The 139,551-nt window shown below is 43.6% G+C and overlaps 1 protein-coding gene across 2 annotated transcripts; it reads right to left on the reverse strand.

The window, feature by feature from the left end:
- Positions 1 to 58,990: 58,990 nt before the first annotated feature.
- WDR11 (WD repeat domain 11) lies at positions 58,991 to 120,434 on the reverse strand. Of its 2 annotated transcripts, none has more exons than XM_075257483.1 (29): positions 120,262 to 120,434; positions 115,437 to 115,548; positions 112,492 to 112,645; positions 110,549 to 110,722; positions 109,262 to 109,448; positions 108,439 to 108,604; positions 107,422 to 107,536; positions 104,614 to 104,812; positions 93,733 to 93,836; positions 92,429 to 92,599; positions 91,742 to 91,826; positions 90,853 to 90,959; positions 86,346 to 86,421; positions 86,014 to 86,122; positions 83,305 to 83,429; positions 81,913 to 82,060; positions 75,282 to 75,388; positions 74,241 to 74,355; positions 70,658 to 70,829; positions 69,668 to 69,776; positions 68,204 to 68,266; positions 67,535 to 67,600; positions 67,156 to 67,303; positions 66,667 to 66,762; positions 66,249 to 66,414; positions 65,406 to 65,503; positions 64,338 to 64,483; positions 63,646 to 63,743; positions 58,991 to 60,893 (listed from the first exon to the last, which is right to left on the reverse strand). In XM_075257483.1, the coding sequence occupies exons 1-29, from the start codon at positions 120,345 to 120,347 to the stop codon at positions 60,757 to 60,759; spliced, it is 3,639 nt and encodes a 1,212-aa protein (XP_075113584.1). In that variant the 5' UTR covers positions 120,348 to 120,434; the 3' UTR covers positions 58,991 to 60,756. The 2 variants fall into 2 exon arrangements, with proteins under 2 accessions (XP_075113584.1, XP_075113583.1); XM_075257482.1 differs by having other exon boundaries at positions 70,658 to 70,832.
- Between the last annotated feature and the right edge of the window lie 19,117 nt (positions 120,435 to 139,551).

The raw sequence follows: 139,551 nt of genomic DNA on the forward strand, positions 1-139,551 counted from the left end.
CACCAACCAATCTATTGTAGACTAGGATGATAGGACGTTGTCCTATGATCAAGTTCTTCTTTCCATAATAAGATTGCCCAAGAAAAACACTGTATGTTTTCCTGGAAACGTTCCCTCTTTGTGGGCCCATACAACCTCTAGGGACTGCTAATATACTACGTGTGCCCTTGGCTTTTACCTAGGTTGCCTCATCTGAAAAGTGATCTTTCTCGGCGGCAGTCATGTTTCATTAGATGGAGTGTTTTCCGGGCAGAGTGTGTATGTGGTTTACCAGACCTTTCAATGATACTGCTGTTTATTTGCTTTAGTACGTTTTCCTGTACTAGGCTATGGATGGAATTCATTACTGTTTCAAGGGCATGCTATCTGTAATGGATAGGTATATTAAAAAGGGATCCATCATCACACTAACATCGATCTGTATTTAATGCCGAAGCCAGTTCTTGGCAGTGTCGACTAGATGTTTGTGGAAAAACGGAGATCTGAATACAATAGCCAACTTATTTTCTACAGTTCTATCGGTATGCGATGTCTTGTTCTTGAGATCTCCTTGACGGATGGTCTTAAGTATTTTTCTGACAGGTAAACAATAAGATACATGCAATGAGATGTTTTTTCCTTAGTAATAGCTGTCAAGCCAATGTCTAATAAATCCGACTACAACACAATGATTTTTTTTATAATGGGTTTTAAATCGTTGTTAGAATCTTGGTGGACATAAAATATTCAGTGGAATTGTGTAAATGTCAAATCTTTAGAAAATTAGAATAGTTGCCTTTAGCTTTGTAATTTTTTTTCTTAATACTACAAGTATGTATCCTATACATACTGTGATGTACGGGGGATTCAGAAGCTCTGGTTTCTTTCCCAAAAACAGTCTTTATTGCAGCAGACAAGCTCACAGGTACAGGTAGTGCTGCTCAGCAGCTCAGCATGTCAAAACAAACAAATGAAAATAAAGACCTACGCCTCTCCGGCGGCTTACTAAATGAGTTATTCCCTCACTAACCAGGGGGTCAACCTACTGCTGACCTCCTAACAAACAAGGTTCGCAAGTAAACAAGGAGTACACATACCCGGCCCTTTAACAGCGTCCTTTTTGGCAGAGCTTTCCCAGACTGATTGAGTGTGTGTTTCAGTCTCTCTCTTCTCTCTCTCCCTCACTAACCAGAACACCAGCACACCTCTTACCTTCTAAAGGTAAGAGAAGAACCAGCGTTGATTGGCAGAATGTATAGCATTTTGCCAATCAACGCTGGTTCTGCATCGAATCTTAAACTTCGAACAGCTAGTAGTGTTCGATCGAGTACGAGTATTTCGAATACTGTAGTATTCGATCGAACACCTACTCGATCGAACACTACTCGCTCATCTCTAATAATAATGACTACAAAGCAAAAGAATCTAAAACACCAGTAATAAAATATTGTGTTAACTACCCAAATTGAGGGAAAGAAGCTATTGTGAGGGGTGGAAGTAGACCAATATAGAATGAATACATGACGAACATCTAATATATACTATACCAAGGACCTAATGTTAGTTCATTCCCATCCATATCTCATGGTTATTTGGTGGATTTGGTTCACTCTTGAAGGAAAACAATGACTAAGGTGATCGATGTCTATGACAAACTGATTGTAGGAGATTGAAGGGTTCCGATACTCTTGCATGTCTTCTGTCCATTTTCTTATCTATCTATCTATCTATCTATCTATCTATCTATCTATCTGTGAGAGGGTAAAGAAGGATCGAGCAGTTATCTAATAGTGGCTTACTCTCCCTATTCAGAGCACATGTACGGTTGGTCAAGACTACTATGTACTTGAATGAGAGGAGAGCGTTGGGAGAAATAGCTGCAGGTTACCTAACGTGTATGGCAAGCCTGCGACTGATATGAATGATGGATAGCCCTACAGATTATGTTGGCGATCTATAACCCTATATATAGATCATGAAAGCATTGGACATGGTTCATGTGAGGTCTAGTGGGAAAAGTGGGAAGACTCTGCCAGCTTGGTTTGGATTGGCCCTCTATCTAATGTGCTTGGGTGGTATAGCGACCCTCTCCATAATGGCAAACCTTGGAGGACAGAAGCACTGGCTATATTGAATTTTAACATGCCCAATCCTTTGGTTCCTATAGAAGATAAGATGTTGTCAGAGCTGTCTGGCAGTGGTTATTCCCTTCTTCCTATTGAGGACACATGCACAACTGTCTAAGTATTCATGTGCATGGAGGAGTTGGGAAGAATAGCCGTCTGACAAGCAACTACCAAACAGCTATTGAAGGTGTATGGGGGGGTAACAGTTCAGACCAACTACAACAAATATTCTACCTCGCCTCCCCACATAGACTGGTGATGTCATGTAGTCAAGTCAGAAGAAAAACCACCACTCTTTTAATACCACAGCTGAACTTTACTATGCCTGTAGATATACTAGTTGAGCGAAAACCCATACAAAACATAGTCCACAAGTCAGTGGACATCACTCTTTTTCCAACAGGCAACGCTCCCCACTGCACCCACAGACTAGGCCGCAGGTTTCTCATAATGGAATAGCAAGTATAGACCAACAGACCTAATGGACCTGCCCAACATTGACTCCTGAAAAGGCATGAAGGCCCAATTATTTATACGAGTCCTTACCCCAGCATAACCAATCTTCATCTGGCAGTTATCATAGGGTCATGGCAGAGTACTCCTTCCATTGTACAACGCCTAGGCACATATTGCACCTGGAAATAGAACCTACAATCTCCACTTACATCCTCATGGGTTACTCAATGTATAGAACATCAACAACCAGAAACACAACACAGATCAGGTTGCAAAATTATTAGTATTCTACATAACTCAAGGGTTTCTAAATTGCCTTGGGCAGGGACATGACATGTGGCCACCTAGTGTCCCGCAAACTAAGAAGGTGAACTCTGACCACCTTGTATGGGCACCTTCATGGTTAGAAAATATCTCCAGCACGTTTCACCTGGAGAGAGTTGAGTTTTCTCAGAATTTGATAGGTATCTACAGAAGATACATTGTAGGATTAATCGAGATCTGACTTTCAAGGCAGAACAGCTTTATCTGATATGTTAGAGTTTCAACGTTATCTTTTACTTCTGCATGTTTTCGCTCCGTTCCTTAAGATTGCCACAGCCTTTGGCTTTGTCTTAGTTGGCAAACATTCAACCTTGTGTGAGCAAATTCTCCCTTTCTGTCCAGACCTGTTCAGAACACAACATGTAGAACTTTCCTTCAAGGAAAATAATTACAGCCAAAGAAAGACAAGCAGGAAAACTGACAGGATCAGGCTGGGAGGCAGGCGGGGAAGTGAAATTTCTCTCTCCTTTCTGGCACCTAGGGCAAACATTCTTGTCATGGCCAGAAAATACACCGCTTGGATTTTTCGAGCAGGAGCTATGTAAACATGGAGATGTGGCCCAGGGGGGGATTCAGACAATGCATACCTTAATGAAAATTTTTATGTCAGTGAAAATGATGGGCCCTGTGAGGAGCGCCAGGTGTTATCTCTCCTCCTATGATGGCTTACACGTGCAGAGAAGACTCTACGATATCTCTTTTTAAGAGCTGGTAGACATGTTTGGAGGAACCTAAAGCTGTTGTGTCTAAAGGGAATTGCGCTACCGGTCAGCTGTATGGGAAAAAAAAAATGGTTTATTGTTTCATTAATCATAGATTTTATTACCCCACACAAGAAAACAGAACGTAAAGCTTGTAGGGTGTCAGCCATCAATATTTAACCACTTTAGGACCGGACACATTTTCAGTGGTTTTGAGACCTAGAAATTTTTACTTTTTGGTTTATTCAAATCTTTTGTACGTAAATTTTTATGTAGGTGACACCTATTGTGTGGCTGGGGCTAGAACCAGTGACAAATTTCCCTGTAACTGAACATTAACCCCAGTTCTAGTAGGAGTGCAGCCTCCTGAGCCACACTGCAGAGCTGATCTTGGATCTTCTAGGACCCAACAGCTCATATAGTTCTTGGCCCTTGGCAGATCCCATGACCGCCAGACCAGAAGAGGCGCTGTGTCATGGCCTCTTTGAGTGATGTATACACAGTTCTCGGGAAGACAGAGATGGTAATAAATGATTATGCCACTTATATCCTATTACATCTAAATATTTTATTTTCAGCTGCCTTCTTATACGTCATTGTCAAGTGCTATTAATTGGATTGTCTATGGTATAGAAATGTCCCATTGCACCAGCACTGCCATTCCCACCACTGTTGTTTCTGATCCTCATTGGATCAAAAGTGGTAATGTCTGATCACACAGCGGCATGTGCATGAACGGAACATGACCATTGAGGCCAGTTGGCCACATGTTCATGAATGATACCAATGAATGGTGAACGGGACACCAACACTTCGGATCTGGTGGGAATCAGAAATGGCAGAGATGAGATTTGCGGTGCTGGAACTCTGGGACATCCAAATGGAAAGCACTGACAAATTTTCTAGACGTCTAAAGGTTTTCTGATTTGCTTAAGTTTTTATTTATCTCCGACTTTAAACATGGCACCCACTCAAAAACTGAGCAGGCACTTGGTTTCCACTAGAGACCTGAAGGCAATGCTCACAATCAGAGGCCATTCTGATGGTGGGCGTCTGATGAGTGGTGGGGAGCGAGATCTGAAGACATGGATCCATTACCATGATCCATGGGAGATTGTATAGACATATAAAAAAAATTATCCCATGTGGTAAATGCCATAGTAGGGGAAAAAAATCAAAATGTAACAAAACATCAAATCCTACACGGAGAAATAAAAAAAGTTATAGGTGCCAGAAGATAGACATCAAAACGCATCTGTTTTGGGTTTTTTGTAAAAGTATTAAGAACTAAGAATTACCATATGAATTTATTTGGATTTGGTGCAATCATACTCACCCATAGAATTTATATGACATCATTTTGGGTGAACATGTAAAAACAAAACCCATAGAACATGGCACAAATACAGTTTTTTTCCACTCCTTTTTGAAATTTTTTCCAGCTTACCCGTACCTTGTATGGAATATTAAGTGGAACCAATATAAAGCACAATGTGTCCCATAAAGAAGAAGTCCCAATATGGCTGTGTGAACGGATAAATAAACTATATCCCATCTTATCTAGAAACTTTGTAGTCTTACGCCGTAGGACTCTGTTTGCTGTTTTTGCTCGTTGACGTCAATGGGAAAAAGCTGTTTGAGAAGTTGAATATAAAAAGCATGATTGTAGATTTCCATTGCCGCTTGTTAAAAGGTTTGTGAGAGTGTGAGTATACAATGTGGGAATAGCAGAGGTAGACATACTAAGTGCCCTTAGGCCAAGTCATCACAATGTATGAACTTGTTTAAGATGCCTATACAATGGAGAAACAATGTGCACTGATCCCACCGCACATTTCCATTGATGCAGAACACGTGCTCATGACTATGTTTCAATATAATTATACTGGGTGATAAAAGATTCAACCAATCCAATGTGCTGCTTCCCCTGCCTGCCCCCCCACCATTAACAGTATTGCTCAAGTTTATGAGAGATGTTCTCAGGTGTTGTGGTCAGAAGAAAGATGAACAAGGTCTCAATGTCACTGGTGCACATGGCCATAAATATGTGGAATTTTATTAAACTTACATGAATACATGACCTACTCAATGAGTAGGCAGAATAATACTCACTTAGACTGGTAGATCAGCACAGACTTTTCTGGACACCAACCAGTTTGAAAAGTCTGGAGTTACTGTATGAGGAACAAGAGGCGCAAGAGCTTATAGGACCTCTTACTACATTCACACCAGCCTGTCTTGCTATTAAAAAGTGGTTGTACCAACTTTTTCAAGTTATCCGATATTGAATTTAACTGATCTGTGGCATCTGCTAGGATCTCCACCTATCCCAAGAGCATGAGGCTGGTTTCTCCATCCGATGGCGCTACCAGCCAAAGGTTCACTCTGCCACTCATTCAGTAGAGCCCTTAACTATTTCCAGCAATCACATAAAGAATGAATGGAGTGGCAGGACACATACTTGGCCTGTTGCTCCATGGGGACAGGTGAACCAGACCTCATTCTCTGGATTAGTGGATGTCCCAGCAGTCAGGCCCCCACCGATCATGATTTAATCCTCTATCCTATCGACTTCAATGGTAAATAACTTTTCAAACAATATAGCCTCATTTCATAAAGCGTGTGATTCTGGACCAAAATATAATTAGAAATGGGGAAGCTTTTTGCCTAAAAAAAACTCTCTGAACCTCCTGTCAGTAGGTGTCTCCCTTATATCTAATTTGCAGTTCACTCACTGTTGCTCTGAAAAGTTCGTCCATAGATACCATTCATAAGCAAGACATCTTCACAGTGAGTGGTGCGGGAGGTTCTACTAAATAGTTTTCTCAGTGCAAAGGACTGAATGTTCTTCACATCTCAGAGATTACAATGTAAGAATAGTTTACTTCTATCTACTTCTGACTGCATGTGTGATTACAGATGGGATATTATTCACTGACAGTAAGCAGCTTTCCTGACTGCTGTTGTACAGTCACTCCTGGTAGAATTACATATGAAGAAACTGGTAGTCTCAGTAATGAATAGGGGAGGGGGTCAAAATACTCCTTTTTGTATATGCCCACAGCCTCAGAAATAAATGCAAAATGTGCTGCAACCATAATGGGGATATTAGCATCAGAATAACTGATAGTACACCATGTATGAAGGTTTGTTCAGTAATAGAACAGACTGCCCAGTATATGGAGACTTATTTTTTCACACAGTGCTCCATGGGAAAAAAAGTTGGTGTGGAAACCTAATAAGTGGATAATTGCCATTGTAAATAGAGGGCGTTAACAGCTATCCATGGCCCTGATACTATTGTCTATTTTGTTTCTCTCTCCAACTTTTGTCTAGGCATGAAAGGGTTAATGCTGCAGCTTAATTAATGGTCTTTAATAAACCGTAGAAATGCCTGTCGAAAAGAAATTAAAAAAAATGTACAGCTTCAGTTATGAAATATTTCCATATTTAGAAAAGTTTCCAAGGATGCCTATTATTGTGCCCCCGGGGTGATTTCTAAGAATGTATTACCATAACAGAAGTGGACCTAAAATTCTTCTACATGGTGTAGCAGTTCAGGTCACTGTTGCCTTGACTTGTGCGCCTGTCGCTCGTAAGACTGAAGTCAAAGTCATCTGGATGTCAAGGGGTTAAAAAAAAAAAAACCTTTCCTTGGGGCCAAAACTTAATTAAAAGTTGTAATATTTGATTTTGTTATTAGTATTTTCCTGTTGAAACCTGCATCGCTGGGGGCTGCAAAATCTATGTATTTTAGGACATGTTTCACCAAACCTGTTATTTTTAAGAAGCATCTTGGCTGGAAGTAAGTAATTACATCTGTAAGACAAAATAAAGAGTTTCCATACCCCAAGGGACAGGAGGATCAGGACGGTGAAGACAGAGAGGATCTAAACTCAGGAATGAAACATTTAGCATTAAATGATAAGTTGAGTAATTGTAAAGCGATAAGACGTCCGGATGGTTTCCTACTTTTAGGGCGATTGTATGGAGCCCTCATAGAAGTACATCGGGGATCTACTGTACAGCTTTATGTCATCTATGTATTGTTCTCCTAATTCAATCCTCTCACCATCGTTTCATCCCTCCATGCCAAAAAACATTATAGCTCCCCACCAACCCAAGAGAGAATTTGTGTAGGTTGACACACGGTCAAGACCCATCGCGGTACCCCTAAGCTGGTGGTAATATTTGCTATCAAAAAGAAAAAAAAGTTCTTGGTTAGTATGTAAGTCACTATGGGCACAATACTGACAACCTCGCAACCTTAAAAAGAAGTCTACCACCTTGAGACCATATTCATTTGGAATAGAGAGCCTCCATGTCGATACTACAGAAGAGACAATCTTCATCCACCACAATGCCATCAAGTCAACAGGTCAGTCTTATCTCTCCTGTAAGAGGGCAATGAGGTAACAAAGCAGCAACAAAGACTCTATTCACATAAACCCTACCAACTCTGGAGACTATTGGTCTTCCTTTCAATGGATTGATACCATATCATCATCTATATGATTGCCAAAGTAACCACACTCCTCCACTCTTCATAAGCCCCATTTTTAGCTTTCAGACCTCAATTCACCCATAAAGTCGGGTTCTCCGTAAGCACCTCCTAAGTGGATTCACCAGATCTTCACATCGTTTTGGATAGTCCTTAGTGTCAAACAGCACAATATTCCTCCCACTGTTAAAAGGTATAATAATGTCCAAGAGACTGTGTCTTAGTATCTCCTAATGCTCTTGGAGATTACTTGACTATTCAGTTCGTTATGAGGGCTATAAAAAATTGACATTGTGGATCTCCAAGTGTATTTCCACATTTTATCAGTGTGCCATCTGTGACTGATCTGTGTGACATCTGTTTTCTGCATCTGCAAAAAAACAAAACAAAACAAATGCTGTCGTCTTTATTTTTTGGCATCACCTTGAAATGACCTTAAAAAAAATTAATGAAATGCGGACAACACATGGATGACACCCGAGTTCTGTCCGTTTTTTCTGGACCTATAGGATTCCATGGCCGAGATGAATAGAGAAAAGGGAAAAATTCTGCGTGCCGGACAGATGATTTTTTTTTTTTTTCAGTATCTGAAAAAAATATAGACGTGTGTTGTCCGTTTTGTTTTGTTGTTGTTATCTTGGACAACAGACTGAAAAAAAAAAAGTTTGACAAAGACCTACGACACAATCTGTTGGAGGTCACCACACTTAGGCACAGTCTTTTAGAGGTCATGACACTCAGGCACAGTCTCTTGGAGGATAACACACTGAGGCACAGTCTCTTGGATTTTACGATACTCAGACACAGTCTCTTGGAGGTCATGGCACTCAGGCACAGTCTCTTGTAGGTCACTGCACTCAGGCAAGGTCTCTTGGAGGTCACAAAACTCAAGCACAGTCTCTTAGAGGTCACGAAACTCAGGCGCAGTTTCTTGGAATTCACCACACTTAGGCACAGTTTCTTGGAGGTCACTAACACTTAGGCACAGTTTCTTGGAGGTCACTAAGGGCCAGTTCACATGGAGTTAACGCACTCGCATTCTGGCACGTATACACGTGTCAGAATGTGAGCGCTCAAAACAGATCCCATTCATTTCAATGGGTCGTTACGGACTTATAACGCGCGTAATTTTGCAGCCATCTTTTTAACAGAAATTGTCCATTTTGACAGCCATAAACTGTAGAAGTCAATTGGTACATTTTTAACGGCCATCACGTACATGTCAATCCATTGTGATGGCAATGAACCAGTGAGTCTTTTTAACAAAAATTTTGCATGGAAAAAAGGGAACCGTCATATCAATAAAGCCTAAGGGTATAGCAGGAAAGAATCAGAATATACTCATTGTATCACTTGTGGATAGGGTTGAGTGATCGGGATCGGAAAAGATCGGATCCCGATCAGTGATCGAGCAAATTTCACGATCGCGATCGGCTATAAAATGATCAGAAATCGGATTTTGACATTTCAAAAACGGTTCAACCCTAAAAGTGACTTTTCAACCCTAAAAGTTTCCCATAGAGAAGCATTGACAATCAGGATTGGCTGGAAAATGATCGGAAATTGGATTTTGAAATCTCAAGATTGGTTCGACCCTACTTGTGGACTCTGCAAATAGTGGGGAGAATTTACCAACCCATCTAAGCCAGGGGCACACGGGAGTGCCCCGATTTATTAGGATATTGGAGGTTGGGACTTTATTAATACTGGCATAGGTAACACCCGTCTTAATAAATTGCCCCATTGTATAGATTTAACGTGGTAGGATTCGGGCTCACAAAGACAAAGGCTTCCGACTGAACCACCATGGGTAACAACATCTTATATTAAATATGCTATGTTTTAGGACCCTTTGCAGAACTGAGGGCAGACCACATGTAACTTTTGTCTCTGTACAGACCTACTCATTGTATGAAGTTGTGATTTATTATGTACATGTCTGTGGTTTGTTGCATGTTTTTTGGCAAAGCGCGGGATGATTCACACAAGTAAGCTATTTTAGTTTTAATGATGTATTTGTCTACCTTCGCCACACACCCTCAACCACTTGGTGATTTGCGGTTTTATCTCGTCATATTAATTTATTAACTCCGTGATTGCTAAATGACGAAGAACAATACAAACCATGCTCTGAAAATAGACACTTTAATGGTTATTGTCTGGAGCAACCATCGCTGTATGATTAAGAAGATAAATAAGATGAGTTTGATCACTATTCCCATAGGAGTTGGCTGATAATGTATTACTTTCTTGTCTGGTTGCAGCCACAAAACATGTCTTCCTATGTATAGAAGTAGCTTCTTATGGTATCACACTACACCCCATCTACTAGGTGAGAACACATCCTTAAAGTGTAGCGCCATCTTTTAACATTATGTCTATATTCTGCCACGATTAATTTACTTTAGTATATTCATATCGGTTGGAGCTCTCTTTTTCAGCTTCAGAGCTTGGAACACTTGGGTAGGCATAGGCTAAAATCTAACATGGTGAATTCCTTCAGTCACCACTAGAGGGAGCTTACTGCAGTGTAACAGTATTCCATAAGCCCCTTAGCTCCCTCTAGTGGTGGCTGCGGGTTGTTGAGAATTTGGAGCTCTGTAACTGTAAAACAAAGCTCAGACCCGACTATAACTCTAAATTAGGAAACCTATCGATATAGAATTTTGAACAAATTTAGATGCAAAAAATTTTAATTTTAAATTATTTCTATTGGATTAAAATCTCACTATTAATATAAGAATAAATAATTACTAATCAGATCCCTCAGTACAATTGTGTTGCCTAAATTGTTCTACTGACAATACAGAACTTGTTGAGTTGTTGGAGTGGCAAGACATGCGGGTAAATTAAATTCCTTGCATATATTCTCTAGATGCTGTCAGCAGAATACAAGTGTCCAGGGGAGAGGCAGCTCTATCCATGGAGTAAAGGAGCTGTGTCCTAGAACTAGATATTTCTGTATCTCCTGTCGCCTTTTCGGTTTGGTGTTACAATGGTGACCTTTACTTAAATTTGTGAACTTAGTCATGAAATTTCGAGGTATGTTTTAAGTGCTTTACCTATCTAGGACTGTTTACAGTTTAAATGGGTCAAAATTGCTGACTGCCCCCTTAGCTTAAACTAGCTGAAGTTTTACCCAATACATTGCTGTATCTATCTATCTATCTATCTATCTATCTATCTATCTATCTATCTATCTATCTCTGTTTGTCATGTAATGCTGAATATGTATCCTCAGTGTTTACAGCTTGTTGCCCAGGTTTGTGGCCACCTCTGCTACATAGCAGCAGTGGCCAGGCTGATGATGACAGTCCCTCTTTCTGGTCACTTCTATTAATTTTTCTTCATTGTGATTGACAGCTAATGGAGCATTCTGTAATCTCTGACCCCTGATAAAGGCTAGAACATTGTCTTGCTCATTGTCTCTGTTATCTGTGTATGTAAATCCATAGATAACAATGTGCAGTTTAGTCTCTGAGTACACTGCTAGCACACAAGGAAAACCTGCCCACCAAATTGTCACAGAAACCAGGAATTGGAGGGGAGAGGAGACAGGAGAAAAGGTGAAACCCTGAGATGGACAAACCCCTTTAATGTTTTTTATTTTATCAGTCCCAAATGGATTTTTCAGGCAGGTGACCTTTCTTGTGAATCACTATGGTACCTGTGGGCTTCCAACACCTAGACCCCACACAAATCAGTTCACCGCATAGTGGAGGTTCTGGAGAATTGCAGTGCTGCTCCTATTACTTACTTCTCCCTACTGGTAATTTTTAGATAGGGGGCACATATTGTCATGTTGCCGGATGTGGGGCAAGAACGTGTGATGTGTGTAAGGTAGTGGCGATATATATATATTTTTTTAACATACCTTTTTTTTTTGCTGATGTTTGCTGTAACAGGAGCCCCAGTTAAAAGAGGATCGCATCCTCCTGAATTACAGTGGAGATCTGATCTGGGTCCCTTAGGATACAGTTCCCAGATCCCAGCGGTGATGGGACCACTGAGCTGCATCATGGTGGCTGTTTACACAGTGATTGGGATAATAAACCATACTACCTTCTCTATGGGAGATCTGGCGGTAGGAACAGCCGCTAAACTGCGAAGACCTATATAAATATATGTGCTTGCAGGGTTAATAGTAGAATACCCGGGCATAGATAGTCTATGGGCGGTCCGGGACTGGTTAATGTACATTTGTGCATCTAAACCTCAGAAACATTGGTGATTCCATCCTAACCTCATACACTATTATAAATATGTCTTAGCTAGTCATATAAGATCCTCATATGAGATTCATAATCTTATGTGGAGTTGAGCCAAACAAGCGTCTCCCGTCTCATCTTATCTCCATAATTCACTTAATAATGAATTGCTGTTCCATCATTGATGTGCCCTACAAGAGTAGACCTGAACTGACTCCATATTAAACAGGTGATGAAAGCTTCTGCCCACATGTCACCGCCAGATGTTTACTGCTCCCGGGATACCGAGAAAACATGGAGGAAATACACAGAACACTTTCCGTAATACTGGTGACATGTTCCAAAATGTAGAAGATGAAGCAGAAAATCCAAGAAACTATATACACTGGCAAATGAGTCAAAGTAGCCTGAGAATGGTGGCACGTTGGTGCATTGGAAGGTATCGCCATGTCATGTGACCCACTGCTGAGAAAAAGTGATTGCGATTGGTCAGAGCCCTCCATGATGTTCCAGCCCTTGGGCCAAACCTTCTTTAGACCCATCACCCGTAATAAGCATCAGAACACTAAAAAATCATGAGACGTCCTTAAACGGAAGACCCCCGTGAGAATATAGACATGGGTCGTAACTCACAAAATGGTGACAGACGCCCCTTTAAAGCCTATATTTCTCAATAGCGTCTCCCAGAAGTTGCTGAATGAGGGTATACGATACCCTGTAGGGGAAATCATTCAGCCCCGTATACTATTTAGCCGGCTTCGATTATCTCATCAGATACCTCGAGTCTTTTCCTGACGACAGCTCAATTACCTTCAATAGAAAACAAATAAAAGCTGCGATGATTGACAAGCGGCCCGTAGTAAGACATGGCCGCAAACAGACTTGTATAAACATCAAATATTCAAAGATCTTACAAAATCCATCTCCATAGAAACATTGCACCAAATATTAGACGTGCCGGATATTTGGAAGAATCCAAGTGTTGTTATTCCTGTCTTGAGAAGTTGTCTCGGAGCTTATGAGCGCTGACTGTTAATTACGCCGACACTTAATAGAAAGCCCTTGGTCCAAATTCAAGTGTCAACTCCTTGGGGCAGTTCTTTTTGGCTTTGTCCCTGGCATCGCCGCAGTAAAAGCCTTCGCCACTCAGGGAAATTATGACTTATATTTTCTGAGGAATTTCTGTACGTAAATGAAAGCACTATCATGTCTTGGAAGCAGTTGTCGTTGCAGGGGATAAAAACTTGTCACTTGCTGGTGGATAAAATGACCTTAAAAGGGGTTTCCATATTTGACTAAACTATTAAAATTAGTAAAGCATAGTTATTTTTTCCAAAAATAGTGCCACACCTGACCTCAGGTTGTATCTGGTATTGCAGTTCAATCGTATTACTTAAAGTGAAGCTAAGCTGCAATACCAGACACCACCATTGGACAGGTGGGGTGCTGTTTTAGGAAAAAAAATAAGCACTGTTTTTTTTTGTTTTTTTTTCAATATACCCTCTTAAAGGGGTTACCCATGACTATGATATCTATTGTTGTGGCCTCTTCATTACTTATCAAGCAGAGCCTATACATTTTGTAGTGATTGTGCTTGGTATTGCAGCTCAACCCCATTCATATGGCCATGTGGCCAATGGACGAGGCCTGAGAAGAAGAAGCAATGATTAAGATCATGGTCTTGGAGAGTCCCTTTAACTAATACATTTTATTGAAGCCAAAGCAAGGGAACCTAAAGTTGGCCGTAGATGTTATGGGATGGGGTCTAGATTCTCATAACAAGGACATAGTTATGCCTCTATACAAATCACTGGTACGGCCACACTTAGAATATTGTGCGCAATTTTGGGCCCCGATATACAAGAAAGACATAAGTGAACTTGAAAAAGATGGGCAACCAAAATGATTAGGGGAATGGGTGGACTGGAGGACAACGAGAGATTAACAAACTTGGGGTTATTCAGCTTAGAGAAAAGACGTCTATAGAGAGATCTAATAACAGTGTACAAATACATGAAGGGACAATACAAAGAACTTTCTAAGGATCTTTTTACTCCTAGGCCAGTGACAGTGACAAGAGGACATCCTCTACGTCTGGAGGAGAGAAGGTTTCACCAGAAACATAGGCAGGGATTCTTCACAGTAAGAACAGCGAGGCTCTGGAAGTCTCTGCCCCAGGAAGTGGTGATGGCGGATTTACTGAACAAGTTCAAAGTGGGCCTGGATGCCTTTCTTAAAGAGAAAAATATAATGGGTTATGGTCTCTAGATTTTAAGGACACGTTGATCCAGGGTTTTTATACTGACTGCCAGATTTGGAGTCGGGAAGGAATTTTTTTCCCCTGAAATTGGGCAATTGGCATGAGCCTCATGGGGGTTTTTGCCTTCCCCTGGATCAACACTGTAGGGATTGTAGGGTTATAGGTTGGACTTGATGGACTGATGTCTTCATCTAACCTCATCTACTATGTAACTATGTTAGATTACTTTCTTAAGATTTGTTTCTCGGCAATGTCCACGGTGCTCCAACACCCCACCCCTTTGTATTAGGGAGTAGGATGCGTGCCGGATCCCTACCCCATTGGGTCAGGTGATAATTGTACAATTGTGACCATGATTGTCAATTTTCTGCATATCATCCATTTTTTGCTGGTCTATGGCCAGATTATAGATACAAGGATGTAACTTTTACTGCATAAGAAATTGACCCCTCTATATTAGCTGTGGGACCCCCAAGCTAGAAGAGTACTGGGGATCATCCATTATTGTAACTGTTGGGGATCTCAACTCATGAAGATCCCATCAATGCAAGATATGGCAAATAAAAAGTTTGCTAAAAAAGTTAAGTTACGTGTCCCATGGCCAATGTGTTCTCCAAAGATATCCTTTAGATGTCACATTGGCCTTTACATATTCTCTCCTGAATAGGAAAAGCAGCAAGTCGTGTCATGGCCGATACATAATGGACAATGGGTCAGTATAGGTAATAGTGATAGGTCCTATCACATCACCGGTTATTGTATTATATCAATATCTTTGTCTCCTCGCTCTTCTTCCTTGCAGGAATTCCATGCATGATGAACCATAGAAGGGTTAAGTTTCATGTTAAAGTTATATTGCCAATTTTCCACTCTTTTAACACGGCAAAGTAACGTGATATAAGGCGAGGAACAATAAAGCCTTTCCTGGGTGCCTATAGGACTATGGCTGCTTGTTAACACTGTCCATGCTGGGCAAAGGTGAGCCATAAAATGGTCCATAGACTGTACAAGGCTACATAAGAGATACCATATTGTAGAGTTTGACATGTAAAATGTGCTACCTGAGGGGATCTCTGCTCCCTGCCGCATGTCAGGAACAGTCTGATGAGCGGATTAATGGATTGGGTGGGAGAACGTTGGGTTACAGATTCGCTGTCTGCTATTTCATTAAATCATGTCTGGCAAGGTAAATGCGGATTGCGAGTGAATGTTTTTCAGCTCCGCAGGTAGGGACAGGCCTGAGATTTGTTGACTGACAAAATTCATCTCCATTTCAAGTGCTGTAAATCATCTCTATAATCTTCGTGTTTATCGACCTGCTCATTTCCAAAGAAAACTGGAATATTATAGTCCGTAACAAGTGACTTCTATGGAAGCAGAAGGACGACTGGCCAGGAGTCAAGGGCTGGCAACGTTAGGTATCTCAGTCCAGTCCAGTGACCTTCATCTACAGAGGGACGGTATTATGACAGCTATGGCTGCCGGTAAGGGTGGACTATAAGGAACATTGGGCAACCAGGGCTGGGCAAAGAGAAAAGGGAATCAACAGGTAGATATAGGCAATAGCCGCCTATGGTGCCAATGAGGAGGTGAGGGCACAATTTACGGACTACAAGAAACAAAACAACGTCATGTTTTAGGCCTGACTGATATTTAGACAGTGTTTATAGTTCAAAAACTGCAGCAGATTTATCACAGTGACTGATGCCGGATAATAAATCTGGTGCGTCTTTACACTGTCTAGTCTAAGATTATGCCACGTTTGGTTGGCATGCATGGCAGTTTTTTGATCCAAACAAAGTCAGAGTTCTGGCACAATTAGCTTAGTAAATTTCTCCCAAAGTTTTATAGAGAGTCGTGTAGACAGAATTTTCTGCAGACAGCTCTCCTATGGCTTCTCCCCAACCGGCTCCGTTTGATGGATGGGTCTCTCTCTGTTCTCACATAGGAAGACACCTGTCAATCAAGTTTAGATGAGCTGCTCTAAGCTGGAGGCGGGGGGCGCTGCTGACGTTACTCCCCATACTCAGTTATTGTTCCTTGCAATGCGGTAGCCTGTCAGTATTTCATGCTACCCATGGGCTTCAAGAAGCTGCTGACATGTTCCCGTTAGATTACCACGTGCAAAAAATTGGCCTCTGCCTATAATCTGCTGATGAACGTCTTACAATAGGAGACAATAGCATTTATACATGCAACAGTCATCACCAGTGGCATAACTAGCAATGGTGGGGCCCCAAGGCGAACATTTGACATGGGGCCCCCAGACCCTGACAGACACCTCCCCAAAGCCCCGAAGACCCTGACCAACCCCTCCCAAATTCCTGCACACAGTATTATACCCTATAGTGGTCCTTGCACACAGTATTATGCCCCATAATGGTCCCTGCACAAAGTATTATGCGCTATAGTGGTCCTACCACACAGTATTATGCCCCATTGTGCCCCATGACCAATTATTATACTCTGGGGTCTGAAAAGACCCCAGAGTATAATAATCAGAGACCCAAAGCAGGATACAAAAAAAAAAACAAAAAAAAACACTGCTACTTACCTCTCCCTGGCTCTGGCGCACTCCCCACTGATGTCGACCATCTTTAATGATGCATGAGACATCATGTGAGCAGGGGCTTGCGTCACAACGCATAAGGGCACAAGCAGCGCCGCACCTCCCATGAAGTGACCTGAAGCGACCGCTTCAGGCGGCGCTATGCCAGGGCCCCGGGGAGGGCGGCATTTTTGCTGACCTAAGCCAGTCCAGGACAAGCTGTCCTGGACTGGCTTAGGGTCACCGTCACTGAGTGGTGGATTGCGGAGGCCGCTGGAGCAGCTCTGCTCCAGCGGCCGCCCCTCACGCTCAGGCAGATACCAGGTCATCTCTCTGCCTGCTCTCTTCCTGATAAAGACGCTCGCTCCACTCGGCCCCGCCCCCTCCACTCTGCCCTGCCCCCTCCATGCGGCCCCGCACCACCCCCCTCCGCTCGGCCATGCCCCCTCCTCCGGGGGGTGGGGGGTGGGGGGGTGGTGGTTCTGACGTCCGCCTCAGGCGGCAGAAACCCATGGTTCACCCCTGGGCGCAAGCCCGTTCCAGGTGAGATCTGGGACATTACCATGTGGCCTGAAGTCTTCCGGAGCACAGGAGTATAATGAGAAACATAAACCGTCCAAATTAAATTGATCACGTTTTACCAAAATGGGATTATTTTGCACTAGTTTTGCCATCATGTACAATAATACCCCTATCAATGCAGTGAATCTCCCCATTGTATTGGTTTTATCAGGCCTGTTCCTTTCATCATTATTGTACATTTCTATTTTCCCACTTTTCACCACATTTGTCCTATAACATGACACGGGTGAAGAGCTTTTCTTCCCTCTTCCAGGTGCCTTTCATGGTCGATAACTAAGGAGAATAGCTTACACTTAAGGACATAGCAAATATTCTATAAAACATTTTATGGCATGGATCCCGGTCATCAAACTTTAGCCTAGAAAAAGTGATGTGACCTCAGACGTCTTGAAGGCCCCCACTTTGTCATGAAGAGCGGTGGCACCTGACACCCAGGATGCAAAGTTGAGATAAACTCAGGACAGCAAACACTTAGCAGTGACAAAGTTACAGTCACCCTTGTCAAACTCTCTGATCCTGTAGGTCTCTTGAAATCCTCCAACTCTGGACCATGGCCGCTCGGTATATCTCATTACAATGTCGTTTACAATGGAGCTGTGTGCTGTGCAGACATCCATATCTAAGTATAACTTCACCCCTCTTCTGATATACAAGTGAATAACCTCTCCAGCTCTCGAGGGCCCTGCAAGGCGCCTGAATTCCTGCCCTTCACATCAGCAGAGAATTGCTCAATTAACTCCTTCCCTGCTGCAGAGCCCGCCGTCAATTCCGCTTATGGACGTAAGAGCCAGCCGAGGTATAGACCGATAGTGACATTACTTCAACTATTTGGAAGGCGAAGGAGGTTCTTGGAGTTAAAAGCTGACTTTAGAAAAGACGGAGATTCCAAAATCCAAAGAAAATATCTAGCGAGCGGCTTTCGTTACAGGGTGGGTTATGCGATCCTGTTATTACTTACGCATCTAGCAGCGAATAATGTGTTGAGGTCGCAAAATAAAGAATGAAGGATCATTTTTTAAATATTAACCAAAATATAGCGGTAGCGAGCCAATACGTATGATTAAAGGCTTTATTCTGGGCAAGCCAGCCCCGTGACTGCTGTGGAGGAAAAGCATCATTAGGTTCTCTGCCGATGTAACCGCTGCCGAGTTCCAGGTTAGTAGGCGTTTATTAGCTTTATTGGAACGTGGAAACATTGCCGAAAAATGAGGAATGATGAGATGGATCGGGGCAGGAGGAGGTCAGGTACACATGCTGTTTGGGCAGAGGTATTTGGATTACACAATAAACTGGACCCTCACGAGTTAAGAATTTCAAGGGGACATAGGAGTTTTTGGAATCTTGTAAAAATTAAATCTAGTGTGAACAGAGCTTAAGATAACTTATATGAAGGCTGAAAGCTACATCTGTGATTTGAGGATCAGCAATGAGGGACACCAGAATTTTAGAGATCATTTGCACTGACTTGAATAAGAGTTCTATCGTAATGGCCTTTACCAATTACTATGGAAATTGCGCTCCCATAGAAAGCTTTAATCCCTGTTATAGAAATACACAATATATGTTGTAGGGAAGGTAGATTTCTTTTTACTTCAACCCTTCAAAACTTTGTGAGTAGGGTTGAGCCGATCTTGACTTTTCAGGATCGATTTTGAAATCCGATTTCCGATCATTTTTCATTCAAACCCGATCTTGATCCCAATTCCGATCCCAATGCAAGTCAATGGGATTTTTATACTAATCGGAGATCGGATTTTAAAAACAATCCTATTCACTATACAGCATGGAATCTAACAATTGAACACTTTAATTGTTAGAATCCACACTGTGTAGTGATTTTTTTTTTAATCACTAAGTAGCCAGAAGGTTTTTTTTAAATCCTCTGGCTACTTAGTCCCCCCTGGTGTCCACTTAACTCCAGAGATGACTGGTCTGGTGCTCGGTGTTCTCGTTCTTCTTCGCCTCGCTGCCCCCGCCTCCCAGGTTAGGAGAGTGTGGGCGAGTACTGGGAGGGAAGACGTCACGTCTCCCCGTCCTGTACCCGCCCACACTCTCCTAAGCCACAAGCCCCGCTTTCTTCCTAGCTCTTTAACACTAACCTGGGAGCCGGGGGCAGCGAGGCGAAGAAGACCGAGAACACCGGGCACTGGACCAGCCATCTCTGCAGGTAAGTAGCTACTAGACATGTTAGCTAGTCTCCCATTAGAATGAATGGATGCAGCCGGCGCGCAGGGGGTTAAGGCTGTGTTGGCTGCTTCCATTCATTCCTATGGAACCGCAGCGGAGCCTTCACACTGAGTATACACTCTGCTCAGAATGAGCGGAGCGTATACTCAGTGTGAAGGCTAACATTGTTAGCTTTTCCCACAATGCTTGGCCAGTAGCAAAGCATTGTGGAAAATAATCACTGATCTCGATCCCACCTAAAAAGATCATGTTCGGAATTCCGATCGCGATCGTGAAATTTCCTCGATCGCCGATCGGAATCCGATCTTTTCCGAACATGATCGCTCAACCCTATTTGTGAGTCTATCACCCACGAACAAGAAGTTAAATTATTAAACTTTGCTGTCTCTTCAAACAGTTATACTTACCTTCCCTCATCTGCTCTTGTCATCCTTTAGGTGTCCTGCCTCTTAGGTGACATCATTTGCCCCAGGGTCGTAGAAGAACCTACATCATGATGCTTGTGTCATGATGTCTGTGCACCCCATGTGACCGCCAAGGCCCAATCACAGCCTCAGCAATGACCCTGGAAGGCCAGGAGGCTAGAAGAGGACCCAGTGAGAGTTCCAGGTTCTGCAAAGAGATGAGAGAAGGTGAGTATAACTTATTTATACACACCTCCCCTGGGCCTCCACCTGTTATACTCCGGGTTTGGGAGAGACCGCAGAGCATTAGAATATCTTTTCCATTTGTGACAAATTTATTTGAACCGAAATTAATTCAAACCAAAACTAAATGACTCTTCAGAGGTTTGCCCACCATTATTAATGATCCCTCCACCTTTTGGTCCTCAACATTGTCACATGACCAGCTGTAAGAATCTCAGACTGACGCAGTATATTCTGTGTGGACAAAACGTTGCTTCTCTATTTAGTCCTATGGACTTCTTTACATATTTTCCCAGAATCATTAGCATGGCAAGTATGTAACAAGTCTCTGGATATCCCAAAGTGGCATAACAAGTTGAAAACAACTTGTGACCCACGTCTATGACTTCTCACCCAGCTTTACACTCTTGGAGTGGTCTCTCTTACCTTTGAAGGAGATATTCTGTTTTGGCTTTGTTTCCAGATTATGGCACCAGGCAGACATATCAGGCATTGATCTATAGGGAGATACCTCCTAAAAACTGGCGCTAGAGCAAGCTCTCCTTCTCCAAGAAGAACCTATGTAAGATGCTGTGTCAGTTGGAAAGTCTGATTGTTGGTCACATGACACAAGCGAGGACTAGAAGGGAGGGGATAAGTCACACACAAAACCACTATAACTTAAATATAGAACGGGCTAGAGAATAAAAATTTTATGGGACTGTTTCTGGAGAAACTTTGATAGATGTGAAACTTCTAGCTACCAACCCGCATATGGCTGAAACAATATATTAGCGGTATAAGCATGGGCTAGGCCACTAAGCTTTCCCTAGCAGCTACAATGACTTGACATAATTGTATACGACAAATATTAAAGTGGATTTGCAGGTTCGTCCTCATTGAGGTTGATCAGTCTGAGTATATAAGTAGTAGTTACCTAATAATCCTCTTGTTCTCACTCATGGTTTAGTTGCCTACAGGTTAGAAATTAATCTGTCCTTACAGGACAAGAAACCGTCTCTCCATGGACCCATGGTGTGTATGTGTTGGGCTTGTGCTTCTACAGATCAGCCAGTCAGGATAAGCAGAGCAAAATATGGACAAGGAAAGAGCGGCCGCCCGAGCCGATGACGAAACGGGAGGTGGAGTCAGACTACGACAGCACCACAGTGTAGCCAGTGATCGTAGCCATGTCTAGTACTTCAGTACTATTCATCCGAAACTGCCCAAGGCCAAGAATAGCGCTCTTTTTAGGAAAATAATTAGTTCTATAATCCTGGACAACCCCTTTAAATTTAGCATTGAGGGTTTACTCTTCTCATAGTTGAGTGCATATATATTTTTCTATAAAATAAAAACTACAATATATAATTTTAACCACGGTAATAACAGAGTAATTTTAGATGCCCCGACACTCAGCATTATACATTGTAGCTATTTTGATCCAGATGAAACCAATAAAAAAGTTCAAGTGTAATATTTGCCAGAAATTTCTCGGTTGTTTTTGGCCCAATGCGAGCTCATCGGCTTTCTCCTAAGACTAATGTTCTTTTGATGTCTCAATCGGAGCCTAGTATTACCAGAGGTTACATAGCCGTACCTTCACAAGGAGACTCAAGGATACGGACACTGGACGGGGCACTTGGACTTGTTAATATCCAGTATTGCGTTTGCCAGACCGAATATAATAAGAAGGTATTTTAGCTCCCTTAGTCTAGTTCTTTACTAGTTGTTGTGGGACGTAGACATGGCAGTCCAGAGTCAATGAATGATATGTAGAGTTCATTGACCACAACCTATTATTGCATGTGGTTAGATATCCAGGTTACCTGGTTAGCCTGTAAGTCAATTCCTCGCCCATTAAAGAGCCCTAAAACATGACTTGAGTTATCATGTTGTCTATACCACATGATGCTAACCTGGGCAGAGATCAAGGACATTGTCACCAGAACTCAGAATATCAACCCCGCCCAGCAGGTACATAGGTTAGGGTCACCAGAACCCAGAATATCAACCTTACCCAACAGGTACATAGGTTAGGGTCAGCAGAACCCAGAATATCAACCCCACTCAGCAGATAGATAGGTTACTGTCACCTGAATCAATCTGTGTTTCCCCCTGGTAAATTGCTGACTCCATTGCCACAATACTAACTTTTTGTTAATATAGAAATGAGCTTTTTGGAACAATAAGGGTGTTGTTATTGCACCAAAGGACACATGTCCACATTGACAAAAACGATATCTTGGTCATGGAGACAACAATTCACAAGTTGAAAACACGAATTGATTCAGGTGACCATAACCAATCTACCTGCTGGGCTGGGTTGATATACTGGATTCTGGTGAATCTAACCTATCTATCTGCAGGGCGTGATTGTCAAACTGCTTTCTGATAACACCCTAAGGCGTATTGTATGGCCAATTTAACTTTAACATTACAATATCTACAAGGATAGACTAGTTTTTTCTTACCCCACATAAGATGGCTATAAGCCATTGGCAAATGGTTGCCCACACTAAGCACAATTAGCAATAAGTCAGGAGCAGGGGTGTACATTTTAGGGGGCTAAATCAGACTCCATGCTTGTGCTGGGTTACAATACCAGGGCTAGGTGGACTTGGTGCTTATTTGCCCCATATACCTTACATTCTATTACTCTTGGGTTAATATCTCCACACTATTGGTAAGAACTGTGAAGAATCGATCCCCAGAGTATAGCCAAACTACTCTGGGCCCCCTCTCTCCATGGGCCCTGCAGCAGCTGCTTTTATGGTACATAAACCCTTGGTCAGGAGCATAAGTCAGAACCAAGTGGCCACTGAAATTGACTATTGGAATCCATCAAACCATAGCGTAAATTCCAGCTTATAGTTGAACTTCGCTCCAGAATAATAGGTAGCCTTAATATTCTACATAGAACAAGTTCAGATTAGTTTCTATAAATTATCTGAATTTCCTGACCAACTGCAAAAAAATATCCCCGGGCTCGGTAAGTTAATATTTATTGCAGAGCGCTACTTAACATGTCGGGAAAGCCTATGAAGTATTTAGCATTTCATGATGGGGAATGTAGTCCTAGTCATTTCTGCATGATGAATTCATACATCAGAGACTTAGATACTCCAGATTAGGAGACACAGGTCCTGGGAAATTTTCACAGCGGAAGCAATAAATGGGGTTGTGGGCCGGCAAGTGGGAAAGTTTTCACCAATTTAATACAAGTTGAGACGTATTTCACATTCCTTTTAATATCGATTTATGAAGTGTCGATCTATCCCGACGCTTGGTAAACAAGCAATAAAGAAAATCTATATACCAGGAGACAAAAGGAGAAGGGTCCCTGCACCTAAATGCTGATATGGAAAGACAATAGGGTGGCATAAATGATGCCAGTTACAAGCTGATAGGTGTGGCAGAGTCTAAGGAAATCCTGATGTTTTCACCAGAACCTGCTGCAAGGCCGGCTGGACTTTAGCAGAGTCAGGACCCAGGCTGCCACACCGGAACTAGTGTAAGAAAACCAGCAGCTAATGAAAACGCTGGTGGTCCTTTGGCCCACCCTGGGGGGTATTTATGTCAGTCTGTATTGTAACTTCATCCCACTTAAGTGAACACCTTGCTCCTATCACAGCTACTGAGTAGACAGGGTGCAGAGTGATGGAGGACCAACTCTTGGCACCTCCACTGATCAGCAGTTCTGGATATTGTAGCTTCATCCCATCCAAGCTAATGGGATAAATTTGCAGCACCTTGTACTGACTCTTCTAAGTAGACAGACTGATGTATACAATGGAATGGTATGCTTGGTTAAGCATTATAGACCCTATACCTCCCAACGATTCTGATTCAGTGGGACAATCCTAGATTCTGGGTGTTGTCCCTACTTTCCTGGGTAATGGGTGGTATGTCCATTGGGGAATCTGATTCTGGAGATGATATATCTATACATATAATGTATTGTGTGTGTATGTACATATACACTCACCGGCCACTTTATTAGGTACACCATGCTAGTAACGGGTCGGACCCCCTTTTGTCTTCAGACCTGCCTCAATTCTTCGTGGCATAGATACAACAAGGTGCTGGAAGCATTCCTCAGAGATTTTGCTCCATATTGACATGATGGCATCACACAGTTGACGCAGATGTCGGCTGCACATCCATGATGCGAATCTCCCGTTCCACCACATCCCAAAGATGCTCTATTGGATTGAGATCTGGTGACTGTGGAGGCCATTGGAGTACAGTGAACTCATTGTCATGTTCAAGAAACCAGTCTGAGATGATTCCAGCTTTATGACATGGCGCATTATCCTGCTGAAAGTAGCCATCAGATGTTGGGTACATTGTGGTCATAAAGGGATGGACATGGTCAGCAACAATACTCAGGTAGGCTTTGGCGTTGCAACGATGCTCAATTGGTACCAAGGGGCCCAAAGAGTGCCAAGAAAATATTCCCCACACCATGACACCACCACCACCAGCCTGAACCGTTGATACAAGGCAGGATGGATCCATGCTTTCATGTTGTTGACGCCAAATTCTGACCCTACCATCCGAATGTCGCAGCAGAAATCGAGACTCATCAGACCAGGCAACTTTTTTCCAATCTTCAATTGTCCAATTTCGATGAGCTTGTGCAAATTGTAGCCTCAGTTTCCTGTTCTTAGCTGAAAGGAGTGGCACCCGGTGTGGTCTTCTGCTGCTGTAGCCCATCTGCCTCAAAGTTCGACGTACTGTGCGGCGTTCAGAGATGCTCTTCTGGCTACCTTGGTTGTAACGGGTGGCTATTTGAGTCACTGTTGCCTTTCTATCAGCTCGAACCAGTCTGGCCATTCTCCTCTGACCTCTGGCATCAACAACGCATTTCCGCCCACAGAACTGCCACTCACTGGATGTTTTTTCTTTTTCGGACCATTCTCTGTAAACCCTAGAGATGGTTGTGCGTGAAAATCCCAGTAGATCAGCAGTTTCTGAAATACTCAGACCAGCCCTTCTGGCACCAACAACCATGCCACGTTCAAAGGCACTCAAATCACCTTTCTTCCTCATGCTGATGCTCGGTTTGAACTGCAGGAGATTGTCTTGACCATGTCTACATGTCTAAATGCACTGAGTTGCCGCCATGTGATTGGCTGATTAGAAATTAAGTGTTAACGAGCAGTTGGACAGGTGTACCTAATAAAGTGGCCGGTGAGTGTATGTATGTGTGTGTGCGTGTGTGTGTATGTATATATATATATATATATATATATATATATATATATATACTGTAAGCCGATGGCTGGTCAGGTAATGGAGGGGGTGTCCATCTCACTCAGACTACTAAGGTGGGTGAGATGAGAAAACTCCAGAAAAAAACATTTCTCAGAAGATAACTATTGTCTGCTGAGGGTTATTTCAGAGTTCCAGTTACTGGACTGGATTTTTAGGAATGGCAGGTAGGATTGGTAGTGGGACCTGTCATTCCACCCCCCTCCAGTCCACATTTTGGGGATGTTCCGCAGCGACTCAGCTGCAGAGAGTCTCCTCGTCAAGGAGGCTTAAGAAGTCAGCTCCAGCAGCAACACTTTGGCAGAGCTTGGCTGGAGAGCAAACTGAGAGGTCATATATTTGGAGCTGTGTCCTGAATGATTCTACTGGCTTTTGGATTTCTGTTATTGTAGGTGAGGTAACCTATTCTATGTTTAGTTAGCGCCTAGCCGGGCAGGTATTTATTTTTGTATTGTTTCCTTTTGTTGCTGCACTACCTTTTTGAGTGAAAATAAACTCTACCTTTGTTTTGGACTAAAAGAAACTGGACTTGTGTGTCTATGCCACCCCACCTAGCAACCCCAGACCCTGACTATCTATCTATCTATCTATCTATCTATCTATCTATCTATCTATCTATCTATCTATATGTGTGCATGAAATGTAATGACATTGAAAATAATTTCCTTAGCTATACAAGTTAAATTTTAGTAACTGGAGCGGATAGTGATAAATAGTCGGGATTTCGCCTATAACGCGCTCTGCGGTGTGTCCATGACATAGCTGTACGGTATATACAATACACCGAGGACATGTTTGGTTTTAATACTCCAGCGCTGGAGATTCTGTTGAACAATTAACAACTTTTATGAGAAAAAAACAACTTTCATTCGGTCTCATTATCAAATGATCTACAATTCATATAGTCTCACTGTTATATAACCGCTGCCAAAAGCATATTAGGAATGAGGTAAACAGTGTCTGCGGGGATTAGAGTGTATCAGTTATCTCAGCAGCTAAGGGTGTAAAGCTCTTGTTTGGCCTGTCTGCTGCAACAAGTCTGTCTCCTAGTATCTTACAATCTATTAGACATGACTTCTTGGCATTGCTGATCAGCTGAGCTTGTCTGCCACCTAGTGTCTAATAGCAGAACTGCAATAACAGATGCTATTCTAATAACTAGGTCAGGTAGTGAGGGCGGCAAGGAGTTAAAGGGGTTCATCTCCTGCTTCAAAAACTGCCCTCAAATAACTCAATTGCCTATTAGAGGTAAAAGATGGAACAATATATAAGGGGGTCTACACCAGAACACGGCAGATCAGCACCACTCCGCAGGCTAGGGGTCACCAGAATAAACTGTGTTCTCAACTTGTGAATTGCAGAGATTTTGGCATTGTTGTCAATATGCAAATGAGCTCTTTGACGTATTATAATGCCTCATATGCATATTCATAAAAAGGTGATATCTCGCTAAAGAGGCCACCATTCACAAGGGAAAAACACGACTTGATTTGTGTGACCCCCTAACCTATCTGTCATTGGGGACCTTTTAAGTGGTTTTGTATAAATTAAAAGGGTTTTCCAGACTAAAAATATTGATCCCCTATAGTAAAGGTAGGTCATCCGTATTAATGGGGATTTGACAAATGGCTCCTCCATCAATCAGCTAATGATGCACAGAAAATGGAACAGGAAGCAGACAGCGCTGTTCTCTGAGTAGTGGCAAAACCAGGTACTGCAGATCAGCTCACATTCATTTGAAGGATACTTAAGCTGCAGTGACTCAGATCAGCCACTACACAGAGAACAGCGCTGTCTGCTTCCTGCTCCATTCTTTGAGTATCAGCTACCAAGAACAGGTCATCGATGGGGGTGTCGTTTGTCAGACCCTCACAGATCTGAAATTACTGACTTTATTTAGGAGACCTTTCTTTTTAGAGTTTCATTACTGAATAAAGGAAAACTTCTAAAACTTTTTGATAAACTTTGGGGTTCAGTTTCTCACTATTTTTAAGATATTAGCTGTCAGTGAATGGCCTATATATAACTGTATCCAGTCTAGGCAATATATATATATATATATATATATATATATATATATATATATATATATATATATACATATATCCAGTCTAGGCAATATATACACAGCCTGGTCTGTAGACAGATACATTGTAGCAGGTCATGTGTCTAATGGACCATTGATGTATTCATCTCACATAACTCTGGACAGACTTGGATCTACTTACCAGCTGAGAGCAGAACCTTAGGAATAAACTACAGTGTTCTCATTAATATCACGAAAATAGTGAGGAGCTGCAACACCGGCCAAGTCCTGACCGTACGGATTAGGTCCTCAGGTTGCAATGTTCCGCTTCATCCACATGTGTCCTGTAGGTGGTGCAATGCGCTGTTACATACACCTCTGATTTGTGGCAGAATAACCTTTGTCTAGAAGTCATAGATCCAGAATATTTTACATAAAGGATGATATTCTGAAATAGTTTGAGTCTATATACTTCTTTATGTCTGGCAGCTCTTGGCTGAAGCTGGGAAAGTATACTTTGGCTTCACTGCGCATGCGCTCAAGGTCTGGCACATGCGCAGTTAGGCTAGGGTACATGTATTTTTATTTTCTGATTTTGTATTTTTTTTTATTTTGTGTCCGTGATTATGGGGCAGCCATCTTGTCTGAGTTGTGAGTTGCCCTTTATGACACAGTATTGTGGGCATGCTCTGTGACTTGTACAGAGGTCATTCTTCAGGCACGGAGAGCAGGGGAGCCGTGACCGTGACCTATAATCCTGCCTGTAACGACAATGAAGTGACTGCTGAAAAGTGATCTCTACAGAACAGCAAGTGCCAGACTATAATGAGACTCAGCGGCCAGAGGGGAAACGGCAAGATTTCAGAATTAGAAAAATATAGATAGGGACATGGAATCTAAGAAAAAATATCAAGATCTTTCTTAATAATATAAAAAATAATAAGTCATCTTCTGATGACCTGTTGTCTTTGAGAAAGGGGACTGTGATTTGGAGCCTTTTAGCTCAAGATCCGGTCTCTATAAACCTACATGGACCGGGATTCACTGATTCTGTAATGATGTGAGCCAAGATATATACATGATGTTTCTACAGAAGTTACTATAGACAATGTAGGATCTAAGGGTGTCCATGTAGGCCTGACTTCTCTGGACAACTCCTTGCCATGTTAAAGAATATGGAAGTAATAGGTGACAATGGCCCTACTAAACATATGATATGGGTTCCTGGACATCTTAAATCCCCTAATTGTAATATCTAGTATACCAGCCCTCCTGAGGTGCCCACTAAATGTACACATAGGGTTTAGAGATTTCTGAATTTTCAGGTTATGTACATTCACATATCTAAAGAATATAACAGATGAAAGTGCAGACCTTTGTCTAACCAGAGACAATATCATGGCGAGTTCCAGTGTCGCATTGCGATGGGTGAATGTGATGCAACAGTCACAGAAAATCCAAATTTATTGGATTTTGGCTGCATGCAACTTTGTTTTTTTTTCTTTTACCATAGGCTAGAGACAATATCCTAATATGTATAATGGCACCCAGCTCAGCCAGACTTTGCTCCATACATATGAAGCACTTGCCCGACTTACTACTAATAGGCTTTCCATATGATCCCGCTCATAGAAGTTTCCTTGAATTTTGCAGCAGTGGTCATTGCCCTGATCCTACATATACGCACATGATAATGGCCGGGGATCACATTAAGTGCTCTCCCTGTTGTAAACGTGGAGTCAATAAACATGCACAATGGCGTCTGTTTCCGTGTCTTGGATAGACATAAGAAGCCTGGGAAGCTGGAACATATGTTTTCATGTTCTTTGCTGGTGTACGTAACAGAGATTATGGACTAAACAGTGCGGTCCGCCAGTGCTGTGACGTGCAGTAAGCCCATGCACCGTACTAGGCGGTGTGTTTAGGTCTGCAGAGCAGGATCACATCTGCCAGATGTTCAGGCAGTCAGGACCAGGAAATGCCGAGTTCACACACCTAACACCGCCATTGTTTATAGACTTGCGACATACATTGATTCGTGCAGGGAGATCTCTGAGAAGGAAACTCCTTACACTTAATAAGTGTGCAGCGTTCCTGGGGAAACTGGAATGAATCCACATCGATCTGACTGCAGCATTATGTCATATAAGAGAGTTACAAGAAAGGGGATTATTTTTATAGACTGGAGTCTAAATGATCATTTCATTGTCATGGTCTAGAACAGTGATGGCGAACCTATGGCACGCGTGCCAGAGAGGGCACGCAGAGCCCTCCATGCTGGCACGCGTGCGGTCGCCCGGATCGCTCACCAACAGGGAATCCGGTACAGGATTCCCCGTTGATGAGCGATCACTGCCTTCAGTTGTATGTGCAAATGCACATACAGCTGAAAGCTGTCAGGGTAGGCCGCGGATCGCGCGACCGCGGCCTACACTGGCTGCAGAGTTTGACCTCTGCCCCGACGCGGGCGCGATGACGTCATCAGCGCCGCCAGTGACAAGAAGGTGGATGCCGGCGGCTCTTCAGGGGTGAGTATGAGAGTGGCTCACTGTGTATATGATGTTGGGGGGAGCGCTTATAATACTTGGTGGGGTGTATGATACTGGGGGGGAGTGTATAATACTGGGGGGGCTTATAATACTGGGTGGGGTGTATAATACTGGGGGGAGTGTATAATACTGGGGGGAGTGTATAATACTGAGGGGGCTTATAATACTGGGGGAGTGTATAATACTGGGGGGGCTTATAATACTGGGGTGGCTTATAATACTGGGGGGTGTACTAAAGAGCATATAATACTGGGGGGGGGCTATTTACAAGCACACAATACTGTGTGTGGATGCCACTGTGGAGCATATAATCCTGTGGGGGGGGACACCTACTGCGGAGCATATAACACTGGGGGGCTACTGTGGTACTGTGGAGAATATAATATTGTGTGGTGGGCCCACTGCAGAGCATATAATACTGTCTGGGGTCCCCTCACTATTTATATCACACAGTATCTGTTTTATAGCAGACGTGATATTAGTACAGGATGTAAGAATATTACACGGTAACTATAAAACAGATCCTGTGCGATGTAAATACCGTATTTTCCGGACTATAAGGCGCACATAAAAACCTACGATTTCCTCAGAAATCGTAAGTGCGGCTTATAGTCCGGTGCGGCTTATATATGGATGGAAGCGGCGGCAAAGACTGCGTGCCGCTTCCATACATACATAAAAGGCACCGTAAGGGTGCATTCACACTACCGAACGCCGGCGTGTATCACAGCCGTACACGCCGGTGTTACAGCAGGGCTGCCGGACACTTCCCATTCATTTCTATGGGAGCCGGCATGCGAGCGCTCCCTATAGAAATGAATGGAAAAAAGCAGTCCATTCATTTCTATGGGGAGCGCTCGCATGTCGGCTCCCATAGAAATGAATGGGAAGTGTCCGGCAGCCCTGCTGTCACGCCAGCCTGAAACAGAATGTGAAACTTACCCAGCGGTGCAGGGCGGACGGGCGGGCATTCAGGCCTCCTCTGCCTCCGATGTTCCGTCCTTCTCCTCCGGCGCTCGCTGATAATGGCCGGGGCGCATGTGCAATATCATAATGCTTCTACTGCGCATGTGCCCTGGCCATTATCAGCTTGCGAGCGCCGGAGGAGGACGGAACATCGGAGGAAGAGGAGGCCTGAATGCCCGCCCACCCTACACCGCTCGGTAAGTTTCACATTCTGTTTCAGGCTTTTATTTTAAAACGGGGGGGGGTAGTTTAACCTAACGTTTACGGTTGGGCTCTATCAGCATGATTTTGCTGATAGAGCCCCTCCTCGCCTGCCGAGCGCTTCCAATAGAAGCGGCTGGCACGCGGGGGGTTAAGCGGCCGCTGGCAAAGTCTGCCTGCCGCCGCTTTCAATAAGATATAATGCGCACCGGACTGCGGCTTATAGTCCGGTGCGCCTTATATATGAACCGAGACGGACTATAAGGCGCTCATGGGCAATGCGGCTTATAGTCCAGTGCGCCTTATAGTCCGTAAAATACGGTAGTGAAAATTAATTGTTCAAAGTACCAAATGCCGAGACCTTTACATTTCAGTACAACGTTGTTTGTATTATTGAAAGCTCTGTAAAGCCCCACATGACTGTAATTTTTGGTCAGTAACTGTCCGCAATTGTGGATCCGCATAGTATTAAGTCTATATTGTCGTGTTGGCACTCCGCAAAAATTTTGTGGGTTTTGGGTTGCAGTTTGGGCACTCGGTCTCTAAAAGGTTCGCCATCACTGGTCTAGAACCTTGTACAAGCTGAAGCCCCCATGCATACAAGCATAACACCCAGGCTGTACATAGAAGAGAAGCTATCTATTGTGGCACTTATATCTACAATTCGCCCCGTACCTTATAGCATGTCGACAACTATAAAACCAATTTTCATAATTAAACCGTACAGGTGAATATGATAAACTTTGTAATATATCTTATTAAGGGAATATGTTTCCTTCTCCACTTATCAGGCTGTGTTACATTTTACATAGAAGTCTATGGAGAGAGGAGGGGAAGGAAGAGGTGGCTGGAAAAGAGACACAAATAACTCTCTGGAGGAAACTCCACCACATAGAGAACAGTCTTGCACAGATTATAACTTCTAAAATCTGCGACTCTGTAAGATAGCTGCTCTGACAATACTGCATCTTCAAGATACAGACACAGAATAAGGTAATAAATCACTTAAAGCAGGGGTAGACAACCTACAGCACTCCAGCTGTTGTAAAACTACAACTCCCAGCATGCATACTTGCTCTGCTGTTCTTGGAACTCCCATGGAAGTGAATGGAGCATGCTGGGAGTTGTAGTTTCGTAGCAGCTGGCCAAAGGTTGCTGACCCCTGACTTAAAGGGTAAGTAAACTTTTGGATAACTATAGATTTTCTGGCAGTATTTGGGGTGGTAATAAATTTTGTAATATGCTTTATTTACAGATTTTGGTTCCTTTCTGTGAAATCCTGAATTTTTCTACTCTTCCCCGGCTTCTGTATTGAGAGCTGTTCCTGCCTCTCACTGAATGTTACTGTGTATGGAGTACAGGGCTGTGTAAGGCTTAGTCCATATCTGCGTCGTAGACTCTATTGGAGACTCCACTGCAGATTACACCAAAAATTAGTGTAAAGAATATTACTGTACAGAAGACTTTTCTCTCCACCATTTATTTTTTTAATGAATACATTATAGTCTATGGGGACCGCAGGTAACCTCGGTGTAAGCAGACGGGCTCCCTTGGTGGACCCAAATGACGAAGAACCTAGTGCAAGTGTAAATCTAGCCTTAGATCTCAGGTGTTGTAAAACATAGAAACTTGCTTTTGGTGTCATATGAAAGAGGAAGACCCTAAGGGTGCGTTCACACGTTCACACGGAGTAACGTGCCGTGTGACCTGGGACGTATACAGCATGTGAGATTTTGAGCGCTGTAAAAGCTCCCATTGATTTCAATGGGAGCCTGGATCGTATACGCCGTGTTATTTTGCGGCCGTGATTTCATTACTCCGTGTGAACGCACCCTAAGGTTGTATTTTTTACCTGGGTGTAGTTCTACCTGTACTGTTTCCAGAGATATCACAGTCAGGATTAGGATATTTCTATGGATCTGTATAATATATATATGATAGAAATGTCCCAATCCTGACTGTTTTCAACCAGTGATATCTCTGCTAACAATATAACACGATCAGTGTCATATGAAAATTTCTTCTTTCATTTGGAACCAAAAGCAAGTTTCCACGATTTATAACACTATAGATAATACTTATCTATACTTATAGATACAGTATAAGATAGAACTTTAAAGTGACCCTCTCTTACCCTCATGTTCTCTACATTTCACACAGCCCCCTACTCCAAGCCTGTACTTCGTACACTGTAACCTACCGTAAGAAGCAGGAACAGCTCTCAATACAGAAGTGAGGGGAAGAATAAAGAGATGCCGGATTTCACACAAAGGAGACAATATTTGTTAATAAAGTATGTTACAAAATGTATTAATGATACAAATCCTGCCAGAAAATCCAAAGTGTGTGTGACCTGGATACCGAGTCTATGTAAACAAATAGTCAGAGTGAAGATAAGACAGGAAGAGAGAAGCTAGAATGGAGAAGGAAACACAATTCTTCAATAAGATATATTACAAAATGTCTTCTATTCACCTGTACTGTTTGTTTATGCATTTTAGGTCATGTAGTTCAGCAGCAGGACAGCTTGAGAACTGCTGAAACGCCGGAGCAGGCGAACCATCGATGGCAGCAATTTGCTGAATATAGGCGGATCATTGATGCCAACAATATGCAGGCGAAGTCGCGGGCAGAGGCGAGTAAAGTATAAAGAGACCACCCCTTTAAGTGAAACAGTTGAATCATTTTAACACTAGTTGAAGATCAATGGTCAAGCCCCCTCGGCCCCCACCGACCATTGTGGCATTGTAAAGAATGAATTAGTAAGCATTAACTACCCACAAATATGTGTGTGAACAGACTTCTAGCACACGGAGAGCTAACATGGGGATTCTGGCATCTGAGGTTTATTGTCCGATGTGACAATTTCACACAAACCTTGTGCCATAAACAAAGAGTCCACAGGTCTGGAAAATGTCTGAAAACCACAAATTTCAACAAAATCGCATCTGGAAATATCAACAGAAAGACACGTTGGTTTTTTTCTTTTTGGGGTTGTATATGTATCTTGTATCGCAGAGCTGTTATACAGTGGGTTCTGCTAGAAACCATGGCTGGGAATGAATGGACTATGATGTGATTGCTGTGAAGTGAGCGAGCTACACATTATACGAGCAGAATGCCCATGGGGTGGGTGACCGGGGGATGGGCAGATTTACATCCCCTAATGTGTCCAGAATTGGTGAGAAGAAGCTTCTAGTGCACGGATTCATACTGCTTGTCTGTATATACAAGGAGGGTAGTGGGACTGAATATACAAGGAGGGTGGTGGGACTGAACTACTGAGCATGTGCGACCACCAGCACTGGATACATTAGGTGGACATTCGGAGAGAAGGACCCCATGACAGTGTTAAGAGTTGCCCTTCTACAATATAGTGCTAGAGTAAAGGATTATTTCTAGACGTCTTGTCTGATATCTCAGCACCATACTACCGTAGTTGCACATTGCTGTTTATGGAGCTGCCTAGTATACAGTTCACTTCACAGTGTATAACCCGGCATTGAAATAGTTAGAAGGAGACATGTCTGACTAGTGTACACAGCGTGCTATGACTCAGGCTTCCTGTGAATGTAGGTACAGTAGAAATCCCTGGCCGCCGACCTAGGTCGTAGGTGCAGCCCTAGAGAAGCCTGGAGAACAATATGTGCACTATAGAAATAAATGCACATATGTCCTCGATATGCTGATGAGAAGCACTGACGTAAATATGGTCACATGATGGCCACACGCTTAGAGAATTTAAATAGCATACAACATATGACATTCTACATATGGTGAGCCCTGCCACATGCGACCTCTGAAAACCTTCGAAATCCACATGTAAGTCATTGTGAATCAGAAGCTTCATTACTCATCCCCCACCGAGGTCCCACATATTCCCTTAAGAATAGTAGTGCTTGCTATACATGTGGTTTCCTATTATATTGGTGCATGTATAGCTGTATATAGCTGACATTTTGTGTATATATGCAGGACCCTTCAGTATGTTACAACAGCTCTAGCCGAGAGACTCCATTAAAGGGATAGCTCCACAATAGACATGTATGGCACATGCACATGGGATGCATGAATATCTGATAGATTCAAGTCTTCCCTCTGGGACCTGCACCAATTTCTAAAACTGATTAACCCCCACCCAGAACACCTTCTTGGCTGACCACGGTGCTCAATGGTCAGCTTTATGGAAACAGCCAAGCTCGTCGAACTATGATTTTTCTGTAAATTATGTAAGTTATAGAAACAGCATGGCGTGGTCCATGAAAAAATTGATCATACTCTATTTTTTCCAAAGATCAGACTGTCAACATAATTTTCACAGATCTGTCTCAGCTCAATTGTGCGGGTAGAGATGTAGAAACAGGATAGCTCACTGATCTACGCTGTTTCTACCATACACTTCTATGTGGGTTATGGAAACAAAGTAGCTCCATAAGCTGAGCTGGTGCCATAAACCTGATCACTCCTGACAGCTTGGATTTGGTTTGGTCTACCTCACACTGTCCGCCATCTTGGCTCTCACAGGGCTGTCTTTGTGACACTTGAGGATACACACCTTGGACAATCGTCTTCAATAATATGCCAACTTTCTATAGACTTGTATTCAGATAGAGAGAAGTGTTCATTTCTTAGATCTGGTAATTTCTGAAGAACAATGTCGGAGACAGCAGAAGACTGAAGAACGTATGACGTGTAGGACACAGCAGAGTCTGAGCTGTGGTTAAGGAGCAGGTTACGGCCGTCCCTCCACTGTCACAATGAATTTTAAGGCTATAGATCACCATAATAAACAATGCATAGTTCCATATTGAGCAGTAAATTGAAACCAGCGATCCGGCATCCAACATCTCCCGAGACCATTTTTGGTCATACTATCTTTCCATGCTTTTTGATTCCTCCATGAAGCATTTTGAATATGAGGCCCATGTTAAAGGGGTTGAAGTTATATACTATTGATAGGATGAGGGGTAACTTCATGATCATTGGGGTCTGACTGATGGGACCCAGCTTTTTAATGCATATAGGTTTCCATTCGGGGGGTCCTCAAGCGGAATCGCCAAACGGAATACCAAACGCATATGTGAACCAGGCCTAATATGAGTGATGTGTGCTGCATGTATCTAATATGAGTCAAATGTGTTGCGTGTTGTGTGCTTATATTATTTATGTGTGTTTTATGCATCTAATATATGAGTGCTGTGTGCATGTAAGGGTGGGTTCACACCTGCGCCCGGTCTCCGCTTTAGCCAATCCGGCGGGTTTCCGTCTTCTGCCCTGAGATACAGGGGACGGAAACCGGCGGTCAGTTTTCAAACCCATTCATTTGAACTCTGTGTTGTCTGCACATAATATATGAGTGACGTGTGCTGTGTGTATGTACCATACTAGTCACGTGTGTTATATGCACGTAATATAAGAGTGACGTGTGCTGTGTGTATGTACTATACTAGTCACGTGTGTTATATGCACGTAATATATGAGTGACGTGTGCTGTGTGTATGTGCTATACTAGTCACGTATGTTATATGCATGTAATATGTGTGATGTGTGAGTGGGGCAGAAAAAGGTGAAAGTGCCACATCTTTAGTACAATTCAGGTCCTATGTGCCTGGATTTTGGTGGCAGTTTTCTGATATACATATTGTTATTTTTTTTTTTTTTTTTTTTTTTTTCTAAATGTAGATTGTGAGCCCCACATAGAGCTCACAATGTACATTTTTCCCTATCAGTATGTCTTTGGAACACGGGATGGAAATCCATGCAAACACGGGGAGAACATACAAACTCCTTGCAGATGGTTTTTTGCCCTTGGTGGGATTTGAACACCAGGACTCCAGTGCTGCAAGGCTGCAGTGCTAACCACTGAGCCACCGTGTGGCCCCATATCTGATATACATATTGTATTGTGAATTACCCCCCACACACACATGCACACACACACCATTGTGCATCATGTATCAAATGTGTGAGCTATCTATGTATGATGTGTTTTATGTACGAGTGGGTCACGTATGTATCAAGTATCCATTATGGAATATTCTATATATTGGATTATGCTTTGTTGTTATAGAAGGGAGTTGGGCCTAGACCATCGTCTTGCACAGGGGTCCTTCCCTTCGCTGCCAGTGTCCGCCCCTGGTAGAATTTATAATTTTTTATATACCAGATAATCGAATTTTAGAACAAGACGGGGCAGGACGGATGTTCCTTGGCTTTGATATTTTATCTTGAGTTTTTCCTCCAGTGTATACATACAGGCCTGTGTTGACTTACGATCCTCGGTAGGAGACAGACTTCCTCGGGTAAATAAACCTCATTGTATGGTTTAGACTCGGCTCTATACATTGCATTCTGTAACTGTAACAAAGGGCCGGCAGCTTTACACATCCAACACGTTCCAGCAGTTTCGGCTTGTTAGAATCTGATACTTTATTTACACAGCGCCCAATCCATGAGCTGACTTCATCCAGCAGACAAAACACGCGGGCTGCACATACATATTCTCCATTAACCCCCTCATAGGTCGCCGCTCTTCCATGGGTTCATTGTTCATGTAACCCGGATCATTACAAGTGGTTAACAATACAGTAATGTGAAAGCTATGATAGAACGCTAGGCGTCAGCCATTTGCCCAGATGGCTCGGACCACACGGGCTTTGCCTTCTCTAAACAAAATATGCATCAAAACTTGACAGATTTCACACCCCATGTTGCCAGCAGCAAGAAATCTGCCTCTAGTTTTATGACCGTCTGTGGTGGCCTTGTGATAGTCTGTGGACCCCTAGTGGAGTCCGACAGCTAAATCTAGGTAATAGACCCTTATTTCTTTGTAGGAGTTGTCGCTGAGAAAACGTAATGTTGTATATGGATGTAGCAGAGCTGAATTTGTTATTTAAAGGGGTTGTACGGGATACTTCTACACGAAGCTAAAAACCCTCCCCCTGCCTACACGGGTATTGACCAGGGTCAGATATGAGCTACACGTCCTTTTTCGGACAATAACTGTTCCCCAATCCCTGATGCCTTATAATAGGAGCAAATGTGGGACAATGGTCAGTAGATGAATATTTCATTACGATGGCAGCTGGGAGGTATGGATCCAGATAGTTGACAGCCGTGGTCTTGGTTCTGACCATGGTCCACCAGTTCATGATCCCTCCTCGTTTACGTTGCTTGTACATCATATTAGACATGGGCAAACTGGTTTGGAACAAAGTTTCAGTCTCCAATGTACCACTCATGAATCGCTATTATACTCAGACCCCAGAGTATAATACACAGAGGCCAAGGACAGGTATGGAAACATAGTAAACCTTTATACTCACCTGTCCTGGGTTCCCTCAACACATGGGGCACACCTTCAATATGATGCTTTTGTTAAAGCACCATGACATTGGAGCACACAGTGTGACCATTGAAACCCAATCGGAAGACAAAAAGAAGACTGAAGTGGAGTAATAGATGCTCCGTTGAATCCCAGGGGAGGTGAATATAACCGCCCCTGGACCTCTGCTTTATTATACTCCCGCTATACTATGGCATCTCTTTAGACATCAGAGACGTAACATAAAGGTCCCATCCCCCTATGCAAAATCTGTACAAGGCCCCACAATTGTACTGTTTATAGTACTGGTCTCCTCATATTGGGAAGAGACTTCTCTAAGGCTCCTGGGCCTGGATCTGATCACTCCCCCCCGCACCTTCTGAAGTAACACCCCCTGATAATAGGACTTCCAGTAAGCGAAACAGAAGGACAAACCTCACAAATATTCGCAAAACGAATCTCGCAAGGTTCGCCCATTTGTAATGTTAATTCTATGACATAAGATGTTCGGTTTGCCTGTACTCCAATGCAGAGCCCCAAACAATCTGACATTATAGCGGTTTTCAATGGCTAGATATCTCCATACACATTCTGCTGCCATAAAGAATTGGAAAGATTTATTCTCTTTGGATGTCAACTCTTGTGTCATGTCTAAAGAAATCCTCGTATTCCTCTTGGGGAACATCTCTGGGGCTTCTTTTACTTAGACGTCTTTGTTGTGCTGTTCCCTTGTTATTCTTCCTGGAAATGCATGAATAAACTGCCTACTGGTTCTTATTATTCTCAAATTACCAACATATCCTAAGTCACATTTATAGGAAGAACGTTATTAAACCTCCTTCTAGTTATTACATTCCACACAATTTTACACTTTTTATAGACTTATTAGTTACCACCAACAAATCGGTCAGAATATTGTACATTAAGTTTCTCTAGTTTCTTGGAGAAGTTTTGTCTTTGTCCACCTACTTTCAAACCATGACTAAGTGCATGGCTCCCACTCGGCTATTTTTGGGAATTTCATACACTGCGCATGCGCAGGCGCCTCTCTATTCAGGTGGGCCCCACATCTATCAGCACTTATGGTATATCTTGTTTATGGGAATACACCTTTAAGATTCCTCTTCCCATCGTGAGCAGAGACACCAGATGGAAATGACTATGAGGTTGACATTTATAAAGGTGGTGTGCCATCTATACAGAGGCGGTATATATATTTGAGTAACTGTAAAGATAGTCTATGTCCAGCCTTAAATGGGTAGTCCCACAAGGTGAAGTCTGCTGGGCAGGACTGGTGGTGGTCAACGCTACCATTACCCTCAATGGGAGTGCCAGAGATAGCTGAAATACACTCCGCTATCTCCAGCATTTCCCTTGTAGGGAATCGGACCAGTCACCAGTCTTGCCCACATTCAGCTAGGTTGTGCTCAGATTGAATGAGAAGTGCGAGAAATGTCTTGCAGACTTCACTTTGTGGGACAACCCCTCTTCATTTTCCACCTCCATATTCGGCCGCGGTCTAGCCGATAACAGGATGCCATTTTGGCTTTCCGTTGCCAATTAGATCCAGATGAGTCTCAAGATAAGATATGAAATCCTCGTTAAGATCGAGCAGGACACTTATATGTTCAGCATCCTGCTCCAATCTCTGCGTCCCATTGAAAACAATGTGTGGCAGATTCTGGGTGGAATCTGCTCCTAAATCTGCAACAAATTCCTCCAAATTGAATGTATCCTCACTGTAACACTAAGGCTGTTGTCATCTGTCTCTTAGTCACCAAGAGACCTAGAAGCTAAAGATCTACAGGGAGCCTCTTCGCTCCATCATTTCCTGGGGGTTCAGCTCCCCACATCTCCTTGAGACATATGTTGGCTACTAAAACCAGGAATACTTTTGGATTATCGATGTGTTGTGCTCCATCTGTCTTAGTGAATGTCTGCTAAGGTGTTCTTCTCGGCTGCAGACGTACGTTGCGCACATAGTTAAGGGATAAGTAGGTGTAGTGTATACACAGCACGGCACATATTGTTCTAGTTGTACAATTTGATGTTGTCCTGGGGAATTGGCCTGGAGGAGAATCTCCACTCTCATCTGCTTTCCTGTTTACAGGATGGGGAAGCGCTAGTTTCTCTCCAGCAAGATTCGCCGCCTCCTCCTCTTCGGCTTCAGGGTGTTTATCTAAACTTGTCACTTGTTCCTGAGCCTAATCCATCACACCTCTCCGCAACGTCTATGAACTTGAGGTCCAGGACAGGAAAGCATATGTAGGAGGAGCAGTTCAGTAAATGTGGTACCTGGTCCTGGCAGCTTTAGTGTGGGCATGAGAGGTCCATACATGTGGAAGAGGACCTTGGATGGTGCACAGTCCTTAATGTTCTGTAGGACCCATCATTAGGTACTCCGTTTGTTTCCCTAAGATGATGTATTCTCACCGACATGCTCTAAGATTCCTTCTATATACCTCCAGATATAAAATCAGAAACACATGGAAGTACGCCCAGGCTCTATGCATCTCTATGACTGCCAGATTATGCTGTGTGCATGGACTCCAAGAGACAAGGTTAAATCAGGGTTAACGGTGGTCTAATCCCACTTCTGAGACCATGACCCCACTTGAATCTTACAACAGCCCCATAATGGTTGAGTAAGAACCACAGTGTTAAGGGGGACACCTGATTTTATAGGGGTTTCATGGTGAAAATATAAAAAGTCACCACTAGGGATGTAACTATATATTGCTGGAGCCCAAAGGAAACAAACGAATGCTGGGTTCACACCTGCACCTGGATACCGTTCAGAGATTCCATCCCTGAATCTGCTTGAAAATGTGCATATTTTTTGGGCAGACACCGTGCAGACCCCATTATACTCTATGGGGTCCACGGGTAAGCAGATTGGGTTTCTTTTTTTGGGTCCCCAAGTGAGCCCGAGTGCAGGTGTGAACCTAGCATTAGGCAGTGCTCTTCATATACTACAGGCTGCAACAATTGTCTTGTATATCCTTGCATATATGGGGGATATTGTACATAGTAGCTTTGTCATGATGTACAACAAACTCAACACCATATGTATTCAGAAGCATGTTCTCTTCATGTTCCTGTGTCTAGAGGAAATTTACAGAGGTCACATGATCATAAGGTCCTCCAACCACCATGAAGTTGTCACACAGGAAGAGAAGGCTGAGAAAGGATCTATATGAGGCCATATGTGGTCCGTGTGGTCAGGAGCTGTAGTTCCTGTGACCTGAACTTACAGAATCATCAGAATTTATACATGCCACGATACTACTGTCCTGAACTCATGGCATTTTATCTGCATAGCTGCCAACCGTCCTGGATTCGGTGGGACAGTCCCTAATTTTTACACTACTGTCCTGCCTTCCCGAATAGCTTACAGTTTGTCCCGCTATGCCCCTGGTTTCCCGCTATGTCCCTGAAGTGTTTTGCTTCTAACAAACTTTGTTAGGGTAGGGTAAAGGCTAAATGGGCAGATGTGTAAGAAAGGGGGGGGGGACTGGGAGCAGATGTAGGGGACAATTAAACTGAAGGCAGATAAAGGGGGCAATTAAACTGGAGGCAGATGAAGTGTGACATTAAGCTGATGGCAGATGAAGGGGGACATTAAACCCAGGGATAGATGGAGGGGGACATTAAACTGAGGACATATTGAGGAGTGGACATTAAACTGGGGGGCAGATGGAGAGTGACATTAAACTGGGGGGCAGATGGAGAGTGACATTAAATTGGGGACAACATTAAACCGTGGGAGGTAGCTACCTCTAGTTGCCCCAAGTTTAATGTCCCCCTCTAGTTTCTTCCAGTTTAAATTGAGGCACGAGGAGAGGGACTTACTACTGTGGGGCAATTGGAGGGGAACATTATAATGTGTGGGTATATAATGTTAGGGTGGCTGTAGGAGCATTATACTGTGTGGAAGATGAGGATGAAAATGGATGATAATGGGCAGGGTCAACACAGAAGTGGGTGGAGCTAAATTTGGTCCCTCTTTCTGTCCTTGAAAGTTGGGAGGTACAGAGAGGGGTGTGGGTATCTGCTGTATGTGTGTATGCTGCATTGAATGTAGGTGTATACACTGTATTCTATATATGTACACTGCATTGTATGTAGGTGTGTACGCTGCATTGTATACATTATTATACATATACAGTATATGTGCCCAGTAATCCCTTTAAGGCCGTGGTCACCCAGTGGCCCTTGGTGGGCATGTTGTTATACAGTAGTTTGCAAACTGACAATAACCCAGGGAATTGGAAGATAAAATGGATCTCTGTATAAACTTTTAACCCCTTCCTGCTCTGCGCGGGCTTCCCATTGAAATCAATGGGCTCTGTTTTGAAGCGCCGCGCTCGGACATGTATATACGTGTCTAAATGAGTGGCGTGCTAACGCCGTGTGAAGAGGCCTTAAGGTGGCAATTTGTTCTGCTGCCTCATACCCTCTTATATTAAACGGTTTCTCCTAAATGTGTAATGTCCCAGTACTGCTTGTCCCTTTCCCTTTAATAGTCCTTGCAGACCGAGATAGTATGGACATTTACGTAGGTGATTAAGAGATATCTCATAGATTGTAAGTCCTCGCGGGCAGGGCCCTCTACCCCACTGTGCCAGTCGGTCACTGTTAGTATTATATCTACCTGTATATTCTGTGTATTGTATGTAACCCCCAAATGTAAAGCACCATAGAATTAATAGTGCTATAGAAATAAACAATAATAATAATAATAATATCATCTCCCCATTCCTTCCTTTATATACTGTATATGTCATATATACCGGCACACATTGAAGTCTATTGAATTCCCCATTGCCCTCTTGTGGATGTTTTAGAAACTGCAACTGTCTATATTTTTCATTGTAATTTGTCTGTGAACACATTATTATTATTACTATTATTATTATTATTATTATTATTATTATTATTGTTTATTTCTATAGCACTATTAATTTCATGGTGCTTTACATTTGGGGGTTACATACAATACACAGAATATACAGGTAGATATAATACTAACAGTGACCGACTGGCACAGTGGGGTAGAGGGCCCTGCCCGCGAGGGCTTACAATCTAATCATCATACTGTGTTTCTGTATAGGAGTGTCCTGTATGACCAGGCTCCTTGATTGGCCTGAAGGAGGAGTGTCGCTACAGCCTTCTCTGGAGAGGCTTGGAAACCCTGTTGGTCGGTGAGTGCAGGTCTGTACATGTAGGTGCAAATTAGAGGACATGTTAGTCAAGTCAGGACCTGTATCTGTGCACTTAAACCAATATGGCCATTGCCTTTTTTTTTTTTTTTTTTTTTTTTAATTCTAGACTTCCCCTTTAAATAGGATCCTTCAAGTCCTCAATTTAGCAGTCAGTTTTGCCGGTATCTGCCTTAGTTACAGAGATATCCCTGCAATCTCAGAGTAGCCGGCCTTACCATTTAGAGTCATTGCACCCCGTACCCCTGTGACTGTAGACTTCTACAGCCGTGTACTGTCAGGGGGGCGGTTCTCATCATCCATTGATAACACTGTGTGTAATGCAGAGGGTAGCTATTACCTGTGTGGGAGAGGACTGTTACCTGGGGTGGGGGCACTATTACAGTAATTGTGTCCCCCGCAGGTGGTAATCCTGATACAATGCAGAGGGTAGCTATTGCCTAGGGGTATGCCCATGAATGTGTGGGTTATTTAATCAATTAGCTGGGGGGTTCCTTATATAGAGAATCTTTGGAGGAAACAAGTATTTGAGTATTACTCTATGGGGGACCTGCCCTAGTGAACTGAGGACTCACACATAAGTGGGTGATTGGGGTAGCTTGGCTATTCACACACAGATCCCATTTAGCCCTAATTCAGTTGACCATATTATCATGTGGTTATTTAGGCTTTTAGGTTTATTAATAAAAGTTATATTTTAAGTGCACTTTCCCATTTTTCATTTTGATTGCCTAGGGGTACCACTAATGTGGGAGGGACTGTTACCTAGGGTGGAGGCACTATTACTGTAATAGTACCCTCCCCCACATACCTTCGGTACCACATCCCCTGCACTACTGTATAGGTAGCATTCCTGTGCCATGTGGCGCCTGCTCTTGTACAGCCTCTACCTCTAACGTACTTCATATGTGATTGTGACTATTTCACAACCACAACAGGTGAGAAGCAAATTGGTCTTTTGGATTTTTTTCTTGGTATCCAATGTGATTCTCTCTCAATACTGCACTATAAGGTTACTCGGTGTCTGTCCCTCTGACTTCAGAATCACGTATGTAGGTTAAATCATCTCAAAGTTATTACCACATAAAGTGACACGTCAGATTGGAACAGTGAGTCCTGGTCATGAAGGTACTTTTAGGTTCGGCCTTGGAGAGGTTAAACAACAATGAAAAATAAAAATTTAAAGGGATTGTAAAAATATGGCTGCTTTCTTCCAGAAACAGAAACCTCCGTGTCATGTCTGGTATTGTAGCTCTGTTGTAATGAATGGAACCGAGCTGCAAATACCAGGCACAACCCATAGACAGGAGAATGCATACCGTTTCTTGCATGGTTTATGGTCTTTGCAATTTGCAATAGAATTCGGAGAAACAGCCGAGGCTATAGCTCTTCACCTGGGGCACAGATCATGAAAGCCGACAGTGTGCTGAATTCAGCGCACTGTCGGCTTTCCAGCGGTATATAAAACCGCATGTGCCCCAACTCATGAAAGGTCCTCTTTACATGATCTCAGTGATCTGAGATACCATTACCACATGCTGGCCAGCAAGGGGCAGCCTGTGTATCACAGAAGACCATGCTTCTGGTGCTTGCCTTCTGACTTATAAAAGCCTACCTGGCAGCCATTCTGAAAAATTGACCAATAGGAACTTAAGGAATTTGCATAATTTCCCAGAAGCCTTTGCTGGAACTCTCTCTAAGCTTACTGAAGGGTGGAAAGAATAACCCATTTTCTTAGTTGTGGTAATAGATGAAACTGAGCAGCAATACCAAGCACAGCTCCTAGTCAGGAGTGGTGCTGTTTGTTTGCAGCCATGTTTCTCTAAACCTAAACAATCTTCTTATAGATTGCTGGATGATCAGATTAAGCTCTGACAAAGGTGTCCCTTTAGGTGATCCTGGCGATCAGTGATCTGTGCTACTGTTGCCGGCTAAAAACTGAGTGATGACCAGCCAGTATCTCAGGGTATCATGTCTCTGGAGTTTACCTTCTGAAATGGACCGCCTACCTTGCAGTAATTTTGAAAAAATGACCAATAGGAATGTGAGTATTTGCATAATTTACCCAGAATCCTTTGCTGGAACTCTCCCTAAGCTTAATGAACATTGAAAATAATAAATTAAATGAAGCAAAATCTAAGAAAATGGCTAAAATACTGGTCTATGCAGTCGGTGGGCGAATCCTCCTTATTAGCTGCTCTCCCGGCAGCGTCGCTGGGTAAAATATCAGGAGTTGAAATTTTGTGCAAAAAAAAAAAAAAAAAAAAAAAAAGTCTCAGATACATCTTAATAACACAGCAGTTTTTTTTTCATGTTCTTGGTTCTTTACTATAATATTCTGAGAAGCAGCCAAGACAGTATAAACCGGCAGGTGCCACTGCCCAGACTCAGTCACCACACTTAGCAGCAGCCCAAGGCCTCTACTAGCAGGCAGACATGGAGCGGTCCGTGCTGGCCCCAAGAGTGCACAACGCACTCTAAATGTAAAAGGGGGACAGCAACCTCACAGGGACAACCTCAGAGCAACATTCATTGAACTTAAGGAGAGTGAACTTAACTCAAGCAGTGCATTATGGGAATTTATGTAAATCTAAACTGAGGAGGAGCCTCACATAAGTCCTCCCAGGTCATCTCAGTACTTATGGTGCACCATGGAGCACTGTCGGCTTTCACGATCTGTGCCCCAGGTGAAGAGCTATCGGTCCCGGTACTGTAGCTCTCCACCGTCAGAAGGGCGTTCCAGACAGTCAGTCAGGAACGACCTTCTTCACAGCAGCGCCTATAGCGCTGTACTGTGAGACTGGGGAGGAAGGCCTCCCTCCCCTCCTGATAGTACTCGTCCATAGACAAGTACTGGGGGAGGCCTTCCTCCTCGGTCTCACAGTACAGCGCTATAGGCGCTGCTGTGAAGAAGGTCGTTCCTGACTGACTGTCTGGAACGCCCTTCTGACGGTGAAGAGCTGTACGGTACCGGCACCAATTGCTCTTCACTTGGGCCACAGCACATGCGGTATATAAAACTGTATGTGCCACAACTCATGAAAGGTCCTCTTTACATGTTCTCAGTGATCTGAGAAACCATTACCACATGCTGGCCAGCAAGGGGCAGCCTGTGTATCACAGAAGACCATGCTTCTGGTGCTTGACTTCTGACTTATAAAGCCTACCTGGCAGCCATTTTGGAAATTTGACCAATAGGAACTTAAGGAATTTGCATAATTTCCCAGAATCCTTTGCTGGAACTCTCTCTAAGCTTACTGAAGGGTGGAAAGAATAACCCATTTTCTCAAATGTTGTAATAGATGAAACTGAGCTGCAATACCAAGCACAGCTTCTAGTCAGGAGTGGTGCTGTTTGTTTGCAGCCATGTTTCTCTAAACCTAAACAATCTCCTTAGAGATTGCTGCATGATCAGACTAAGCTCTGACAAAGGTGTCTGTGTAGGTGATCCTGGTGATCTGTGCTACTGTTGCCAGCTGAGAACTGGGTGATGGCCAGCCAGTATCTCTGGGCATCATGCCTCTGGAGCTTACGTTTGCCTCCTTATTATGTAATCTACCGGCAGTTTCGCCGATTCAGGATTTTTCAGAAGCTGAAATTTTGAGCAAAAAAAAATAAAAAATTCTCGGATATATTTTAATAACACACAGCTTTTTTTTTTTCCCATGGTCTTTTTTCTTTACTATAATATTCTGAGGAACAGCCGAGACAGTATAAACCGGCAGGTGCCACTGCCCAGACTCAGTCACCACACTTAGCAGCAGCCCAAGGCCTCTACTAGCAGGCAGACATGGAGCGGTCCGTGCTGGCCCCAAGAGTGCAAACACACTCTATAAGTAAACTGGGGACAGCAACCTCACAGGGACAACCTCAGAGCAACATTCATTGAACTTAAGGAGAGTGAACTTAATTCAAGCAGTGCATTATGGGAATTTATGTAAATCTAAACTGAGGAGGAGCCTCACATAAGTCCTCCCAGGTCATCTCACTACTTATGCAGCACCAGGGAGCACTGTCGGCTTTCACGCTCTGTGGCCCAGGTGAAGAGCTATTGGTCCCGGTACCGTAGCTCTTCATCGTCAGAAGGGCGTTCCAGACAGTCAGTCAGGAACGCCCTTCTTCACAGCAGCGCCTATAGCGCTGTACTGTGAGACTGGGGAGGAAGACCTCCCTCTCCTCCTGATAGTACTCGTCCATAGACAAGTACTGGGGGAGGCCTTCCTCCCCAGTCTCACAGTACAGTGCTATAGGCGCTGCTGTGAAGAAGGGCGTTCTGACGGTGAAGAGCTATGGTTCCAGCACCGATTGCTCTTCGCCTGGGCCACAGATCGTGAAAGCCGACAGTGCGCTGAATTAAGCGCACTGTCGGCTTTCCAGCGGTATATAAAACAGCATGTGCCCCAACTCATGAAAGGTCCTCTGTAAATGATCTCAGTGATGTGTGCTAACATTACCATATGCTGGCCAGCAAGGGGCAGCCTGTGTATCACAGAAGACCATGCTTCTGGTGCTTGCCTTCTGACTTATAAAAGCCTACCCGGCAGCCATTTTGAAAAATTGACCAATAGGAACTTAAGGAATTTGCATAATTTCCCAGAATCCTTTGCTGGAACTCTCTCTAAGCTTACTGAAGGGTGGAAAGAATAACTCATTTTCTCAAATGTTGTAATAGATGAAACTGAGCTGCAATACCAAGCACAGCTCCTAGTCAGGAGTGGTGCTGTTTGTTTGCAGCCATGTTTCTCTAATCCTAAACAATCTCCTTAGAGATCGCTGGATGTTCAGACTAAGCTCTGACAAAGGTGTCCCTTTAAGTGATCCCGGCGATCAGTGATCTGTGCTACTGTTGCCAGCTAGGCACTGAGTGATGGCCAGCCAGTATCTGGGGATAATGCTTCTGGAGCTTACCTTCTGAAATGGACCGCCTACCTGGCAGCCATTTTGAAAAATTGACCAATAGCAATGTGAGAATTTGCATAATTTACCCAGAATCCTTTGCTGGAACTCTCCCTAAGCTTAATGAACATTGAAAATAATAAATTAAATGAAGCAAAATCCAAGAAACTGGCTAAAAAACTGGTCTGTGCAGTTGGTGGGCGGAGCCTCCTGATTCTGTCCTCTCGCTGCAGGTTGTCTGGGTTAGGATTTCAGCAGCTGAAATTTTGAGCAGCAAAAAAAAAAAAAAATTTTTCTCAGATACATTTTAATAACGCACAGCTTTTTTTCATGGTCTTTGTTCTTTTCTATAATATTCTGAGAAGCAGCCAAGACGGTGTAGACCGGCAGGTGCCACTGCCCACACTCAGTCACCACACTTAGCAGCAGCCCAAGGCCACTACTAGCAGGCAGACATGGAGCGGTCCGTGCTGGCCCCAAGAGTGCACAACGCACTCTAAATGTAAAAAGAGGGACAGCAACCTCACAGGGACAAGCTCAGAGCAACATTCATTGAACTTAAGGAGAGTGAACTTAACTCAAGCAGTGCATTATGGGAATTTATGTAAATCTAAACTGAGGAGGAGCCTCACATAAGTCCTCCCAGGTCATCTCAGTACTTATGGTGCACCATGGAGCACTGTCGGCTTTCACGATCTGTGCCCCAGGTGAAGAGCTATTGGTCCCGGTACCGTAGCTCTCCACCGTCAGAAGGGCGTTCCAGACAGTCAGTCAGGAACGCCCTTCTTCACATCAGCGCCTATAGCGCTGTACTGTGAGACTGGGGAGGAAGGCCTCCCTCCCCTCCTGATAGTACTCGTCCATAGACAAGTACTGGGGGAGGCCTTCCTCCTCAGTCTCACAGTACAGTGCTATAGGCGCTGATGTGAAGAAGGGTGTTCCTGACTGACTGCCAGGAACGCCCTTCTGACGGTGAAGAGCTACAGTACCAGCACCGATTGCTCTTTGCCTGGGTCACAGATCGTGAAAGCCGACAGTGCGCTGAATTCAGCGCACTGTCGGCTTTCCAGCGGTATATAAAACCGCATGTGCCTCAACTCATGAAAGATCCTCTTTACATGATCTCAGTGATCTGAGATACCATTACCACATGCTGGCCAGCAAGGGGCAGCCTGTGTATCACAGAAGACCATGCTTCTGGTGCTTGCCTTCTGACTTATAAAAGCCTACCCGGCAGCCATTTTGAAAAATTGACCAATAGGAACTTAAGGAATTTGCATAATTTCCCAGAATCCTTTGCTGGAAACTCTCTCTAAGCTTACTGAAGGGTGGAAAGAATAACCCATTTTCTCAAATGTTGTAATAGATGAAACTGAGCTGCAATACCAAGCACAGCTCCTAGTCAGGAGTGGTGCTGTTTGTCTGCAGCCATGTTTCTCTAAACCTAAACAACCTCCTTAGAGATCACTGGATGATCAGACTAAGCTCTGACAAAGGTGTCCCTTTAGGTGATCCCGGTGATCAGTGATCTGTGCTACTGTTGCCAGCTGAGAACTGAGTGTTTGCCAGCCAGTATCTCTGGGTATCATGCCTCTGGAGTTTACCTTCTGACTTAGACTGCATACCTGGCAGCCATTTTGAAAAATTGACCAATAGGAATGTGAGAATTTGCATAATTTACCCAGAATCCTTTGCTGGAACTCTCCCTAAGCTTAATGAACATTGAAAATAATAAATCAAATGAAGCAAAACCTAAGAAAATGGCTAAAAAACTGGTCTGTGCAGTCGGTGGGCGGAGAATACTGATTCGGTGCTCTCCCGGGAGGGGCGCCGGGTAAAATATCAGCAGATGAAATTTTGAGCAAAAAAAAAGTCTCAAATATATTTTAATAACGCACAGTTTTTTTTTTTTTTTTTCATGGTCTTGGTTCTTTACTATAATATTCTGAGAAACAGTGAAGATGCTATAGACCGGCAGGTGGCACTGCCCAGACTCAGTCACCACACTTAGCAGCAGCCCAAGGCCACTACTAGCAGGCAAACATGGAGCGGTCCACACTGATCTCAGGAGTGCAGAATGCACTCTATAAGTAAAAGGGGGACAGCGACCTCACAGGGACAACCTCAGAGCAACATTCATTGAACTTAAGGAGAGTGAACTTAACTCAAGCAGTGCATTATGGGAATTTATGTAAATCTAAACTGAGGAGGAGCCTCACATAAGTCCTCCCAGGTCATCTCATTACTTATGGTGCACCATGGAGCACTGTCAGCTTTCACGACCTGTGCCCCAGGTGAAGAGCTATCGGTCCTGTTACTGTAGCTCTCCACTGTCAGAAGGGCGTTCCAGACAGTCAGTCAGGAACGCCCTTCTTCACAGCAGCGCCTATAGCACTGTACTGTGAGACTGGGGAGGAAGGCCTCCCCCAGTACTTGTCTATGGACGAGTACTATCAGGAGGGGAGGGAGGCCTTCCTCCCCAGTCTCACAGTACAGTGCTATAGGCGCTGCTGTGAAGAAGGGCCCTTCTGACGGTGAAGAGCTGTACGGTACCGGCACCAATTGCTCTTCACTTGGGCCACAGCACATGCGGTATATAAAACTGCATGTGCCACAACTCATGAAAGGTCCTCTTTACATGATCTCAGTGATCTGAGAAACCATTACCACATGCTGGCCAGCAAGGGGCAGCCTGTGTATCACAGAAGACCATGCTTCTGGTGCTTGACTTCTGACTTATAAAGCCTACCTGGCAGCCATTTTGAAAATTTGACCAATAGGAACTTAAGGAATTTGCATAATTTCCCAGAAGCCTTTGCTGGAACTCTCTCTAAGCTTACTGAAGAGTGGAAAGAATAACCCATTTTCTCAAATGTTGTAATAGATGAAACTGAGCTGCAATACCAAGCACAGCTCCTAGTCAGGAGTGGTGCCGTTTGTGTGCAGCCATGTTTCTCTAAACCTAAACAATCTCCTTAGAGATTGTTGGATGATCAGACTAAGCTCTGACAAAGGTGTCCCTTTAGGTCATCCCGGCCATCAGTGATCTGTGCTACTGTTGCCAGCTGAGAACTGGGTGATGGCCAGCCAGTATCTCTGGGCATCATGCCTCTGGAGCTTACCTTTGCCTCCTTATTATGTAATCTACCTGCAGTTTCGCCGATTCAGGATTTTTCAGAAGCTGAAATTTTGAGCAACAAAAAAAAAAAATAAAAAAAATAAAATATTCTCAGATATATTTTAATAACACACAGCTTTTTTTTTTTTTCATGGTCTTTTTTCTTTACTATAATATTCTGAGGAACAGCCGAGACGGTGTAGACCAGCAGTTGTCACTGCCCAGACTCAGTCACCACACTTAACAGCAGCCCAAGGCCACTACTAGCAGGCAGACATGGAGCGGTCCGCGCTGACCTCAAGAGTGCAAACACACTCTACAAGCAAAACAGGGAGAGCAACCTCACAGGGACAAGCTCAGAGCAACATTCATTGAACTTAAGGAGAGTGAACTTAACTCAAGCAGTGCATTATGGGAATTTATGTAAATCTAAACTGAGGAGGAGCCTCACATAAGTCCTCCCAGGTCATCTCACTACTTATGCAGCACCATGGAGCACTGTCGGCTTTCACGCTCTGTGGCCCAGGTTAAGAGCTATTGGTCCCGGTACCGTAGCTCTTCATCGTCAGAAGGGTGTTCCAGACAGTCAGTCAGGAACGTCTTTCTTCACAGCAGCGCCTATAGTGCTGTACTGTGAGACTGGGGAGGAAGACCTCCCTCCCCTCCTGATAGTACTCGTCCATAGACAAGTACTGGGGGAGGCCTTCCTCCTCAGTCTCACAGTACAGTGCTATAGGCGCTGCTGTGAAGAAGGGCGTTCCTGACTGACTGCCAGGAACGCCCTTCTGACGGTGAAGAGCTATGGTTCCAGCACCGATTGCTCTTAACCTGGGCCACAGATCATGAAAGCCGACAGTGCGCTGAATTAAGCGCACTGTCGGCTTTCCAGCGGTATATAAAACAGCATGTGCCCCAACTCATGAAAGGTCCTCTGTAAATGATCTCAGTGATGTGTGCTACCATTACCATATGCTGGCCAGCAAGGGGCAGCCTGTGTATCACAGAAGACCACGCTTCTGGTGCTTGCCTTCTGACTTATAAAAGCCTACCTGGCAGCCATTTTGAAAATTTGACCAATAGGAACTTAAGGAATTTGCATAATTTCCCAGAATCCTTTGCTGGAACTCTCTCTAAGCTTACTGAAGGGTGGAAAGAATAACCCATTTTCTCAAATGTTGTAATAGATGAAACTGAGCTGCAATACCAAGCACAGCTCCTAGTCAGGAGTGGTGCCGTTTGTTTGCAGCCATGTTTCTCTAAACCTAAACAATCTCCTTAGAGATCGCTGGATGTTCAGACTAAGCTCTGACAAAGGTGTCCCTTTAAGTGATCCCGGCGATCAGTGATCTGTGCTACTGTTGCCAGCTGAGAACTGAGTGATGGCCAGCCAGTATCTCTGGGGGTAAATGCTTCTGGAGCTTACCTTCTGAAATGGACCTCCTACCTGGCAGCCATTTTGAAAAATTGACCAATAGGAATGTGAGAATTTGCATAATTTACCCAGAATCCTTTGCTGGAACTCTCCCTAAGCTTAATGAACATTGAAAATAATAAATTAAATGAAGGAAAATCTAAGAAAATGGCTAAAATACTGGTCTGTGCAGTCGGTGGGCGGAGCCTCCTGATTCTGTCCTCTCGCTGCAGGTTGTCTGGGTCAGGATTTCAGCAGCTGAAATTTTTAGCAGCAAAAAAAAAAAAAAAAAAATTTTTCTTAGATACATTTTAATAACGCACAGCTTTTTTTCATGGTCTTTGTTCTTTACTATAATATTCTGAGAAGCAGCCAAGACGGTGTAGACCGGCAGGTGCCACTGCCCACACTCAGTTCCTGTAGGACCCAGCAGCTCTTAGCAGCAGCCCAAGGCCACTACTAGCAGGCAGACATGGAGCGGTCCACGCTGATCTCAGGAGTGCAAACACACTCTAAATGTAAAAGGGGGACAGCAACCTCACAGGGACAACCTCAGAGCAACATTCATTGAACTTAAGGAGAGTGAACTTAACTCAAGCAGTGCATTATGGGAATTTATGTAAATCTAAACTGAGGAGGAGCCTCACATAAGTCCTCCCAGGTCGTCTCACTACTTATGGTGCACCATGGAGCAAGGCCCATCAGCCTTCTTGTGCTTAAGTTCCTTAACTTTTAGGTCCGGGCCGTTGCCTAAGCGACGCGGACCCTGACTGTTCGCAATTGCGCGCCCTACGTCCCTCCTCCCCCCATGCTCCCCTCCTGGCGTCTGACGTTGCCGTGTGACGCGGCCGAGGGGGGCGGAGCCGTGCCGGGCCCCTTTTAATCCTTCGGCGCTGGGCGGGGACTTCCTTTCGGATCCCCACCAGCGTCGAAGAAGGTTCGTCGCCCACTTACCCTCCCCGCTCCTAACTTCCTCCCTCCGGGGCGTTTAATTTTGGTTTTCTTTTCATTTCGTTTTCGGTTCATGTTTTCTGTTTTTCTTCTGTTTATTGTGGTTTTGCATATATTTATTTGTTTGGTTTTTTGTGGTTATTTATTTATTTTTGGTTCCATAGGTGTCACAGCTGGCATGATCGGCAGGACCTTGTCCCCTCCCCTTGATCCGGTTATGAGCAGGAGAAGGCGCGCCCCTTATTTCTAACATGGGGCAACAGGTTTCTGCTGACATGTCTAATTTTAATAAAGCTGTGGCCGACCCCCACTTTACCCAAAGCTAATGTGTCTGTGCCTTTTAATTTCTAAGGTGTGGGTATTGGTTATGTATCCCGGGTGGGGGGCCCCTACCTTCCCCTGGGTCCATACATAGCAAGCACTCAGTCTGCTTCTGTCCATGCGCAAGCATTTACACAAATAACTAACTCAGTTTATGGGGACACCCAACCATGGTAATCATTGGTTGTATTAAAAGTGGGCATAGTGGCCCTGTGGCCCTCGCCTTATACCACAGCTATTATCAGCCTCCTTACCAGGGGGATTACTGAGCCGTTGTCACAGCCCACCATTCATTAGGGCCTTATTCACATGACCATGTCCGTTTCTTCATTGTGAAAAATGGAAGAATCAATATGGTTTTGGTCAGGAGAAGTCCTATAGGGTTGGCGGTGGCGATGAACTGCTTATATTTCTTGTTCTCCCATCTCTGCCTCCAGTTTCTTGCCCCCCCCCCCCCCATCTCTGCCTCCAGTTTCTTGCCCCCCCCCCCATCTCTGCCTCCAGTTTCTTGCCCCCCCCCCCCATATCTCTGCCTCCAGTTTCTTGTCCCTCCCTTCACCTGACCCCATTTTCTTGTCCCCCCATTTCTGGCCCCATTTTCTTGTCCCCCCATCTCTGCCCCCAGTGTCTTGTCCTCCCCTTCATCTGCCACCAGTTTCTTGTCCCCCCCTTCATCTGCCACCAGTTTCTTGTCCCCCCTTTCATCTGCTCCCAGTTTCTTGTCCCCCCTTCATCTGCCCCCAGTTTCTTGTCCCCCCCCCTCACATCGGCCCCAGTGTAGTTGGACTCACCTTGCCACACTCCCCCATCGCTCTCTCCACTCGCTCGCTGCACATCAGTGTCGGGCGGCTGGCTGCGTGTGGTGTATAGGAGGCGAGGTTGCTATGACAGCCGGAGCCTTGCGCTGCCTCCCTGGCCTGTCAGGCGTGCGGTTGTATTGCAACCTAGGCAGGTAGACTGCAATACAGGCGCCAGTATTAAACAGTGCATTGCTGACTATAAGGTAAGGTGCAATGTTAGGAAGGTCATTAGTGTGAAGCTTCACAGATGTCACATCAGAAGTTTTGCGGTATGTTACAGGTTAACAATAGGATCAGGACATAATCATACTCCTACACTCCTACTGTGCACCTACACAGGCGTAAGGAGACTTAGAAGCCATTTCTGCTCCGCTGGGGATTATGGGTAAAATATGCAAATCTATTCTCCAGGATGTAATTAGGAGAACAGTGTTTAGGTTGACAATAGTCAGCATACTGATACAACTACCAGCATGCACACTTGTTCTGCTGTCCTAAGAAGCAGATGGAGAGCTGAAGGTTGCTGACCCCTGTACTGTGCTAGGTCACAAGGTACAGGTTCTCCATATTAACTACTGATGTACCTTCCATATGATCTCACTGCACTAGGGCACAATACAATACTCATCTAGCAGTCACCTGCTGTCCATTATATAGGGGATAACTTTTTAGTACTGTAATATCCCTTTAAATGATGAAATACCCCACAAAACAAAGTCAAAACAACAACGTAACCATTTCACGTCTTTATTAACCACTTCCGGACCACCCATAGACTATATACGTCCGGAAAGTGGTTGCATTGTTCTGACAGGACGTGCCGGTATGTCCTATCAGAACACAGCTATTGCACGAGATCGTGCAATTGCTGAAGTTGGGAGCTGGCTGTAACTTCAGCCAGAGCTCCCAGAGAGAAGACAGGGAAGGTTTATTCCCGTCCCTGCCTTCTCTATCGCTGTGTATACGACACAGCGATGGGCGCTGCCATGATACGGCCTCCCTCTAATCCGGCAGTCACATGATCCGCCGGGATCAGTGTCTTGCAAGAGCTGCTGGGTCCTACAGGAACCAGATCAGCTCTGTATACTGTGTAGAAAACGTGCAGGAGGCTGTATTCCTCCTACAACTGGTGCTAAATGTATTAGCCTCAGTTGCAGGGGAAATCAGTCTCCCTACAAAGAAAAAAGTGATCAGAAAAATAAGAATAAAAAAGAAAGAAAACATATTCGAAAATAAAAACAACATAAAAATAAAGCCCTATGTGTCCCCGAAAAAAGACGCAGAAATTAGTTGAATGAGAAGTATGAGAAAAATGTTACCGCCCTCTAAACCGCACATACAAAATAAACTGAAAATGCGTCTGGTCCTGGACCACAAATTGGTACTGAAGTGGTTAAATCTGTAACGGGTCAGGTATGGCTAGAAATGGCAGTCTAGTGGCGGTATTCCTGGAGAGCCACGGAGAGGGCCAACCCTGTAAAGCGTCTTCCAGCAAATAAATTCTCAGTGCAGATAAACACCTCTGTAGTCTTGTAATTCCTTCACATCCCCAGAGATGATATACTGTCTGTAGGATCATTTCTAGGAGACGTCCACCCTGCATTGTGAGTGTGGAGAACTATTCGGGTAGGGTCCCCCCGCCATTTGTTAAAATGAGACTAGCGGATCATCCAAAAATCTATTTCGTAAGCGACCTCCGGAGGCTTCATTGTGAGCGGGGGCAGTAGAAGTAATGAGTTGTCACAAGAGGAGCAGCTGCTGAATGACAAGCAGGACATTATTCCCACATTGCCTAATACATACCAATGCTTTACGGAATACGTGTACGCCTGCGGTTTATTTATTCCCACAAGAAAAACAAGCAACTTTGTCATTAACCTTGCTTAAGAGAATATGTATATGTGTGTGTGTATATATATATATATATATATATATATATATACACACACATAGATATACAGTATATACACAGTATATACACACACACCTGTATGTGCTGTCCCAGATTGCAGTCCTGGCAGCCCCAGTGAAGTGAATGGAGCACCAAACAGACAAGCACACAGGTGCTCCATACACCAGGAGGCATTAGGGGGCTTTCCGTCCCCCATCCTCCTGATCACTTGGGGACTAAGCATTTGGGCCCACATCAAATGGACACATTTTCACATGTAGGAATTTGGTGCTGACTTGGGGTGGATTCCACCCCAAATCTGATGTCAAACCAGAATCTGCTCTGGTGTGGACATTCACCTACTGTGCCCATACAGTCCGCTATAGTACAGCACCGGTGTGGACTGAATCCCAGCCAGAGATTGGATGATGTGATCACATGACTGCTTCTCTGTGATGTCAGCACAGTGATAAGGATGAGCAATTAACAAGTTACAGATTGTGACATCACATTAGCTAACTTAGGGTGCGATCAATTGGTTGCACATCATCTGTATGTCGGCTGCAATCCCGTCCCTAAAAAGAGTCTAACCACCTGAACTAGCATATTATAGGGATCTATTCTGCTGCAAGTTCAGGTCATTCCACCCTTGATTCAGATGGGATGTGTGGCCATAACGTGGACATAAATATAAGGGCATATTGCAGCCGCATGAAGCCTTAAAGTGACAGTACATAGTATTTTTTATCAGCCAAACCTGCTTTTTTTCTTTCCTCCATGTCTAGTAATAGATTCTACAGATAATGAACCGTCACTCGGTGTTATGCTGGTGCCTGGAAATGGCCTCTCACCGCCATATCAGTATAACCAAAGAAATTTCCGGCACTCAATGGGTATGCTTCCAAAGGTGAATATTTATTTTAACAAAAACAAAAAAACGTTTCGGTCTAGAAGAACTTCGTCAGTTTGTGGATGTGCACATCTTCATTTCCTGGATTTCCCACATGTCCACATTTGACTTCCTACTACTCATATCTCCTATCGACAAACTGACGAAGGTCTTCTAGACCGAAAAGTTTTTTTGTTTTTGTTAAAATAAATATTCACCTTTGGAAGCATACCCATTGAGTGCCGGAAATTTCTTTGGTTGTCTAGTAATAGATCCATGAAACCAAAGTGGATTATTTTAAAAGGGGTTGAAAAGGATTAGAAAACATGACAGCACCACACCTGACCACAGGATGTGTCTGGTACTGCAGCTCAGTAGACATAACCTATAGACAAGTGTGGTGATGTTTCTGAAAAATGGCAGTCATGTTTTCCAATCTAGGACCACCCCTTTACATACTTATTACCCCTTCAGCATTTTGCCTTCTTTGTTCATTCATGTCTCACCTGGATAGTTGCTCTAGCCCGGTGACAGATCCTAAATATGAGGTACACAACACAGGCCAGGTATAGGAGCTCTATATATCACATATATTCCACGATACAGATGTTAGAAATGACGCTTTCCCCTTTGTGGATCACTGGCAGGAGAGTTATTGAGGTTATCACTTTATTAGGATCACTTATCGGTAAGGAGGAGGCTTCTGCCGTCCATCAGGTCAACCAACTATACAGAGAACTAGCACAGTACAAAAATACAGATCTGCAGAAGATTACAGCGACTATACACACATCTCCGAGGCTGGCCATACACTTCAGATATCCATCAATGTCTATCCTAGTCTCCCCAATCACACGTAAGGGCAGTAAGCTGCTGTATACACTGAGAATGTGGAAATACAGAAGCCCCATCCCTTTCTCCAGCATCTTCTCTTGGGGAAGGGTCTGGAGCCCCCAATAATCAGCTAATGTGTGTGGCCAGATTGACTGTATCGATCTAATGTAACGGTAGACAGTAAGAGATGCTATAGATGTCTAAAGGTGGGATGATTTTTGGTCACCTCCTTGGTTTTCATGGCAGTAGGGCCCGCTGTACATAGGCTATAACTGTCATATCTCTCGCTCCATCATTAGACAGTCCGACTTCTCCTTTAATACCCACATTTGGCTCTTGTATACACGTGCACACACTAGATGTATAGCACTATTCAATATGGCTGCTGCCTACATGTCAGACTGCTGAGGTCTCTCTGTGCCATATAATATTCTAGGTACCACGACCAGTGCAACATAAGACTATACTAACCTTAACAACCAATTTTTTGGGTATTATTTCAATTCATCTGAGCATGAAGCAACTTCCATTTGTCCTCTACTGCCCTATTACATGTATGGAGTAGAGCGGGATGGTGGGAGAAGACTATACCGTCTGTGGTTTGGTATCGCGCTGCTTCAAATTTTATTATCAATGCTTAGGAATACCAAAAGAAGTTTCTATGCCAAGCTGTATATGGTACTGGTAGTTTTTTTTATAGTGTTTTATGTATTAGTTATGCTAAAGAAGTTGCGCATGTAAAAGGCCACATTGTTAGGAAAGTAATAGCACAGGTATGAGAACCACCTAAGGGGGCAGATTTAGGATACAGATAGTCATAGACTTCAGATGTAGGTGATGGCTTGTTCAGACAACGGCTATACTTCCCGCTACCATACGTGTGCATGGCCAGCCAAGCATGCGTGTGTCCTAAATGAGGAGAGGGGAGTAAGCCCCTGTCATAAACCTCAGCGCCCATCTTATCTCCACGGATAATGAAAGGATTGGGCATGTTGAAATCCATCTGCCTTATCCGTCTCTCCTGCCACCTTGTACAGATTACGTTGACTAGTCCAGTTGACCATAACCTGATGTGTATTACCTTGTAACTTTGTCGCATGTAGATACATTTCATAACCGTATATCAAGAACATCCTTCCCTCAGAATTCTTACAACAGCCTTATACCCGACTGAACGTTCTTCCTAAAAATCTTCTGACTGGTTTATATAAATGACAGGAATAACACTGGTTTGCCACATAAACACTAAACCAGTTTCCATTCATCTGTACCTTTTCGGAAAACCCTGCAAGAACCCAACCCTTACGGGACTGACTATATCCTGATGTGTCCGTATTATACTGGCGAGAGAAAATGGTCATAGCTCTGAATATCTCCTCCTCCCGTATACTGTGTGGTAATGTGTATACTAAGGAGAGGATACTGGAATGTCGCTGTCATTTATAGATCGCTGCATGCATGGAGAGGATCCATATTCACTGCTGGAGTAATAGCAGAGGGTGTACAGGGTGCAATTGGTAGGGACCTCCTTCCATGTTTTCTTCAGTCTCTCAGTAGATGTGCAAGGGTTCATATATTTGTCTCATTTTTCATCTTCGGCTTTGTTGCTCTGAAGTTCAGTCACCAGCTCTGCCCCAGCATCTCCTGCCTTCTGGGCAAAGTGCAGGGCTCCTTGGGTGAAACCTATAGAGCGGAGAGTGCGGGCGTAATCCACAAACACTGCAGAGATCAGTTTATGTGCGAAGGGGTTAAGGACAAGCCACCAGTATATGATAAAGAACCTGCTTAGTGACTAGTGCTGCGCTGATGTCTTTCCAGATAGTGGAGGTAAGGCTATCTGCGTCTTTGGTTCTGTTCTCCTGGTACATCAGAGGTCCAGATATAATGGACAAACTGATCTGTTCTATGCTAGACACAAACGGAGTCTGATGGACCCCATTGATGGAAATGGGAAGAACAACATATTAAATATAGAAATGGTAGACTATATAAAGAGGACCTTTCATATCCTCAGGCAATGTGGTTTTATGTACCGCTAGAAAGCCAACAGTGCGCTCACTTCAGAGCATGGTCGGCTTTTCTGTTATGTGCCCCAGGGCTGGAGATTGTTAGTTTCGGCAGCGATCTCTGCTAACTGTCAGAAGGGTGTTCTTGACAGTGTAGCTGGGCTCGAAGGAACGCCCCCCACCTCCCCATTGTACTCTTCACAGCTTAGCGTCATTGCTGGGACGTAAGGTACGCTCCCTCTGACAGTACAGGGCTATGGACGAGTTAGAAGCCGTCCCGAATATAAGCCGTCCCGAATATAAGCCGAGGCCTTAGCCCTAAGCCTTCCTCACAGCCCAGCTAGACTTTCAGGAACGCCCTTCTGAAAGTGGGCAGAGATCGGTGCCAATATCTCCAGCCCCGGGGCACAAAACGGGAAATCTAACAGTGCGCTGAATTCTAGCTTTCTATATATATAAAACCGCAGGTGCCTGAGGACATGAATGGTCCACTTTAAGTGGGATGCTAGCTATTAAAGGGTTAACTATTAAACTACCTCTCTTTGATTTGTGTACTCAGACATCTTTAATCCTCCAGTGTTCTTGTGACTTCTTATGAGGCTGTCATAAGTGTGTTACGGTTATGTTCTTATAACATAGGAGTTATAACATTCTATTACATTGTAATTACATTCTGTCCCACTCGGCTCCCTCAGCTGAGATCTCAGAGAGAGTGGTTATATGGATGTCTACTGGGTTTATTTATACACAAATTAATACAGCTATGTCTTCACTGAGGTCTATAGACGAGATCTCGGGAACCTTGGCTACAGCTAGACCTTATGCTTTCTATATGTATGTATATATGCTTGGAAATTAGCTCTCCTTCCAAAGAAAGAAAAATTCATTTGTATACTTATTTTCAGGCATTGCTCCATGGGAAAATTCTATGCACACCAGTTGCACCTCCTCAATGAGACGCGGTATCCTCCCTGACCTATATGGATACACATACACCCCTCAATATTGAACATGCAGCACCAAGAAGGAATTGTCTTTGAATTCTGGAAACTGGAAATTGCAGGACTGATAGACATGTTAATGAATTACAAATGCTAAAAAGGTACCGTATATACTCGAGTATAAGCCGTCCCGAATATAAGCCGAGGCCCCCAATTTTACCACAAAAAACTGGGAAAACTTATTGACTCGAGTATAAGCCGAGGGGGGGAAATGCAGCAACTACTGGAAAATTTCAAAAATTAAAATGGTCGGAGTTTTTGGGTGCAGTAGGTGCTGGGGAAGGGGAGGGGGTGTTTTGGTTGTCTGTCTGCCCCTTCCTTGAGCTTGAGGACTATTTTTATTTTTTCTTCCCCCACCTGGAATTCAGCCTGGCTGTATATAGGGTATCTGCAGTGCTCCTATTAACCCCTTCCTGACAGAACAGGAGCACTGCAGATCCCCTATATTCAGTAGACCAGCACTTTCAGACACAGGGATACCTAATGTGTATGTGTGTCAGTCATTTTCTACTTTTATATGTATTCTAGGGAAAGGAGGGATTTAGAACTTTTATTTTATTTTTTTTATAGCTTCTTTTTTTTCACTATGGGAGATTCTATACATTACTACTGTGGCTGGTCATATCATAGAAGCCCCCCTAAAAAAAAAAACAACAACAAAAAAAAACAACTCGGCTTATACTCGAGTATATACGGTAATAACAAAATATTCAAAACTTCCTGATTTATTCATTGTGGACTATGAGTACCGGGCGCACAAATACATGCTCCTTGGCATCCTGACAATGAGGTTACTAATGGTTCCCGTAGGAATGTTATACTACGCCGAATGCGCAGATCACTATGCAATTGCAGACCAATGACCTCTCAGATGTGACGCTGCAGGCCCTACTGGCACGTCTAAGCCACATATGCTGTAAGCAACATGTGAGCCGGTGTTGTCCTGTTAAGTGACTCCTGGGACATTTTGGAGAAATGGCCGTACCATTGGCTCCATGACCAAATCAGTGAAACATTAAGTGTCTGGCTACCATACCTTGTGCCACACCATGATCCTGGGAGAAGGACTGCTGTGACATTCCCTGGTGAGGACTCTCTCATGGCATTGTCCATATGGTCTTCAGACCTCCTTTCCAGCCACCCTTGCTGTGCACCATGACAGCCTGTCAGAGCGGTGGTGTAAGGTCAAAGGAACAGCTGTAGTTCAATATCTATGAGCCAGTGTCCTGCAAACGTCTTCTGATGGTTTGTGTCCACATCGTCCTAGGCTTGGGGTGCGATAACCCATTTCACTTGCAGAACAGATTGGATCACTACGCACCATTATCCTTCTAGGTGTTGCAGTGTCAATATTGAGGAGTGTATATAGTATTTCTACATTTATAGTTCTCAAAATACTTAAAGCACATTCTACGTTTCCTTATTAACTTATTGATCCCCACAAAGGTTTGGTGTTACCTTTACCAAGACAGAAAAGGATATTGGTCTCATCGCTGCTTTCGATTGCTGAGTTCTGCAGACAGGCTTCCAAAAACAAGGCAGCGCGATCAAAACACCTCATGCTGAAAAACATTGGAAATATTCTCTGACTATAAAACCAAAACCAATATCCCCTGGAATGCAAAGATCAGCCTCAGACTTCCAGAACCTGTTGTACTCCAGCAGCTAGTGAGCAACATAGAAAAAGAGGAATTCAAGGCCAAACTGGGCTCAGTGTGTACAGCTTGGTTTGGTTTTTTGTACTTTTCACCCGTACGGTGTCACTCCTGAACGGGCATCGTATAAGAAATGAACAAAGGCCTGTTTATTTGAAAATGGCAGTGAAGGGTTGTCATAGAAAAGCCAAACAGGTGGGGGAAATATCAAGGTCTGCGGTTAGAAAGCCCATTTCATGTGACAGAAGAGCACTTGCCACCTCCAGCTCTTTGCATGACGTCATAGGCTGTATGTCATTTTTTTGTTGTTGTTGTAATCTAGGACAGTGAAGAGGTTAATGTCCACTTGCTTATGGGATTGGATAGTAAGGTGGTTGATACTAGTTTGTTTGGTGGTCTAGCTGTGTTATCACTCCATTGTCTAGGATACAGTAATAGTCATACAGCTGGACAATCCGGACTTACCTGCCTCCTTTCCTATGCACACATATATATCATTACCTGTGTAACATCTCAATGACTTTTTTGAAGCAGCCCAGAGAGAGGAGGACTAGGATGGCTCGGTATTTCTGGTTGATGTGTGGTGAACAGAGATGGTCGACCCATCGCTTCATGACCTCAGCACACTCCTCTGGGTTCAGTCGCACCTGATAAAAAGTTAGGTTGAACACAATGAGACTAGAACCATATCCAAGCTTCTTAGGGCTCGTTCACATCTGCGCCCGGGCCTCCTTTATGCAGGTTTCCATTTCCTGCACAAAACTGGGCGGGAGATGGAAAGCTGCAGGCATCTTCATACCCATTCATTTGAATGGGTTTGAAAAGTGTCCGGCCGTGAGCGCCAGTGAGCGTTTTATACTCTCCGCGGCGAAACCGGTTATTTTAAACCGGGCACAGAGTCGGACATGCAGTACTCTGTGTCTGGTTTAAAAAAAAAACGGTTTCGCCTCGCAGAGCATAAAATGCTCACCAGCGCTCACGGCTGGACTCGGCATGACAGGTTTCCGTCTTCTGCATGCAGAAGACAGAAACTTGATAACGGAGTCCAGACGCTGGTGTGAACCCAGCATAAGATGTTTTCATTTAGTTTTTTTGTGTATATTTGCTGTGACCATCTGATATTCAGAGGCCATTCACACTACCAAGTTTCATCTGTGAATCTCTGTCTATGTGTTCACTGGATTTGCTTGGCTAATCCGGGAGTGAGACTCCTAGCATTATGGATATATACGCTCTTAGGAGTCCCTGCTTCTCCTCTATATACTGTCACTACAGGACTATAATCACTACAGGACAGTATGGAGCTGGGAGGCAGGGACTCCTAAAACCGTCGCCAAAATGATTCAGTCATTTGATGTGGCATCACGGTGGAAGCGACGTCACTGTGGCCAAGCTGTAATATAAGCGTGTTTTAGCGTCTGTATTATGGCAGTAGAGTTCTGACCTCTTACAGTTCTACTGAACCAGACTTACATCTCCATCTTGAAGAAAATCTGGCTTACTAGGACAACAAGTGAAGCGATTATACGAAATGTTGTTCTCCATTATGTTCTTGCCTGCAGGACTCACCTTGGCAAGCCAGGCGGCATGGTTCCACTCATTATATGTCTGGAGGTAGCGGCAGGCATCTGCGGCCTTGTCTATCAGACACAAAAGCTGCACCCCCTCTATAGGGAAGAGAAATTGACAAATAATTCATTAATGTTAGTTCTGGTATCTTAATATATTCAGCATTTTCTCTGAAGATCATTTTACTTGTTTTCTCGATTTCTCTATTTTTTCCAGTTATGTTTGTGACTCCTTAGACTATTCTTACACCAGTACTCAGGATTAATAACCCATCTCCATTACTTTTATTCAAAGAGGATTTTTGGGGACACTTGCTTACTTATGGACCAAGATCTTTATGTGTCCAGCCTTAAGATTTCAGGTTGGTTCCTACAATGGATGACGTGATCAGAGCCCGCACGTCCTCTCCTTATTCAATGGTATTTTGTGTATACTTGTATTCCCTATTAAATAATAGGTCTGGAGCAGATTTTATAGTTCTGTGTAATGCCGGTCCTCTGTTATTTCTCCAAGACGTTACCATTCCCTTGTCAAAGACTGTGCGTCCCTACAAGGTCTTAGCACTGGTTAGATATGTAAGGAGATATTTCATCTCCGTAGCATCCAGTTTACAATTTGCCGTACTTACAAATTTCTAGGAGGAATAATAGAGGAACAGCACAATACTGTGTTATAAGAAGCAATGCTCTCTAAATGTTATATTAAGGGAAATACAGTTTTTACTGAGACAGACATGTCAGAGAGATGACAGGTCCTTAATAATTTACTACTCCAACTGGCTTGGTTCTTGTTATATAACTAGCACATTACAAAAAAAACAAAAAAAAAACACAGATGCCGTACCTGCCAGTTTCCCATTAGCAATCATGTTAGTTGCTACCAATTTAATAGTGCTTTGTGAGGGTCCGGAGGAAGTGACTGTGGTAACAAGACATGCCTTCAAGGAGTCGCAGTAATACTGTGGGTTGTCAGCACTGGTTTCTAGAAGCAGCTGCACAGCTCGGTCTGTCTGGAGAACACATTCAATATCAATATAATAAAGCAAAAGAGTTCTTGTACATTGTGATACAGGAGGATCAGAGCCAAGGTAGTCCGGGCATGCTCAATGCTAATCCATCAATCTATTAATCTTTATGTTTGATGACCTCCCCGGGACGTCCGATCATTATATTCTGGGGTGTGAAAAGATAAGTAGTGACCCCATTACAGATTTTGGCCTGGGAGGTTAAAGTTAAACCTTGGACTCCTACTGTGTATGTACCTGCCCTAAGAGAAGCAGCTGGTCCGCACACTTTCTTGTATGTTCGTAGCTTGATCGCTTCACTTCTTGTAGACAAATCCTATCCAATTGGAATTTCTGCAGGTAAAAGAAAAGACGTCAGATGCCAAGAGAATATAATCTGTCACCCGATCATTAGGGTATACAGGAATGGAAGGGAATAAAAGAATACACACAGATGGATTTCAGCCTGTAACATGTGCAGTATAAATATACCCCAATACCCACATATAAATCTCCCATAGAGTCCAGTAAAAGATTGTCTAGTGTAACATTCACTCCATGCTGTACCTTCTAACCTTCTGTACATCAGTATTATATTTAAATTTTATCAAATTACCTTTTTCTTGCAATCAAAACAACCAATACCTAGGCTTATGCCCATTCATTCAGCCTATACACATCCTGTATTTAAAGGGTACCTCCTACTCCATTGCTTCTACAAATTGAACTTGGTTCTCTAGCTGTTACCTGGAAGTAAGAATTTTCACATAGCAGGTCATAGCAGATGTCCAGAGGGTTTGCCGAAATGCTGACGTGAGGTGCGTCGCTTTGGAAAACCTGAAGGTAGTGAGACGCCACGGTCCAAAAGTGCAGCTCAGACTCATCGCCGAACAACCTGAAAGAGGAGACATCTGCTGGGAAAATTTGTGACAAGAACTTGACAAGCTGCGGATTGTTAAAAGTCAATTTCTGGCCAGAAAACATCCACTGCATGTGAATAGAATTTGGAAAAATGAATCCACAGCGGATTTTTCTATTGCAAATCCACAAGTAAAATACACTACTATTCCATTCCATATGGGATTCTTTATAAGTAACATTCCCAGCAAGACATGTATTACTATACCTTGCCACCAGGAGGCACCTCTGCAAGAGAGTGAACTCTGGGTCCAGAATAAGATCCTTTATATCACTGTGGAGAAAGGTTCCATAGTTACTATATATTGCATTTGAAGGCAAGAATTACTGTTTATTAGGAGAAGGCCCCAAGTAGCGAGCCGCAGTCAAAAAACGCAGTTGAAAAGGCCGCAGTGTCGGCAGTTTTCCTATACGGAATTTGTGCCCTTATTATATCTACACAAAAAAACGCCAGCATTGCCGACTGGTATAATTCATATGATGCAATTTTTTTCTGCAATGTGTGGATGGGAATAGCCAGAATCCTATCCATTTCACAGGTAATGTAAAATGCAGCGTTTTTTGTCATAACACAACATGGAGCCCTGGCCTTAAAGGCCCTGAGAGCATTAGAGACCCGGCATTCACACGGATCAGGATGCACAATGGATGGTGCCAAAAGCAGATACAGTAGTCCAGTCAACCTCGTGGTGGCTGTGCCACGTTACTGCAGTTCAGCTTGGGTGTGGAATGAAACTCATTGGATCTATATATCTGGCAATTATGTTACAAACTTATATTAATACAATACACAAAATCCCAATTTTCAATGTGTATAACTCCACATTGGAACCTCATCTTTAAGTTTATCCATCAGCACGGACTTGGGAACACTCACTTGGTCAATGAGTTGATCTGCTGCTGGATCAGATTCTTGATATCTTCATGGTCAGAGTAATCACTTAAATGAAAAAAAACAACATAAGCTGATATAATATGATTTATACTGCTACTCTGTGTTATATCACTTCCTAGTACTATAATCTGGTGGAATCAAAAGCAGCTGCCAAGTGATACAAGGACCTATTATAAAACCATTGTCAGAGATGGAGAGAAGCATCAAACTTGTTTGTGGGCCGAGCCTGGTATTGCAGTTTATTCCTATTCCAATAAAGCTTCAATACCAGACACAGCTTAGGCCATGTTCACATCCGTGTCGGAGGCCTCATCCACATCCCATTATATAGTGAACTTGGTCCCGCAGGATCCATTGTTATCTTCCATTAGACTCATCTCTCTTAGGCTACATTCACACAACAGTGACATCAGCTTTTTTAATGGATGTGACACAGGAGCATCAAACTCAATGTCAGTGAATGGGAGCTCAGTCACATGGCCGTTATTCTGACGGTCTATTGTAATAGATCATCAAAATATAGGCCATGTCCTAGTTTTGTCTGTTCTCACAGACCCCTCCATACACTCACATGTACGCAGGATCCATGACAACTGGTGTCCCTCAAGGCCCAAGGCGGCTGTAAAAAAATCGACATTTTTCATGTCCATTTTGCACCTCAGTTGTCTGACTGTAACCTTAATGTATAACCTGTTCTTCTGTTCCTACAACAGAACAGTTCAAAAAGTCATAATGGCGCGGAGTCTGTTCTTCGCACTCTTCCTCTCCTCGTAGGTGATGCATGTGAATAACACCACCAGCCTCCATCTATCCTTTCCAGAGAGCGGACTAAGATGGTGTCTAGAGTAAGGCCTCAACGCATTCTCTAAAAGTGGTTTCAAGCTACAGTGTCCCCCTGTGTCTAACAGCAAGGGGCATTGCCATAAGTACCGCTATAACATTGACAGAAGCTTTTTGCGGTGACCATGGGTTTCCCAGTTCTAGAGGGGAACATGGCCCCCCATACAACATGGCCCTCTATGGAGAAAACAAAGCTTGCTACACCTCTCCACTGGTACTGATGTCTTCTGCAAAAATGTCCTACTGTATACGCTTAAGAAATATAAAGTGCCAAGTTGGGTTTCTAAGACCAGAAATGGCCTATTCTTAGGATATGACAGAAATATCAGACTGGTGGGGATAAGACACCCGGCACCCCCACTGATCAGCATAAATTTGAAAAGTCTACAGAACCGGAAGCAGACAGCTCTGTACACTGTGCAGTGGCCATGCTGCCTTATTATATGTTAGCTGCCATTCACTTGCTCAGTGAATCCGCTTCCATACACTATACAAATGGATGGGAATGTTGCATCTAATATTAATAACATATCCTAAGGATAGGCCATCAATATCTGGTCATTGACAACCCCTAATACTTTCTAAAGTAGAAATAAAGTCACTTACACGCTGGAAATATCTAAGGAATGCTTCTCCCCCCAAGGCTGGTGTAGCAGGAAAGCTTTAAGGACCAGGGATGCTCTTGGGACAAGTAGGTATGGACACCAGACGGGATCTGAAAACAGAGATAACAATTGCTATATGGATATATGGGTATTTAACAAATTATTTCCTCCCCCATCTGAAACCACAATGTGTATTATCACACCTAATCCCTACGTTTACAAGCATACTCAGCTCAGATAAGCGTGCATGTTATTTCTACTAGAGGGGTGCAAGCATTGCTCTACGTCATGGTAAATATTACAACCTGGACCTGTAAAATGTATATCACACACTAACAGGTCACGTTCTATCACCTCCTATACTAAGCAGTCTAACTTTAAGGGGGTTTTCACCTTTACCGATCCCCTACTGGAGGCGTAGGCAACCTTCAGCACTCCAGCTGTTGTAAAACTACAATTCCCAGCATGTATACTTGTCCAGCTGTATTTGGACAAGCTGTATTCATGGAAGTGAATGGAGCATGCTAGGAGTTGTAGTATGGACTGCTGACCCCTGGGCTACTGCATGGTTTCCACTTTCTGGCCTAGTGATAATGTGTTGACAAGGGACATGTGACCACTGGTCAGATCACTGATGTAGTAGTCACTGCTGGACCAGTAAATGGAAAGTAGGCACTTGGGGTGCTGTAAATATAAAAACCCAATTAAAGTTAAACTGGTGCAAAAATGGCTCAAGAGTAGTGCTGTCTCTAAAGCTGCATTTACTGATAACACATCCATACTGCGGCTGCAGATCCCAGGTGTAATGACCTGACCAAGCAACTTCAAAAGGGATCTACAACGCTAGGTTTTAGTCAGAAGACCAGTGCCCAGTACAAGATTTGCAGCTGTAGAGATCATAGTGATATGGCCTTGATTTGGGACAGTCTATAAGGACCTGTGGATGGTTTAGTGTCCCAAATCGACCATTGCCGCCTACATTTCAGTTTACCTATCAGCTCTTGTTCATCCATTCTGAAGCACGCGGATTTCATGGACATCTCCAGGACTCGGATGCAGCCATCATCACAGGCCAGGATGACTTTGTCCGATGAGCACCAGTCGACATCCAGCACGCGATAGTTCATGTTTCTTCCGGTGCGTACAGAGCTCACCATCTGAAGCTGCTTAAGGAAAACGTAAGATGTTATGGAGCAGAAAAGAAATCCTTGTAATTTATGGAGAAAACTCATCAGGAACTGAAAAAACATGTCGTCCTAAAGCCAGAAACTTACAGATTTATCATTACATGTGGCATTTTAAGGGACTTTTCAGAATCCGCCTATTGATGGCCTGTCCAGTGACTTGGGACAATTCTGCATTGAGCTGCACCACTGCTACTAAGTAAATGGCACCCAGGTAGATGGACAGGGGGGGTGGCCTTAGGCTTAGGGGAAAATGAAGATTACGCTTTATTTTCTATAACGTACATGTCACTTTATTATATGGGAAAGGTTATTGTGTGCACAACACAGGACTAATAAATGATCTGTCCATGTACAGCGAAAACCATCGTCGTAAATGTCATGTCTGATTTATGGCTGAACATACAGATTTGTGGCTTCAGGATGGAAAATATGGATTTGACACAACTGAGAACAGATTTGGCAGAGCTCGGGGTTTAGTGGAAAGGTTATAGAATAGATTGGATGGGGTGGCTACTCGGGGTACAGAATTTATCATTACTCGAAATCATTACTTACTCGAAATCTGATTCTAGAGGTTTGCTTCCATCTTATATCCCTGTATAGCCAACCCGTCCTCTATAATATGAGCGGAGAAGTCTGTCCACATATTCCCCTGTGTATGTGAAGGAAATGTCCCCATAGACAGAGGCTTTCCATGTGGACAGATGTCTCCTGTCATAGGTTCCTCCATCTTTAGCCATATTTTGGACAGAGTGGATGCGGTTTTGGGGGAAAGGAGAACAACAAAATCAAGTAGAGTGGTTACATGGGTGTCAAAACAGGGCCAACTTCTATGAAGAATATATGAATAAATGGATGGTTAACACACAATTGTAAAGTCTGTACCTCGACTAGTCAACCCTTTTAACCTGGCAGACAATATACGGAATCCAATAAACCATGCCAAACAATAATCTCACCTTGGTTCCAATGACAAGACCCCGATTATACCTATATACCATACCCTTCTTCAATCATAGAAAATACACAAATATACCACTAGGGGAACGGTGAATCGGGTTGTATAAGGTTGGTATGGGATCAGTTCATACAAGACATAGTTGTGGCATTGACATGCAGATTCTCTATAGGTGGAGTATAGGCTCTAGGGTCTTATATGTGTGCAATGCAAAGGGTAAAATCCACAGCAAAACCGATGGATAGTGTGTGTGTGTGTGTGTGTATGTGTGTGTGTGTGTGTGTATGTGTGTGTATGTGTGTGTATGTGTGTGTGGTACTGAAAGTTTCCATAAGTTTATAGCATAAATATTCCAGAAAATCTGATTTTGGCCTTATTTTCCTGGAAACAATGCCGCTCTTATCCATGGACAATGCTTGATTCACTTTAAAAGGATCTGTCATGTCCTCTGACATTGGTGGTATTATATGTTGACTGTGCACTGAATAGGCGCCTGGGTGCTGAAATAAACGGCCCCGATATCCCTCCAGAAAGGCCGGACTTATAGGTCAGTGTCATCCATGGGCTGTGAGAAACGCTCCACCCAACAGTACTCTCCCATACCCTTGTGCTGTCAAGGAGGCCGTTCCTCATAGATCAGCAATGATGCTACCTCTAAGGCCCGTCCTTCTCACAATGGAGGGATATCTGTGCCATACGTTTCACCACCTAGGCGCACATTCAGTACTTATAATACCGCCAATGTTAGAGGGCCTCTTTAAATACAGTCAAACTGTAATACCAGGTACAGCCACCAGTGGTGCTGTTGCTGAAAATAAATCATTTGTTTTTCTATTCTCATACAACCACTATAACATGGTTGACACTGAAACCTTCTATACACCATTGCAGATATTAGGACACATTTCTGAACCTGTGTGTAGCAAATTTATAAAGGAGGCGGCTGCACATGTCCCTCAGGGATATGGTCTGACCACCTATACTGGACTGCACCGCCAAATTAACTTGTCCCAAATTAACATAACTGTAGAATATGCAAATTATGGTACGGAATAGTATGAAAAACTGACAGCAAAATATCACTTTACACAAGTATGCCTAAATAGCTACAGGCACCATCAATCCGATCTTTCAGTAAGTGGTCCGCAGGATACAAGGTCACCATGTCACACATTATGTTCACAGCCATATAATTATAGGGTAATATCACCTTAGTTCCAGACTGTAATCAGTGTCAGTAGAAACTGCAATTATCTCGAGCTGTTTTGCCATTGTAAAAAGCAAAATATTCCCGCTGGTAATAGATTTCTTTCAATTTTACTATAAAGAATTTACCACAAACTTACTTTTGCGTCATTATCGGCAGCAATTAGGATGCTGGAAAGCAATTAATGAAGAGCGTAAGCAACAATGACCTCTGCTGGGCGCAAGAAGCAGCACCGCCATCAAGCAGGAGGGCTTTTATTCTTTTATTGCTCGCCGCCATAACACCAACAGAAGTGAATTAGAGTTATAACTGTATCTCTATGTTTAATACTTGTCTGGACGGGGTCAATGCAAGAAGCTGGTCCTAGAGGTATGCCCCAAATGTGCAGTGCATAAGCCATAGATTTTAAACAAGGGCCTACCCATTTAAAGGCTCACATTAGAACAGCCCCTTTCTTAAATGGGTTCTTGAAGCAGAGTTCCAATGCATACTTCCCCTGGGTTCTACTTTGGATGAACCATGGGTTTCCTGGCTGGTTCCAACCCCGGATCATGTGATAGGAACCAGCACCCAGTACTGAAATCACTCCGCTTCCTCCCTCTCCCGTGATCAATACTGGTTACCTGTACTATAGGGGGCTGGATAAATACATGACTGATCAAGTGTCTGATCTCTGAGGGTCTTACCAATCACAAGATTCTGGGTTCCAAGTCCACTATGGAGTGATGGTCATTCATGCATGCAGATGGTTATTTTAATCTCTATAGGACTGACCATGATAGCGGAGTATTAGGTTATCTTCATCAGTCCAATACTGACCAGTGGTGGGACCCCCATCGATCAGACACTTACCTTGGGATTGTGGGACAATTCTCTTTAACACTTGTTTTGCCACTACAACCCTGGAAACAAAAGCAGCGATACACTCTAAATCTGAATATATGTAGCTCCAAATATTAGGGATCCATAGGTAGGGTCCCTGGCTCCTGGGGACCCATACGTCCATTGCGATCGACCGGTAGATCGCGATCGACGTATTGGGTACCCCTGCTATAAGGGATGCAGAGAAAGAAATTGCTATGGGCCCATAGTCCTCTTTACAACATATTAAGCCACCAGTATATAGATATATAGGCATCGCCTGGTACATATATTGCACTGGCGCCTAGTAGTTTCCAGTTACGTCTCTGCAGGCTAAAATAGAGGATTAAGACACACTTACCTCCTTGGTATCCCAGACTTCAGCGCCATCATTGTATAGTACAATGAGCTTTTGGTTGCCTTTCCCTGGTGCAAAGCGGATTTTCCAAACACCATTCCTGCGGGTCGGTATGCCTCTGCGACAAATAATGAAACATTAGCAATTTGTTAATACCTCAGGACGGCAGGCGAGGTTTACTAATGTCCATATGAAGGGTCAGTCGTTCCATTAACCTGGAGATCACATTATATAGACATCAAAAGTGAAAAAATCTAATCGCTGTAACTATTGATGCAATAAATTATAAATTAATTTCAGTATTTCACGTGAATAGACGCCTAATGTGTCTGAGCTCCCGCACTGGGATAGTAACTATTTGTAGGTTTTTACATCTCCCATGAGTGTGCTATTCCCCAAAAAGCAATGTACATCAACATAGAGGACAACTATTGCTCCTCCACGAGAGTTAAACTGCATACGATTTCCCAAGGTGTCAGGCAGGAGCAGACAAGGGGTGCGATTCTGAGCTCTGACACCGTATACCCTCGATTGGAGCTTATAGTCCAGTTGGGGAACAAAGCCTTGTCAGGCGAAGAAATGCCCCTAAAGCCCTTTTCAGCTCATTTGCACAAGAATAAAATGCCAATTTTTATGTAAATGGAGCTGCAAAGCAGAGTAAGGAAAGCATCTTTGGAAATTTTAAAAGTCGCCCTACAAGGTTCTGTCATACCTTGATACCAATCGTCCTTATTCGACATCCCATCTTGTTGGTTTGGCTATTTATCAGTCTCCCATTGAAGTGAAAGGATGGGGTTGCACAATAGTGGCCAATTCTACACTGTCAGTGACTGTAAAATGGGGGTCAGAGGATCCCCTGGTTTTGAACTCGTCCCTCCACTAGGATTTGCATCCATCATTTATTGCGTATACAGAGCATAAATATTCCAGTTGGAATTATCCCTTTAAATCTTCAATGGTGCATTTTAAGATACAATACACATTCGTCTAATATGTGATGTTATGGGTTTTGGTGTCAACTTAAGCATATATGACACAACGCACCTTGAGACGCGGGCTTTCAAGTCCCAGAAGTTTAAGTTTCCATCCACGTCTCCCAGGACCAATGTGTCTCCCTTCCAGGCAATGCAAGAGATGCTTCCCATGCTGCCCTGTAGGTTACAGGCACAAAGTTATAAAGTGTAAAATGCTAAAAAAGAAGCTGTGCAGTAAAATAACATATAGTATCATACAAATAACAAAGACCATTTGTAACTTATTTCAATAGATGATAGTCTTCTTTCCTGGTATTCCTGTCTTGGTACTCTTTAAAGTGCCAGGACCCCTTCTGTGGCGGTTCAAAATTTCTTCAAGAGGGACAATTCAACATAGTTTCTGTATGCAAAGTCATTTACATAAAGATAAGAAGGGGTCTTGGCGCCTTAGAATAGTGGTCTCCAATTTGGCTGAAACTATAACTTCCAACATGCCCTGATATGCTAGGCACCACCACTTAAAAAGCTACCTCCACCAATTCAAACTCTTTGCATCCTTCACTAGGTGCTGCTCCACCGATTCTGGCGCAGTTGGAATTTTTTCTCTAGCCCTCACCCTTCCTGAGCAATCATTTCTGTTAGTTTCAGCACAGTTATGCTCTCTCCAGTCAGGTGGGCGGTCCTAGACTACCTGCTCCAGCTGAGCACTGCCCACCAGCCAGCATACAGCATAACTGTACTGAATCTAACAGAAACGATTGCTCGGTAACGGTTGGGGCTAGAAAAGAACTTCCAACTGCGCCGGAATCAGTGAAGCGGAGCCTATTAAAATATACAATGAGGAGGAACTACTGGAGGTGGCAAAAGGTCCCCCTTTAAGAGATTGCTGTGACCCAGCAAAAGGTCTCTATAGTCTTCTACACAGGAAAACATATTAATTAATAGATTTTATCAGGAGATCTTTTCACTTATAACATGTTTTAGTAAATAGGTATATGTTCTATAAAATAATGATGACACATCTTAAACTGCACAATGTGCTGTTCCTCTGTTGCTCCTCCTACAAATTAATAAATAAATTGACAACTGGGCATTACCATGTCCCTAAACACTCTGATACTATGTAGTTGGATTGTAGAGTATCAGGCTATATAGGGAACCACACCCAACTAGTGACACTCAGCTGTCAATTAATATGAAAAATGGACTTGCGCCCTATAGAAAATATTGCCGTGACTTTGTGTAGCAAACTAAAGACTACTATAATAGGACATTATAATGCAATTATACTTGTAGAGTTTTCTTCTATCATATGAATCCTCTTTCTATGTCACCCATCGATGACAAGCCACTCAGCCCAGCAGGAGATGTAATTTACGACTCAACATTGTGATATATAATACAGAACAATCCCCTGTGTGCTGCAAACAAAATCTTCACACTTGGCTAATGTGCGGCTGACCCAGCAGATGTAACATTAACACAATATTGTGCAGTGATTACATCAGGTCCTTGCCATAAAAGTGACAGTACCTGCTGAACAATGTGTGATTCACAAGGCTCTTAAGTAGTAATCCCGCCACTAAAAGCGCTGAAGACGAGCAGCACCATAGAAGAATGCTGAAACCATGCAAATGACTAATGGGCTACTTGCTGCCTCCGATGGGAATCGTATTGCCAAGAACAACATCAATACATATAAATATTGCTGATTCCACATCCCAATGTGTGACAACAGTAAGCAAATTTGTCAAAAAACACCCAAAAACTGAAAACTAGCTCTAAATATAACAATCTGCAACATCACATGGAGGTGGAAGTGTTCTTCACAAAAAAAAACTACGCCAAGGATTACATTTTCTAATATGCAAAAGAGAATGGCATCCTGATAAAGAAAACCATCACTTTAACGGGTGGCATAGTTTGGAATAACAAGTTTCATGAACCCCATTAGGGATTTTTCGGGCTAAAAATATAGATGACGTAGATCATTATCAGATTGGTGGGATTCCAGTACCTGACACCCCACTGATCCACAATTCTAAGCAGCTGCTGTACAGAGAAGGAAGCAGGAAGCAGACAGCGCTGTACAGAGAATGGAGTAGGAAGCAGACAGCGCTGTACTCAACATAGTGGTCAGATCAGGTTACTGCCGATTAGCTATATTATTAAATATACGTAAACCTTCTCCAAAGCTAGTGGTGCTCGGGGCAAACGGGAGATGGTACAAGTCTATCAGACGGGAGATGGCAGGGGTCTATCAGACGGGAGATGGTAGGGGTCTATCAGACGGGAGATGGCAGGGGTCTACCAGACGGGAGATGGTAGGGGTCTACCAGTTGGAAGATGGTAGGGGTCTACCAGTCGGGAGATGGTAGGGGTCTATCAGACGGGAGATGGTAGGGGTCTATCAGACGGGAGATGGTAGGGGTCTACCAGACGGGAGATGGTAGGGGTCTACCAGTTGGAAGATGGTAGGGGTCTACCAGTCGGGAGATGGTAGGGGTCTATCAGACGGGAGATGGTAGGGGTCTATCAGACGGGAGATGGCAGGGGTCTACCAGACGGGAGATGGTAGGGGTCTACCAGTCGGGAGATGGTAGGGGTCTATCAGACGGGAGATGGTAGGGGTCTACCAGACGGGAGATGGTAGGGGTCTACCAGACGGGAGATGGTAGGGGTCTACCAGACGGGAGATGGTAGGGGTCTACCAGACGGGAGATGGTAGGGGTCTACCAGACGGGAGATGGTAGGGGTCTACCAGACGGGAGATGGTAGGGGTCTACCAGACGGGAGATGGTAGGACGTCTACCACACAGGGGTAGTAGAGGTTTCAGTGACACAAGCAGTGCTCTAGGGAGTGGAAGCCCCGCCCCTGGTACACCAATAGCCTAACTTGCATATGATTTTAAAGTTGTTTTTCTCCAAGTCTACAAGAGGTACAAAGATCTGATGCTTATCACTGTAATGTGCTCTGTAATAAGGTGGTTACAGAATATTCTTGGGGGAGGTGTTAGACCCCCTTTATAGAGAGGTGGTTCACTTTAATACCACCTATCATAGAATATAGTTCATACTAGATACACTGTCAGTTTCCGGTCCTGTAGATGATCAGATGGCAGATTCTTTTGTGGATCCAGTAGCGAGGAGCAATACAAGTTCTCCTGTTACTTTTCTCATTCCTTTTCAAACTATTTCTGGCTCAAAAAACTGCAGTATAAAGCGTGAGATAAAGATTTGTGTGTGAAAGCGGCCTGATTGTTCTTTCCAGCAGTTGGAGCATTGAGATCATACAGCACAGGAGCCACAGGCAATACTAACTCCTAGCGGCTCCTCTGCCAACCATCTGCAAACATAGGATGTTTTATGGCCACCTGTGCTTACTGCTAGGAAGAACAGAGCTATAAACAATGCCAGTGTCCTGCGAGGAATGGAAGATCTCCGCTACTGTCCTGCAACATTACCTAAATGCTCCCGCTCATAAAATGAGTAATAATAGGAAACCAATGTATAATATCTGAACATGCAGGTGATGATGCAGAGACAGAGACAAAGCGCACAGTTTAAAGGCTATTGACACCTTTGCGAAAAAAATTTCTTTGACCATTTAATGAATTTCTGAAATAAATAAATCTAAATGGACCTGATAATAATTCAGCACATTATCACTGCTTAGCCAGCTCACAGCACAGGGTAGGAAAGGGGGGAGGGGGGGGGGTCATCTACAGCAACTCAAAGCACAACATGGAGAGGGGATCATCTACAGCAACTCAAAGCACAGCATGGGGGGATCATCTACAGCAACTCAAAGCACAGCATGGAGAGGGGATCATCTACAGCAACTCAAAGCACAGCATGGAGAGGGGGGGGGGAATCACCTACAGCAACTCAAAGCACAGCATGCAGGAGAGATCATCTACAGCAACTCAAAGCACAGCATGGAGAGGGGATCATCTACAGCAACTCAAAGCACAGCATGTAGGGGGATCATCTACAGCAACTCAAAGCACAGCATGGAGGAGGGATCATATACAGCAACTCAAAGCACAGCATGGAGGAGGGATCATCTACAGCAACTCAAAGCACAGCATGGAGGGGGGATCATCTACAGCAACTCAAAGCACAGCATGGAGGAGGGATCATCTACAGCAACTCAAAGCACAGCATGGAGAGGGGATCATCTACAGCGACTTAAAGCACAGCATGGAGAGGGGATCATCTACAGCAACTCAAAGCACAGCATGGAGAGGGGATCATCTACAGCAACTCAAAGCACAGCATGGACGGGTGTCATCTACAGCAACTCAAAGCACAGCATGGGGGGGGGTCATCTACAGCAACTCAAAGCACAGCATGGAGGGGGGAATCATCTACAGCAACTCAAAGCACAGCATGGAGAGGGGATCATCTACAGCAACTCACAGCATGGAGAGGGGATCATCTACAGCAACTCAAAGCACAGCATGGACGGGTGTCATCTACAGCAACTCAAAGCACAGCATGGAGGGGGGTCATCTACAGCAACTCAAAGCACAGCATGGAGGGGGGAATCATCTACAGCAACTCAAAGCACAGCATGGAGAGGGGATCATCTACAGCAACTCAAAGCACAGCATGGAGGGGGGAATCATCTACAGCAACTCAAAGCACAGCATGGAGGGGGGTCATCTACAGCAACTTAAAGCACAGCATGGGGGGGGGTCATCTACAGCAACTCACAGCACAACATGGAGGGGGGATATCTACAGCAACTCAAAGCACAGCATGGAGGGGGGTCATCTACAGCAACTCAAAGCACAGCATGGAGGGGGGGGTCATCTACAGCAACTCAAAGCACAGCATGCAGGAGAGATCATCTACAGCAACTCAAAGCACAGCATGGAGAGGGGATCACCTACAGCAACTTAAAGCACATAAGTGAGGAGGGATCATCTACAGAATCGCATAGCACAGTGTAGGAAAAGGGGGGGATTATCTATCTACAGCAGCTCACAGCAAGGCATGGGGGAGATCATCTACAGAAGCTCACAGCAAAATGTAGGGGAAAGATTGTCTATAGCAACTCATAGTGTGGGGGATGACAGTCTACAGAGCTCACTTTGGAATAAAGGAGGAGGGAATCAAGAAATATACATCAGAAGGGAAGAGGAAAGATATATGAAAAACAAGATAAGCAATAGTCTTCTTTACTACAGGACATGATCATTTTCATCCATAGGTGTCTATAGCATTAAAATCTCTGTAATGAACTCAAATATTCTAGAATAAATATCATTGACATAAGTTTCCATCCTAAACTGACTGCACTGTCATATTTACGACTACTTGTGACCGTATCCTGAGCAGATGATCGCTGGCTGCCTTTATCTGGGTCACTAGTCTCCTCGGGAAAGTGAACAGAGGCTTATATACACAGTGTAGCCTGATGCCCTATACAGAGACAGAAGGACAGAGAGGACGATCAGCTACAACAACACGCAACATAGCACAAAAACTATCACATATTCTAAAATATAGAGGCGGAAACATAACCTATGGCCAGAATATCCCTGGTTATAGCGCCCCCAAGCGTCAGGCTGGTACAGTTATAGGGGAGAATGTGTGACTTTATTAGTTCGATTTTAAAGAAATATTCATATTCTATAAATTGATGGCATATTGCAAGGAAAGCAATGCCTGCAAAGTGGTATTGGCAATAATGAAAGGGTTGCAATCCTAGTGTAGCACTTCTATATTGTTCCTGCACATACGCACCAAGGACATAAGCGCCAACTGCCTACAGGTCGTGTCTGCACAACTCCCACCTTCCTAAAGTGGTAGCCTATTATGGAGTGATCCCTTTTTAACAGTGACATCACTATAACCCAAATTTCACCTGTCTTGGAGTATTCCCATAGGAGACATTTTCACGAAAGCCATGGTCACCCCAACCCAGAATGGTTGCTCTGTAGAAGACCTTTAATCCATATCTATACCGGGGATCAGCAATGTTTGTCACTCCAGCTGCTGTGAAACTACAACTCCCAGCATGCTCCATTCACTTCTATGGAGTTACAGGAACAGTAGAGCAAGTATGCATGCTGGGACTTGTAGTTGTACAAGCTGGAATGCTGAAGGTTGCTTGTCTCTGAATAAACATCTGACAGTTTTGGCAGGATGGAGAGGAGGCGACTGTGAGTGGGCGCAGCTCTCTCCATTGTAGTTTATGAGAGTTGTGAAATACTGGAGAGACCAGCGAGCCTGTCCCCTGTACTATGGGGTGCCGGACAGGGGAGAAGTGGATTTCTCCAAATAGGTGACCATAAATGTCTTGTTTATTGCAGTACGTGGTAGTGGTAATCCGACAATGTGGCCTTCATTACACTAGGATTTATAAGGTCAAACCTCTGAATTCCAGCTGGAGATTTCTCTAGTATCATGGGGCCAGTCATTGGGTGGTCATAGTACAACGTTATAGAAACCCCCTCCTCTCAGCCCCCCAATCTACTAGCTCTATACAGAAAACGCTGAGATTTGTGAAGTCTTTACAGTTTGTTGCGTCCCGGTCACCACTTATAAAATGAATAAAGCAAACTGGGCAAGGAAATAACAATGACAAGAAAACACAGTAATAATTTGCTGTGCAGCTTGCTGGCGCCATGCCCTTCACATGCCTGCAGGGCAGACCTGCCATTGGCACAAAAGCAAAGAGATGAACTCACATCTGGGGGAATCCTGGCGCTGTCTTTCACGCTGTTCCCTTCCACAGTAAGGTGATAAACTTGGCCATCTGTGTCTGCAAATACAAAGTGTTCCCGTGCAGAGATATTCTGGCTCAGCTCCGACTTGCTCTCGGCCTCCTGTAACAGACTAATACGGCAGGTAAATGCTGGCGCCAGCTACTTGGCGATTCTCTTTAGCGCTCTTCCTTCTAATTGCCTCATTAGTGCGGCATTAATGCACAGCCAGTGGCCATAATGGGAGACATCTACAAAGCGGCAAAGCAGCAGCTCCCGTCATCAGTCCTTGACAATAATGGGCCTTTTTTCTTTAGAAGTCTGTGCCTTCCTTCTGCCAAATCACCCGCATGGACAGTGACTGGCTGAGGCGCAGTAAAGCAATATAATGCAATAGCGAGTGGCAGTCGTGTTATCTAAAAGGATATAGAACGAGTTCCTTTCTCGTAAGCAAGCAGACACACAAGTTAGGACTTTGCCTTGTATAGGGGCTGCGCTTGGTATTGCATCTTAGCCCCAGTCATTTGAATGGGACTGAGTTGCAGCGGGGTCATATGACCAACAGATGTGATGTTACTGCATGAGAAGAGGAAGTGATGCCCAGTAACATAGTGCCAGATAAACCATTTAAAGGGATTGTGCCAAGTTTAGAAGTTACCCCCATCCATACGACAGGACAGAACCATGATTAGTAGGGGCCATTTTTTCTAATGGAATTAGCACGGTCTTTCCAGCCATTCTCTATGGAAGTGGCAGGGGGCATGCTTGGCCCAGTGCTATATCAGGATGGGGCAACAAGGACTCCGTTCAGGGGACTGGTGGGGGTTCGGTTATTCAAACACCCATTAACCCATCTTATTTACAACTTCTAACCCCTTTAAGCACCATGGTATCTTTTGTAACCAACCCCACGGGCAACCTGGTGGCTTAGTGGTTAGCAATATAGCTTTGCAGTATTGCTGGAGTCACAGGTTCAAATCCAAGGAGTTTCTATGCCCCCCCACCCCCCACACACTCGGCAAAGACATATTGATAGGAAATTTAGACTTGGGACAGTGTTGCCTATATTTGTAGAGCGCCACAGGACTACGATGGCGCAAAATCAGCATTGGTGGGTATTCTGTATAGGCTGGAAGAGCTCCAGTCTGTTCAAGTCAAAACTTTGTTATAGTTATAGAGCCCTTTGCTAGTTGCGAAACGTGATCTCTGTTATAAAACATCAAACTTCATTTGAACTAGAAACGTTCAGCTCATTTGTGATTTCCAATACCCTTTTAACTTCCAATGCCGCTCCCCTGTCTCGTATGTGACATATAAGATATGGTGAGTAGGCTTTGAACTATTAGTACAGTGCCAGAGAGCTGCCAGATGTATTACCTGATGACTGAGGACTCGACACCGCTCAGATCAGTGTCTGAAGAGACGGTCTGACGTGCCATTGCCTCGCGAGCTGCCATCTGTTTCTTACGAAGACTCTTCAGATTGTGAGAAGGGGACCATTCCTGAGACATAAAGGAGGAAGAAACCGCTGCGTGACAATGCCAAGCAAATATTCACAGAGCAAAGCACTTCAGAAACATTATGTGGTTTTCAGAAGGCGAAACATAAAATGAGATAAAGCGGACGGGAATATATACATAAGGCTGGCCACCTGATTTCTAAAAGAAAGTAGTGGGAACTTCCAGCACCCCAACTGATCAGGTGATGTAAGGATTCGGGGCAGCTCCAGCAGACAAATCCACAGCGATCTAGTACTGAAGACCTATCCTAAGCATAGAGTCCCACAACACCCCAGGTCTAATGGGTACGATAATATATATAACTGGTGCTACGTCTAGGTTGTTGGGAGTGGTCCCATGTACTATGATACCTGGCTGCTACTTACTATAGACTTCAAAGGAGACTGTGGAAAACTGTAGATCCTCTCCTAGTCCTTACCCTTGTGAATCAATTATGTGTGTATATATATATATATATATATATATATATATATATATATATATATATATATTCATATATTCAGTTACTCTCCATATCATTATGAATTTTTTGGTTTCTTTTTATACATCGACACACATTTCATACACCCCCCATTCTGTTCCTCCATCATTATCTCTTATGATTTCCCTTTCTCCCACTCCTACTCCTTTTTTCTTCCCCTTCCCATATTATCTTATTTCTATTTCATGTCATCTTTTCAATTTCCTCTCTTTCTATCGTCCCCTAACATCTTAATCATGTCTTTCTATTTCCCATTCCCCCCTTCCCCTTTCTTTTTTCACCCTATCCCCCCCTCCTGCGTCTCTCATCCCCTCTTTCATATCTCTCATTTTGCCACATTTTCCATCCCTCCTGTTTTTCTTCTCTCTCTCCTTTCCTCAATTTCCTTCTCCTCTCCATTCCCTCACCGCACCCTTTTCTCTTTTGCCCCCTCTTCTCCTCTTGCACATCTCTCTCCCCCTCTGGGCATCTCTTGCACATGCCCTTTCCTTGCAGGATTCCCGTTCTTCCTTTCCCGGGCTTCAATACCTTCCACATGTCACACACTAAGCCCCCCACGTAAGCACCGGCGTCCCTGTGTCGGCCTCCTATACATTTTCCCGCCTTACCCACGCATTCATTCGCTTGTTATCTACTACATCACCAGGGTAAGCTGCCTGCTCCGGTCCTTAAGTTATTTCATTTGGTTTCCTCATATCGTATTATCTTCCTCCCACAATATCTATTCAGTCCGTCCTTACTTAGCCATCCATTCCCCATGTCACATTCATTATTTATATCCAGACCACCTGCAATTTTATTTTATTTATTTTATTCATTTACCTTATTTATCAACACTTTGTATCTTTTGTTTGTTTATCCATTTGTTTATTTATCTGCCAGTACTGTTTTTATATCATATTGTAGGGATATAGGTTGGACTTGATGGACTAATGTCTTTATCCAACCCCATCTACTATGTAACTATATTATTGTCTAACTTACCAACTCTTAATACATTATCATTAATATATATTTTTTGTCTGTTTTTCTTAGTTTTTAACTGAGTCTTTCTGCAATTTTTTTTTTTCATTTATGGCCTTTTATATATGGAATTTTTTATATATATTTATGTGATTTTTTTTTTTTTTTTTTTTACAAATGATTTATATCATGGTTGTCTATTAAATTATTTATTTTGGATTGTATATTCACCACATGTATTTTATATGTGTTTATTGTACGTTTTATACAGTGGGCCTGATGAAGACACCAGTTTACATGTCGAAACGTGTTGCTATTTAACCAATAAAGGATTACAAGCTTTCAGCAGCGCGTAATTATTCCCAGATTTTTTGTTTTTTCTGTGTACACATTATCTGAATAGGGCATTCTTTGACAGTGTATTGGCAATACACTGGATAAATGTAAGGTTACGCATCTGGGTAAAAATAATCTGGATGCTATATATGTCCTAGACGGAGTAAAGCTGGGCGAGTCCCTGGTGGAGAAGGACCTAGGTGTACATTACAGCATCCAATGTCAGTCAGCTGCTTCTAAGGCCTGCAGGATACAGTCTTGTATTAAAGAGGTAAGGACATACGGGACAGGGATGTAATATTACCTCTTTATTACCTCCAAAGACAAGGGGCACTCTCCCTGTCCGGAGAAACAAAGTTTAATCTCCAGAGTCATGTGAGGACCATGAATCTGTGGAATAGCCTACCCAGGAGCTGGTCATGACAGTCACATCTGACAGCATCAAAGTATTATATGTCTTCTTACAGCAAAATAGCATTGATGGTTATGGAAATATATAGACTGTCATGACACTTCCCATCCTCTGAACCTGATGGACATATATATATATATATATATATATATATATATATATATATATATATATATATATATATATATATATATATATATATATATAACAAGCTTGCTTTGCTGCCATGTTGCAATTATCACTGAGGTTCTGCGAGTGGCGTGCTACATTGTGTCCTCTATGGAAGCGGCTAAACAACATCCAATTATCTTAATGAATTAATTAGAATGAATCAGCCATTAGTAAAGACAAACAATGGCGTCAGCAGAACATACCAGGGCTGTTACAGTAGGGAAGACTTTAGACATCTCCCGCAGCAGGGTACACGTCCTGATATCCCACAATTCCATTGGCTTGTCTTTAAACACGACGACCAGATACTGCCTGGAATACACAAGGACAGATGTCAGATCTGCATAATCATCTCTTCATGAGATAAGAGCAGGAATATCAGCGCCGCAGCTATAGCAAATATACATCCCAAACAGAAGAAGCCGACATCTGCCACGCACTACTTGAAATGACTCAGGAGCAGCACGAGATTACCGAGATCTAGACATATCCACATAATATTTCTGCAATAGTGCGGCCATACAGGAGCGCTTACTTTAGATGAGACACTTTAATCATTTCCATGGGTTGTTCGTCATTCCCCCGCTCTCCTCTGAAAGAAATACTTCTGCCTGAAATAGAAGACAAGAGTCCATGTATGCTTGGTCAAGAAAAAGGTTCATCTGTAATCACAAAATCTCTCACAGCCAATAATACTTTCATCCGCAGTAGAGATGGATTCACACATGCAGTTTTTGGTGCAGTTTTTTGAGGCAAAGCCAGTACTGGTTCTAAAATGAATGGGAAAATGAATGGAAGGACATGTACAGCATCTTCCTGCTGGATCTCTTTCTGGACTTAGGGCTCATTCACATGGGGCAAGAAGGGGCGGATTTTGACACCGAATCCACCTCAGAATCCGCCCCCTCACAATAGAGGTCTATGCAGACCACTAGCTTCCTATTTTCCGTGAGCGGTTTGTTCCAGCTCAAGGAAAAAAGAAGCGAGCTGCCCTTTCTTCAGGCGGATTCCGCGGCTGATTCAGTCCTGGCGTTCACCTTGCGGCAGCACCCTCCGGATTGGGCCTACTCCGGAGCGAGAAGCCGCGACAGTCGGAAGCTGCGACAGTGGTGGCAGGCGCATCTTGGTCCTATTCTGACGCGGCTTCCCGCTTCAGAACCAAAATACGCGGTCCCATGCCCCGTATGAACGAGGCCTTTCTGGACTTAGAAGATGGTTATTAAGGCTAAGGACCCATGTAGTGGGCCGCAGTCAAAATGCGCTGTGGGAAAAAACTCAGTGGTTTCCTCTGGGGATTTTCCACTTCAGCTATAAATATATGGAAAACGGCAGCGTTTCTGTAGGTATAATTGACATGCTGCGATTTACAAAAAAACGCGACGGTTCTTGAAATTGGAGCATGTCCATTGCGGCCATTTTTCTGCAATGCATGGATGGGATTATCCAGAATCCCATCCACTTTACAGGTACTATAATACGCCGCAGCAAAATCATGGCATTTAAGCAATGTGCGGCCTCGACCAAAACTAGGTCATCAGTGTCAAATCATTGGGAGTCTGTCTCCTGATATCTACCAATCAGGACTGAAGGGGCAGTGGGCATGTTGGACTTCAATATGTCCATTCTCATGCAAAATAATCTGTGACCAGAGGTGGGTATTAGTGGCTCGCTCCCCTGTCCCTATTAAGAAAGCACATGTGGTCCATGGACAACCATGGGGGAAGGAGGGTGGGAGGATTCAATTTCAGGAGGAATAGCTGGCGGCCATCTGAGCCTTCCATTTGTACCTATCTAAGATGACTTCTAAACATACTGGATGTTCCAATGATAATTCCGCCTTGTCACGTGAACCGATACGGTCATAATAAAATCTGAAAACGTCTCTACTAACATGTACTGAACAGAGCTGGTGAATATTTCAGTACCTTACTAATAAACATCTTATTACCGGACCATAACTACTTAGTCCGGGTAGACGGAGGTAAGCGTTCTTTCATTTCAGCACCTCGGGGGGTTTCAGGCTTAGTCTGACATTCCCAGAATTCTGTGCTATGGATCCAGCCGCCTCACATATCACCTCTGTGCTAAATAATTCACATTGTGAAAGCCGAGTCTGCTGCCAAGCACAGCGTGAAACCACAGTACTTAACATACTGGAGAAAAGAGGTTTACTTAGTGGAGCAGTCGCCGGCCATTACAGCACTCCTAATGAGGGTTATACTCCGCGTTTCCAGAAAGATCACAGAACGCTCTCCAGGTCTGAATTACTACATCGTATACATTTGCTTTATGGCATGAAATCCGCCATGTTCAAAGACATTTTATAATAAGAGTTCCTGTTACCTATCATAGTAAATGGACCTATACTACACTGCACATAGAGAGTACTGTTATTTATTGTATAGCGCCACCATATACTGCAGCACTTTAGCGTTGTCCCATATAGGATTCACAATCTAAATTCCCTAAGGGAGGAAAATGGAGAACCTACACAATCTTGGGGAGAACATACTAACTCCTTGAACATGTTGTCCTTGGCTGGATTCGAACCCAGGACTCCAGCACTGCAATGCAACCGTGCTGATGTGAGTAGAGTACTTTGGTTGTGATAGAAGACTCAAACATCAGACTAAGCCAGTCTTTCTTCTGTCATCTCCTGCACTTATACATAGACGTCTATGGACATGTGACCTATAGTCTTTCTAGAGAGGACAGAGCAGGGATCTTCACAGTGAAAATAAGTTTAGCAGAGGGCGAGGGGCCAGCAAATCAGCCTGCTCTTCTCTCTGATATATTACAAAGTCTATAATATTCACCAGTATTATTCCTTCAGGCAAAGCTTGGTGCAATGACATTACCTAGTTAAAGGGGTTGTCCCATTATGGACATTTATCCCTATCCACAGAACGAGGGATAAGTGTCCAATGGCTAGGGACCAGATTGCCAGGAGGAACAAAGGGGAGGGGGACCGAAGAACTGCTAAAGCCTCCTTGTGAATGGAACACCTTTGCGTTACCAGCAGTCCTTTCACTTTTTTGGGGCTGCCGGCGATACCAGAGAAAGCAGTCCCAGCAGCCCCATAGAGGTGAATACTGGTCAAAAACTGGTGCTCTATTCACAAGGAGGAATATGACGGAGACTTCTGGTCCCTGATCACTGCAGGACCTGGTGGTCAGGCCCCACCAAACACTTAAGCCCTTGGGGGTTGGATCCTTTCTCCCTATCCATCAGACATAGACTTGGTTGACTTCAGCCTGGTTCAACATGGGTGTCCGTTCAGGGAGTCCACTTGGGGACCTGCCTGGATGAAACCTAAACCACATAAAAAAACAGTTACCTAAGGAAACCCGCGGACCCCATAGACTATAATGGGGTCCATGTGGTTCCCGCACGAAAAACGCAGAGAGAAAAATGCTGCTATGGAATGGCCCAAACGCAGATGTGAAGCGAGCCTTACTGTACTTGTTTATTATATTTCACATTCATAGGCACTAAGATAAATAATAAAAGTAAAAAAGAGCTCAAGGGACTGTCCCATGTCCATTCACACTTACTATATATGAGGCTGATCTAGGGGATAAACGTGTAGCGTACACATAGGAGTCCAGTTATTGAGAGTTTGATAGCAAGCATTGTTAAGTATGCTGGAAACGTTCCTTATGAAACAGGCCTTTGCCAAAAAGTTACAAAAACAGCTGAGGACACAAAGCAATTAAAACCTATTTCCAGTTATTTGCTTTAAAACTTCTGGTCAAGCTGTGCCTCGGGGTGCCCTATTATATTACAACAGGACGGTTTTATAGAAAAAAAAAAGCATGTTTTTACTATATTTTTATAGCTGTTTTCCCACCGGCTCTGACACTATTGGAATAAGTAGAAATCCTTAGAGGAGGCGGTGTTTTCATTTCTAGATCTCGATTGCAACACATCCCCATTTAAGACCCTATGCAACGTGGGGTCAGGATTGGTGTAGGAGAAAAGCTGAAACAGCCCCCCTCCGCCCGAGTTTGACCTATGCAGCTGCCCCTTCTTTTTAGTAATCTGTGCAGCAATAGGTCAATAAAGGGGGGCATTGATATCGATGTCCGCACCTTCTTGGCACCCTGTCAATCAGCTGACTATAAGGGTCCGAGACGCCCCCAATGGCCTCCACATCCCCATTTATGGTTTACCAGGCACAGAGCTGTATATTTTGTAGTATGTGTGTTTGCTACTCCAGATTTTTGATTTCCCATTCAAGTTAATGGGACAGCATTGCAATACCAGACACAGCCACTTCAAATGTACGGTGCTGTGCTTAGAAAGCAAAGGAGGGAAACACTATGCTAGTCTGAACATCATAGCCCTTCAGTCACATAACATTTGTATAGCCAACCCAAGGGGTTTTCTAGGACTTTTAACATGATGACAACTTATCAATTGGGGTCCAACACCCAGGACTCCTGTGGATTAGCTGCTTGAAGCTCCCTGAGCATCACTCCCAATTCACAAGCCATGTAACGTTACATTCTTTAGTCACATGGCCTGATCGCAGCTGTCCCATTCAAGTGAACGGGCTTAGCTGTGATACCAAGAACAGCCACTGCACAAATGTAAGGCACTACTTGGCAAATACTGAAGAAGCTGCAGCCTTTTTAAGCAGCTTGTTGTCTGGGGCCCGGGTGTCGGACTCCCGACTATCTTTTGATGACCTATCCTAAGAATAGGCCCTCAATCCTAAAGCTTGGCAACCCATGGTAACTCAATACTGTAAACCATCAGTGAACTGCCCCAAACCACCCACTTCTGGGCAATGTTTGCATAAACTTCAACCCCTTTGGAGGTCCAATTCTCAGGATATTGCCAGATAATCAGAATGGTAGGCACGTATGAGGGGGCTAGGAGTCCGAACCCCAGCCATTTGATACTGATGGCCTATCTGAAGGAGGGGTCATCAATTTTATACTCCAAGAAATCTCCTTTAATGAGTGAATGCACACATGACAAGCAGACGTACTACTAGGCACATAATGCCTTAGACACAACGGTCTGTACTAACTCACCAGTAAGAAGATCCACCAGTTGTAGCTCATTTCTCACCAATCCCGAGTTGTTTGGGGTTGAGGTGGCAAAGGAGAGGAAGCTTGTGAGACTGGTCCACTCGATGCCTCTGCAAGAAGCAAAAACATAGGGCTAAGAGTCATCGGGCGCTGGAGTGAACCCACCCTTAAAGACATTGTGTCAGGTGATATCTGCTGCAGGATAGGACAAAGGTAAAAAAGATATACTTGGTGATAAAAAAAAGTTTATGGGATTTGGATCATGATCTCCAAAAACAAAAAAAACAGTAAAATGTGATGCGACTCAGAAAGGCTGTAAGTGTCCGGACTTACCCTACCTACATATGATCCTCACAGATAGGGCCACAGAAATCACTTTAAGCAAGCCACAAACAGTTAAACTTGGAAAAGTAACGAGCGCAATGATTTTGGTTTTCACTGGAGGTAAACTTCAAAGAATATTTTTATCCCAAAAAATGAAGAGCCAGATTTCCAAATACTTTTACACTCTCCTCTGTCCCTGAATCCTGCAAAGTTCCTATATGTTTGTGGTTAAAATCAAGGAGCCAAGCGGCGTAGCGATGCGTAATTCTCTATTACATACGCTCCACAATAGTCTTTTAAGATTTTCCAAATACTTGAAGAGGTCACAATACTCTAATCATTAGCCGTTACTTCTCCGCATGCAGATGTTCCATATGGGTTGTAATATTAAAGAATTTCTAACCTATATGAAACACCTGGACGTGTCACTTGGCGTATACGCTGACTTTGATCACTGGATCTGTAAGATCTGTACAATCTGGTTTGCTGCGCCCCCCTATCAGCACTTTAGGACTGTGTGATCTGTTTGACGTTCCCCAACCTAGCGTAGCGTTACCATACAACTCACCTGACCTCGCAGGAATGTATGTTTAACTCTTTGTGGAGCAGTCCACTGGTGAGATTGTACACAAATACTGAACCATTGCTGGTACCTGGAAAGAAGGAAGAGTGTCAAGCGTTGTGAACCAAACGCAGAATTGTGAATGACGAGTATACAACTACCCCTGCGGTTAGCCGTTCTGTGGGGGTGCCAAGAGTTGGCCCCCACCAATCTGATACTGATGGTCTATCCCAAGGATATGTATGCTTTAATACAATTCCAGGCCCTTGTCCTCCCGATTACTGGGGACCTGGCGATTGGACGCTTATTCTCTGTCCTGGAACAACCCCTTTAAGAGACTTGTACTTGTAAACCAGTCTAGGTCTTTATTTTTGGTAGAGATTGTGTGCGAGTATGCTCTGATGGACCAAAAATAAGACAATTTTCAGCATTTTTATAAAATGTCATTCGTTGATGCAAAGTTGCATGAAGGTGCACATGCTGGCTGACATTTTCACAGTAGGGTGTAAAAAGGTATCAACTACTGAAGACTATCAAAATTTTTTTTTTTTTTTTTTTTTATACTTTAAGACAATCTTATAGGGGTATAATATAAATCTTTTCTAGGGAATAACAAAAACTGTGTCTGGAGGATTTCATGGTCAACAACAGTTTGTAATGAATTTGATCCTGTGGGTGATATGGCAGACTTACCTACAGCAAGAAGGGGTTTGTACAGCGTGATATTCTTAGTGGTGAGGGGAGGGCACATTCTCACCACAAATGGAGGCTGCGGCAGCCCCGAGAGGAGGCCGGTGAGCAGGAACTTGAGGTGGACTTCTTGAGAACCTGCAGACTGCAGAGAGTCAGACAGACTTTGGCCCGCTGTAAAGTGGCAAAAGATTTTATGAGTGGGCAGATGTACAATGGATTACGTCAGAAAATGCCTTACACTATGCTTTACACTAGCGCTGGCTCTCCATTCTTCGGATCCATAGGATGACCCAAACAACAGAGACAGCACTTACACATGGAGCCCAATGGACCGCACTGATGATAATGGGCTGCGTCAGGGGTCCATCATTTTGAAACTGAAAATGGCAGAGAAAAAAGTCCGACTTTTTTCTACGACAATTTTCAGCAGACTCTGCAACAGAGTCTCAGATGGAGATGTGAATGTAACCTTAGCTGGAAAGGAAGGCGACATTTATGGAATGAAACACAGAATCACTTTCATACAGATTTAAAGGGGTGATCTAGTTTAGAAGGCCCACTTTTAAATATAAAGTTACAGGGGTTGGCCCATATATGGAAGGGAATCTATCACCAGAATAGTCCAATAGCTGAGTATATGAGAATAAAATGCAATTGTTCCATTTCCCAATCGGAGCCTCCCTTGCCAAGATATTAACTATTATCTGTCTGGTACAAGAAGGTGGTGTTGGGGGGAAAGAGTCACCGTTGTGTTGATTCTCAATAAACTCGCTCCCTATTCATAGGATAGGGGATAACTTGCACATCAGTGGGGGTCCGTTCACCAGGACGAGCTCAAGCAATGTCCATCTTGGCCTATAGCCGCTCTACTAACACTTTATATATTGCATAAACTTGACAATTTTTTATTTTTTTTACCACGGATTCACGGCAATGGAACATTGCAATTCTCAACAAAATGTAGAATTTGGATGGAGCCCCCACTACAGATTCCATCATTGTGCCAGGAAAAATGGGGTGTGTTGGGTGCCATCGGTGTCAGTCTATCAAAAGATATAGCAAGACTTTATGGGTGCCCCTATACTCATAACCACAACAGAGATATGACGCTGCCCGATGTTACGTAAGCGGGCAAACTGAATGTACGTCCAGATTTCGGAGTCATATAGTGGGATTTATGCGTCCAATGTCCATTTCAGGGGCCGCATATTTTACGCCATTATTTCTCTCCTCCAAGCTAGAAGTACTGCGAGTATAAGATGCCTTGTAAATAGATGTAGAGAGAGGTCTATAGAGCGTCTTACCTATCATACTGTCAAGTGAGAGATCTGGACGTTTCTTCTGCAGAAGTCCCACGGCTTTCCCACAGAATGACAGCGGAGCATATAAAGTGCAAGTATTGGAGCCGCTGTAGAAGAGAAAGCAAGCGTTACAATAGATCAAGCATTACATCCTAACTGAACTGTGCTATATACAGCCTGACAAGGTTATAGAACATTAGCTGTCATACAGTCACTGATCTCTAGCCACCTGTTATGTAGCTTCACCTACATTCTCTATACCAAGAAGATTTTTTTATTATTATTTCTCCCAGGCAACTAAAAAAAGTAAAAAATTAAACATCTCTGTAAGTAGCTTTCATTAAAAACCTCCTACCGTTTTGAGTCTACAGCCCCTACGCAGGCCTATGCATCTCCCGCTTCACAGGTCATGTGACATTCCCTTCACACAGATGATCAGCCCAAGGCCCGGGTGTTGGGCCCCTGCTAATCTTTAATTGAAGGATAAATCTTTAATTAATAAGTCCTGGAAAATATGATGTATATATACATCATATACTATATTATGACAACTCTGACGGGAAGCAACGCCCTAAAGGCACCATTCCCATGGACGAAACATATCTTTAAATTGGAAGGTCCGATACTTCCAGGAGAGTCATTTAGAAGGATTCACAGATGCCAATGTCTATTGCGTTTATTGTCTTCCCAGTTAAGTACTTAAGAATTGGAAACTCACAGACAAATGATAGATCCTTAGTTTGAGTAGCAAAACCAAAATAAGGGCAGAACAGTGGCTCAGTGGTTAGCACTTCAGCTTTGCAGTGCTGGAGTCCGGGGTTCAAATCCTGCCAAGGACAACATCTGCAAGGAGTTTGTATGTTCTTCCCGTGTTTGTGTGGGCTTCCTCCCATACTCCAAAGACATACTGATCGGGGGGGGGGGGGGACAAAAATTCTACCATAAAATTACTTTATGCTCTGGTGGACCTTTACTTTTACCTGGGAGGAAAATCAGACAGAAACCTGGTAGACCCCATTATAGTCTATGGGGGTAACTGCTTTTTAAGAAGATAGGGTTTCTGTCTTTTGGGTCCCCGTGTGGACCTGGACGACGGAGACCTGAGCGCTAGCATAACACTAACAAATCAAACCGAATGATCAAAAAAAAACAAAAAAACATAACACCTCCTGAACATGAATTTTCTGACACATTGTAAAAAATATTCTGCTTTTTGGGATTTCTGAGTTAACGGAGCGCCCTTACCATTCAAGCCTACAAAGTACCTTGTCTGGTTTTCCGGTGTAGCTATACTACTCACTCTTTGTACATAATGAGCGCTCTCATGTTGACAACCACCATCATTCCCTTTCGCACTTACACAAAGTTAAAAAGGAAGACGGCCATGTTATTTTGTAGCGTGAACCCTGCTATTTTTATTCCATCTCTAACGTGATGGATTACTAATATTTGTAACGAATCCTCCTGCCAGCGACAGCGGAGATAAGAGCGAGTAGTTCGACGGCGTGACAGCTACTTTCTAGCAATTGGTAATCAGCACAATTGCTGTCACACAAGTGCTCAGACACCCTATAAACATGGCGTGCGTACTTTCTGACAACGTTCCTCCCGTGAAGACTATACTGACAGCAATTCAACAATCATTAAGTGTTCCCTGACAGCGCACATGAGCAGATAAGTATTGGTTGTTACAGAAATTAGAAAATTCTGTGGAATATCACAACAGGCTTATTAGAAAGGGGGAAATGCGTCCTTGTACGTGAACGCTTCTCCGTGACCAGAACCTAATGTGCTAACGCTAAGTTCACATCAGCATTGGGGGACCCAAAGAACAGAGAATCAGACTGCTGAAACAGCGGTTACACATGGCACCCTGAGGACCACATTGACTATAATGGGGTCCATTGTTTGTAAACTGAATCCGGTGGAGGAAAAAGTTGGACTTGCAGGATTTTTTCTATTCCGATTTTCAGCAGACTGTTCAACAGGGTCCCCGGCTGGTCTCTGGTGCAGATGTAAAAATAGCCTTAGTCATAATCTGCATCAGTGACAGATCCATGGCCACATACTGGACAAGCCAAGGTACTACAACTCCCATAATACTTGGCTTTGGCTCAAAAAACCACAGCGAAATCTGCAACAACGAGGGGCTTTAGCCTAAGAAATGAAAATTAGTAAAATAGCCCAGAAGGGACAAAACACTGTTCAAACTGGCGTCGTTCAGCCCTGCCAGATTTCAGGGTCAAAGTTCACACAGAGTTTTTTGGCAGTGGATTTTGATGCGGATTCCGCCTCAAAAATCGGCTCCTATTGACTTCAATGAGAGCCTTTTGCTTCTTTTTTCTGCTAGCTTGTAGCGGGAAAAAAAAGCGAGATGACCCTTCTTACGGCGGATTCTGCGGCTTAATCAGCTGCAGCGTCCGCGGCGCAAGGCTCCCTCCCTATTGTGCCCATTCATTTGGGCCTAATCCGGAGCAGAATGCCACGATGGGCTCTGTAATGGTTTAGGACATGCCCTGTCTTAATAACAGTACTCATAGTAGTGGCCTTATTTAAGGGGGTTTTCTGAGTTGAAGACATGAAACGTCCTCTAAGTGTATGAGCACTGTAAATACACTCACCGGCCACTTTATTAGGTACACCTGTCCAACTGCTCGTTAACACTTAATTTCTAATCAGCCAATCAAATGACGGCAACTCAGTGCATTTAGGCATGTAGACATGGTCAAGACAATCTCCTGCAGTTCAAACCGAGCATCAGTATGGGGAAGAAAGGTGATTTGAGTGCCTTTGAACGTGGCATGGTTGTTGGTGCCAGAAGGGCTGGTCTGAGTATTTCAGAAACTGCTGATCTACTGGGATTTTCACGCACAACCATCTCTAGGGTTTACAGAGAATGGTCCGAAAAAGAAAAAACATCCAGTGAGCGGCAGTTCTGTGGGCGGAAATGCGTTGTTGATGCCAGAGGTCAGAGGAGAATGGCCAGACTGGTTTGAGCTGATAGAAAGGCAACAGTGACTCAAATAGCCACCCGTTACAACCAAGGTAGCCAGAAGAGCATCTCTGAACGCACAGTACGTCGAACTTTGAGGCTACAGATGGGCTACAGCAGCAGAAGACCACACCGGGTGCCACTCCTTTCAGCTAAGAACAGGAAACTGAGGCTACAATTTGCACAAGCTCATCAAAATTGGACAATTGAAGATTGGAAAAACGTTGCCTGGTCTGATGAGTCTCGATTTCTGCTGCGACATTCGGATGGTAGGGTCAGAATTTGGCGTCAACAACATGAAAGCATGGATCCATCCTGCCTTGTATCAACGGTTCAGGCTGGTGGTGGTGGTGTCATGGTGTGGGGAATATTTTCTTGGCACTCTTTGGGCCCCTTGGTACCAATTGAGCATCGTTGCAACGCCAAAGCCTACCTGAGTATTGTTGCTGACCATGTCCATCCCTTTATGACCACAATGTACCCAACATCTGATGGCTACTTTCAGCAGGATAATGCGCCATGTCATAAAGCTGGAATCATCTCAGACTGGTTTCTTGAACATGACAATGAGTTCACTGTACTCCAATGGCCTCCACAGTCACCAGATCTCAATCCAATAGAGCATCTTTGGGATGTGGTGGAACGGGAGATTCGCATCATGGATGTGCAGCCGACAAATCTGCGGCAACTGTGTGATGCCATCATGTCAATATGGATCAAAATCTCTGAGGAATGCTTCCAGCACCTTGTTGAATCTATGCCACGAAGAATTGAGGCAGTTCTGAAGGCAAAAGGGGGTCCAACCCGTTACTAGCATGGTGTACCTAATAAAGTGGCCGGTGAGTGTATACTACAGTTCTACAGGGTACGGGAGAAGTGTGATCAATAACCAATTATACCAAAGAGAACGTGTCAAGGGATCGGGGTGAAGTCACTGAACAGAGTGCAGAAATGATAATGTCATGTTCTATTATTAGGTTCATGGGTTTGGGGTCTTAGAGAGCGCAATGAAGCCCTTACTGTGATCATGGGATGTCATTTCATCACACAGAACAAAATAAGATAAGTACAATCACATTTATTAAAGTTATATCCATGTGATATCTTAAGAGTAACAAAAACAACTCGAAAACCCCCCTTAATAAGGCCATGTTCATAGTACCGTTATTAATGTCCACTGCTGTCATCCATCATAGGACGAAAGCAACAGACATTGACTGCAGCAGAAGAACTGATACAGATGAAGCCTCCTGCAAATAACATGGAGGACATTGTCTTCTGTCATTTTTTTTATGTAGTAACAGAAGAGATAGTCGTGCAGGCAGGACACGTTCCTCTGTCAGAAAAGTAACACGATGGAAGAATGGAATGTAGGCAGACACCCAACGGAGGGGATCCATCTGCCTCTGACATTTAATGTCAATTTCTTTCATTCTGCAATGGATGAGAACAATGGGTATTAAATAATGGTAGTGTGAGCTTAGTCTTAAGAAGCTTTCGGCTCCATGGGCATATTGAGAAATTTGACAAAAAAATTCAGAATTTATGAAAAATCCAAGTAAAAAGAGTGTGCAAGATTAAAGGGACTGTCCAGAAGTATTCTTCTCATGATCTACGCTTAGGCTGTCTTACTGGGCTACTAAGAATGTGTGATCCAAGATCCTTAGGATAGGCCATCAATATTAGATCTGAAGGGGTCAGACACCCAGATGACTGGTAACAAAGCACACAATCTATGAGACAGTGCTGCAGTACCTACACCCAATGTTAGACTGTGCATGAGTGAGCAACATGGCTCTTCTGTGCTGCCTCGGAGCCAGTAATCTGCTGGGGTCCTGAGTGCTGGGATAGGCCATCAATTGAAGATAGAGGATAATCCCTTTAATAAATCCTTTAGTAGCGATCCCACAGGGACACTACATTAGTTCTCCCGATTTACAGATTTCGGAGGTTGGCAGGCCCCCCATACACATTACACTAGGGGACCTGAATGACAGAGAGACAAACCGCTTCAGCAGTTGCACAAGGTCACCCCAACAGACCCCAATGACCATAATGGGGTCTGCCATTTGAAAACTGAAAGCAGTGGAGAGAAACATCCTCCAATTCTCAGTGGTTTCTGCGGTGGAGTTGTGAAGGTAGACCATGTCCATTCTTATTTTTATACATGCTTTATACTGCTTAAGAAATTATATTTTTCTTTGTGCAACGTTTATACATTAAGATGGCGCCTGTATCCAGTACCGCACCCAGAGGCTGACGCACACGATCGTCATGTGGTTTACAAGAAAGACAGTATCATTTTCGGGGAATCGAAACCTAAGGAGATGTTGAAAATTAAGAGCCAATGACTGATCGCCAGTGTATTCGGATACAAGACGTATATGCTCACAGCCTGCCTACTACCTTATCTCTTGCATTCCTGTATAAAAACTGTAACTTCCTCAATAAACCTCAGTACTGTGTGAGCAGCCAGAGTGCCCAGTTGCATGGACTGAGATTGAAACTGCATCAACGTCAGTGTTTATCTTTGTCAGCGTGCACATGCATGATTGATTTGGAGCAGGTGACTGACCACTGGAAGTCACCCGTATTCTGGCGGAGGTCACTACCTCAACAGAGTCTCTGGCAACGATGTGAACCCAGCAAAATGGTCATGTTTGGCTGGCAACTGTCTACTGTGTATGGACTGCTCAATACTGGTATACTATCGACCTTATACTACACAATATTGTAAGAGCTGAAAGATATACGCTAAGGAATTGAGGGCAGCACAGTGGCCCATGGGTAGCACTGGAGTCCTAGGTTCGAATCCTGCCAAGGACAACATCTGCAAGGAGTTTGTATGTTCTCCCCGTGTTTGCGTGGGTTTCTTTCCACACACCAAAGACATACTGATAGGGACTGTAGATTGTGAGTCCTAAATGGGACAGTGACTGTCAATGTCTGTAAAGCGCTGCAGAATATGTTGGCACTATATACAGTCCTATGAAAAAGTTTGGGCACCCCTATTAATCTTAATCATTTTTAGTTCTAAATATTTTGGTATTTGCAACAGCCATTTCAGTTTGATTATATCTAATAACTGATGGACACAGTAATATTTCAGGATTGAAATGAGGTTTATTGTACTAACAGAAAATGCGCAATATGCATTAAACCAAAATTTGACCGGTGCAAAAGTATGGGCACCTCAACAGAAAAGTGACATTAATATTTAGTACATCCTCCTTTTGCAAAGATAACAGCCTCTAGTCGCTTCCTGTAGCTTTTAATCAGTTCCTGGATCCTGGATAAAGGGATTTTGGACAAACAATTCAAGTTCAGTTAAGTTAGATGGTCGCCGAGCATGGACAGCCCGCTTCAAATCATCCCACAGATGTTCAATGATATTCAGGTCTGGGGACTGGGATGGCCATTCCAGAACATTGTCATTGTTCCTCTGCATGAATGCCTGAGGATTTGGAGCGGTGTTTTGGATCATTGTCTTGCTGAAATATCCATCCCCGGCGTAACTTCAACTTCGTCACTGATTCTTGAACATTATTCTCAAGAATCTGCTGATACTGAGTGGAATCCATGCGACCCTCAACTTTAACAAGATTCCCGGTGCCGGCATTGGCCACACAGCCCCAAAGCATGATGGAACCTCCACCAAATTTTACAGTGGGTAGCATGTGTTTTTCTTGGAATGCTGTTTCTTTTTGGACGCCATGCATAACGCCTTTTTTTTATAACCAAACAACTCAATTTTTGTTTCCAAAATGAAGCTGCCTTGTCCAAATGTGCTTTTTCATACCTCAGGCAACTCTATTTGTGGCGTACGTGCAGAAACGGCTTCTTTCTCATCACTCTCCCATACAGCTTCTATTTGTGCAAAGTGCGCTGTATAGTTGACCGATGCACAGTGACACCATCTGCAGCAAGATGATGCTGCAGCTCTTTGGAGGTGGTCTGTGGATTGTCCTTGACTGTTCTCACCATTCTTCTTCTCTGCCTTTCTGATATTTTTCTTGGCCTGCCACTTCTGGGCTTAACAAGAACTGTTCCTGTGGTCTTCCATTTCCTTACTATGTTCCTCACAGTGGAAACTGACAGGTTAAATCTCTGAGACAACGTTTTGTATCCTTCCCCTGAACAACTATGTTGAACAATCTTTGTTTTCAGATCATTTGAGAGCGGGCTGTCCATGTTCGGCGACCATCAAACTTAACTGAACTTGAATTGTTTCGTAGAAAGAAATGGTCCAAAATCCCTTCATCCAGGATCCAGGAACTGATTAAAAGCTACAGGAAGCGACTAGAGGCTGTTATCTTTGCAAAAGGAGGATGTACTAAATATTAATGTCACTTTTCTGTTGAGGTGCCCATATTTTTGCACCGGTCAAATTTTGGTTTAATGCATATTGCGCATTTTCTGTTAGTACAATAAACCTCATTTCAATCCTGAAATATTACTGTGTCCATCAGTTATTAGATATATCAAACTGAAATGGCTGTTGCAAACACCAAAATATTTAGAACTAAAAATGATTAAGATTAATAGGGGTGCCCAAACTTTTTCATAGGACTGTAAGTAAGCATAATAAGTTGAGATTGCACACCCCACTTGAGACGATGTTGACACTGTCTCTATAAAATCGCTACAAAATATGATGGCGCCATATAAATAAGCAAAATAAATAAAACTGTTAAAAAAACAAACAAAAAAACCCCTATACAATCTGTATGTTCCTCTCCTTCCAAGGCATGTCAGTGATTTCCAGGCCACAAGAATGGACCATGAGCCTCCATAATTGGTTATTTTTGCCTATTTACGTCCGACCCTCAACCCCTTGAAGCGACCACCCAGAATGTTACAGAGCCCCGATGGAATGACAAGCCCATGTCACAAAGTGCATCCCACTTCTCCACAAAGTCTGGCTTTTGGAGGCGCCCTATTCCCAAGGATAAGACTGGCTTTTCTCATCTGAGCATACTCCAATGCGGAACATATGGTAATTGTGCGGGAGATACAGGAGGCTAATAACATAGACTGCTGCAGGGAATCCTTCTGCGTCTTATCGAAATGGCAGCATTGCGTGAAACGACAGATAATGACTTGATTATGCCTACAAGCCCAAGTTTAATAATCCCGAATAAACATTGCATGGATGAACTCAATAAATACACCGCCGGAGAATGTTAAGTACGATGGGAGCGAGACCGGGGTAACAGATACATATGCTTATTTAGCAGTTCAGGTGCTAATAGTGACATTTAACACCTTTTTTACATTAGAAAAGACCTGGAGGAATTTTTGCGAAACATTTTTGTAAGGTCGTCTTTCTCGAGTCTGTAACCTGCGGCGCTTCTCTAAAATGATTCACATGAAAGCGTGCCGTACAGGTAGGCGATTTTTATGCATAGCTTATCCCACACGTATCTTGGGTAGCGCATAAAACAAATGATATGCTGATGGAACTCTTCGTACAAGTTTGAGATACACTTTAACAAGTCTTGTTGCCATGGGAATATGGAGATCTTGGGATGGTATTTCACGTCGTGAAAATAAAAAAAAAATAAAAAAAATCTCCTTTTTAAAAGGGCCGCTGAGCCCCCAAATTAAAATGCCCACGTAGGAACCATTATAATAAATGCATTATTCATCGTAACCCGGCACAGCGCTGTTTTACCTCCGAGCTCCATTACAGACAAATAAAGGGTCTGTCTCCTTCTTAGCTCTAATGGGACCGGAGACAAGTCAAGGAGCTGAAGCTGCAATCTTCTGAGACACTGTGAAATATGGATGTCTAGCTAAATCTGCCGGCCCATCCAGCGTATAGTAGGTGGCCATGCTGAGGAGAGCTGTGATCAAATATCAGGTTACGTCCACGTTCTACATGAAAATTTTGTCCTAGATTTTCCATCATTTCTCAAACATACAGCGGCATTCAGCTAAAAGCTGCAATAAATGTATATATATATATATATATATATATATATATATATATATATATATAGCAATGAGGTTCTTAGCGAACACTTTGGATCAAAATGTAAGAGCCCATCTGCCAGCGACAAGGCAATTTCTCTAGATGAGACCCTACACTACAAAGACTCGCCTCTCTCTGGACCCTTACCTATGCTTTTTATATTTTTTGGCAGTCCTAAGTTTGTTTGTTGCATTGTGTATATGGGAGTGTAGCCGACACCAGTTTCAGTTGTGCGCCCCACCCACTTGTCTAATGCTGAGAATAGCTGAACTACATTCCCTTTAAATTCATTTGGAGGACGAGGTGTAGGTCCATAAAGAAGTGAGTCATTGTAATGCAGGTTCCCATTGGAGGCGTCACCTTGTCAATGGCAGATTGATAGCTTCTATAATTCGATCAAAGTGTGTGCCAAGAACCTCATTTTAATAACTGTATATATTACCAGTGCTTGAGCAGAGAGATGCTGCACCATTTTTTTACGTGGATTTGGAGCCCCATATAGGGATCACAATGTACTTTTTTTTTCCTATCAGTATGTTTTTTGTAGAATTGGGAGGAAATCCACACAAACACAGGTAGAACATACAAACTCCTTGCAGATATGATTCCTGGCAGGATTCAAACCCAGGACTTCAGCGCTACAAGGCTGCAGTGCTAACCACTGAGCCACCCATTTAGTGTTTGCATTTACACACATTTCATATTGATGACAGTGCAGACCCAGTTTATTTGCTGCTATTGCACCTTATGCATTGCAATGATTTGAGACCATGTGCATTTTTGACAAGAATTTTCTGGTGATGTATAAATTTGAGAACTTTAAATATGGTTTCTCGGGATAAGTTCACACTACAGTTACTTAAGTCTGATGCTGTCTGAGATATGGGTCATCAGTATCAGAACGTTTGGGGTGTGCCACCCGAAACAATCAGCTGATGTGCCCAGTGGAAACTGTATGCTAAGTATATGGACGGAAACAGCCCTGCTTCTATACAAGTGAATGGGAGTGGGGCTGCAGTTGCAGGCAGCATCACTACCGAGTATGGTTCTCTGTACACTGTTTGGAGCTTCTGGTCTGTAAAGTGCAGCGTTGGAACGTAAATCTGCAGCCCCTATACTATTCACTTGAATACGGGAAAGGCTGCTTCTGTATACGGTCTCTGTCTGACACATTAGCTAATCGATTTGGGGTTGAGTAAATTGACCAATCCGATACTGACAACCTATCCTGTGGATAGGTGATTGGTATCAAAAATGTTCAGACCCTGGACAACCCCTTTAGTGGCAGTAGAGTTAGGGTTAGTTCACATGGAGGAATTTGACACGGATTTGGAGGTGGATTCCACCCCCAAATCCGAAGTAGATTCATTCTCAATCTGCCTCCCATTGTAATCAATGGGAGACAGAGATCGCAGCAGGACGTGGAAAAAAGAAGCATCCTGCTAGATCTTGCCATGGAGTCCATAGCTTAAGAAACCCTCCGATTAGGCCCATTCATCCAGGCCTAATCAGGAGCGGGATGCTGCGACGGAACGCTGATGCATTGCACCGGCATCCTGACGCGGCCAGTTGCATGAAAAAGCTGGCGGCGGAAAATGAAGAGGAATTAAGTGCCTGTTGCTCTTATCCTTTGATGAATGAGAGCAAGACTTTTATAAATGATAGTGTGAACGATCCCTTATAATCCTTACCAACGGACCCGAAAGACAGAGGGCCCAGCGCTAGTGTGAACCTAGCAAAAGCCCTCCCAAATTCTTTCACCAAGTCTTGATTGACCGTACTTTCTTATACAGATGTCAGCAATATAAGCAAGGTTTTGTCACCAACGCCATCTGGACAAACACCGTCAATCATCAACTATAATTTTTGCCACATCTGCCCTACTATGCATTACAATGAACAATGTATGTGGTACAACCTGGTGCTGCGAATCTTCCTTCCAGGGACGCTAGACTTCAGCTCCCAAATCATGACCCTTCCATCACTAATAATAAGGGCGACAGCATTTTCGTTAATAGGGTTGCAGGTTATGCTGTAAGGTCGCACTGTCTTGGTCACCCGAATAGCATCGCACTGACAGCGCAAATCATAAGTCATCTCCGGCACTGGATCAGATTCTGGAAAGGAAAAAAAAACACGATTAGTTTAGTAAAGTGAAAAGTCCCATTGGAGAGAGGACATAATGTGAGAAGCTGAACTACACATCCATGTAACAATGATGAATATAGCCATTACCGCTCCCCCCAGGGATTCATTAGTGGCGCTCACAATCACAGCAGTTTGCATAGTTTATTAAGTTTTCATCTATAGCAAAAAGACAATGATTTCCCGGGAAAAGACGGCGAGCCTAAAGCTGTGCTCTTACACCATGTAATCTGCGCAGCGAAAACAAACTTATTTTTCAGACCTCGGCGCCTTCGGAGTTTTGAGACACTTTTCTGTTGTGTCTGTGGCTGGAAGCGAAGCCGAATACAATTCATAAAGTCTACCAACAGGATTTAGGGAATACAAATATGGCTCTGGAGAGGAGACGGCGACTTCAGACATTTGGGCTTCCGGCTCGGCGAGTGCGACTCATCGGCAGGTGTCCCCGAAACTTCATTAATTCTTCATAGAATGGCTCGCGCTCATTTCGTCCCATGCTGATGTTTGACACCCCGGCAGCTGTTGCACAGCGGAAAATTGATGCTGCTGCCCTTTATTTTTATTCAGTTTCTATGTTTTTATGCAGTTACCATGGTGATAAAAGATTGCAAACACCGGTATTACGGTCGGCGATTAATCTTGATGTCAGGAAGAAGATGTGCGCGAATACGATAATACTTGGGACTCAGGGATGGTTCACAAAACTTTGCAACGTGAAACTGCAAAAAATTTCTGACATGATCCCCGCCCCACGCCATATTCATTGTGGTATAAATGACTGCAGAATCTATGGTAGTACCGAGGTGCAGAGGGGAGACAACTAGAGATGAGCGAGTACAATTCGAAACTCCCGTTTTGAATAGCACGCACCCATAGGAATGAATGGACGCAGCTGGCACGCAGGGGGTTAAGTGGCTGGCTGCCAGCAAAGTCGGCGACCCGGCCGCTTCCATTCATTTCTATGGGTGTGTGCTATTCGAAACAGGAGTTTCGAATAGTACTCGCTCATCTCTAGAGACAACTAATTCATGAGTTACATGTGAGGGGACATCCGGACCACTGGAAAATACACTAGTCTTGACAAATCCCCTCCTTTGGGTTTTTAAGCTTTATCCTATTCTTATTGTAAACGGATTATATGCTTGCACATGAATTCAGATCAATGAATGTTGGACAGGACCAACCCAAAAACTGAATAGCAATTGTGTTACACTCAGCTGTTCCTTCCTTCATATTCCGGACATGGAAGGGTCTGACAGCTACCATGGTGAGTTCTATCATCTCTTATGGGGCTGCATTTTCTGTCAAGCAATAGCTGTGCAAGAATTACACGATGTGAACCAAACAAGTGTCTGGTTTCTTTCAAGTGAAATTTTGATAGGGAAGGTGGTCAATGACAGATCAGTGGGGGTCCGACACCTGCCGCTCCTGCTGATCCACTGTGTAGTGCAGGGGTAGGGAACGGACGGCTCTCCAGCTGTTTCAAAACTTCATCTCCCAGCATGCATACTTGCTCTGCTGTTCTTGGAACTCCCATAGAAGTGAGAGGAGCATGTTGGGAGTTGTAGTTTCACAGCAGCTGGAGAGTCGAAGGTTCCCTACTAGAGATGAGCGAACACTGTTTGGATCAGCCGTTCCAAACAGCACGCTCCCATAGAAATGAATGGAAGCACCTGGCACGCAGACTTTTCTGGCGGCCGACCGCCTAACCCCCCCACGTGCCGGCCGCTTCCATTCATTTCTATGGGAGCGTGCTGTTCGGAACGGCTGTTACGAACAGTGTTCGCTCATCTCTATTCCCTACCCCTGGTGTAGTGGATATATCAAGTGAATTGGAAGTCAGCTGTAGTAACAAGAAAGGACACTACATAGTGAAGGGAACCTCCGCATCTGGTGCTAGGAGCTGCCGAATGAAACCAGCGTACCTAAGGATAGGTCATCAATATCAGAAGAATGGAAAACTCCTTAGGATTATAATATTCTAGTTCTCTGTAGCTACCACTAGGGGGCATGTATGAGCGCACTACATGCTGTTTTAATGTTGAAATGTAAGCCTGGGGCTGGAAAACTGCGTCAGTATATTATGTATCAGCGTCTGACAGCCGGACCTACACAGATCAGCTATTTTAACAGCCTCTAGGTGCACATGGATGGGGAGCGTGTGCAGCACCGTCCGTCCACTCATACCTTGTACAGGTGAGTCTACAGATTACACCTATGCCTCTGTTAATCAGATTTGAGGCTCCATTTTTCTTGTAAATTGCAATTTTATTCTTATGCAAATCAGGAGGAAAGTGCCCCTGGAATCTGAGAGCAAAGCCCAGGCAACCCAAGGTATAACAAGAAAGGAATGTCCCCTAATAAAATGGAATAAAAAGGCAATTAAATGAAATGGGGTCTCCAAAGCGGAATAACACTGTATTTGGAAACTGTACAATCACCTCTACAAGGTCCTAAGCCTAGGTTTAGAATCAATTTCCTGCAAGACTCCCTTTAAGATGGGAATACCCCTTTAAGTTGGAAAAGCTCATACAGTATAAACAGTGACCAGAACATTATAATAGACACTAGTACGTCTTACCTCCTTCTTCATTTGGCGCCACTGAATTTCCACAGCCTTGCCTGCCCACACGTAATGTAATACACCCGTTCTCATGCAGACAGAACAGCAGATCTCTCTGAAAGCAAGGGGTCACCTGGACATGGAAGGGCAAAGCAAAATATCAGACAAAGGTAGATGGGATCACAGTAAATAGGTGACCAACCGTTACTGACGGTCTCCAGGACGTAATTGAAGTAAATGTGGTACTATTCCGTTATCGGGCCAGCAGCAGCGCAGTTCAGCAGCAGCTTTCGGGACAGCAGTTCAGCAGCGGGAATTACAATGACATCCGAGGACTGCTGGCCCGATGCTTGTGCCCAGTAACCAGTACATCGATGACCCCCCTCCCCCATCCTTCTCCTCCTGCCAGTGCTGCCCCCCAGCTCTCCTTACATCTTCCCCGTACCCTCTCCCCGCCACACGACTAGGCCTCACCTCAGCGCTAGTACCGAGACCGAAAGGAAAGACACCGGGGCTCAATCCAGGCCCTGACAAGAAACACGCCGACTATAGGAACGGTGAGCTACAGCGAGCCGGAGGGACAAACTTTCTGCAGCGTCCGGCGGCTATCTAGTAGCATTCATTGCTCAAGATTTACGGTGAGGCCTATTACAGGGAGAGGGTACGGGGCAGATGTAAGAAGAGCTGGGGGGCAGCACTGGAAGGAAGAGGAGGATGAGGGCATCGATCGATGTACTGCCTACTACACACAAGCACGGCCTCTATCATCGGGCCAGCATCGGCTTAGTCATGTGGCGGGGAGAGGGTACGGGGTAGATGTAAGGAGAGCTGGGGGGCAGCACTGGAAGGAGGAGGAGATGGAGGGGGGGTCATTGATGTACTGGCTACTGGGCACAAGCATCGGGCCAGCAGTCCTCGGATGTCATTGTAATTCCCGCTGCTGAACTGAACTGCTGTCCCGAAAGCTGGTGCTGAAATGCGCTGCTGCTGGCCCGATAACGGAATAGTACCGTAAATGTTAATGGAAATAGAAACCTGCAAGAAAGGCACGCCTGTCCGCTCAATGGCGACAACTCCCACAGTCTGGTTAACCTCCAGGTCCAAGATCAGGATTTCCCTGGGGTACAGCAATAGCATGTGGTTGCGTTTTGAAGGCAGGTAGGACAATTGCAAACACTCATTCAGTGTTACCGCCTCGGCACTGGAAGCAGAGAGATGAAATGGTTAATCACATGCTACACGAGGATGTTACCTGGTATTTACATTACACGAGACTTCCTCTGCCCATCCTGCTTATAGGGGTTACCCCACACATTAATTTAGCTGAAAGATGGCAGAACAAACCAGAAAGTATATTCTACTTCACCGATTTACACCCCAACATAAAACTTATGTCTGTGCCGAGAGATACTCATTGTCATATCGCCCCCTAGTGTAGAATCTGAGCGACTGCCAACGCAATCACAGTTTGATGAACACGTGTGTGCGGTCCATCCTCATCCTCACCACAGCCTCCACAGTGGAAGAAGGACCCTTCTGGTGAGCAGGTGATGTCTTGTTATAGAAAGATGCAGGCACAATGGCATCCTTGGATTCTCTGACAAGCAGAGAGCTGGCACCTGCACGGTAGCTTCCATCTTGTCTGCTTGGCCTAGAAGCGATGTGTGCAGATCTTATATCCCAAGGAAAGGTCATTAATATTAACACCCTTTATGCCTCCTCTCTACTGTCTCTTTAAAATGACATAAAGAGCAGCTATAAACCTGCTGGCCCTATATATACCAGGTCTCCAAATACCAAAAGAAACTCACAAAGTAACAAAGCGATTGTGTCGCCATTTCTAATAGCATTGTCCTACCTGGGCTTCTCATTGGTGATGAGAATCTTGACCTTGTTCAGGGCTTTCTTAGCTCCTGTAGCAGTCACTGGCTTGGCATGTGCGGGGCTGGAATGAGGGCTTGAGATATAAACTTTACGGCCACTACTTGCCGGAGGCTTAGATGGCGAAAAATCAGAGACAAATACGATGCCCTCGCTGGTAAGTACTGCAAGATAAAAAATGCAAAAGGTCACAAGCCAACAAAGAGGATTAGCAAAGCAAATGCTAGTATTTAGTTTATTTTCTGACCCCTGCAGATAGATAGGTAAGGGTCTTAAGGGTCCCCTTGAGAATCGCTGCCTCCGACAGTTTTTGTCAATATGCAAATGAATATGCAAATATGCAAATGATATAGTTGCTCCTAAGAAGTGAACAGCAATTGCTCCATAGAACTCAGTTTATTTTTGGGAGTGAAGAAAAGAGAAATCTAAGTCCCATTAATATTTAGCGTGTCCGTCATTTGGAGGAGGAGTCCTATGGCCCCCACAGAGCCCTTATCTCATCATCAGTCCATCTGGGATTGCATAAAGAGACAGACGGATTGGAGCAGCTCTACATCCAGAGAAGTTCTCCAAGATGGCGGGAACAACCTCCCTGCCGAGCGCCTTCAAAAACTGTCTACAAGTACCGAGAAAAACTGATGGAAGGCAAAGGGCAAAGGTCACACCAAATATTGATGGGATTTAGATTTCTAGATTTCTCTTTTGGTCATTCCAATGAACAAAATAACTAACACTTCTATTTCTGAAACCATTCTTACTTTGCGGCATTTTTTTTTTTAACACCTGCCTAAAACTTTCATACAGTACTGTATGTATTAGATTCCCACGCAGTCACTAGGAAGAGGACAATGCAAAAGATTGTCCAGAATGGTTACAGGGAATATAAGCACTTACTACACACATAGCATACTAGGATACATGGAAGAAGAGCTGACAGGTATACAGTACACAGCTTTCTGGCTCACAGACTAGGCCGCAAGTTCAGCCCTGAGCACTTCTGTCTAGAAAAACGTAGTCCATGGACAGACTCGGCTGCATGGAGCCAATACTTTATGTTCTTCCACGGTCTACGAAGGTTTCACAGATTTCTTCTGCATCCCAAAACCACAATCCCACATTAATTTGTTTCCTATGAACCTGGTGCTGGTGTATCGGCTGGGGAAATTAAATCATCCGCCCCCACTGGGTACAGGGGACTGTCACAAGTTAAATACAGTGTGCACGGTGCTGAAATAATGGCTAATAAATAATAAACGATTCTCACAGGCGAGCTGTGAAGGCTGGAAAGGATTGAAGGAAAAACTCAGGATGTTCTCGGCGTAGCTTTTCTTCCACAGTTTGGTTCCTGTGTCTGCATTCCATAGGACAATAAGATTAGGAGGGTGAACGGCCAAGAGCAGATCGCGAGAGGCGTCCTGGCTCCACAACCACTGCATGTCTGCAGAGAAATATGGCAGAAAACGTTAGACAGGACTGTATTACGGTGTACCCCTTAAAGTATCAAATTCCTGTACATACGCCATTTGTATAGGAGAACTACTGGTCACCTATATATTTATGATCATATACAGTATCTGGCAAACACAGATTTCACAACTCACACAACGTTTTACTATTAAAATGCATTATCATCTTGGTGCCTTCTGATATGATTCAGACTTGCCACAAGGCGAGGGGGCGGGCTCGTCACACTGTTCTTGCTCTGTCCCACTTTCCTAACATGAACCTAGCGTAGGGGTAGATCAGTGACACAGACTTGTTGAGCCACAGTGTATTCCTATGTGTTACAGGTACAGCCCGTCTCCTGCTTATAATAGATTTCCACCGTCAGCTCTTACAGGCAGGAAGCAAAGAAGAGCAGTGTGAAGCTGCATCTTATAGGATACACAGAACATTCTGCACTCAGCACATACAGATAACAAACAGGCGGTGTGAGTAAGAGGGGTTTATATCAGGGCTTTACCTAGCACAGACTCTTACACAGGGCGACAACTAAAACTTGTGTGGTAAGGAGGGACATGTAGAGAAATAAAGAGAGTGGTAGGGAAGAGAGCAGTCCAAGAGCTGACCAAAGGGATTGATGAGTAATCAAGACTGTAGTATCATACATGTAGTATGACGACAGATTTCCTGTCAACACAGGAGTGTAAGCTCTGACCCGGGAACCTACTATCACATGACATCGCTGTCCAAGAAGAGAGTTTATAATGTATGGATGCAACAATGATAAAATGATATTAACATCATATGTGAGGGAAAAAAAAAAAAAATCACATCAAGCAGGATTGCCAGGGCAAGTCACATCTAAATTTTAGCACTAGTCCTTACTAGGTGAGTCAAAGAGAACACTCCATTCTCAGCAGATGTTTGTCTTATTATTATGGTGGATTATGGGGTTTTCCAGGTTTTTTTTTTTTATTTTGTTGGAAAAAATAAGCAATACTGATTTCACCAATCTCGTTTCTATATAGCCTAGATCCCCTTTGGTCTCTACTTCCTGGTCCCTCCAAACACACAGGAAGTGATCCACCGCCCAATGATTGGCTGAGCAGCATTTCCTCAGGAAGTAGAGACCAGCAGGGACTTGGCCAGAACTGGAATGGAAGCGGCAGGGAAACCGTAGCAGTAGGATTCATAATTTAACCCATTGTAAGCAGGCTCTAAAACATTTTACCTACTAGATAACTAAATATATGTTATTTGCTGTTTATTATATACTTTCCTTGGAAGGGTTAAATGTCTAAAAGTCATCTAGAGCCTAGTAACAGATCACTTGACCCGCTATGATATTAAATACAGGAAATCTCATACACGTGCCCACCAGAGGACACATTATCTTCGTGTCTGACCGTGTAGTAAACAATGGGGAGCCGCCGTGATATAATACTGCGCGCATACAAATAGACTAGTCAGTGCTTGGCACCGACCACAGCGAAAGTCGCGTCTTCATCAGCGATGTTCACAAAACCCAATACTCTCTCAGCAGGAGCTTTTGTATTTCCACGAACGGCAGGTGACGATAGCGAACGTCTTGCATTATTTAACATGGAAATGTTTTAATCTTCATGCAGTTTTCAGTCTGGGTGAAACTTGAGCCGGGCCCCTGGATGAACCGTCACGTCATCGACATAGCTAATGTATATAGACAATGCCTTGCTGATAGATTCGAATTGCAAAAAAAAAAGCGAAAATTCGTAACGACCTTACCATGGATGGGTTTAGAGTGTTCTTGTATTTCGCATCGGGTTGTACCAGTGGTAACATCCCAAACCACAATTTTTCCACTGGCGTCAGCAGAGGCTAAACGCAGAGAGTACGGGGAGCCCAAATTGTGATGATAGTTTTCTCTCGCCCATTTTACCTAAAAAAATAAATAAATGGTTCACAGTTCATTTTAGCTTTTTGGTGACTTGATGGGATTTTAGAGAAAACTGCCAAAATAAATAGGTCGCCAGTATGAGATAGGTGAGGATCCAGCACCCACACCGATCAGCTGATTCAGCTGCTGGAAGCTATAGACAAGGTATACAACCGGTTTTGCATCTATTCAAGCAAATGGAAGCAGAAGTTCAGGTCCCCAGCTCCATCATGATAGTGTACGACTACATACACTGTATACAGCTTCTGGCTCTGTGCACTATAGTGGTGGCGCCTGGAAATGCTCCCCCCATCCACAGTGTTTTAAGAAACAGGTCCTATACCTGGGTGACAGTATCAGTAATAGCAGGCTCTGAATCTACTTAGAAGACTACCCTGCAAAGCTAAAACCTCTGGCGTGTCACTTTGACCTGGCATCCATTGTCCTACCATTAATACTACGACGCCTCTACAGTGACATTACCCTGTACGTTTCCAGACTGAAGACGACAGACCCAGTTTAAGATGTTATTTTAGTTCCATTTGCCTTTCCCCCTACAGATTAATGATCAGGACGCGGCACAGACCTAAACAATCATTCTCTGAGCCGTGATATGAAACGAGAGGAGGCGGCTTTGATGCATCAAACAACTGGAAACTTTAATCTAACATGGAGAATGATTTCCACGTAGGTTAAAGAGGGAATAAACTACACGAGTAAAGATCCATTAAAGCTGTAAGTTGAAATTGTTCCCTTTTATGCGAGACATGAGTGTTGGAGGGATGTGGGAGAGGGCTGTCAGGAGCATGCTAATTATCCGAAAACAAAGCCCTAGATGGATTGTGGAAGGAGCCACGGCTGGATGCATCTTCATCCAAAACCCTAGGGAGGCTAAGTGCAGGAAGAGAGACGTTATATATGCACCACACACAGTGGCGGCAATGAATCACAGCGCTACAGGCAAAGTAGGACAGCAAATATATATATACACAAGTTTATGCATCTACATATCACTCATTTCAGCATTTCCTTAAGAACTCAAGTGACACTTTTATTGGCTAAAGCGAAGAGTGCAACCTATTCAATACTAGAACTTCATCAGGAGAACTTTTTCTAGGCTTAATCGATGGTCTATCATTTAGGACTTGGTCTTAAACTGCAGGCCAGCGAGGATTCAAAACCCAGCCCCAGAGATCTGCCAGGGATGCTTCTATTTCATCAGGACACATGAGGTCACGCTCAGCAATCGCAGGCCCTGTTTGCAGCGCAGTCCTATCCAAGTGAAGAGGGCTGCGCTGTGATACTAAGCAAAGGCACTATAAAACGTACGGCATTGTGCTTGGTCTTGTATGAAGAGGCTGCAGCGCTTTTCTGAATAAGGTGGTGTTCATGGCAGGGACTATGGCGCTGTCGGACACCCACTGGTCTTCGGTTGATGACTTATTCGATGGTACACTTGGTATCTTAATACCAATTGTTTTATCACAATTTTCAATACTAGAAAAGGTATTTTGCCCCCCCCCCCCAAAAAAAAAAAAAAAACCTAAAAAATCAGGTGTGTGCATTAAGAACAAAGCAATGAGTGCTGAAATCCTTCCCTTCTGGTCTAGTGACATCTGGAAGCCCCTGGGCTATTAGACTAGGCCTTCCAGACTTTGTACTCCTCATTAGGGTTGAGCGAAAAGATCGAAAGAGAACGGATTCCGATCCTGTTCTTTTCCCGCGGGAACGAGGTCGGAGGTTATTTACCACAATGCTTGGCTACTGGCCAATTATTGTGGGAAAAAGCTAGCAATGATTGGCCAGTAGCCAAGCATTGTGGTAAATAACCTCTGACCTTGATCCCGCGGGAAAAGATCAGGATCGGAATCCAATCTTTTTGCTGAACCCTACTCCTCATTGATCGCCCGCCCATCCACAGCAGCGTCACATACAGCAGCCATATCCTCCATGGTGCTTGTTCGACCCGACTTTAAGCTCTTACGTGTCTTTCTAGATTTAGTAAGTAGTTCCTTGTTGAGAACGGATCCCGGAGCTTACTGTCCTGGTTCTAGCGCCCTTGTGTACCCGCTCTGCTCCTCCCGCGACTATCTTGCTTCTGCTGCCCAAGAACTGGATGTGTAAACAATGGACAGACGCCATGATGCAATTTCCTCATGCGACAATTCCCTCTGCTGAATGCAGAATCTCTTATATCTGTTTATTGCAGAATTCACTCAGCATTGCACAGAAATGGATGCACCAGGTGGCAACATGGTGGCTCAGTGGTTAGCACTGCAGCCTTGCAGCGCTTGGGTCCTGGGTTCATATCCCACCAGGAACAACATCTGCAAGGAGTTTGTATGTTCTCCCCGTGTTTGCGTGGATTTCCTCCCCTTCTACAAAAGACATACTGATAGGGGGAAAAATGTACATTGTAATCCCTATATGGGGCTCACAATCTGCATTAAAAAAAAAATGGATGCAGCCAGGGAAGTAGTCACATGACTGACACCCTCCTGACTCTTATGGATGATGCATCTGCAGGTGTCCATTATTTACACATCTTATCCATAGGCAAAATAGGACCTTCATCTGAAAAACTGGGGAAGTAAAGAATTTAGATTTTTATGTGACGTTTTACTCAATTTTGCTAGAAAGTGGCCAAACCCTTAGTTCCCCATGTCCCACAGTCCTTATTCTGTATGCTTTACATACATGCTCCAGGCAGAACTAGTCAGCGACTAGATCCCTTCACTTGTGTTAATGATGACAAGCAATGCTCTACAATGAGAAGTGTGACATGACTTCTTACCTTGACAATGTCAGATTTGTGCTTCTCTAAGACCTGTAGTGTCTGCGCGGTGCTGGGATCCACCACAAGTACCAGTGAGTGACAGCCATAGGCAATTAGACCCTGACAGCCCCTGGAAGAAACAATAAGAGTCAATACAGAAGGAAAGAAATAGAGCAGCAGCTCTGTCCAGTATAAATGTATAGAGACCAGGGCTGTGGAGTTGGAGTCGGAGACAGTGGCCAGTGGATTCTGAAAAAAACTCTGGATCCAAAATAAAATTACTTTAAATTATATTATGATAGAAACTTTGGGATTTTATATTGCATTTATTAAACATCAAAAGAAGATCTGGGGTTTCCTATGCAACTAAGAATTTGTGAATGGCACCAAGACTTCTCACTCGTGTTACCCTTCGTCACTAGACCCTAGGGATAAGTTCCTTGGGTAAAAGAACGCCTTTTGGTCGGTCGCACCCCAGCACCAGCCAAGAATTGGATCCTTGCTAGGCCCATAACTATTCATTCCATTCCTCCTTCCCCATGTACATGCAAGCTCAGCTTGGGCACGCAGCCTTGTGTTCTCAATAGGGAGAGAGGAATAAGTTCCTGCTAAATTCCCCTATAATATGGTGTACTATATGGTGTATTACCATATAGCATCCTAATAGATATACAGGTACTAATCTACACCAACCACGTGGAATAGAATTATCTTATGTTAAACGTCTTGCGTTATTGATAAGTAAGCAGCACACTCCATTTACTCCAATAAGAGGCAGAATCCGAGTCCTCCTGAATTACTGCGGCGCTTTAATTACTCCCTGCTGATATCAGACGCAGGAGAAGCTACATAGGGTTAAAAAGAAATAAGTGCGTCCACTGTATTGTGCGCTAGGTATTCTAGCTGAACAGCAGCGTTCTGTAAGAATTCTCATTATACAGCCGGCCTGTCCCTATACAAGCCCTGTGATCACAGCAGCCTCATAATGAACCAATGCATGCCTTGTTATTACTGAGGGGGAGGGGGAGGAGTAGAAAATGTAATATAAGCGACAGATACAGAGCTTTATCTGCAACATGGTAAATCGTAACCACATCAAGGGAATAAGAAGAGACCTGCAATACACAGCATGGACCTTTAATAATTAAAGGGGTTGTCCAGTTTCTGCAAATAAGTTATTGTTTATAGATTATAAAGTTGTACAATTTTTCAATAGACTTTCTGTATCAATTCCTCACAGTGTTCTGGATCTCTACTTACTGTTGTTCATTCTGCTTACTTCTAGTGGATAAACATCGGCCCACAGGCACGTGACATGGGCGGCCCACGGGAAAGGGTTCCTACGACTCCTCTACCCCAAAATGGCAGCATACCAATTGGATCATTGTCCTACTCCATCTCCCATATTACTAAATCTACCCATGCATGAAGATGGCTCGAGCCGAGAACTTCATTTATGTCGGAGAAGACTTTTATACGAGGTTCTCGGAGCCTTCCTGTCATTCTTTGCTCATTATCTGACTTGTAGAACGGTGTGACATCAATATCTAACAATTCGGAGGAATATTCTCTCTCCGGCACTGCCACTTGTTGAAGTCGTCCTCCCGACAGGTTATGTTCCTGCCACTCTGCCAGCACATATACCTCTCATATACGGTGTCTATAACTATATAGGACGTCTTCTCACACAGCTATTACTTAAAAAACCTCTATACCATCACACACGGCAGCAAACTGAAAACCCGAAAAAATTTTATGCAGTTTTTATAAAAACCGCATTGTGTTTTTTCTTCCTCCCATTGATTTTATTTATTTATTTTTTTTAAGGCAGAAAATGATCATGTTGCCCCCCCCCCCCCCCCCCCAGCTGATTCCCATTGAAATGAATGGGAAGAGTTTTTTGAAGCGGATTCAGTCTCAAAATCCTCCTGCAAAAAAATTCCTACGTTGCAGTTGCAATTTTGTTGCAGATTTTGCTGCGTTATTTTGAGCCAAAACTAATAATGGCGACATCCACCGCATATTGGTCGCTGCAGGGAATTGCAGGGCTCCTCCTATTAGCTGGGGGATGAAAGACCCCTTTAGGCTGAGGCCTCACATTGCGGAAACACAGCTTTTTTTGTTACAGTTTTTTGAACCAAACCCAAGAGTGGATTGAGCAGAAGGGAGAAATATAAGAGTTTCCTCCATATTTCCCATTCCTTTTGTAGCCATTTTTGAATTTGGTTCAAAAAACCGCAGCAAAATCTACAACAGCAAAATCTGTGGTTCCACAATATGGGGCCTTAGCCTAAGGCTAAAACCCCACGTTGCGGAAACGCAGCTTTTTCTGTTGAAGATGTTCCTGCGGTTTTTTTGAGCCAAAGCCAGGAGTGGATTGAGCAAAAGAGAGAAGTATAAGAACTTTCTATATATTTCCTATTCCTTTTGTAGCCATTCTTGGATTTGGCTTAAAAAACTGCAGCAAAATCTGCAACAATAAAAAACTCAGTTTCCACAACGTGGGGCCTAAGTCTTATAGGGATTATTCAGTACTTTTTTATGGCCTAAAATAAGCCATAAATATTTTATAGGTGGGGTATAACAGCCAATCATCACAGGACCAGCTTTTTGGGGTGCTCATAGTGCACTATATATAAATATATAGTGCATAGAGCTCTCTGATAGATATATATCTATATATATATATATAGATATATATAGTGGTAGTGTAGTTACTGTAGATCCTTGATCCCATTGACTTCAGTACACCTAGATCTATATATATATATATATATATATATATAGTATTATATATATTTTTTTTTAATTACAGCACCTCCAACATTTAGCGTATGCTGCAGACTTGTCCATATCGCGGCATGACCTATGTGAAAGAGTCAACGTGATTTCAGCTGGGTGAGGTACGGCACTGCTGTGATAAGAAGTATGTGCTAAGCCTTTCTCTTTGTCTGCCTGTACACAGTGCCCTGATAATGGCCAATTGCTGGGCTGAGACAACGGTAAGTGCAGGTCCAATAGGCCGTACTCCACAGGAGTTTACTGTGGTCCCTGCGCACCTTGTATAGGCACTGTAAATGCACAACAAAAATAGGTAATATGCAGAACATTAAAGGGGATGCCAAAAGCCATAGTGACATGCGGATTTATCACAGATTGGCTTGGATTCTGAAAGTGTGTTAAAGGGGTTTTCCAGGACTATGTCAGGTCACCAATATTAGATTGTCAGGAGTCAAACACCTAAGGCCAGTGAGAACCACTTCACATGTGATGTCACATTCATCGCTTCTTTTCTTTTTATTTAAGTCTGATTCTAATGAATGGGGTGTGTTTGGTAAGTAGTCCGAATATTGTGTCCTCTTCCGTCAGTGTAGAAGTTTGCTTCTGGTGTCATATGAAAGAGGAAATTCTCATCTACGGATGCTGTTCTACCTAAATTATTTCTAGAGCAATCACTGATTGAAAGCATAGTCGGGATTTGGGATATTTACAATTTTACAGTATTTATTAAACGGCGCAAATCCTGCAAGAAAGTCAAACGGTTTAGTTACACTTTAGATTCAGGGAGATAAAAAATCTGCATGAAATAGTTTCAGCACACTCCTTCCTGCTCTGCGCCAAACTATTATGTTGCGTTGGGCATATAGTTAACGCTCAGTGTCGTAATAGTACGGCGTCCTAATGCCGCAGGCACCAGAGCTGTCTGCAGTATTACTTAAGATAAGATAATCCTTTAATAGTCCCACATTGGGGAAATTTCAGCATCGGAAAATACTCCGACCCTGGCAGCTTAAACCCTCACCTGAGTGTTTCGGGGACAAGATCACCCCCTCCTCTTTCACCCCTCAGACCCCTTGGGATGTGACTGCGGGGTCTGAGGGTTGCTATGGCAGGCAGGAGGCTGAGCCTTCCCTATGTGTAATGTGCTGCGCCTACTATCCAAATATAGTGTTACTTATCCCATAGAGTGAATGCCATCATACAAAATCTGTACTCTTATGTGGGGGTCACCGCAAAGAGACACGTATCCCCCTACCCTATGGATGTCATGGTTGGTGGGGGTCACAGAGACACGTATCCCCCTACCCTATGGATGTCATGATTGGTGGGGGTCACAGAGACACGTATCCCCCTACCCTATGGATGTCATGATTGGTGGGGGTCCCCGCAGAGACACGTATCCCCCTACCCTATGGATGTCATGATTGGTGGGGGTCACAGAGACACGTATCCCCCTACCCTATGGATGTCATGGTTGGTGGGGGTCACAGAGACACGTATCCCCCTACCCTATGGATGTCATGATTGGTGGGGGTCCCCGCAGAGACACGTATCCCCCTACCCTATGGATGTCATGATTGGTGGGGGTCCCCGCAGAGACACGTATCCCCCTACCCTATGGATGTCATGATTGGTGGGGGTCACAGAGACACGTATCCCCCTACCCTATGGATGTCATGATTGGTGGGGGTCCCCGCAGAGACACGTATCCCCCTACCCTATGGATGTCATGATTGGTGGGGGTCCCCGCAGAGACACGTATCCCCCTACCCTATGGATGTCATGATTGGTGGGGGTCACAGAGACACGTATCCCCCTACCCTATGGATGTCATGATTGGTGGGGATCCCCGCAGAGACACGTATCCCCCCATACATAGGGATCATGTTAGACTCAGCAGTGCTACACTATGTCCTCCATAAGCCCCCTGCTATCTTGTTACATGACCCTGTGCAGTCTCATTCATTACAATCTGTTCTCCACGTCTCTGCTCCTCTGTGCATTCTGGGACTTGTAGTTCTCCAGCTAGGACACTTCTCCCCTCCCCCTTGTATACACTCACCAGTCTAGCGCCCCCTTGTTGTGGGGGGTGAGAGCTCCGGTCAGTGTCCGGGTGGACAACTTAATATTGACGGTGAAGGGAATCATGGCGGGACCGGAGAGAGGACGGACACCGAGGACTGTTAGATGACAGCTGTGCAGGACCTGGCCTCCATGTTCACAGCCACTTCCTGGTCCTGATAGGAACCGCGCATGCACCTCAGGGCGCACGTGACTCCCAGGGCTTTGAAGCTGCCGCGGCCATGTTTGGTGAGGGCGGTGCTGGCAATGGATATCTTTCTATAATAACTTTAATGGGGTTTTCTCGTTTCTTTTTGCATGCATTTATTATTTTAGATAGGATTGTATTACCTGTGCAGCAGAGAGGGGGGTTTATGACAACTGGTAAATTTCTGGGCATATTAGTAAAGCGTAAAGTGCAAGTAGGCCAGCACACATAAATAATATAATATAATATATGTACATGGTGATATGGCTAAATACAAACAGACACAAAAAAGCACGCTGCAATACATACATGAATACTGAATATATGAATTATATTGAATTGCATTACTGCCATTTTTACTATAGAAAGAAGTTTGATGATCTTAGCAGGCTCATCGGCATCCGTCGCGGCATCCCGCTCCTGATTAGGCATAAATGAATGGGCCAAATCGGGAGTGAGGCTTGAGCCGTGGACGCCGCGCCTGACTCAGCAGCAGAATCCGCAGCAAGATGGGTCAAGTCGAAAAAAAAGCAAGCGGCTCCCATTGAAATGAAGGTGAGCATTGTTTGCAGCCTTTTTTATAGAAAGGTTCCTAGGAGCCCTGACAGTGTTCTATACCAGTGGTGTAACTACCGCCATAGCAGCAGAGGCAGTTGCCACAGGGCCCGGGACATTAGGGGCCCGGTGACAGCCGCTACTGCTGCTATCATTATACTCGGGGGGGTTTTCAGACCCCCGAGTATAATGATTGGCGGCCCGGGAGAGGTAAGAAACATAAAAAAACACTTACATGAACCCGGCCTGCGTCCCGGGTCATGTGACGTCCGACGTCATAGAAGAAGGACGTCAGCGGAGAAGACAGCGTAGGAGCCGGGGGACAGGTAAGAAACAGTAGTTTTTTATGTTTTTATTCCCCCGGGTCTCCGATTATTATACTCTGGGGTCTGAAAAGACCCCAGAGTATAATAATTGTTTATGGGTGTCCACAGTGGGATATAGTACTGTGTGCAGGTGACACTATGGGACATAATACTGTGTACAGGGGCCACTATGGGGGATAATACTGTGTGCAGGGGCCACTATGGGGGATAATACTGTGTGCAGGGGCCACTATGGGGGATAATACTGTGTGCAGGGGCCACTATGGGGGATAATACTGTGTGCAGGGGCCACTATGGGGCATAATAGAATGCGCAGGAATGCGTAGGAGGGGGTCGGTCGAGGTCTTCGGCGTCGGTGTTGGTCGGGGGGGGGGTTGTGCATGTCAAAAGTTCGCCACGGGTCCCAGCCATTCCTAGTTACGCCACTGTTCTACACTATGTACTATAGATCGGTTCCTAGGAGCCCTGATAGTGTTACACACTATGTTTTATAGATAGGTTCCTAGGAGCCATAAAAGTGTTACACACTATGTTTTAAGCCATTTTAAAGAGGACCTTTCATGGGTTTGGGCACAGGCAGTTTTATATACCGCTGGAAAGCTGACAGTGCGCTGAATTTCACTATCTGTGCCCCGGGTGAAGAGCTAGCGGTACCAGTACCGTAGCTCTTCATCCTCAGAAGGGCATTCCTGACAGTCAGTCAGGTACGTCCTTCTTCACAGCAGCACCAATATCGCTGTACAGTGTGAGCGGGGAGGAACGCCCGAGGCACAGATCGTGAAAGCCAACAGTGCGCTGAATTCAGTCAGCTTTCCAGCGGTATATAAAACTGCCTGTGCCCAAACCCATGAAAGGTCCTCTCTATGGTATGATATGTACCGAGCTTGTTCAACCCAAAGAATCTTGGACCCAAGTGACCCAAACCTGAAACAAAATGAATCTTGAGAGGGTCGCCCTTAGAGCTAGAGCTGGACAATGATCCAAATCAAAATCACAATTAATTGAATATATTACCTCGAATATGATTAATAAAAAAATATTTTAGGACACTCCCCTTTTCACATGCCACTTCTCTATTTATATGCCATGTTACTGATCCTGATTGGATTGTGTAAAGTTACTGACAGTGAGACAGAATGGCATGGATGCAAAATAATTGAAATAATCGATGTCAGCAAGTTCATGCCAATTATTTCATCTGACTTGTGATTTGGGTTATTTTTCAGCCCGGCCCTACTTAGAACATTCCTGGTCTTCACTATAAATGTACATCTTGAGACATTACCATGAGATCCTTCTCTGTCTATAGAAATAACTCTTGTCTGTGATATTCCAGATTTCATCACAGTGAGCATTTCTTTATACAGATGGTCAGGTGAGTCAAGCTCTGAAGGAACTAAGCCTGGAGCGAGAGGATGAAAGACCCGGTATACACAAAGAAATGCTTTCAGCCTCGTACATATGTGATGTACAAAGCATCCTGCCTGGTTACATCACAGTCTGGGTCAATGGATTGACATTGAAACCGAGACTATTGTTGTATAGAGTAAGGCTAGGCTTACAACACATTTGGCTATTCAAACAGTATACAGTATAATAAAAGTAAATATATTAAAAAATGCACATTCTTGATACACATTTACATTAGACTCTATAATTCCACTTCACCACCTCCATCAACTCCAATTCTTCGCATCCTTCAGTAGGCACCAATCCACCGATTCTGGAGAACTTGCAATTTTTTCTCTAGCCCCTAACGGTCCCGAGCAATTGATGCTGTTAGTTTCAGCACATAGTTACATAGTAGATGAGGTTGGATGAAGACATCAGACCATCAAGTCCAACCTATAACCCTACAATCCCCTACAGTGTTGATCCAGGGGAAGGCAAAAAAAAATAATTGAGGCTCATGCCAATTGCCCCATTTCAGGGGAAAAAATTCCTTTCTGACTCCAATTTGGCAGTCAGTTTAAAAACCCTGGATGAACGTGTCCTTAAAATCTCACGATTATTTCTCTCCTATCAGGTATAATATATAGATAGGTTCCTAGGAGCCCTGACAGTGTACTACACTATGTTTTATAGATAGGTTCCTAGGAGCCCTGACAGTGTTATACACTATGTTTTATAGATAGTTTCGTAGGAGCCCTGACAGTGTTATACACTATGTTTTATAGATAGTTTCGTAGGAGCCCTGACAGTGTTATACACTAGGTTATATATAGGTTCCTAGGAGCCCTGACAGTGTTATACACTATGTTTTTCGACCCAAAACAAATCGTGAGAGCTTCACCCATCTCTTGCTGAAACTAGCAGAAATAACAATAGGAGTGGGAGTTGGAAGAGGCAGTAGAAGTGATCCCCACTTTATTAGTTCTTGTTAGTAACAGTGCAGAGCAGATATATGTCCCTGACTGAGCTCTGTATATTACAGGGACTGGACTCAGCTTGGCTGTTGGCCCCCACTGATCAAATATTTGTAACCTAAAATAAGAATCCCAGACAACCCCTTTAACTGTAATGCCTTAGATCTCTGCTTTGTGTGATCTCTGTTATTCTTTGTTGATATACGCCTGCCTCTGATTCGGGTACAGCAATAAATTGATACTTTTCTTATGTTACTTAGATTTGTTATTCTTTCCCCCATTACAGGGACATTAGTGATAATATGGTTGCCAGTTAAGCACTATATTTATGATAGTACATGCTGGCGCCCAAAAACTTCACCCTAATGTATATTACTGAACTTCAGTAATAAGAACAGTAGCATCGCTGTAGGTTTTAATAGGATGAACTTTCCAAACTCTAATTTCCATATGTATCAATCTGCTATTAATGTATCTGTGATGTAAAAAGCAATGGAATGGATTTTGGTGTCTAATGAACTATAACAATTTCCTTTTCATCTCATTTTGCAATGTTCTATTTTTATTGTCTGACTCTTCTTTCACCTCTCTACTTACTGAATTAATCATTACTATATGTTGTTTAATATACAGTTATTAGAAAGTATTTTACAGCCCAGGCATATTCCGATTAGTTGAAGCTCCGCATGAACAGTTCTTAAAATGTGATTGAATTTTCATTCCAAGTTTAATAAATACAGTGTAACTTAAGAAACAACACGTGCAGCAGATCCACATGGCCGAAATGTGACTGGGAGTCACTGAATATAGATATAAGCTCCTAGGAAAATGATCATTCTAAAGAGGATACTTGGGGTAGGATTTTTTATTTTTTAAATGGAATATTTGTAATACCCATTTAATGCCTTTTTGTGTAGGAAGGTGAACATTTTTCTAATATACTTTATTATCCTATCAAACTTCTTTTTCACGGAAAACAGGATCTAACGTTCTCCCTCACAACATTCTAACAGTTTTTGCAAGGGAAAATTTGTGTACTGATTTTTGTTTTCTTCTATTAAATTAAAACTGATCCATTACAAATGAAGAGCCTTAGACAGGTGTGAACCTAATAAACACAGTGATGTCACAGTATAGGGATAATACACACAGTGATGTTATAGTACAGGATAATACACACAGTGATGTCACAGGACAGAGATAATACACACAGTGATGTCACAGTACAGGGATAATACACACAGTGATGTCACAGTACAGAGATAATACACACAGTGATGTCACAGTACAGGATAATACACACAGTGATGTCACAGTACAGGGATAATACACACAGTGATGTCACAGTACAGAGATAATACACACAGTGATGTCACAGTACAGGATAATACACACAGTGATGTCACAGTATAGGGATAATACACACAGTGATGTTATAGTACAGGATAATACACACAGTGATGTCACAGTACAAGGATAATACACACAGTGATGTCACAGTACAGAGATAATACACACAGTGATGTCACAGTATAGAGATAATACACACAGTGATGTCACAGTACAGGATAATACACACAGTGATGTCACAGTATAGAGATAATACACACAGTAATGTCACAGTACAGAGATAATACACACAGTGATGTCACAGTACAGGGATAATACACACAGTGATGTCACAGTACAGAGATAATACACACAGTGATGTCACAGTATAGAGATAATACACACAGTGATGTCACAGTACAGGATAATACACACAGTGATGTCACAGTATAGAGATAATACACACAGTAATGTCACAGTACAGAGATAATACACACAGTGATGTCACAGTACAGGGATAATAAACACAGTAATGTCACAGTACAGGGATAATACACACAGTGATGTCACAGTATAGAGATAATACACACAGTGATGTTATAGTACAGGATAATACACACAGTGATGTCACAGGACAGAGATAATACACAGTGATGTCACAGTACAGAGATAATACACACAGTGATGTCACAGTATAGAGATAATACACACAGTGATGTCACAGTACAGGATAATACACACAGTGATGTCACAGTATAGAGATAATACACACAGTAATGTCACAGTACAGAGATAATACACACAGTGATGTCACAGTACAGGGATAATACACACAGTGATGTCACAGTACAGAGATAATACACACAGTGATGTCACAGTATAGAGATAATACACACAGTGATGTCACAGTACAGGATAATACACACAGTGATGTCACAGTATAGAGATAATACACACAGTAATGTCACAGTACAGAGATAATACACACAGTGATGTCACAGTACAGGGATAATAAACACAGTAATGTCACAGTACAGGGATAATACACACAGTGATGTCACAGTATAGAGATAATACACACAGTGATGTTATAGTACAGGATAATACACACAGTGATGTCACAGGACAGAGATAATACACAGTGATGTCACAGTACAGAGATAATACACACAGTGATGTCACAGTACAGAGATAATACACACAGTGATGTCACAGTACAGGGATAATATATACAGTGATGTCACAGTACAGGAATAATACACACAGTGATGTCACAGTATAGAGATAATACACACAGTGATGTCACAGTACAGGATAATACACACAGTGATGTCACAGTACAGGGATAATACACACAGTGATGTCACAGTACAGGATAATACACACAGTGATATCACAGTACAGGGATAATACACACAGTGATGTCACAGTACAGGGATAATACACACAGTGATGTCACAGTACAGGGATAATACACACAGTGATGTCACAGTACAGGGATAATACACACAGTGATGTCACAGTACAGGGATAATACACACAGTGATGACACAGTACAGGGATAATACACACAGTGATGTCACAGTACAGGATAATACACACAGTGATGTCACAGTACAGGGATAATACACACAGTGATGTCACAGTACAGGGATAATACACACAGTGATGTCACAGTACAGGCATAATACACACAGTGATGACACAGTACAGGGATAATACACACAGTGATGTCACAGTACAGGATAATACACACAGTGATGTCACAGTACAGGGATAATACACACAGAGATGTCACAGTACAGGGATAATACACACAGTGATGTCACAGTACAGGGATAATACACACAGTGATGTCACAGTACAGGATAATACACACAGTGATGTCACAGTACAGGGATAATACACACAGTGATGTCACAGTACAGGGATAATACACACAGTAATTTCACAGTACAGGGATAATACACACAGTGATGTCACAGTACAGGATAATACACACAGTGATGTCATAGTACAGGGATAATACACACAGTGATGTCACAGAACAGAGATAATACACACAGTGATGTCACAGTACAGAGATAATACACACAGTGATGTCACAGTATATGGATAATACACACAGTGATGTCACAGTACAGGGATAATACACAGTGACGTCACAGTACAGAGATAATACACACAGTGATGTCACAGTACAGAGATAATACACACAGTGATGTCACAGTACAGAGATAATACACACAGTGATGTCACAGTACAGAGATAATACACACAGTGATGTCACAGTACAGAGATAATAAACACAGTGATGTCACAGAACAGAGATAATACACACAGTGATGTCACAGTACAGAGATAATACACACAGTGATGTCACAGTACAGAGATAATACACAGTGATGTCACAGTACAGAGATAATACACAGTGATGTCACAGTACAGAGATAATACACACAGTGATGTCACAGTACAGAGATAATACACACAGTGATGTCACAGTATATGGATAATACACACAGTGATGTCACAGTACAGGGATAATACACAGTGACGTCACAGTACAGAGATAATACACACAGTGATGTCACAGTACAGAGATAATACACACAGTGATGTCACAGTACAGAGATAATACACACAGTGATGTCACAGTACAGAGATAATACACACAGTGATGTCACAGTACAGGGATAATACACACAGTAATGTCACAGTACAGAGATAATAAACACAGTGATGTCACAGTACAGGGATAATATACACAGTGATGTCACAGTACATAGATAATACACACAGTGATGTCACAGTACAGGGATAATATACACAGTGATGTCACAGTACATAGATAATATACACAGTGATGTCACAGTACAGGGATAATACACACAGTGATGTCACAGTGCAGGAATAATACACTGTGATGTCACAGTACAGGATAATACACGCAGTGATGTCACAGTACAGAGATAATAAACACAGCGATGTTGTCACAATGCAGAGATAATAAATGCAGTAATGTCAGAATGCCGGGATAATAAGCACAATGATGTCATTGTACAGAAATAATAATGCACACAGTCAAGTTACAGTACAGAAACAATGCACATATGATATCAGAGTACAGGGATAATACAAAATATAATGACACAGAAAATGCCTATTTCACACGTCAATGGTAACTAGGAGTCAGAGAGTTGGAGACGGGGCACAAAGCATCAGGTTAAGAATGCAAACCAGGATGTGGCTGCAATAATGTAGCAAAGGTGGGTTTGGGCACAAAAGCAGTGATCAGATAGCCCTGCCAGCCCCACTGAAAAATTCATTGTGTCAACAGTTGGCAGGAAGAGATGTTGCTGGACCCCGGTGAGGTGTTCTTACCAAGAGCGTAACAGAGGGTGCAGTCGCATCGGGGCCCAGGAGCCTTAGGGGTCCCAGAAGCACTGGCATCAGTATTGAGATTGCAGCTTCCATCTGGCCCATAAACCAAGGAGACCCACAGATTACCCTAACCACACTAAGGGTAAGTTCACACGATGTAACGTGCCGCGTGATGTGGTACATATACGGTGTGTGAGAGTTTGCGCGCCGTAAACGCTCCCATTGATTTCAATGGGAGCTAGGATAGTATATGCCGCGTTATTTTGCGGCCGTGATTTTCTGCGGAAAAATTAATGGGAGCGTTTACGGCGCGCAAACTCTCACACGCCGTATACGTACCACATCACGCAGCACGTTACATCGTGTGAACTTACCCTAAGGTGGATTAAACTCCTTAGCACCCGTAACCATCACTATCAAGAATTCGCTGTAGGGATGACGTAGGGGGACCCGGACAAAAGATGGCACCGAGCCCACATGACTTTAGTTACGCCACTGCTTTATTTTCATCTCTTTGTCTTCCCTTCCCAGACTACTCTAAAAATCCTCTCCACCTACACTACAGTATCTAACAGCATGTGCCCCAAAGGGAAACAAGGAACCATTTCACCATATCCAAATGCATTAAAATTTGCACTTTTGGTATTGAAACATGTCATTCTGATTCTGTGCTCTTTATGTCAGACTATATTTGTCAGACAAACATCAAGTTGCCATCCCTGACATTATTCTCAGGCTGAGATTTTCTAAATCTGTCCCTGAATTTTCAATTTTCTATTAAATTTGCAATAAAGGAAAGTAAAAAGACATGTAGCGTATTCTCCATGGCCAATTTATAATTAAAATTATGTTACAGTCCCTGGGTAGCGGAGGAGGCTTGTAGTGTATGGAAACATTGGCATTTGGCTGTACTCTGTACCTGTGTCTGTGCGCATTAGTCGTCCCTCTAGTAGTGACAAGCATGATGTTCACTGTGTTCTGCAGATAAGAATGAGTGCATAGAGGTGTCTACAAACACATACAGGTGACATTCCAGTAATAGAAAACGGAGGCGGCAAGCGCAACTATAAACCAGCACCGAGTCACCGGAGGATAAAGCCTCATTTGTCTCTGTTTCAGACAGATTTCATTTGTAATGTATTTGCTTTTACATTTACAGTAGGTTATGTAGTTTTCTGTCCAAAAAAAGCATGAGGTTTTCAAATAGTGATATATATCTGGTGTCGACAAGCTGGCAAAAGACGACTCCTTGTGTCGCTAATTTTTACTAGCTTTTCTTAAAGCTTAAAGGGAGCCGACCGCCTGCCCCAAGCAATGGCCACGACAGTGATACAGAGCACATTACCTTGATAGACAACATACTTTTGTTATGTACGTCACTTTTGGTGACTTGGGGAAAAATAAATTTGCACTGGTGCACTGGGGGCGGGACTTCAGGTCCCTGGAGCACTGCTCTTGACACTCAGACTCCTATATCTTCTGCCTGTGCAGTGATGATTGGTCCTCCCACTGTCATGACATCAGTCATCCTACTTGAGCGGCAAAAATAGTGCTCCCAGAGCTGAAGTCCCGCCCCCTGTACACCGACCGCCTCATTTACATAAGACTTCTAAGTTGTTTTTCTCCAAATCTATAAAAGTGACATACATAACAAAGGTATGATGTTTATCACTGTAATCTGCTCTGGAACACAGTGGTGACAGGTGAATATGTTTGGGGAGATGGATGATTGTCTTTAACACTGACTGTCTATACATAGTATGATCAGTGGGTGTGCAGCCCCCCAGGACCACCAGGACTGTGGATGGAAGGATGCAGCCCATTTACTCCTGCCTGACACTGCCCTCCTGACAGCAAAGAGTCTAAATATCATATCTGGTACCAAAACTAACAGCATTGATGGTTCAGGAATGGTGGGAGCTAGAGAGAAAATTCCAACCAGGCCAGAATCACTGGAGCAGCAGTTATTAATTGATGTAAAGAGCTGGACTTCTTGGAGGTGGTGAAAGGTCCTTAAATGGCCAGTGCATGCTCACTTCAAGCAGGGACTGAAACACATGCTCACTACCTGGGAGAACAGTGTGGTAGGCATAGTGAGAAGACTAGCAGCTGTGACCGGGCGGCACTACAATAGTATTTGAAGGATTGCATATTGGTTAGATGAACAGTTGTTGACATGCATCGCTTTTTTGTCATTGTGTTTCACATCATGCAAGCCTACCATGACCTCAGTATCTGAAACACAGCATAGTATCTACCTTTATGCAGTCGTATGCACATGAATATATGAGTCGCGCCTGTGTGTAAGGGACTTTTTCAGTCCCAAATCCATTTTGATACTATGACCTATCCACAGGAAAGTTCATCATGATCTGATCTGTTGGGGTCTGACACCTGGACCGCACACAGATCCGCCGTGCAGGTGCTGGAAGCAACAATAGTGGACAGGGATTGGAAGCAGACTACTTCTATTCTAGTCCCCCCGTCAGTATTACTATACAGTCCTCGAACTGACTGAAAATTCTAATACTTTTGTCCATAGTACTTGCTGACATGACATCCAGTTTTATATGATTTTGTACTGAGCCCTACTTTAAAAAGTTCCGGATTGTCTCTTCAGCCGCCATCATTATTGCCGGACCAATTATTTTTTATATCAAGTAGTTAGTGGGCTAAGCCCTGTTTGGCAAAATTATTGCGCTACAATGTCTCATTCAGTCCCTACTGGTTCAATTAGAAATGACAAAGCGGTGTTCCAGGATTAAGCGATCACTTGCACCGGGCAGCACGTTCCCGCTCAGTCTGCTACGAGGATATTTCACAACATCCATCTCTGCTTCCATTAATTATTCTCACATTCTGTTTTTCAAGCAACGAGAAATAATAATTTCCCAATAGAACACTAAGCTTTTTTTTCACTCTTATTAAAGACGCGGCATTAAATTATCCCAGCCGCTGCATAAGAGCCTACAAAGGCTGATATATCTTCCGCTTGGATGCTGCCAAACTGCTATGAAAGCGATTCTTCTTAGCTTTTGTCAGAAAGCTTTATGACATTGAAGGTGAAAAGGAGATATAATAATTCTCATGCCAAAGATGCATAACAAATAGTTGTTAAACCCACGGTTCAATTTCCGGGCCACGTTAACCCACTAGGGGTACTCCCAGAGCCAACCATTCCCGTAATGTCCACAGATTGGCTGCCTCTAATTGGGCACATTGGCGGCTAAAATAAATAGATCGACTCGTTTCCCTTAATTTTATTGCTCTGCGAAACATCTGGATGCAAATTATTACATTCACTTAATCAAACTCAGAAATGTGTTCATGGGTAAAACATGTCCTGTCCTTTAGAGTAACCTCCGGTATGTTCATTCATAATGTGAGGGCCTTAGGTGCACGATGTAAAATAGACCCGTAGCCTGGCGCGGGAGATTAGACAATGCCCTTGTTATGAGGTCAGGTCCCGGACAAGGGACCAGTAAAACCTTGGCTGGCAAGTTTAATCTGCTAAATTATATCATATAACAAGTAGAACATCTAAGGCTGTGTATGAATGTCAAGTATAATATGTACGTTCAGATTTGGTGCAACGTTATACTCACAGGCAAGCATAGGATTTGGTTTTAAAGGAGTGGGCCAGGTGGGGGGAGGTAGCTTAGATTTGAAAGATCATTCTATCCCGAACAAAACCTTTAACTCCATCAAGTTCCGAAATTTTATACTTAGAAACCCAAAGGCACCTAAGTGCTCGTTCACACGGGCACTGAGGGGGCGGATTATGGCGCGTAATCCATGTCATAATCCGCCCACTCACAATGGTGGTCTACGCTACTTTTTTCCATGAGCGGGCTGCCCTTTCTTCAGGTGGCTTCCGCGGCTTGAGGTGTCGTGGTGTCCACCTGGTGGCAACAACCTCCAGAGTCGGCCCATTCATTTGAGCCTACTCTGGAGGGGGAATCCGTTACTGTCGGAAGCCGCGACAGTCGTGGCAGGCGGGTTTTGACCTGAGAGTGACAAAACTCCCTGTGTCACTCTCGGTGCCAAAATCCGCTGTACCGCCCCCCCGTGTGAACTTAGCCTAATGATGTATTCCCACCTTGGCATTTATGGCTATATCCATGCGGGACTTGCCTCTATCTCAAGAACAAGGACCTGTTCATTGCCATAAGTGGATGAGAAAGGGCAGTGAATGCAACTGTATATCAATCGGCTCAATGAACCCTGGAAGATCAGATTGCATGTTTCTAAGCTGGGTGGCCCCAACTCGTCCATAAGGTCAGGACGATAGACGGCATCTGAATTTCCTGAAATGGAATTAGTGAAAATACTGAACTTTCACGAACTTTACAGTGATGTTTTTGATAGGAATAAAAAAAATTCCTAAAAATTAATTAAAACATTTCCCATTAGCTCAACGCCAACTCAGTCATTTTGCCTTTCCTCCGTTTATACATTTTTCATGACTATTGCGAGAAATCCATATTAATAACGATCAGAGTACCCATCCCTTCATGTAGATGAGCCTACAACTCGGCTTCCGGTGCTCTAAGAAGTCTCTGACAGTCTCGTCTTTGACAGTCTCGTACGAGCACGCCTGCAATGAGAAATGCCATTATGTTATAGCACACAAGCCTGACATGTGATAAAAGCCCATTTGCTAAACTTCTTTTGTCAGCAGATGGAAATGCTGCTGCTCGGGCAAAATAATGAAGAGTGGACACATTTTTCCATGAACCTCGGTACATCGCACGTATTTGCCGCTTACCTAGGATTTTCTTTTTTATCTCAAATGCTGTTTGGTCAAAATATGTGGGAGGCAGTAAAGAAGCAGTTGTCATGGAAGCCGGCCCTGTGCAGATCGATGTGTTCTGATTTTAATCACTGTGATGGCTGAAAATAATGAAACTGAAATACTCTGCCTTTATAGCCGCTATCTACTGTATCAGCCACGAGTCTCCAGACACCTGGGCAGACCAGGTGGCGACTTCCTCGAGTCCTTATCAAAGTGATAGCGGCTTAAAGCTTCGGGTTTAGATGATAACTTTTATGTGGGAGAGCCAGCCTTTGAACTTGTACCTTGGTGGGCTACGAAGGGCGCCAACAGATGGCTTATATATAGAATTAACAGTTTTCAGACCGCCATAATGCCGCCATATTTTAGCATCTACATTATGGAACAAGACTGATACCTAGGGCGTAACTTGAAGCTCCTGCAACAGGGCCCCAACTTATCACGAATACTGATGTTATAGATAAGCCCTTAAGCCCCTTTAGACAGTGGCATAACTAGGAATGGCGGGGCCCCGTGGCGAACTTTTGACATGGCCTCCCCCCCCGACCGACACCGAAGACCTCGACCGACCTCCTCCTACGCATTCCTGCGCGTTCTATTTTGCCTCATAGTGGCCCCTTCACACAGTATTATCCCCCATAGTAGCCCCTGCACACAGTATTATCCCCCATAGTGGTCCCTGCACACAGTATTATCCCCCATAGTGGTCCCTGCACACAGTATTATCCCCCATAGTGGCCCCTGCACACAGTATTATCCCCCATAGTGGCCCCTGCACACAGTATTATCCCCCATAGTGGTCCCTGCACACAGTATTATCCCCCATAGTGGCCCCTGCACACAGTATTATCCCCCATAGGGGCCCCTGCACACAGTATTATCCCCCATAGTGGCCCCTACACACAGTATTATGCCCCACCGTGAACACCCATAAACAATTATTATACTCTGGGGCCTTTTCAGACCCCAGAGTATAATAATCGGAGACCCGGGGGAATAAAAACATAAAAAACTACAGTTTCTTACCTGTCCCCCGGCTCCTACGCTGTTTTCTCCGCTGCCGTCCTTCTGCAATGACTTCGGACGCCACATGACCTGGGACGCAGGCCGGGTTCATGTGACGTCAGAGACATCAGACAACAAGGAAGGAGGCCTGGTAGGATCGTGGAGAGGTAAGTAATAGTGTTTTTTATGTTTCTTACCTCTCCCGGTCCGCCGATCATTATACTCGGGGGTCCGAAAAGACCCCCGAGTATAATGATAGCAGCGGTAGCGGCTGTCACCAGGCCCCTAATGTCCCGGGCCCTGTGGCAGCTGCTTCTGCTGCTATGGCAGTAGTTACGCCACGGCCTTTAGACATCAAGGTCCAATATTGATGGCCAACTCTGCTCCCCTAAAACTATGGCCCTGACCGGGACTTTCTGCAGTTTTATAATGTCATGTCAGTTTCAAATGGAAGCCATAATATTAGCCCGGCCTAAATCCATATCTTGCAACCATCACAAATTCAGGGATACAGTACCGGATTTCGGGTGCTGTCCTGCTGTCCTTGAAATTATACTTTACATTACACTTATTGTAGACACAATAAGGATGATCATGTAAAGATGGAGCATTATTGTGTGGAGATAACAGGAGAGCATTATAATATGTGGGGGCATAATAATGTGTGAAGCCACAAAAGGGCATTACACTGTGTGTGGGCACACAAAGGGACCAGGTGGGACCAAAGAGGGCATGGGAGGGGTTATCGGTGTTACCTGTTATACATACTGTAAGCCGATGGCTGGTAATGGAGGGGGTGTACATCTCACCCAGACTACTAAGGTGGGTGAGATGAGAAAACTCCAGAAGGAATGTTTGTTCTCAGCAGACAACTTTCATCTGCTGAGTATTTTGGTAAATGCTCAGTATTGGGCTGTTTCTTTAGGAATGACAGGTAGGTTGGTAGTGCGACCTGTCATTCCACCCCCCTCCAGTCCACACTTTGGGGATGTTCCGGCAGCGACTCAGCTGCAGAGTCTCCTCATCAAGGAGGCTTAAGAAGCCAGCTCCAGCAGCAACACTTTAGCAGAGCTTGGCTGGAGCGCCAACAGAGAGGTCATATTTTTGGGAACTGTGTCCTGAATGATTCTACTGACTTTTGATTCCTGCTATTCTAGGTGAGGTAACCTATTCTATGTTTAGTTAGAGCCTAGCCGGGCAGGTATTTATTTTTGTATTGTTTCCTTTCGTTGCTGCACCATTTTGTTTTGAGTGAAAATAAAACTCTACCTTTGTTTGGACTAAAGAAACTGGACTTGTGTGTCTATGCCACCCCACCTAGCAATCCCAGACCCTGACAATACACTTGCAGGTTTTGTCTCTTCTTTGGTCCTCTGAAAGATGAGCGATATACCAGGTAGAACAGAACCAGCTTGTACATGCACATGACCAGACCTGAACAGTCAGTCTGTGGAAGAGACATTCTAAGATGTTTCATAGACTGTATATAGTTGGGTATCCATTTGGCAGTTCTGTATAAACTCTGTGACATGAAAAGATAGGAAATGCTCCAGTGTTGCTTTTTCACTCCAGTGACCGTCTTTTCTTTGCCAAACCACTAGGGGACACTAACACATCCACTGCTATAAAGCATTACCCCCTTAAAATGTAAAATAATTAGCTCAACCAAACAGTTGTACAATATACTATGCCAGCAATACAAGTGCAGGATAAGCATCACATACATTGTCAGTATAGATGAGCGAACCTCTCAAGATTCAAGTTCGGATGTATCGGATCCCAGATTAATACCGGATCAAAAAAGCTTGGTATAAAACACACCCTAAATTGGCTAGTGAGAGTGGAGAACATTCTTAGGACTCCTTAGGAACCTAGCTATTTATTTTCTAGCTCTCTAAGGCAAATACAGCCAATGTTATATCAAGGATATAGGTGCCTGTATGTCTATGGAAATACAATGGTAAGCAGAGGGTCAAACACAGAGTTTAACTACACATTGCGCTGACACTTGCTTTTGCACATTTTAACATGTAAAATGCTACAAAAATACCCATTTTTAGGGAAAAGGGTGCTTGCCTATGTTTTTTTTTTCTTGACACATTGCAATCTTATTACAAATAGCAATGGTTTTGTAGAAAATGCAATCCATTTTGATGAATTGTAAGGGCTATAGACTTATTTTTATTTGTAGCTGTGATCCACTTGGCACCAACAGTGGGTATAATGAAATGTGATGAACCAGACCACAGGGGGACGGGTCTGCCTGAGTAGTGATGGCTGAGACAACATGAGTGGCAGTGCGGCATGGAATGATATGATGGACCGGGCCGCAGGACATATCTGCTAAAGAAACAAATACATTTTCAGATTAGCACACTCCGTCACACCATGTATTATGTGAGCAGAACCCAAAAACAGATTACTGCAGGATGTTGGGTGAACAACAACAAAAAAAATTGTAAGACTACTTTTTCTGCGCAGGCAGAATCAATTCTTTGTAGTTAAAACAGCAGTTTCTATGTATTTAAGGGGAAAAAAATTTTACTTTAAATTTGCACAAAAAAACCCCTTAACAATAACATTTAACATTATTTAGACAGATAAAACTGCTCTATTGGACAACAGACAGACAAAAATTAGATTATTGGCAATGAAAGCGTTAACTCTCCTTTGTCTGTGTATTAGGGCAGTTTCACATAGCACAGATATTCTCCCTCACTTTTATTACAGCTATTACTAATTTGCCTGAAATTGATTAAATCTGACTAAAATCTCCTATTCGTAACATTATCTAACTCTGATGCAATTTGTAAGCTCAGAACTCAGTGTTCTGTATCAATCAATGAGACGAATCACAGATCCATCTGTACATCCACCATTACTGTAATGCCATCGTGTCCATCAATATTCACTTGTATAGAGAAACAATACCCTGACATGGCCAATATACAGTATACAGAGCTGTCTGCTTCTGGCTTTGTACATTATGTAGATACACAGCTGATTGGTGGGGATATCGGGAATCGGATTCCTCCCGATTGAATATTGATGACCTATCCAAAGGGTTGAATTATCAATGTCAATTGTTGGACAATTCATTTTTTACAGATTATTTCTGACATGTTTATGCAACAGTTCAGACACGGAGTAGCGATTGTGTGTCAGTTTTGTTTGCTTTATTTTTAGTTCAGATTTATTATTTGTCAGGATTTCGCCGAGCCTGAAGTTATATTGTTCCATTGCCTAAACAAACAAACCAATATACAAAGCATGAAAACAAGGAAATTGCTATTCAGCCAATGAATCAGCCATCACTTGCTGAAATGTTTGTGTTGGTTTTACATGATATTAATATTAACTAGGACATTTATACAGTTTGATCCGCGTTTTATCACAACACGGGAGTTACAAAGATTAACTCTTTATTCCCAAGTCAAATGAATAGAGATAATACATACAGGGATTGTACAAGCCACAAGCCAGAACCCTTATGTTTGCCTGTGAATAAATAGAAAAATCTAGTTGCAAATACTGTTTCTATATCAATTTCGTTATTCCAGAACGCCAAAAGTGTGCCACATTATCGCCCATCTACACCAGAAAACTATATTATATATATGTGTATATACTGTATATTCAAAGCAATGATTGCACCTTATACATGCTTACTGTATAGACTATAATCCCTTGGTGCCGCACATCACCTATGAACACGAGTGCTTCCCTATCCTATCCCAATTGGTGAGGATCTAACTGGGACCTCCAATGATCTGCTGGTTGTCTCCCATCCATAGGATAACTTGCTTTGAGATACATAATTAAAATTCAGGGTAGCTTCAGTATACACATTCACATAGAGCAGGATAGAGTATCAGATAGGTGGTGGTGTGATTGATGGGTCCACCACCCATCCTTAGAATTTAGAGGACATACCACCAAGGCTAGGTTCGCACTAGCGCTCAGTCTCAGATCGGGGATTCCGTTCCTCATTCCACTTGAAAAATGCAAGCAGGACTTTTCTCTCCGCATTTTTCAGACGGAAACCCGATGCACCCCTTTTTTGGGGGTAGGAGGCAATCGATTGATCTGAGTCAAGCCCACTGTGCCATTGGTGAGAGCAGCACGTTAAGGTCACAGCAATGCCTGGCGGTGGCCATACGTCTTGATGTCCTTCCCACCCGAGTCCGCAGGTTTTCTGTGCATAACTGCTTTTTAAGTGGATTGGGTTTCCGTTTTTCAGGTCCCTAAGAACATAAACCCAAACATTAGTGTGAACTTAGCGTCACCCATCACTGCGGCTTTATGCAAACTGATGCTCCCAGTCACTTGTTGTACAGGGAATGTGTCATCACTTCCACCAACTCCAGCACTTTGTATCCTTTAATAGTCGTTGCTCCAATCATTAGAGCAGAATTTGTTCTCTAGCTCCCAAGCAATACGTGCAGGTAGTTTCAGCACCCAATATACTAAAAAGGCTCTCTACCGTCAGATGGGTGGTCCTACGTTGTCTGCTCCCACCCAGGACCACCCACTTGACAGTAGAGAATCTATTTAGCCTATTGATTAGTGAAAGTATCTGCACTGATTGGTTGGGGACAGTGATGGCTGGAACAGAAATCAGATAAAAGAAAACACCACATAAACAAAGCTTGTACGAAAGTCACACAAATGCAGTTTTTCTCCAATTCCACTCCATTCTGAATTATTTTCCAGTTTCCCAGTACACCATATGGTACCATTACAAAGTACAATTTGTCCCGCAAACATTAAGCCCTCAAACAGATCTATAAATGGAAACACAATGTGACAGGGTTTGGAAGGCGGGGAGTCAAAAACAAAAAAAAATTAAAAAAATTCCTGTGTCAGCAAGGGGTTAAACTCGGACTAGCCTATAACGCTAATATGTAGACTGGGCTGTAATTACATCTTATGCACAGCAGGAATGGCTTTGAATACTCTCCGCACAATGAGAAATGAACAATCCGTCCTAAACACACCTATGGTAATAGAACCTCTCTAGGAAATCGGTGCGGAGTGTTCATTTAGCGAGAGCGAGATGCTTTCCAACAGACCCTTAAATGTAAAACCCCCTAATTTATGTTATTGGTACTTAAAGGCAATAGTTGGGATGCAGGAGACAATTATCTTGCAGTCTGCACTAGATAATAACTATTCGGCTCGGTTATTTATTCACAGCTGCTCGGGAACAATGTGCTAATTGTTGTTTTTTAATCTTCTGCATAGGACGCATTAAACTGTTGTGTTTAACACATAAAAATGCTTTATTACCGAGCGCCAATGTTACATCGCTTAAGACATGGAT

Source organism: Leptodactylus fuscus, chromosome 10 (assembly GCF_031893055.1).
Source record: "Leptodactylus fuscus isolate aLepFus1 chromosome 10, aLepFus1.hap2, whole genome shotgun sequence".
Lineage (NCBI taxonomy): Eukaryota > Metazoa > Chordata > Amphibia > Anura > Leptodactylidae > Leptodactylus > Leptodactylus fuscus.

Excerpts from the sequence above, each read along its gene's own strand:
- WDR11 (XM_075257482.1), bottom strand. The coding sequence starts at position 120,347 with ATGATTCCCTTCACCGTCAATATTAAGTTGTCCACCCGGACACTGACC. Across the intron at positions 104,813-107,421 it reads GGCGCCAAATGAAGAAGGAG|AATCTGATCCAGTGCCGGAG; the intron begins GTAAGACGTACT and ends TTTCCTTTCCAG. Across the intron at positions 91,827-92,428 it reads CAAACCCCTTCTTGCTGTAG|GTACCAGCAATGGTTCAGTA; the intron begins GTAAGTCTGCCA and ends CCTTCTTTCCAG.